Here is a 144,179-nt window from a genome sequence, read left to right on the forward strand (position 1 = left end):
GCACAAGTAAGCCAGTTTTGCGACCCATCCCTCGTGACTGAAATGTGTTGCCAGGGTTTTCTGAAAGAAATCTTTGAAGCGGCTCTTGTAATTCAAACACTCTTGCAAGTGATTTCCCTCTGGATAACTCCTTATTCTGTCCATCTCCTCACAAAGCTCCTCAAAAAGAGTTAAGGGTGTGTGTTTTGATGATGTTTATAACTTTATTTTCTTGGACGTTGTAGACTCTTCTTCTGTCTCTTCACTGAGCCTTTTCTCCTTCGAAAATAAACTTTCCAAAGATGTGTTTTTTTTTTTACTCATTTTGCTAGATTGTGGGGGTAAATTTGGTGCTAAAGTGACTGAGATGTAACCAAGAGAATGAACACATCATAACTAATAAATTATTTCTTCGGCTTCCCAGTACCAAATGATCCATTGACCGGTACCAGTCCAGGGCCTGGTGGTTGGGGACCACTGTTGTACTTTAGGAGTATGGGTTGCTGAACTCCTGCTATGGTGGGTTTGGTCCCTGTACGGCCAGTGTCAGAGTTTGGTCCGCAATTCCACCAATAAGTCGGACTCATGTCCGGTGAGGGTTGGACTCCGGTCAAGGTTGTGAACGATTCTCTTCATACCTTTAATGAACAGAATTTCTAGTCGGAGCCGAGGCATTGGGGGAATGCAGCCCAACGGGAGCACAAGCCAGTGCAATATGTAGGCCAGTCCCCATCCCGGATAAATGCAGAGGGTTGGGTCAAGAAGGGCATCTGGTGTAAAACTGTGCCAAACAAAAATTAGCGTTCATCTAGAGAAATCCATACCTGCTCAGTTGTGGCCCAGGTTATCAACGCCCGCCCCGGCACTGCTAACCTGCAGGGCTTTGGTGGAAATTCAGCTACAATCGGTTGAAGACAAAGTAGAGGAGGAAAGCAGATTCGTCGCCAGAAGAAGTAGAGGATTGCACAGAGCATACAACTGAGTGTTGGGAGTTTGAAAGTTGGGTCGACGACGGGAAAAGATCAGGAAGAGGTTGACATGATGATGAGGAGAAAGGTTGATATATTGTGCATCCAAGAGAGAAGGTGGAAAAGTAGTAATGCTGGAAGTTTAGAACAGGGTTTAAATGATTTTACCGTGGGGTAATTGGGAAGAGAAATGGAGTAGGGGGTTATTTTAAATGTAGAGCGGTCGAAGAATGTCTTGGAGGTGAAAAGAATATCAGATTGAGTGATGAGGCTGAAATTTGAAATTGATGGTGTTATGTATAATGTGATTAGCGGGTATGCCCCACAGGTAGGATGTGACCAAGAGTTGAAAGAGAAATTTTGGAAGGAGCTAGATGAAGTAGTTCTGAGCATCCCAGAGAGAGTTGTGATTGGTGCAGATTGTAATGGAGATGTTGGTGAAGGAAACAGGGACGATGAAGAAGTAATGGTTAAGTACAGTTTCATAAATGGAACTTTGAGGGACAGATTGTGGTGGAATTTGCGAAAAGGATGGAAATAGCTGTATTGAACACTTTTTTTTCCCCAGAAGAGGCAGGAACATAGAGTCACCTATAAGAGCAGAGTTAGACGCATGGAGGTGGATTATATTTTGCGCAGATGATGTAATCTGAAGGAGGTTACTGACTGAAAAGTAGTGGTAGGGAAGAGTGTACCTCGACACAATAGGATGGTGGTGTGTAGGATGACACTGGTGGTAGCTAGGAAAGATTAAGACAACAAAGGTAGAGCAGAGAACGATGTGGTGGAAGCTGACAAAGGAAGAATTTTGTGTGGCTGTTGGTAAAAAGGTGAGACAGGCTCTCAATAGACAAGAGGAGCTCCCAGAAGACTAGACTACTACAGCCAAGGTGATCAGAGAGACAGGCAGGAGAGTACTTTGGTGTGTCTTCTGGTTGGAAATGGGAGAAGGAGACTTGGTGGTGGAACCCCAAAATACAGGAAGTCATACAAGGAAAGCGATAAGCGAAGAAGAAATAGGACACTGAGAGGACTGAGGAGAGGCAAAAGGAATACATTGAGATGCGACTTAGGGCAATGGTAGAGGCGGCAAAGACAAAACAAGAGGCATATGATGACATATACACCAGGTTGGATACAAAAGAAGGAGAAAATGGTCTCTACAGGTTGGCCAGGGAGAGGGATAAAAATGGGAAGGATGTGCAGCAGGAAAGGGTGATTCAGGACAGGAATGGAAATGTGTTGACTGGTGCCAGTAGAGTGCTAAAGAATATGTTGAGAAGTTGATGAATGAAGAAAATGAGAGAAGCAGGCATAGAAGAGGCAACTGTCAAGCACCAAGAAGTGGTGAAGAAGAAATGCACTAAAGAGTATGAAAAATGGAAAGGCAGTTGGTCCTGATGACCGGTGGAAGTATGGAAGCAATTTAGAAAGGTTGCTGTAGAGTTTTTGACCAATTTATTCAACAGAATACGAGCAGGAGAGAAGATGCCAGACGATTGGCAGAAAAGTGTGCTAGTCCCCATTTTTAAGAACAAAGGCGATGTTCAGAGCTATGGAAACTATAGAGGAATAAAGATGATGAGCCACACAAAGAAGTTATGGGAAAGAGTAGTGGAGGCTAGACTCAGGACAGAACTAAGTGTCTGTGAGCAATAATATGGTTTCATGCCAAGAAAAAGTACCACAGCTGGATTATTTGCCTTGAGGATGCAAGTACAAGTGTACAGAGAAGGTAAGAAGGAGCTACATTGTGTCTTTGTGGATCTAGAAAAAGCTCATGACAGAATACCAAGAGAGGTACTTTGGTGTTGCATGCCTAAGTTTGGTGTGATGGAGAAATATGTGAGAATAGTACAGGACGTATACAAGGGCAGCAGAACAATGGTGAGGTGTGCTGTACGTGTTCGAAAAGAATTTAAGGTGGAGGTGGGACTGCATCAGGGATCATATCTGAGTCCCTTCCTGTTTGCTTTGCTAATGGATAGGCTGACAGATGAAGTTAGAATGGAATCCCCTTGGACCATGATGATCGTAGATATTATTGTGATCTGCAGTAAAAGTAGGGAGCAGGTGGAGGAACAATTAGAAAGATGGAGGCATGCAGTGGAAAGAAGGGAAATGAAGATTAGCTGAAGTAAACCAGAATACACTGTACATGTGCGTGAATGAGAGGGGTGGAGGGGGAAGAGTGAGGCTACATGGAGAAGATATTGGCGAGGGTGGACAACTTCAAATTTTTGGGCTCAATAATCCAGAGCAATGGTGAGTGTGATAAGGAAGTGAAGAAACGGTTCCAAGCAGGTTGGAACAGCTGGCGGAAGTTGTCTGGTGTGTTATGTGACAGAAGGGTGTCTGCTAGGAAGAAGGGCAAAGTTTATAAAACAGTGGTGAGACCGGCCATGATGTGCGGATTAGAGACGGTGGCACTGAAGAGACAACAGGAAGTAGAACTGGAGGTGGCACAAATGAAGATGTTGAGGTTCTCGCTAGAAGTGAGCAGGTTGCATAGGATTAGAAATGATCTCATCAGTGGGACAGCCAAAGTTGGATATTTTGGAGACAAGGTTTGGAAGTGCAGACCTCGATGATTTGGACATGTCAGAGGCGAGAGAGTGAGTATATTGGGAGAAGGTTGCTGAGGATGGAGCTGCCAGGCAAATGAGCGAGAGGAAGACTGAAGAAAAGATTGATGGATGTTGTGAAGGAAGTCATGAGGACAGTGGGTGTTATCGAGGAAGATGCACGGGATAGACTTAAAAGGAAAAACATGACATGCTGCAGTGACCCCTCACGGGACAAGCCTAAAGGAAAAGAAGAAGACGACTTCGGTTTCCTCCCACATCTCCAAAAAAACATGCAACATTTATTGGACACTCTAAATTGCCCCGAGGTGTGATTGAGAGTGTGGCGTTTGTCTCAATGTGCCCTGTGATTGGCTGGCAACAAATTCAGAGTGTACCCTCCCCTCCTGCCCGATAACAGCTGGGATAGGCTCCAGCACTCCCATAAGAAAATGGATGGGTGGATGGATGAATGGTTCCTTTGAGCAGTGTGATACAGTGTGTTCTATTTTTAGTTTGATAGCTCCACAAACTATATGTTATTAGTCATGGTTAAGACTTCTTCTTCTTCTTCTTTTCCTTTCGGCTTGTCCCGTTAGGTGCCGCCACAGCGTGTCATCTTTTTCCATCTTAGCCTATCTTCCGCATCTTCCTCTCTAACCCCAACTGCCCTCATGTTTTCCCTCACCACATCCATAAACCTTCTCTTTGGTCTTCCTTTTGCTCTTTTGCCTAACAGCTCCATCCTCAGCACCCTTCCACCAAAATACTCACTCTCTCGCCTCTGAACATGTACAAACCATCAAAGTCTGCTCTCTCGAATCCTGTCTCCAAAACATCCAACTTTGGCTGTCCCTCTAATGAGCTCATTTCTAATCCTATCCAAGCTGCTGACTCCAAGCAAGAACCTCAACATCTTCATTTCTGCTACCTCGAGTTCTGCTTCGTGTTGTTTCTTCAGTGCCACCGTCTCTAATCCGTACATCATGGCCGGCCTCACCACTGTTTTCTAAAATTTCCCCTTCATCCGAGCAGAGATTCTTCTGTCACAACACACCAGACACCTTCCGGTAGCTGTTCCAACATGCTTGGACCCATTTCTTCACTTCCTTACCACACTCACCATTGCTCTGGATTGTTGACCCTAAATATTTGAAGTCCTCCACCCTCGCTATCTCTACTCCCTGTAGCCTCACTCTTCCCCCTCCACCTTTCTCATTCACGCACATATATTCTGTTTTACTTCGGCTAATCTTCATTCCTCTCCTTTCCATTGCATGTCTCATCTTTCTCATTGTTCCTCTGCATGCTCCCTGCTTTCATTGCATTACACAATATCATCTGCGAACATCATGGTACAAGGGGATTCCAGTCTAACCTCATCTGTCAGCCTATCCATTACCATTGAAAACAGGAAGGGGCTCAGAGCGGATCCCTGATGCAGTCCCACCTCCACCTTAAATTCTTCTGTCACACCTAAGGCACACCTCACCATCATACATGTCCTGTACTATTTAAACATACTTCTCTGCCACACCAGACCTACGCCTGCAGAACCACAGTTCCTCTCTTGGTACTCTGTCATAGGCTTTCTCAAGATCCACAAAGACACAATGTAGCTCCTTCTGACCTTCTCTGTACTTTTCCACTAGCATCCTCAATGCAAATAATGCAAACCATACTGTTGCTCGCAGATACTTCTGTCCTGAGTCTAGCCTCCACTACTCTTTCCCATAACTTCATTATGTGGCTCATCAACTTTATTCCTCGATAATTCCCATAGCTCTGAACATCGCCTTTGTTCTTATAAATGGGAACTTGAACACTTTTCTTCCATTCTTCAGACATCTTTTCGCCTGCTAGTATTCTGTTGAATAAGTTGGTTAAAAACTCCACAGCCATCTCTCCAAATTGGTTCCATACCTCCACTGGTATGTCACCAGTACCATTCCATTTTTCATCCTTTGTAGTGCCTTTCTGATTTCCCCTTACTAATCATTGCCACTTCCTGGTCCTTCACACTTGCCTCTTCAACTCTTCCTTCTCTCTAATTTTCTTCATTCATCAACTTCTCAAAGTATTCTTTTCATCTATTTAGCACACGAATGGCACCAGTCAACACATTTCCAACTCCTTAATCAGCCTTACCTGCTGCACATTCTTCCCATCTCTATCCCTCTGTCTGGCCAACCGGTAGAGATCCTTTTCTCCTTCTTTCGTGTCCAACCTGGTGTACATGTCTTCTTATGCCTCTTGTTTAGCCTTTGCCACCTCTACCTTTGCCCTAAGTCGCATCTCGATGTACTCCTTTCGCCTCTCCTCAGTCCTTTCAGTGTCTCACTTCTTCGCTAATTTCTTTCCTTGTATGACTCCCTGTATTTTGGGGTTCCACCACCAAGTCTCCTTCTCCCCTTTCCTACCAGAAGACACACCAAGTACTCTCCTGCCTGTCTCTCTGATTACCTTGGCTGTGGGAGTCCAGTCTTCCGGAAGCTTCTGCTGTCCATCGAGAGCCTGTCTCACATCTTTCCGAAAGGCTGCACAACATTCTTCCTTTCTCAGTTTCCACCACATGGTTCTCTGCTCTACCTTTGTCTTCCTAATCTTCCTACCCACCACCAGAGTCATCCTACACACCACCATCCCATGCTGTCGAGCTACACTCTCCCGTACCATTACTTTACAGTCAGTAATCTTTAATTACATTGTCTGCGCAAAATATAATCCACCTGCGTGCTTCTACCTCCGCTCTTGTAGGTCACTATATGTTCCTCCCTCTTCAGGAAATAAGTGTTCACTACAGCCATCTCCATCCTTTTTGCAAAGTCCACCACCATCTGTCCCTCAAAGTTCCTTTCCTGGATGCCGTACTTACCCATCACTTCTTCATCGCCCCAGTTTCCTTTACCAATATGTCCATTACAATCTCCACCAATTACTCCTCCCTCGCTGTCTGGGATGCTCAGAACTACTTTATCTAGTTCCTTCAGAATTTGTCTTTCAACTCTAAGTCACATCCTACCTGTGGGGCATAGCCGCTAACATCCTCAATTTCAAATTTTTGTCTCATCACTGAAACTCTTTTCACCTAAAAGACATTCTTAGCTAGCTCTTCCTTTAAAATAACCCCTACTCCAATTCTCTTCCCATTTACTCCGTAGTAGAAGAATTTAAACCCTGCTCCTAAACCTATGGCCTTACTACCTTTCCAGCTGCTCTCTTGGATGCACAGTATATCAACTTTTCTCCTAATCATCATGTCAACCAACTCCTGAGCTTTTCCCGTCATAGTCCCAACATTCAAAGTCCCTACACTCAGATGTAGGCTCTGTGCATTCCTCTTGTGCATTCCTCTTTTTCTTCTGACGACGGATCTGATTTCCTCCTCTTCTTTGTCTTCGACCCACAGTAGCTGAATTTCCACCGACGCCCTGCAGGTTAGCAGTGCTGGGGGCAGGCGTTGTTAACCTGGACCATGACCGATCCGGTATGGCATTCTTTAGATGAACGCTCATATTTGTTTGGCACAGTTTTTACGCCGGATGCCCTTCCCGACGCAAACATCTCCATTTATCCGGGCTTGGGACCGGCCTACAGATTGCATTGGTTTGTGCCCCCATATGGGTGCATTGAATAGTTACTGTCTGCCTGTGTGATAATTATGATTTTCTTGTTAATAAATATTCAAAAATATCAACAATTCAGTTTCTTATACGGGGTGCTGTGTTTACATTAACGTGGAAAAAATGATTTTAAACGATTTCAGCCAGCCGCCGCCTGTGCTTCTGTTACAGCTGTCACCTGTTCTTGTTAGGATCATGCTTTGCCTTTGGGACTCCCTCGATGACGTCGTTGTCTGACGTCCACCTGAACTGCTCAGCAAAGCTCCTCGCTTTGAGTGTCATGATAGCCACAGGACAGACTGAGGTGAGGGGTTGGAAAAACTCGGTTTACGGCGGCGACCAAGCAAAAAGAAGGCAACATTTCATGAACTGATTCGGTTCCCTTCGTTCACTAAAATTATTTTGTGCCAATCGTTCGCGAACGAAACAATACTCACGCAGGTAGAGTGAGAGAGGGAAAGAAAGAGATTAACAGCTCCCACCCTACGCTTCTCCTGCCGGAATCAATAGCTCACCAAGGCCGAAGTTTGAGCTCAGTCGTTCAGGTATGTACATTCAGTTAACATTTTGACGGTTTTATGCAAAAATAACAACAAAAAAGCAAGACAAACTTATCATCATTTTGCCACTGTAAAGTGCAACTTGTTCCTTTTTAGTCTGAGCAGCCTTTCCCTTAGTGCTACAAACTATCATGCACATTTCCATTGAACAAATACACGTAAATATTCTCGGCTGATCGGAACCACAAGAACGTCCAATACATTGCGCAAAAATATTATTTGCAGAAATGTTGCAGTCCATATAATTTAAATAAACACGTTTTCTGTTAGGTTGCTTGGATAGTTATCTTATGGTATAGTGGATAGTGTTGAGTTAGTTTTATGTTCCTTTTCAAGCAACAGCGGTTATTTCGGTGTGTAGCTGTTCCCAGCTAGCCCACGCTGGTCGTGGCCTCACTCAAAAGTTACAGACCGTGCTTGATTGACAATGTTCATTGTAATGTAATGTTGCTGGACAATAGAAAGGCTTTAAAAATATCAATATAATATATAAAATAAAATATCAATAACTATGGTAAATTTTGTAATATTTCCTTCAACAATGTGAGTCACGAATGTGAATGTCACTTGACGAGTCCTTCCGCCTACCAAGTTGATGTTGCGCTGGGTTGCTTGCTCATCTGCACTTGCCGCCACAAGCCCGAACACGCTCGCCAAGGCTATCCTTTCCCGTTGAGAAAGCACACTTTTGACCCATCAACTAAATACCAGTGTGCCCAACATGTGCTTTGACTTTACTTGCGAGACTTTACTTGCGAGGTAATTGGCTACCTGGGATATCACATCCTTTCACTTTTCCCTTCACATGCAACCAGGCATTTCTGCCTGATTCACACCTGATTATGAGTAATTTGATTTTGAGTATCTGCTGATACTCAATCCAATATCATGGCAATGCATGAAAAAGAGTACATCCAAGTTCTCATTTAGCTTAGTTTATTTATTCACAGAAAGGTATCCAAACATGATACGTTTTTATAGTTAACTGTATAATCTAATGCAGGCCTGGTTAAAAGTTCAGTAAAATCTTTTTATACTTATTTATTGTGCTTTCTTCACATGCTATGATTACTTTCTATGATCACATGCTTTCGTTACATCACTTCCATCACATCCCTCGTTGTATTATCTTCCTCTTTACAAGTTCACTCACTTCACATTTGACCTCAGTTTCTTCCAGGTTTGTGAAGACAAAGTCGGCACATTGGACTTACAAATCAAAGTGGACAGCAATATGTTCCAAATCAAAGCATATACAAAAACTCATATACAAATCAGTCACCTTTTTGTAAAATTCCCATTTTGAACTTAAAATAAGCCATTCATGTGAATTTTATACAGCCGATGACCTATTCATGGGGGTGGGGGGGGGGGGGGGGGGTGGGGGGGTGACCTGTTTTGGATAAGTCACAGGAGTTGAGACCAGTAAAAAAAAAAAAAAAAAAAAAAAAAACACTTGTGCCATTTTTGCTAAAAAGTAACTATATTTTTACTCCCTTACAATGATCTAAATGTTGCTCGCTATTTTTGTTTATTTATCAACTACTGTATTTTTCGGACTAATTTTATTTTTTTTGTAGTTTGGCCCGGGGTGTGACTTATTCTCCAGAGTTACTTATATATGACATTATTAACACATTATTACATCCATCCATCCATTTTTCAAGTCTCTTATCGGTTATTTTCACACTGACAACTGTAAGAGCGGGCTCTAGGCCCATGTATCTGTAACAACTGAGACAAACTGAACAAAAATGCCATTGAAGAGAAAATTATTTTCTGCAGATTATTTAAATAACATTATGATGTTGCTAACCAATGATGATGAAAGTACTTCTTACCATGAATGTGACTTGTCATACGTTGCATACTTCATGCAGGGATTGAGACGTCCGTCCGTTTATCGTGAACGGAATTCAATTTCATTTGCCATCATGATAGTGCGATGGTGAATGATTCTTGCCGATAAAGGCATGTCTTTTATCCATTTGATTATCTAATTTTTATGCAAAGTTGGCAAAATGTTTGACATCAAGGACGAATGCTTTGGCATACTGCTCAACTGTGTATGTAGACACACAGCAGAACCCTCCCTCTCCTCAAAGACTGTCCATTCTTGTTGAAAACTTTGGTCCTCCTCATATTTTTTTACTTTAAGCAACCTTTGTCAAAAGCGTTTCCATAATTGCGTAGTTGTTCTGACACGATCAGTGTTTGACTCAAAGCCTGTGGACTATGGCAACCTCACTAGGACAAAGTCTCTCTGCATCATTGCGAGAGCACAGCTTCCAGGTGAATCCACCATGCAACTTTCCAGCAAGTCATTGGATGATTCGACAAAGTATGAGCTTCCGTGACAACCAAAACCATGCTGTCGGGATTCAGAAAGCCTGGAATAGGCTAGTTGTAACTGCAACCAATGATAAATCTGACATAAGCGACGTAGAAGAGGAAGCGGCGCGTCGTCTCCCTCTGTAGTTGGCGGACTTGTTTACAAGTGACACCGAGGATGAAGATTTCATTGGATTTCAGTTATCGGATATTTGATGTGACACAGATGGTTTTGGTAAACTTCTTAGTATGTTATTTGTGCCATAGTTATCGGAATAACTCTTAATTTATGTTAACATACCAGGCACGTTCTCAGTTGTGTCATGTAACGTAAGCATACCAAGGAAACAGGGGCGATGAAGAAGTGATGGGTAAGTACGGCATCCTGAAAAGGAACTTTGAGGACAGATGGTGGAGGAGCTCCCGGAAGACTGGACTAGTACAGCCAAGGCGATTAGAGAGACAGGCAAAAGAGTAGTTGGCGTGTCTTCTGGTAGGAAAGGGGAGAAGGAAACTTGGTGGTGGAACCCCAAAATACAGGAAGTCATACAAGGAAAGCGATAAGCGAAGAAGAAATAGGACACTGAGAGGACTGAGGAGAGGCAAAAGGAATACATTGAGATGCGACTTAGGGCAATGGTAGAGGCGGCAAAGACAAAACAAGAGGCATATGATGACATATACACCAGGTTGGATACAAAAGAAGGAGAAAATGGTCTCTACAGGTTGGCCAGGGAGAGGGATAAAAATGGGAAGGATGTGCAGCAGGAAAGGGTGATTCAGGACAGGAATGGAAATGTGTTGACTGGTACTGGTAAGTACGGCATCCTGAAAAGGAACTTTGAGGACAGATGGTGGAGGAGCTCCCGGAAGACTGGACTAGTACAGCCAAGGCGATTAGAGAGACAGGCAAAAGAGTAGTTGGCGTGTCTTCTGGTAGGAAAGGGGAGAAGGAAACTTGGTGGTGGAACCCCAAAATACAGGAAGTCATTTAAGAAAAGAGATTAGTGAAAAAGTGGGACACTGAGAGGACTGACGAGAGGTGAAAGGAATAAATCGAGATGCGACATAGGGAAAAGGTGAGGTGGCGAAGGCTGAACAAGAGAAATATGAAGACATGTACGTCAGGTTGTATGTGACGTAAGGAGAAAAGTATCTACAAGTTGGCCAGACAGAGGGATAGTGATGGGAAGGATGTGCAGATGGTAAGGGTGATTAAGGATAAAGATGCAAATGTGTTGACATTGTGCCAGTAGTGTGCTAAATAGGAAAATACTTAATAATAAAATAGAATACGTTAAGAAGTTGATGACCGAATAAAATGAGAGTAAAGTAGAAGAATCAAGTGTGATGGACCAGCAAGTAGCAATCATTAGTAAGGGGGAACCAGTTACTGTGATTTGATGGGCGCGTAGCCGCCCGCGCGCCATCGCACTCGCAAATCTGCACAGTTGAGCACAAAAAAATCGTGTGTAAAATTTGTTATGAATAGAAATACATAGATATTGAAAGATGTTGTTTGTGTAGTCTTGACCAATGTTCACTCTGACATGCGGCACTGCGCAACTGCGCACTCATCGCACACTTACGGCACATGAAAAGCGCAGTGAACCACAGTCTGCTGTCTTTTTTTTCCCCTTCTAATCAGCTTACTTCTACTTCCTAGTTTACCTGACACCGCCCCCTCCGCTCTTAAAGGTGTACACTCATAATTACAAAAAAATACACCCGCAACTCTATATCTGCGGGCATGACTGGTGAACCACACCCGTAACTTTATATCTGCAGGCATGACTGACCACACCTGTACATTTTTCAAATGTGAGTGACTGGGGAAGTTAGAAAGGCTCCAAAGAGGATGAAAAGGAAAGAAATGGAAATGTGTTGACTGTTCCCAGTTGTGTGCTAAATAGATGGAAAGAATACTTTGAGAGTTTAATGAATTAATGAATTAGTAAGGCTGCTGATACTGAACAAAAGAAAGTTGTGCGTAAAACTGTCGAGTTTAAGAAAGAATTGATAGCCAAATCCGAATCTGGGGTGCGTGTTTTTGAGACATCGAAGGAGTATGCCATGGCAAAATCGATGACAAGCACCATTCTGAAACACAAGGACGCCCTTAAAGCAAGTGATGTTGCTAAAGGAGCAACCCTGTTGAGCAAGCAGAGGCCACAGATCTTGAAGGAAGTTGAAAAGTTGCTTTTAATTTTCATAAATGAACAGTTAGCTCGGGATTGTTTCAAAGAGTTTGTTAATTCGAGTTACGAGTGAATGTTTTTGTATGTTACTTTTTGTTAAAATAAAAAGAAAATTGCCCTCCCCAGCTCATTATTGCTAATTTAAAGTTAATAAGTTTACAAGGCTGGGGGCCGAGTCGCTACAGATACGGCAATGCACTCCCAGGCTAGCTTACTCTACTACTAAAGCATAGATATTAAGCAATAGATAAATATAGTTCTTCAATTATTTTATCATATAAAGTATTTCAACTATACATGTATTTCGACTATGCAGTTCATTATCAGGAATAGCAAAAAAAAAAAATGCTTTCGCCCATTTTTTTTTTTTTAGGCTTGGAACGCATTATTTCTTTTTCCATTAATTGTAATAGGAAACATCAGTTCGGTTTTCAAGCAAATCACTCGAACTGCCTTCTGGAATTGTGGTCGAGAACCGAGGTTATACCGTATCTCACGTTTTCATATCTAAATTGAGACAAGAAAAAGAAAAGGGGGGGGGGAGTTAACTCAAGTCAGGTTTACATAGACTAAAAATGAAATAATGGTACAGCATATTGGGGTTCCATTCTCATCCTTAAAGTGCCACTGACACCAAAATATACATTTTAAAATGGGTATTGTTATCAAAATTACATATATCACTTTGATGATAATACGAGAAAAAGTGACCTCTGAGTGTTTTATCAAAGCACAAAGTAGTGAAAGTATGACTCGACATCCCAGTGGCCACACTGGGGCAGTCGCCTTAGAAAACATGCTGTGCCAAATGCTATGGCAGATTAACGACAGCGATTTTTAAATATTTCTGATTCCCCCTTCTGAGACTGGAGCTCTTTTTGAAGAAGAGAACATCTCAGAAGGGAGTGAAGCGAAAGGGGCCATTTTACCATATCGTTTTGATCCATATTAGAAGATATGCGGATCACTTTTAACGAGCAACAGACATACAGTGAAGAAAATATGTGAACACCCTGCTATATATCTAAGTTATACCACTTAGAAATCATGGAGGGGTCTGAAATTTTCATTGTATGTGCATGTCCACAATGAGAGAAATAATCCAAAAAGTAAAGTCCAGAAATCACAATGTATGATATTTTTATTTTTTTTAACAATTTGTGTTGGGGTTCCTTCCCTGCACGCGGCCACTCACTGCCCCGCCTGACCCACCTCTGCGTTGGAGGAAACGGCGGCCACTGCTAACGGTGGCCCGTGCGCATTGACACATTTAGCACCCCTGATTTACGTACTTTAGTTATTATGATCTGGATCTTTTGTTACGTTCTGAGAGAAGGAGTCGTCGGACGCGGTTTTCTACAATGTTCCTATAAGAATGAGGATGTGCTGTCGACGGAGGTTTTTATTAATACTGCTGCTTTCGGACAGGTACACAAGTACACGGACACCACACTATCTTCCAGGAACATTTGCTGGAAATAACATTCGTTCGAGTTTGGTGACTACATGTCGTTTGGCTAGTTAGCTCGTGTTACACACTGCTAAACTGTCTTTGTAATTCTATTTTGTTGTTTCGTGTTGTATTGTATGTGTGATTAAATTGTCTTTAACGCAATACAAGTACTTTATATTTTGCTGGTTTGACCAAGGGGATTTATTCCAAATTCACACGTAACATATGATATAAACTATGAGACAAATTAGTCCATTAGGCTATTGTTATTATTTTTTAATAGCTCTGTACACACCTACTTGTCATGTGGAACACACAGAGCTCTTGTCCTTTCTACTAGTGCAATCCATTTTTCATGACGAATCAGGTTTTTTGGAAACGTGTGAAGAGTGAATTCCATCTTCCCGAGTGTTCGAGCAAAATCCAGCAACACAACGATCACGCCAACACACAGAAAAAACAGCTAGTTTCTCGCCGGTAAAATGGGTAAAGACACTCGACACCGCTGCTGTTGGTGTCGGCAAAAAAAGTCACATCCCAGTTCTTGTTCAACTGAAAACAGTCAAGTGAATTTTCATGGCGGGAAATGAAAAAAATCAATATACGGCAACATTCTGATGTGATGTGAATAAATGGATGACTCCATTCCGGCTTTTTTTTTTTTTTTAACAACATCCTGGATTTCACATTTTTGGTGTCAGTGGCACTTTAAAAAAACCCTGACCGAATCTCATCTAGTCTGTCATCCTCAACCAAGGTCATATCGGTATGTGGGCTGAGGCATTAACCATCTATCCATTTTCTTAGCCGGTTAGTCGTGGGAGTGCTGGAGCCTATCCCAGCTGTTAACGGGCAAGAGGCAGGGTACATGAACGAGTAGTCAGCCAATCACAGGGCATATAGAGACAAACAGACACACTCACAATCACACCGAGGGGAAATTTAGAGTGTCCAATTAATGACGCATGTTTTGGGATGTGGGAGGAAACCGGAGTGTGTCTTTCTGTCTTTTCAAATCTGTTTTAAAATGCTCTGATAATCTGTCAACAACATTGTTAACAAAATGAGAACCATAGTCACTTCTACTAACTCTCGGGATTCCAAATGTTGGGACTATGTGCTTACACAATGCTTTAGTCTTTAGCTACCGTCACAGAGTCTTGTTTTGCTGTGGGGAATATTTCAACCTATTTTGAGAACATAATAATTACCAAACAATATTCATAACTTTTTGATTTTGACAGCTGTATAAAATCCAGGCGGCACGGTTCGTCAGTTGTAAAGTGTTGGCCTCACAGTTCTGAGGTCTAGGGTTCGATCCCGGGCACGGCCCCCTGTGTGGAGTTTGCATGTTCTCCACGTGCCTGTGTGGGTTTTCTCCGGGCACTCTGGTTTCCTCCCACAAAACATGCAACATTAGTTGGACACTCTAAATTGCCCCTAGTTGTGATTTTGAGTGCGTCTGTTTGTCTATGTGTGCCCTGCGGTTGGCTGGCAACCAGTTCAGGGTTTACCCTGCCTCCTGCCCGTTAACAGCTGGGGTAGGCTCCAGCAGTCCCGCGACCCTCGTGACGATAAGCGGCCAAGAAAATGGATGGCTGGGTAAAATCCGTGATAATCCCTCGCTTTTCACGGTTAATTGACCCCTCCCAGAGTTCGTACGTAAAATTATCTTTTATTTAAAAAAAAAAAAAAAAAAAGCGATCCGTCTGGCATCTAAAACAGCCGGAAATTGTCAACGGAAGTCACCGTGTTGACAACGAGTCGCCATCTTGTCGTTGATATTCCATTGTTCGTTTTCGTGAGTCGGCATTTCACTTCGTCTTCGTTACGTCTTTCATCGATCCAACTTGTATCATGGGGAAGTGCATTTTTCAAGATGCTTGGGTTGAAAGTAAGGAGTTTGGAAGCAGGGTTCGTCGAGATGCAAAAGATCGGCACATGTTTTACTGCCATCTGTGCAAGCAGAGCTACCAGCTAGGAAAGATGGGTGTCAAAGCGCTGGAGTCACACCGGGAAAAAAAGGAGACACGCTGATTTGGCGAAGACTCTCTCATCTTCCGTTGGTATGAATCTGTTTCTAAAATATAAAGAAAGTGAAGCATCAACTTCAGGCAGTGGTACTAGCAGTGCATGCGCATCTACAGTTGTCCAGCCAGAAGTCAGGCTCTATGAACATAGTTCAATACACGAAGGCGGACTCGTTAAAGGCAGAGATCGTGTGGACTTTAAAAGTGATCTGCAGCCATTACAGTTACAAATCTTGTGAAAATAATTCGAAAGTGTTTGCAGTCATGTTCCCAAACAGTGACATTGCTAAAAACTACCACTGTGGGGAAAGGAAGACTTCGTACCTGGCTACATTTGGCATCGCTGCCCACTTTTCATCTTTACTGCCTCAAAGCCAAAAAAGCCAGAATAGAGACTGACATATCTACGCTTATTGAGAAGGCTGACAGGCTGTGTGAGCAGGCAGAAGAAAAGAGGAAGCTGAGGTTTATCACCAAGCCCAATGCACTCAAAGGACAAGAGAGCCTCTTTGGTACCTCTGCAGCAGCAAATAGAGGAGGCACAGGGTAGGCTCAAGGAGCTTGAGTAGGGGTGCTGAGACAGACATCAGTAGAAGACATTTGTGTATATAGTTGCAATTGTAGTTAGAATATGTTTTTGTGTAGACTTTTATGTGAAGACATTGAGAATGGTCATACCAATGAGAACTACCACAAGGGGCGACAGGTGATCACTGTCACAGGTACTGAGGTACTGGTACCTTTGATGAACCAAGTACAGCCGATGGCACCATTGGGTGAGTCATTTTTCCTTACTTTTGATTTCCCACGATGGCCCTAAATTTTTCATGTCGGCCCTAAATTTTTTCCGTGTCAGCCCCTAAGAATGGCCCTAAAAAGCCCTTAAATTTTTTGGGTCCGACTCCGTACAGGGCACTTAACCACGCCTCCTGAAGTGACGTCACGCCACGTGCGCCTATGTCAGACAAACAATTGGCAAAAAGGGCGGCGCAGCAAGTGTTGGACATTATTTTTAGATCAATACAAAAGTCCGTTAATCATCTTACTCCAAATTGTGACCTTACCCGACCACCACTCATCCAACAATTTGCGCGCTCGTTCTGCAAAGAAAGGACCAGGAAGCCGGCGTTTTCACACGCGAGTGGATTTATTCCTTCAACAAACATCTGGGTCTCGGGTCCCTCTCAATACAACCCTGTACGTCTCTGTTCCCTCCAGCCGACGTACTCCACATCCGAGTTGCCCAGGACAATTTAAAAGTACAATCTACTAATTCACTATTGGTTATGTGTCTCCTGCAGTTATCCTTAGCGCTCTCTCATTGGTCTTTCGTGGTCTGCAGGATGGTGGGCCGACTCCTCCCGCCTGCGGTTGTTGATGTTTTGTTGCTCCCGTCTCCCTCTAGGTCTGGGTCAAGCGTCGCGTCGCCCCGCACCTGCTGATTGTGGTCACCACCAACCGTCGAGAACATTCCATTTTAGCATGCTATCTGCTGTAATCACTTTCTTGCCACATTCTCACACTGCAACTTTTCATCCACAGACTTTCACACATTAACCAGTATTGCAAATACATCACCTTGTTGATTAACTTTTATACATTTCATTTCATTTCCTTTATTCCCTCTCATGGCCTCAGCCCACTGAGGCCATACCACCGACAATTCACACTCCAAACTCCCGGAGGGTGACAGCTGTCTGCTCCTCCCGGGGGTTCTTCTGTGCAAGCATCATGTACTGTCCACCTGGTGGGAGCGGTCCCAGGGTCCGCTCGATTGTCCGGACTGTGAGAGACCTAATACATGATATATAACAACATCCGCATAGTACCATGATAGCCGCAAACACAGCAATAGAAACTAGCACAGAGCCGATCAAACCTTTGTAGCTTCCAAACATACTCAGCCATTAAGTGTATCAATTAAAAAGGCTCCCCCACGTGCTCACCTGTTTCGGTTGATTACATTTTAAACTCATCAGTGTTTGTTTTGTCTGTGTCAGCTCAGCACCACCACCTTGCCGTGCCTCATACCACACCGTTCCATTCCTGTTCACAGTCACTCCTTCACTTCTTTCATCCTGTATAACAGATTCGAGCGTCAGCATGGTCCACAGAAAGCATATTGATGCAAGGCAAAGCAATAAAATCATAATCGTAAAAGAACACGGACATTCACGTCCAAATTGTTTTTCAGACACAGACATTGTTAATTGTTTTTCAGGCACAGACATTGTTGACATCTTTGATTTAGACTCAATTCTGATCATCTTCACCTTCCCTCTCTTGACCTGCCCGTCCGGGCAGTCAACTTTCACGCTCACCATTGTCAGGTACAAAGTCAGGTGCCGGTCTCAACTGCAAGTAATGATACCACTTATGACCCTTGGTCTCCAATTGGACGGCGTGTGCGGTTCTAGCCAGAACCCTAAACGGTCCTTTCCACCAAGGGTCAGTCCACTTCCTGGACAGCACTCGGAGGTAGACTTATGGAGTAATGTCGGGATCCCGTGGTGTTGACGAAGTGTTGACAGCCGCCTTTTCCGTGACCTGTGCAGACACACTGGAAACAAGTGCATGAAGATACTTCCAGTACGCAGCATGTGTTAAATCCGGAGTCGGCAAGTCAGCCGGCGAAACCAAGGTGGAGCTATGACCTGGCATTAGGCGACCTGTTAACAGTTCGAACGGTGCGAACCCAGTAATTTTGTGAACAGTTTGGCGGACCACCAACAGAGCCAGGGGCAACGCCCTGGGGTGTGTAGCCCGCCACTTCTTTTGCAAGGGCATCCGCCCTCTCATTACCTTTCGCCACCATGGTGTTGGCCTTCGAATGTCCCGGGACTTTTACAATGGCCAATTCGTGAGGACCCTTAATTGCTTCATACAACCGCTCCATGAGAGCCTTATGGGCAATTTCTTTGCCCTTCACTGTCAACCAGCCATTATGCAGCCAACCTTTAAGATCAATCAGGGCCGCTGAGGCTGCATATGCCGAATCTGTATACACAGTCAATTGTTGTCCTGGGCATTGCTCCAAAGCCAACACCAGAGCCGCCTGAGCGGAGGATTTTATTGTCAACTTCTGAACCGTTACCGGGACGAAAAATGATCCTTTCCACTCCACCACTGCTGCTGCTGCATGCAGTGTGCCATCCTTTGCACGCCAACAGCACCCATCCGTGAACATAACCCGTCCACCATCCAATGGTTCCGCATACAGGTCCTCACGGACCTTTTGATCCCTCTCTACCTTACAAGCACACTCATGTGCTCCCTCCAGGAGGTGGTTGGCCATGTTCACACCGTCATGCACGTATGTCACATTTGGTGCCGTCAAAGTCTTCATCATCCGTGTTTGGCGTATGGGTGTCAACGTAAAAGCTGCCGATGCCACAAATGCCGATACCGCGTGGTCTGTCAATACCTGGACTGGATATCCCATAACCACGTGTGCCGTTTTCTGCAAGACTTTGGCCAGGCCCGCAGCGTACCTGACGCAGTCTACCTGCTTTTGTTCAATCCCGTCTAGTGGCACACTACAATACATCAACACTGCCCTATGTGGCCCATGTCGTTGCTACAGTGCTGCGTTCACTGTTTTATCGCTGATGGCTGCATCTAGATGGAAGACCTTGCTGTAATCTGGTGTGGCCAGGGCTGCTGTAATCTGGTGTGGCCAGGGCTGCTGCAAATGCCAATTCCTGAATTAATTGTACAAACAATGCATCGTCCTCCGGGGTCCACTGCAGCGTGGCTTTCAAATTCCGGACTCCCTGTTGTTTAACCAGAGCCCGCAGACCTGCTGTTTTGTCCACATAACATGGGATGTAGGCTCTGCTATAGCCACACAGCCCCATAAATGACAGCATGTCCTGCACCGTTTCCGGACGTGGGTGCCGCAATATGGAACTGCGGTGATCTGGGGACATGGCCAAACCGGCTGGTGTGATTACACATCCCAAGAAAACCACAGACCTACGACAACACTGCAACTTTTTCCTCGACACCTTAAAGCCCAGGTCAGCGAGCTTGACCAGCACGGCTCGTGTGGCTTCAATGCACTGTTGAGATGTCTCAGCTGCAATGAGGAGATCATCCACATACTGCAGGAGCACTGAGCCTTGGGGCAACTCACATGAGGACAGCAAGTCCTTCAGGACCTGATTGAAAATTCCCGGTGAGTTTTTGAACCCTTGTGGAAGTCTTTTTTACTGCAATTTCACTCCCTTATAGGTAAATGCGAACACGTGTCGTATTGATTCTGCCAGTGGTAAGCAGAAATACGCATTTGCCAAGTCAATCACTGTGTACCACTGTTTTTGTGGGTCCAAGGGCGAAACTGTCCGATTTACCGGCTGATTTCTCACTCGTATTCTTGGCTAACAGTGAAATATCGTTGAAAAGCAGACAACAGGGCTTCAAGTATTTCAGCGAGGGGTATTTCAATGGTATTTACATGCATATCAACGGAGAAACCATTCATATTAGCTCGAGATCTTTCCAGAGTCAGAGGAAGACCGAGAAGCCACATAATATAATATATTATAACCCAAAGACGAATTCGTCATGGCCAGTTTCCTATTTTCGTGTTACATATCACACTTCTGTGCAGAATCTGTATATGTATCTGTATAGCCGTTTGTGAACCGCCGAATGAAGGAAATGAAGAAGGCGAGGCTTGATTTACGAGTTGTTTCTCTCGTTTTCTTTGTGTAACGTCACGCGCTCCCCTCAATAATTATTCTTGAATTAGTGGCGAACCTACGTAAGTCCCGACTGAGTACGACAATCACTAATTTAGTGTCCTCAAACATCCTTCCTTCAGTCTTGGTGTCTCGGTGCACGTCGAAGGCTTTTAGGACTGCTAGTCTGGTTTAGCTTAGCTAATTAGCCACGAACAAAGGGACATGTTTGTACAGTCAGATCATCGCAAATATCGCTCAACACAGATCAAGTCTGTCAATCATTCACACTTAGCTATGTTATGCAAGCGAAGAACTGTTAATTCATTTATATGAGACCTGTATTGAAAATCCAATATACGGCATACCTTCGTGCAAACACAGTCCGGTTTACCTCAGCTGCGTAGCCGCGAAGAAAGGGACACGTTTGTGCAGTCAGATCATCGCAAAATATCGCTCAACACAGATCAAGTGTGTCAATCATTCACACTTAGCTATGTTATGCAAGCAAAGAACTGGTAATTCATTTATATGAGACATGTATTGAAAATCAAATATAGGGCTTACCTTCGTGCAATCATATCTGTTCCGTTTGAAATATTCAGTTGATCATGCGGTCTTCTTCCAAGCTTTATCCATCAAAGACATTTTTTGTACTCTGTCTTCTGTTCTGGTTGATTTTAGATGGATTCAGTTGATGATGCGGTCTTCCACAAAGTTTGATCCATCAAAGACATTTTTCGTTCTGGGTCTTCGGTTTTGGAAAGGGTACGAATTGAACTCCACCAACTAGCCTTTCAGGATACCTGTCGTCACTATTATAAAGTCCGTGACTACACCTCTTAACCATATCTATTGTTAAAGAACCCAAATACGCGATAAAACGCCAACAGAAGCTATGCTGGACCATGCAGCATTTTCTGAGAAAATTGCGGGTCCAAAAAGGGGGCGTGGTTTATGCAGATCTCTGGCCTCTGATTGGTCAGTGACTCGGATTGCGCAATTTCTACGGAGGGGTCAATTGGTACCAGATCCAACTGCGGAAAGAAAAATTTTTTTTTTTTTGCTTTCTAGGTCGTCTTGGTGGGGATGTTGCATTATAAGCTATCAATGCGGCTTCCCACTACAGTACTGAACAAATGTATGCTGGCATTTTTTATTAATTTTTATTTTTATTTATTTGCTTCATTGGTCCATGTCGTCGCGCCGCAAATGGTGCATTGCCTTCGTTGAATCACAGCATTATTAACCGCACTGAGATCCTAAATCAGTCTTCATCGTATAGAACAGGGGTCAGGAACCTTTTAGGTTGAGAGAGCAGTAAACGGCAAGTATTTTAAATTGTAATTCCAAAAGAGCTATACAATATTTTTTAAACTAAATACATGTGTGTTTGTGCATTTTATTTAAAACAAACACTTTAAGAGTACAATAAAGCTCTGAATTCATTTAAATAACATGTTGCTCACCAATGATTCATTTGGTACTGGGTCAATGTGCACCTGTGGGTACAATGTGACCCGGAGTGTAAAGTTGAGTCTGGACCATCCAATAAAGGGAGATGTTTCCAGATGCTTTCTCCACTCTCATACCTGTTTATATTAGTGGAAGTCATTAGACCAAAAGTGGCATTATTGCTCCATCTGTTCTCTTGTGCCTTACAGATATATATCTGATCTCGGGATTTGGCATTAAATTGAAAACACAGGCGTTCTACTGTGCAGAATGAGGTCACCCCCTTAAAAATGAGGTACATCAGTTGTACTAAACTGGGACCACACCGGGGTAAAGCTTTGGTGTATGGGATGTCTGGTCCTGGATTCAGTCGTGTAAGTTGTATGGCGACATGGTGTCGTGTCTGCCTGTAACATATTTCACCGCCATACAAATAATATATTTTGCAGTTTGAGTGACATCAGCTGTGGGAAAATCTAAACTCCACCAATAAAATGGTGAATCTTCAGCTTCAGTAACCTATAATGGAATTTGATCTAAAGTGTCTTTGTTTGTAGGAACAATTATTCCCATTTGGAGCATATTCAATTGGCCCGATAGATTGTATGGGTATTGTGTCATTATTATAACTTGGTTAGTTGATGTCACTTGATGTCACTTGCCTAGCTGGGCCCCATTCCAATTAGCACTGGCTTCTAGTTAGCTTTAGAATAGATTTTAAAGTTCTGCTACTGGTCAATAAATCACTAAATGATTTAGGTCCTGAATACTCTGGACAGTTCACTGACTTACTCATTGCACATTAAATGGACACCTGAGGCTACCAGTGTGTTTGAACACCTCAAGTGGGCCCTGCAACCCTCCCCTACTCTTGGACTCCCGGACTCATCCAAGCCCTTTGTTCAGTTTGTAGACGAAGGTCATTGCAGCATCCGAATCAGCTTTTATGGCCAAGTGTGTAAAACACACATTTCTATGCACGTTTTCACATGAGATCAGTGTTGCTTCAGCGCCATGGCGATCATCTCTGTCCAGTGGGGTATTTCTCTGATTATTTTGATCCAGTGGCACGAGGTCTTCCTGCGTGCCTTCATGTGGTGGCAGCCTGTGAAGAGGCTGTCATTGCTACACTTGATTATGTGAGGTACGTGCCATTCACTCTGTTTTTCCCCCACTGTATCAGTTCTATTTTACATGAGCAATGCTAATCACACCAGTCTGCTGCACGTTGACCCCGAAACACCACTGTCATGTTGGAACTTCCTCATAAATCAGTACAACGTTGCAAAACTCTTAACCCCGGTACTCTCATGCCATCCCCTGATGAGGAGAAGCCACATTCTTGCATGGCAGAATTACAACACTTGTATAGACCTTGTGTTGACCTCTCTGATATGCCCTTGCAAAATCCAGGATTGGTCTTTTATGCAGACGGTTCGTCTCTACGAGATCCTGATACTGGTTCATGCAGTGGATTTGCGGTGGTTGACGATTTTGGATTTGTCTTCGTTACCACGCCCTTCACATTACTCATCTTAAGCAGTTGAATTGATGCCACTCACAGAGGCCTGTTGTTTGGCGGAGGGGAAATTCGTCACCATTTACACTGATTCCCGCTAACATTTGCCGTGATCCATGACTGGTGCCAGACGGCACCACCGCAAATTCTTTAAATGTGACTGGAACCCAATTCTTTTCCATGACAAGGTTGCAGCTCTCCTCGAAGCAATCCTTCTGCCATCCACCATAGCGGTCTCCAAATGTGCAGCACACACCACCTTGTCTTCGCCAGTCTATCAGGGAAATGCACATGAGGAATGCTGCCACCAAAGTTGCATCATGCCTGTGTATTCCATCATTCTACCTCACCTCCTCCCTCTCCACTACCCACTCGCCTCCCCACTTCTACTCCTGCTGAATGTGCTGTGTGGTGGCATTTGGATCGGCCTTGACAATAAGCCTTGTCTTTGTCGGCATCTATTATTTTGTCATGCTAAGATGAGACATGGGTTGGACCATTTTTCAAAAGGTGGGGGAGATGGTTTCTGCATTACATACAATTTCCTCTACTTCTAATACTTTCACTTCTTACACCATGAATCTTTGGTTTCTATCTTCCCTTCATGTTGCAAAATCGGTCTATTTGTTTCTTCATGCTGCATGTCACTGCAAGTCCACACAGTCTTCCCTTCATCAATGTAACATAGAATTTTAACTGTTTTAAACCCACTGATGATTCATGTAGGTTACCCTTGTTGATCCCAATTCACATTCGTCCCAAAGTGACGTTCTGCTGTTTCGCTATGAAAAAAAAAAAAAACTATTTGGACACCCAGTGTTTTTCGGGAAGGTCCCAAAGTCTTATTGCCAATCTATATCTGTACCATCCATAACTTTTGTCTCCAATTCCTCTCTGAAGAATACTCAGACTCCTTCTGATGTGACCTGTCTTCCCTATATGTCGGGGTCTGACCGGTTGGGCACGTTGCCTATTGAGGATGTGTACGGGCTTTGTGTCTAAATTGGGCTTGTTCCAGATTGGTCAGGTTGGTGTGCTCCTATTGCTTTCACAGACCTCTTCTAGATTATTTCTACCACATCGCGTTCCTGTCATCATAGACAAACCCAGTTTAAGAAACTTGATCTGATCTTGGGCACAGATGTGCCCGCCGATCACAAGGTTTGGAGTGCAGGTATTAAGATATACTCACTTTTTCCTCAAATTGGGGTGGGCAAATTAATGTTACGGTATTAAACTGAATTGTTTTTCTAGTTTTGTCAACACAAACCTGTCTATTAATGAGGCTTCACATGTGGAAATTAATGCAATTCGTGAGATGGTTCTCCAAAATCGTATTATGCTCAGGGTGGTCTTTGTACTCTTTTGAACCAAACCTGCTGCATGTAGATTCCTGACAATGCTGGCAATACGGGCATCATAGTTAGCGGCATCAAAAACCTCATGGCACTTCATAATGTCATTGCACACGAGGACCTGCTCAATTCGACTTTGTTGAATGGACTTGGGTGTCAAGCAAGGTTGTATTGCTTTGCTCTTATGGTTTATATCGTGTTGTTTGTCCCCTGTATGATGTCATGCTGTTTTGTCCCTTTTGTGAAATATTTGGTTTCTTGCATTGATTGACAGCCTTTGTTCCTGATGCATGATTTCACTATTCAGCCTCTAACGTACATTTTCCCTCACTCTGAATGCCTGGATGATGTCGGCCATTGTTCATGTTCCTTGTCCTGAGTCTACTACATACTTGACAACGACACACTTATGATAGATTTTCTTCAACCGGCAGTTTGAATTTCTGGATGACTGAAGGGTTTTTTTGTTGATGCATGATTATGTTCTATTCAATTTTTATATTTTACTATCTTCTGAATCATTAAAGGTTAGTACTTAGTAAAAGGAAAGCAAAGTAACTCTTAACTAGATCAGGGTCGGCAACCCGCAGCTCCTGAAACACATGCAGCTCTTTCATCCTTATGTTGCGGCTGTGCGTGACTTGGGTAAATATTTTTGGAAGCGTTAAGTACCCAACTATACCGTATACAGTAAACTAACAAGTCATTAAAATAGACACATTGCTTCAGCTTGTGATGGGTTAACTGAACGGTAACTCTGGCAGCAACTCCTCACCTGTGTCTTATTGTTGCTAATTAAGCCTTAGCCCTTGTGTGTTGTAACAGTGATTGCGAGTTTGTTGCATGAAACTGGATTAGTCTGCGTGAGTATACGAGCCTCGTTGTCAAGGCCAGCGTTCGTGTGCCCCTTAGCCAAGTATAGTCAAGTCTTGTTTTTGCCTAGTTATCTGACCTAGTTTTCATGTTTGTGGACCTTGCTTTTTGCCACCTCTTTGTGTGCCTTTCCCTTCTTTGGACTGCTCACCTGTGTATGACCTCTGACAGGAATAAAACCACCTTGGTAGTGTTTTGGCATGGACTGAAACATTTCTTTTCATTTTAAGGGGGAAACATATGTTGAGATGTTTGTGATAGGAGCTTGGTTACCGAACGAACTGAACTTGTATCTCAAGGGACCACTGTGTTGTACAGCCCTTAGTTTAAATGCCTCTTTGAGGGGAAAGAACACAGCCACAACACCCCAGTTCAATTTTGTATTTATGTGTTCACAAGCACCTCTTAAGATTTTTGAAAAGAGTTCCTTTGAATAACAAATGTGTTATTGTAGGCGGTTTTGTGTGACAGATTCATACTTTGGCTGCAGGCTTCATAACATCAGGTGACGAGAGTCTTCCAGCCAAAAGCGTTACATGGCACAATCCCAAGTCAGGGATTGATCATCACCAAAATTGATGTGGACAGTCCATTTACACACATTAAAATACAATAAAAAAAAGGCCTGGTATTTTTTTATTTAATGTGCCAAATCTTTTTCCTCTCCATAGACACTCATTTGAGAAAAAGGAAGGTGTCCATAAAATATGGAGAATTGGGCTAATGGTTCTACTATTTTCAAAGGTTGAAGCTGGTGTGAGATGCCCATGTAAATTTGGGTGATGATTGGTGACAGTTTTGAAATAAACAATGTACTCTATATGATTGGGGTCCTTTGAGCTTGATAATATGTGGCACTTGTTTATCGTCATTTTAATCGACAAAACCCAAATTAAGGAATTTTTAAAAGCATATTAAATTAATGATTGTCTATAATTTGGGGGCGCTAGCTGTTGTCCATGATATTGTCATGATATATGACATAGATTTAAGGTGTAATGCCAAACTGAATAAAACGTTTGGAAAATTAAGCTCGCTGTCATTTTAGCCAACCTCCCAAAAAATGCACCAATACCAATCGGGAAAAGCTTCATCAATGCAACAAGACAATGACTCCAAAACAAACTACCAGAACAACAAAGGACATCATTGGAGAAAAAGTGGAAGGTCTTTGACTGGCCATGTCAATTACCGGACTCTAAGCACATGGAGCATACATTTTACCTCCTCAAGAGGAGAGTGGAGTGAGAACCCTCCAGAAACAGTCCATGACTGAAAGAGGCAGCACTAAAGGCTTGGAAAATCATTTCAAATAAAGAATGCAACAGTGTTGGGAAGTCAGGAGGTAACAGGGCTGTTGCAGTTGTCGGAAGAAAGGCTTATGCCACCAAATATTAAATCCATTCACTTTAATTTAATAATTTAGTAATGTCAATACTTTTGCTCACTTGAAAAGTGAGTGGCTTTAAACAGAAATTCGTCTGTCCAGAGTTAAGACTATGTAAATATTATGAACTGTTGCCTCATATTCATCTTTTGATATGAAACACAAATGTCATCCATACACAGCAAAACCAAGGAATTGACACTCTGTTCCAATACTTTTGGAGGGGACTGTATATGTAGTAGATTTTCACTGCTTGCAACAGCTAATATTTGACCTTAGTTCCTTCAAGTGTTGCCTCTCTGCAAAAAAAGGTTAATGTGTGTTTTGTATCACAGTTGATCATGAGGGGAGGCGCTCCTCATCATTGTCTCTTGCTGGCTGTCCTGTCAGTGGTGATTGGGTCCAGGGCTCTCTCGGCGTTCAGGATCTGTGCCTACAATGTGCAGAAGCTCGACTCTAAGAAGGTGTTGAACTACAGAGTGCTGCACACGCTCACACGGGTACCTTATACACATACACATGCACACAAATCTTAATTTTCATATGCTCAAACGTGTACTTGCGTATAGGTCTTGTCTCGGTGTGACATTACCCTCCTCCAGGAAGTGGCAGATTCAGATGGCTTTGTTGTACAAACTCTACTGGCATCACTCAACAGGTACAGTGGAAGGTACTGAAGCAGGCCAAATCCACTCTAACAACCAATTCCAGTCATTTTCTTTTTTAGTGAGCGGTGTGAGCTTGTGTACTCAGACCTTCCTTTGCTGCTCATGTCCACTTTTATCACCAATGCAATCTATGCACACAGCACTCTGCTTTGTAATGTGCATGCATGTAATGTGTCGGTCGGCAGGCAAACGCATGTGAGAACAAGGACAGTTCAACTAGTTGAAATTTAAATAATGAAGGGTTTTGAGTAATTTGGCAGTTGGAGGACTTTCTCCCGCTTGATTATACGGTTCGCACGTGGCCCTAAAAGTCCCTAAAAAACCCTAAATTTCCGAGGGTGCATTTAGGGGCCCCTAAAAGTCCTTAAAATTCACCGAAAACCGGTCAAGCCCTTAAAAAGGCCTTAAATTAAAAAAAAATCAAAGGGAGGAAAATCCCCCCCCCCCCCCCCGAAAAAAAAACACTTACTTAAAAAAAAAATAAATAACAATCCATCTGGCGTCCAAAACAGCCGGAAATTATCAACGGAAGTCACTGTGTTCACAACTAGTCGCCATCTTGTTGTCGATGTTCTATTGTTTGTTTCTGCGAGTAGGCATTTCACTTTGTCTTCGTTACGACGTAGTGTAGTTCTTTGATCGATCCAACTTGTATCATGAGGAAGTGCATTTTTCAAGATGCTTGGGTCGAAAGTAAGGAGTTTGGGAGCTGGGTTCATCGAGATCCAAAAGATCGGCACATGTTCTACTGTCATCTGTGCAAACAGAGTTACCAGCTTGGATAGATGGGCGTCAAAGCACTGGAGTCGCACCGGAAAAACAGGAGACACGCTGATTTGGCGAAGAATGTCTCATCTTCCGTTAGTATGAATCTGTTTCTGTCAAAATATCAAGATAGTGAAGCATCAACTTCAGGCAGTGGTACTGGGAGTGCATGCGCACCTACAGTTGTCCAGTCATTGACGACTTCAACCAGCCACAAGTCAGACTTTATGAACGTAGTTCAATACACGAAAACAAACTTGTTAAAGGCAGAGATCGTGTGGACTTTAAAAGTGATCTGCAGCCATTACAGTTACAAATCTTGTGAAAATAATTCGAAAGTGTTTGCAGTCATGTTTCCAGACAGTGACATTGCTAAAAACTACCACTATGGGAAAAGGAAGACTTCTTGCCTGGCTACAATTGGCATCGATGCAGATGCAAGAGAAGCAGCTGGACATTCATGTGTGATTGTGGATGGATGACCGGGTCCGCACTTGCTACCTCACCTCTGAATTCCTGGGACATTCAGCAGCAACTGATCTTCAGGAGCGTCTGGACCCTATCGTGTGTGACTTCGGTCACCAAAAGCTGCTCCAGCTCTCGATGGATGGCCCCAATGTTAATTGGAAGCTTTACAAATCTATTCAAGAACAAATAGAAAAGATGACCACCCGCCGCATGCTGGGTTAGAATGGAACCTGCGGTCTACACATCCTCCATAATGCATTTCGAATCGGTTGCGAGGCAGCTGGATGGGGGGTGGAATATTTTCTGTCCAGCCTCTACAACTTGTTTCGCGATGCACCTGCCAGGCGCGAGGACTTAAAACAAGTTACCAGATCCAACATTCTCCCATTTCCCATGACATTGACAATGGTCATATCAATGAGAATTACCACAAGGGGGGACAGGTGATCACTGTCACAGGTACTGAGGTACTGGAACCTTTGATGAACCAAGAACAGTTGATGGCACCATTGGGTGAGTCTTTTTTCCTTGCTCTTGATTTCCCACGATGGCCCTAAATGTTTCGTGTCTGCCCTAAATTTTTCGTGTCGGCCCTTTTTAGGGAAAAAGCCCTTCGGTCGGACTGAGTATGAAACCTGTTAAAATCTGCCCTAGCATTTTTGTCGAGGCAATGCCAATGATGTAGTCAGTCAGTTACCCAAAATAAATGATCCAGGATCTACAATAATCTGTCATGCCCAAAAATATCCAATAATATAAAAGGATCATGCCTTAATTTTGACTTGAATTTGTGTCAGATGTGATTTTAAACAATAAGCAACTGATTTGGACAATCAGAGTTAAATAATTCTTCTTTGAGAGAAACAGCGTAGACAATTGATTAGTTTGATTTTAAACTTGCAATAGTTCAAATTGTACATTCTAAGCCAGCCACGGGTCTGGTCTTGCCCCTCCCAGTTGCCCATCCTTCTTTTCGATATGCCCTTGATTTATTTTAATGCAACCTGCCAGCTGGCCGGCCTCGGCCTAACCCCTCCCCCTTCCTTTAAGCCAGCGTCACCACATGTGCGAGTGCCTACCACAACCCAAGCTGCCACCGTTTTTCGATTGTAAAAGCATGCAACTGATCAACTTTCTGAGCCACGACCAGTTTGGCGTAACTGGAGCGAGAAACTATCGGCATTCCCTGCTGCCCCTGTCCGCACCTGACTTGAGCGCCAGATGTCATTTCACCACCAGTTCAAGCAGCTAGAAAGTTACGCGCACCTGAAACGGGACAACAACCATGCCCATTTATATTTGCTTTAGATTTTATTTTCTTTGCTATTATTCTTCCTGGTTCCACCAAACTGCCTTCAAGCTCCTGAGGTCCGGAGGAAGACCACGCCATCTGTGGGCATAAGTGACACAATGCAATGCTTGCTAAAGGAAACAACCAGTGCCTCATAATTTTGGGAAATTACTCGCTTTAATTGAAGCCGCAATTTTGTTCTACATAGCCTATGGCTGTCAAGAGACATCCTCAGTGACTGGATCAGTGATGGAGTTCGGGGAGGGTCAGGCTCACGCACCCTGGACGTTCGATATACGATTTTCAAGGAAGATAGACAAGAGGAACTTTTGCTCGCGAGGAGAATGCAGGTTGTGTGTGTCTCTCACAATATCCAGACCTGTTTGTGGTAAATTTCAGATTCAGTTCATTACACGTACATAAAATATTTTTGTTTTAATTTATTGTAGTAAATGATATTGCAGGTATTTTAAAATTTTAAATCACGTAAGCAAGTCAGATCCAGAATTTAAAGCACAAATAATAGTAACAATTTGTGGCCTATGGTATTTTTAGAACATACCTCGCGGGCGCCTTATATGGTCCTTGTGGGCTAGCATTTGCCTGTGGGCACTGCGTTGGGGACCCCTGCACTACACTCATCTTTAAAAAGTAAAATCATTTGTCCATTTGACCTCATATTACCGGCCAACCAATATACCCATTACATAATCTCAGGTTATCAGATATAAAAATAACAAAAGCAGGACTCTTTAGTGCAACAGGTTTGGTCAGGCGTTTTAATTTCTGAATGGTGTGCTTTAAAAAAAATGGAGCCTCACCAGTACACCCAGCATTTAATGACGAAAAATCTCTGCGACTTTGACAGTAGACATGCATGAAACCCATTGTGGTTTATTTGTAAGAGTTCCTGATTACAGAGGCGGTTCTCAAACTTAGACGGACAGCGTGTCAAACAGTGTCATTTTAGATCAAGTTAAATGTAATTTCTATCAAAACAGCTCCAACTACAAGGAAAGAAAAAAAAAAAACTGATTAAAAAAAATCAACTAAGATCAGGTGCCCGAAAATGGTAAAGCGGAAGTGTGTGGCTGCTGGGTTAGGATAAATGTGTATTGGTGTTTTAATGCATTTTGTCCAAGCGAAAGGCACAATGTTGTGGCTTCGTGTAAAGCTAGTATTTCCCCCCAAATTATTAGGCACCCCTGTCCCCTTTAGCAAGCATTGCATTTTGTTACTTATGCCTTCAGACTCCTCCATTGACCATGCATGAATGTCAGTCGGAGCTTCAAACAACAAAAGATTAACAAAGCGGCAGGCCCATGTCCCCATCTTGCCTCAGTCTGTCCAGACATCTGCTCCAGTCTTCACTAAGTTCTTCAGCAGGTCTTTAGAACTGTGTGAAGGACCAACCTGCTTCAAATGTTCCACCATCAACTTGGTCCCCTGAAATCAGAAGTCTTGAGTCTAATTGTATACAGGCCTGTTGCCTTGACATCTGTGGTCATGAAGTTCCTTGAATACCTCATGCTGGACTGGAATGTAATTTACCTACCGAGCTAACAGGTCTGTGAATGATGGAGTCAATATGGGTCTGTTTTTCATCCTTGAACACATCAACAGCGTGTGAACCTCCATGAGGATCCTGTTTGTGGACTTCAGCTCTGTGTTCAACCCCATCATCCCCAAACTCCTCTCGTCCAAGTTTCTCCAACTCACGATCTCGCCTGCCATTTGCAAGTGGATCTATGTCTTCCTGCTGAGCAGGACATAGCAGGTGAGGGTGGGGGACACCACTTCATTGACATGCACAATTAGCACCAGGGCACCCCAAGATTGTATCCTATTCCCCCTACTCTTCCTGGTCAACAGGAATGACAGGCACCTGGCTGTCAAACTCCTGAACTTTGCAGTTGGCACCACTGTCATTGGGCTCATCAAAGACGGCGACGAGTCTGTGTATTGACAGGAAATAGAAAGGCGTGAACTTTGGTGTGACCAACACAACCTGAAGCTGAACACACTAGAGCAGTGGTTCTTAACCTTGTTGGAGCTACTGAACCCCACCTGTTTCAAATGTGCATTCACTGAACCCAACTTTAGTGTAAAATAAAATGTGATTTGTTTCAAATTCAAGATAGTTTTTCTCCTGGTGCTCAAAATGAACTGTGCAGAACAAAACCAACATAGTGCATGAACTCACAATAAATTACATACCTGCAAATCAGTGTGGCTTATGCTGTTGCCTTTGAGGGACCAGTTCAGATATGCGCGGCTTCACCTTGGCAAGTGCTACTCTCATGTCATTTCGCAACAAAGTCTGTTCCTTTTCCTTGTTTTTATGGCCAGCGTTCTTGAAAAAGATTGCTCGCACAGATATATTGTAACAAATAGTATAAATAACTCCAGGGCTTTCTTGGCAATAACTGGATACTTTTCCATTTGTTGACACCAAAACATTGAGAGTGTCATTGTTCTGAAGAGTTTCTGTTGAACCTGGCTCAGCTGAATTTCAATGATTTTGTTGAGTTATTCATCATTGACTTCTACTGTCTCAACATCAACTGTGAACAGCTTTCGCTCCTATGCTGGATATGAGTTTCGTGCAGGGAAAGACAGTTTTCAATACTTCTATCATTTTTGGGGTCAAGGTTTTTCTTGCCAATGCATGTCTTTGTAGAATACAATGTGTAACAATGATGTATGGTGCATCGGCTTTTACTCACGCACCAAAACCAGACATTCTTCTTAGAGTGACTGGAGCTCTGTCCGTGCAAACTGCAGAAACCATATCCCTTGAAAGATTGTCTCTGAAGAAGTCATCCACAAGCTTCTTCACATCAGCTGCCTTCATTGTTGTTGTAAGAGGCTTACAAAATAAAAATTCTTCTTTTAGCATGTCGTCTTTCACATACCGGAAAAAAACAGCAAACTGTCTTCTATTAGCAACGTCTGTAGTCTCGTCGAGTTGAAAGCTGAATTTTCATCAGAATCAGATCTCCGACTACTTGAGCCAAGGTGTCTTTACTCATGTCCTCTATTCTGTTGCTAATGGTGTCATTTGAAAGAGGATTTTGGGATAATCTACCTGCAGCCACTGTGCCGAGTATCAGATTTCCCATCTTTAACGCACCTGGTTTTACAAATGTTTCACCAATGGTGTGTGGTTTGCCCTGGTTTGCGATCAGGTACGCAACTTCATATGATGCTGTGAGTATCAGTTTGTTAATGGGTACTATTCCAAGAGCAGGTATAGAGTGGCCTTATTATCAAATCTGGCTCTCTTCACCTCAAATTCAGCAAACGCTGTGTTCTAATATTCCCCATTTAGATGCAGCTTTTCAAAGTGTTCCTTTATTTTTGCGGGTGCCACTTTGGCACCTCTGCAGCAACAAATAGAGGAGGCACTGGGTAGGCTCAAGGAGCGAGACTCGTCGGGGTGCTGAGACAGACATCGGTAGAAGACATTTGTGTATATAGTTGCAATTGTAGTTAGAATATGTTTTTCTGTAGACTGATATGTGAAGACATTGACAATGGTCATACCATTGAGAACTACCACAAGGGGCGACAGGTGATCACTGTCACAGGTACCGAGGTACTGGAACATTTGATGAACCAAGAACGATTGATGGCACCATTGGGTGAGTCTTTTTGCCTTACTATTGATTTCCCACGATGGCCCTAAATTTTTCGTGTCGGCCCTAAATATTTTCCGTGTCAGCCCCTAAGAATGTCCTAAAAAGCCCTTAAATTTTTTTGGTCAGACTGAGTATGAACCCTGATATTGTACATATTTGTCTGACCACTTTCTTTTTTTCTCGACATAGTATGGATTAAAATATGAAGAAAATAATTACACGATGTACTACTATGGCAATTCACTCCTCAGTGCACTAAATTCCCCACAGCACTGATTTGCCAAGCAATGTCGCGTGATCATCTGTAGCCAGTGATGACCAAGCGGGGCATGTCATCACGTATAGACATGAGTCTGTGTGTTTCGATCTCCATGGAAGAGGCTTCACTGAACCCCTGAGACCGGCTCACTGAACCCCTTAGTTATAATCAAACCATGTTAAGAACTACTGCACTAGAGACTAGAGACTAGAGAAATGATTGTGGACTTCAAGAGGCATCCTTCACCACAACTGCCCCTCACACTGTCCAACTGTTTTGTGTCAACCGTCAAGACCTTCAAGTTAATTGGAATTCCAGTCTCACAGGAACCTGTAGTGGGAGACCAACATCAACTCAATCCTCCAAAAAAAAAAACAAAAAACAAAGGATGTACTTCTTGCAGCTTCTGAGGAAGCACGACCTCCCACAAGCCCTGCTGAGACACTTCTCAACAGCAGTCATTGAATCAGTACTGTCCATTGCGATCACAGTCTGGTTTTCACAAACAAGGAAAAACTGACTGCAACGAACAATCAAAACTGATGAACGGATTATTGACATCACTGTACCCACCTCCTGTCGGACCCTACACATCCTGGCCACTGGCTCTTCCAGCTCTTTCCATTCTGTAGGTGGGTGCTACCGATCAATGCAAACCAAAACTAGAAGATATTCCAAAAGCTTCTTCCCTCTTGCAATTGACCCCTCCGTGGATATTGCACAATCCGCGTCACTGACCAATCAGAGGCCAGAGATCTGCATAGACCAAAGCCTGTTTTTGCTCCCGCCATTTTCTCTGACAACATTGAATGGTCCAGTATAGGTTTAGTTAGCGTTTTATTGCATATTTGGGTTATTTAACAAAAAATATGGTTAAGAGGTGTAGTCACAGACTTTGTAATAGTGACGACAGGTATCTTGAAAGGCTAGTTGGTGGAGTTCGATTCGTACCCTTTCCAAAACCGAAGACCCAGTACGAAAAATGCCTTCGATGGATCAAACTTTGTGGAAGACCGCATCATCAACTAAATCCATCTAATATCAACCGGAACACGTTTGCACGAAGGTATGCCCTATATTTGATTTTCAATAGATGTCTCGTATAAATGAATTCGAAGATCTTCGCTAGCATAACACTGCTGCGTGTGAACGATTGACACACTTATTCTTTGTTGAGCGATATTTAGCGATGATCGGACTGCACAAACGTATTGATTTCTTGCTGGCTCGCGGCCGAAGCTTAACCAGACAGCGTTTGCACGAAGATATGCCCTAAATTTGATTTTTAATACACGTCTCGTATAAATGAATGAGACGTTCTGCGCTAGCATAACATTGCTTCGTGTGAACGATTGCCACACTTATTCTTTGTTGAGCGATATTTAGTGATGATCGGACTGCACAAACGTATTGATTTCTTGCTGGCTCGCGGCCGAAGCTTAACCAGACTGTGTTTGCACGAAGATATGCCCTAAATTTGATTTTTAATACACGTCTCGTATAAATGAATGAGACGTTCTGCGCTAGCATAACATTGCTACGTGTGAATGATTGAATGAAATCAGAAGCATGGCGTCTCTCTCAGTTAAGAATGTATTGTATTTAGAATCTATAATATATCGTTGATTTGAATGAAATCAGAAGCATAGAGTCTGTCTCAGTTCAGAATGTATTGTATTGTATTTGCCATTTTTACTGCTTGTCTTACGTGGCGTGACGTCACTTCAGGAGGCGTGGTTAAGTGCCCTGTACGGAGGGGTCAATTCTTGAACAGCTACCTTACAATTCTACTGCATTATGCTGCCAGTTTTCTGCCTCGAGTAGTTGTTGTCATATTCTCCTAGGACATTCAGGATTATAATTGTGATAGACTTACACTACTAGTCACATTAAACTGCATACACACTTTGAAGTCTTGACACCCTTTGCACAATGGTCATTGCACTGGGCAATTTCTCTAATGAGCATTCTAATTGTTCTAAATTCTAGAAGACTATATTCTTGGCACAACTGTGCGGTTTTATAAGAAAAAAATGTCCCTGTCAATTGAACGTTTTTCATACTCAACATGTATGTCATACTAGGACGGCTCCAACTACTGGAGACAAATTCCTTGTGTTGTCACATACATGGCCCATAAACCTGATTCTGATCCTGATTAAAATTGTACATGTATTTTGAGTTTGTATTTTTTTCTACCACGAGGCTTAAAACCATATTGCTCAATTTTACCAAGCTTATCTACGTCACTTGCAATGTACTCCACCTTCTTGTTCTGCTCCTGAGGCAGTGCTTTCAGTATAAACGTGTGGTCTTAAGGCCACTTTATACTGTCAATGCCCACATTGCATCACATGACCTAGGCATTGCCCCGCACTGCACCTTTGCGTAGTTTGTGCATAGCCTCCCATGCAGACGTAAAAAAAGTTGCTGTGTGGGAAAGCCGCAGAGTTCATCTCTCATGATTGGCCCGTTGTAGTCACGTTCTGATGATGTACTCACCGTTTGTCCCGGCTCCACATACCACTTTCACTGCTGCCCTAGCGATTGATTTTGGACCATAGTTAAAAGTAATAGTCATTTAGGTCCATTTGTTCAAGCAAACACTCACCCATGATTACCATTGTTTTTTTTTTTTTTTGTTTTTTTGGGGTTTTTTTTTGTCCCCTGTTATGGAAAGAAAAGTAAAAACGGCTATGAACTGCTATAAAAATGTGCTGAGGAAACTCCTCACTGATGTACTAGTCAATACCAGCTGTAGCAAAACCTCTGTCTTGGAGAAGAACTGCAACACATTTTCAAAACTCAGCGCATGAGTTGCGCTAGAGTATAAAGCCAAAGTCTGTGCTAGGAGAGCCGCAGTGATGTCAGCACCGTTGCTGCACGTGCAAGTATAAAGATGCCTTTACATGAGGGTGTTCTACATGGAGTCAACTCATCAGAGAAAAGGGTTCGGTCGTCGCTAAATATAGAAAAAGCAGATACAAAACTGGGTCAGAAAGAAGTGCTCTAGCTCTCAGCAAAGCACTTTCTGGACACACGTATGAGAGCCAAAGTTTTTTTTTTATTTTTATTTAAATGAAATTGATACTTTCAGTTATTCCATCTTTGTGAGTCACTCTGTGAAGGTCTAATTAGCTAAAATACAGGACCTCTAAAGAAATGCTGCCGACTTTTGAAAAGTAGTACAAATCTGAATGAAAAACAGGTTGCTCTGTGTTGGGATATTAACATAAATGCAAATCAGTCTTTTAGTAAATTTGACCCTTTTGAACTCAAACTCGACCATTTCGGTGATTGTATTGATCCATTTTTTTCTGGGAGCTGTTGTCATCTTCACCAATTGGCAGCTTGATCCATTTCATATATACACCATCCACAAACAGATGTAATTGTGAATATGAGAGCAGACTAAATGCTGGTGCATAGTTTCTGCCTGTGGGCTCAGGACAGGATTTGGATAAATCACAGGAGTCAACAAGACCAAAAAAAAAAACATCACTTCTACCACTTCTGCTGTTAAAAGTAACATTCTTCCTCCATTACATTGTCAATTATTGCTAATTTATCCCCCTCCTTGGGTCATGATCTTATTGTGAAGTTGAAGGATTTATGTGTCCCAATGAGCAGAACACAGAAAGGAAAAGTTAAGTGAGTGCTGAGTATGAAATAAAGAGTGCACAACAAAATATTTTTTCACTGAAGTCCAATCATGTTTCTCATATGCCAAGAAGCTGTTGAGGTTTTTAAAGAGTACAATATCAACCGTCACTTTGCAATGAAGTATGTAAATTATGGGAACAAACAGTCAACGTAAGAACGGGCAGCTACTGCACAGAGGAGATTATTTCAACGAGTGTGGGAGCTCATAGAGGTGATAAGCTTGTTTTTGGAGTTAATGGGGAAATTTGATGAATTTTCCGAGCTCAGTGATGTGAATTGGCTTTGTGATTTTGAGTTTGCTGTGGACGTATTTTCACATATGAGCTAAGCGTGAGCTGCAGGGGAAACAACAGTTTTTGGACATGTACATAAATGTGAGAACCTACAAAATCCAAGCTGATTTTATTCTCCAGACAAATTCCAGCAAATCTTTTGCAGATTTCCCAACACTAGCCACCCAGAAAAAGGCCACCAGAAACACGTTGAAATACTGAAAATTACTGGATGACCTGCACAGACATCTGCTGTTGATTCTATGATTTTGATCAAATTGAGATGGCACTTAGGTTGGCGTTGTGTCTGTTGTAACAAGAAACGGCACCGATGGAGCTGCAATTGGAACTGATCAATCCACATTTCCAAACCTCCAGAGGATGGCACCGAAGATCAGCAAGTGTTGTTTGGCTCAACCTACATGTGTGAGCAGACTTCCAGCATTATGAACATCAACTAAGCAGTCCGCTTGAATGGGGTTGCACTCTTTTCCAGTCTGGAGTTGCCCATTGTGAGAGCAGGTGTGGGTATACTGTTGGCCCCTGGTTCAGTGCCTGTACATTGGGATTCACTGGATGAGAGGGTGCAGGGTACCCTCTTGTCCACCTTTGAGTGGGACAGGTCCAAGCTGTTGTCTGTACCCATGCACCAAACAGCACTTCAGAGGACTCACCCATTTTGGAGTCCTTGGAGAGGGTGCTGGAGTTTGCTTTGATCGTGGAGGAAGTTGCTAGTCCAACCCTGGCAGGCCCAAATGTATTATCTGCTGGGAACTTCTGACAGAATCCCCTCTCAGGAGGAATTTCAATACCCACCTCCGGCAGAACTTCACTCAGGTCACGGGGGAGGTGGGGGACATGGAGTCTGAGCCTTTCACCCTTGGCAGGGTCCTTGAGTGTGCATGAGTCTTCGCCCAACCAGTCTACGTGTTTTGTGGTCTTGGAGAGGGCATTTGAGTATGGGTTGCTGAACCCCCGATATGGGCTGTTTGGTCCCTGTATGACTAGTGTCAGAGTTTGGTCCACATACTCAGCAGTAAGTTGGAATCCTTTACGGTGTGGGTTGGATTCTGCCAAGGCTGACCTTTGTCGCCTATTCTGCTCATAACTTTTATGGACAGAATTTGTAGGTACACCCGTGGTGCAGAGGGGGTCCGGTTTAGTGGACTCACGATTGCATCATTGCTTTTTGCGAATGACATGGTTCTGCGTGCTTCATCAAGCCTTGATCTCCAACGCTTACTGCCACGGTTAGCAGCAGTGTGTGAAACAGCTGGGTTGGGAATCAGCATCTTCAAATATGAGTCCATAGTCCTAAGTCACAAAAGGATGGAGTGCGCTTTCCGGGTTGGGGATGATATCCTGCTGTAACTTTTATCATTGCATATAAACACAATGAAATTGCACCTGCCCACCTCCACATAAAAAACACAACAACATTAAATCCTCAGCAACCATAGGACATATCAACTTTTAAAAGTGATTCAGTAAAAATTAATTAAGGTGGAATCATATTTGTGTTTGCCCTTCATCCGAGGAGAGACTCTTCTGTCACATACACACCAGACACCGTCCGCCAGCTGTTCCAACCAGCTTGGACCCGTTTCTTCACTTTCCTACCACACTCTGCATTGCCCCTGGATTGTTGACCCCAAGTATTTGAAGTTGGCCACCCTCGCTATCTCTTCTCCCTGGAGCCTCACTCTACCCCCTCAATTGTTCCTCCACCTGCTCCCTGCTTTCACTGCATATCACAATATCTTCTGCGAACATCATGGTCCAATGGGGTTCCAGTCTCACCTCATCTGTCAACCCATCCATTACCACAGCAAACAGGAAGGGGCTCAAAGCTAATCCCCCATGCAGCCCCACCTCCACCTTAAATTTCTCTGTCACACCTACGGCACACCTCACCATTGTTCTTCTGCTGTCATCCACGTCTGTCATACATGTCTTGTACTATTCAAACATTTCTCTGCCACACCAGACTTACGAATTCGGTACCACAGTTCTTCTCTTGGTAGTCTGTCAAAGGCTTTCTTTAAATCCACAAAGACTCAATGTAGGTCCCTCTGACCTTCTCTGTTCTTTTCCACCAGCATCCTCAAGGCAAATAATCCATCTGTGGTACTCTTTCTAGGCATAAGCCATACAGTTGCTCGCAGATAATTCTGTCCTGAGTCTCGCCTCCATTACTCTTTCCCATAACTTCATTGTGTGGCTCATCAACCTTATTTCTTTATAGTTCCCACAGCTCTGCACATCGCCTCCATTCTTAAAAATGAGAACTAGGACACTTCCATTCTTCAGGCATCTTCTCGCCCGCAAGTATTCTGTTTAATAAGTTGGTCAAAAACTCCACAGCCACCTCTCCATATTGCTTCCATACCTTCACAGCTATGTCATCAGGACCAACTGCTTTTCCATTTTTCATCCTCTTTAGTGCCTTTCTAACTTCCCCCTTACTAATCATTGCCACTTCCTGGTATTCACCGCTTCCTCTTCTACTCTTCCTTCTCTCTCATTTTCTTCATTCATCAACTTCTCAAAGTATTGTTTCCATCAATTTAGCACACTACTGGCACCAGTCAAGACATTTCACTCTCTATCCTGAGTCACCCTTATTGGCTACACACACACACAAAGTCACATCTCAATGTATTCCTTTTGCCTCTTCTCAGTTTTATCCCACGTCTTCGCTAATCTTTCCTTGTATTACTTGTTGTCATTTGGGGGTCCACAACCAGTCTTCTTCTCCCCTTTCCTACCAGAAGACACATCAAGAACTCTCCTGCATGTCTCTCTGATCACCTTAGCTGTAATAGCCCAGTCTTCAGAGAGTTCCTCCTGTCCATCAAGAGCCTTTCTCACCACCTTCCGAAAGGCCTCACAGCATTCTTCCCTTCTCAGTTTCTTCCATATGGTTCTTTGCTCTACCTTTTGTCTTCTTAATCTTCCTCCCCACCACCAGAGTCGTCTGACACACCACCATCCTATGGTGTCGAGCTACACTCTCCCTACCACTACTTTACAGTCAATAACCTTCACATTACATCTGCACAAAATATAATCCACCTGCGTGCTTCTACATCCGATTTTGTAGGTCACTCTATGTTCCTGCCTCTTCTGAAACAAGAGTTCACGACTGCCATTTCCATCCTTTTTGCAAAGTCCACCACCAACTGTCTCTTAGTTTTTTTTCCTGGTTGCTGTACTTACCTACCACTTCTTCATTGCCCTGGTTTCCTTCACCAACATGTCCATTACAATCTGCACCAAACAGAACTCTCTCTCTGACTGGGATGTTCATAATTACTTCATCTAGTTCCTTTCAGAATTTCTCTTTCAACTATAGGTCACATCCTACCTGTGGGGCATAGCCGCTAATCACATTATACATAACATATACATGTTTAAAATTTCAGCCTCGTTTTATTTTGTGCAGACGATGTAATCTGAAGGAGGTTACTGACTGTAAGGTACTGGTATGGGAGAGTGTACCTCGACACCATATGGATGGTGGTGTGTAGGATGACTCTGATGGTAGCTAGGAAGATTAAGAAGACAAAGGTAGAGCAGAGAACCATGTGGTGGAAGCTGAGAAAGAAAGAATGTTGTGTGGCATTTCGGAAAAAAGGTGAGACAGGCTCTTGATTGACAGGAGGAGCTCCCTGAAGGCTCGACTACTACAGCCAAGGTGATCAGCTAGGATGAAGGGCAAAGTAATAAACAGTGCTGAGACCGGCCATGATGTATGGATTAGAGATGGTGGTGCCGAAGAGACAACAGGAATCAGAGCTGGAAGTGGCAGAAAAAAAGATGTTGAGGAAGTGTGCTGAGGATGGGGCTTTCAGGCAAAAGAGAGAGAGGAAGACAAAAATGAAGGTTGATGCATGTTGTTAGGAAATGCGTGCGTGCGTGTGTGTATGTATATATATATATATATATATGTATATATATATATATATATATGTATATATATACACACACACACACATACAGTGCCTTGTGACAGTATTCGACCCCCTTGAACTTTCCAACCTTTTGTCACAATTCAGGCTTCAAACATAAAGATATAAAATTATCATTTTTTTTGGCAAGGATCAACAACAAGTGGGACACAATCGAAAAGTGTAGTTACATTTTTGGGATATTTTATACTTTTTTTTTTAACAAATAAAAAGCTGAAAAGTGGGGTGTGCAATATTATTCAGCCGTTTTACTTTCAGTCCAGCAAACTCACCCCTGAAGTTCAGTGAGGATCTCTGAATCATCCGATGTTGTCTGATCCTGATAAATAGAATCCACCTCTGTGTAATCAAGTCTCCGTATAAATGCACCTGCTCTGTGATCGTCTCAGGGTTCTGTTTAAAGTGCAGAGAGCTCCATAAGACCAAAGAACACCAGACTGGTCCAAGATACTGTTTTGGAGAAGTTTAAAGCTGGATTTGGATACAAAAAGATTTCCCAAGCATTAAACATCTTAAGGAGCATTGTGAGAGCTATCATATTGAAATGGAAGGAGTATCAGACCACTGCAAATCTACGAAGACCCAGCCGTCACTCTAAACTTTCACCTCGAACAAGGAGAAGACTGATCAGAGATGCATCCAACAGGCCCATGATCATTCTGAATGAACTGCAGGATCAGAGATGCAGCCAACAGGCCCATGATCACTATGATTGAACTGGATGATCAGAGATGCAGCTAACAGACCATTGATCACTCTGAATGAACTGCAGAGATCTACAGCTGATGTGGGGAGTCTGTCCATAGGACAAAAATAATTCATACACTGCACAAATGTGGCCTTTATGGGAGAGTGGCAAGAAGAAAGCCATTTCTCAAAGATATCCATAAAGAATCTCATTTAAAGATTGCGACAAGCCACCTGGAAGACACACCAACATGTGGAAGAAGGTGCTCTGGTCGGATGAAACCAAAATAAAACTTTTTAGTCACAATGCAAAATGATATGTTTGGCGTAAAAGCAACACAGCTCATCCCTCTGAACACGCCATCTACACTGTCAAACATGGTGGTGGCAGCCTCATGGTTTGGGCCTGCTTTTCTTCAGCAGTGACAGGGAAGATGATTAAAATTGATGGAAAGATCAATGGAGCCAGATTAAGGACCATTCTGGAAGAAAACCTGTTGGACTCTGCAAAAGACCCGAGACTGGGACGGAGATTTATCTTTCAGCAGGAGACTGATCCAAAATATGAAGCCACATCTACAATGGAATGGTTCACAAATATATGTATCCAGGTGTTAGAATGGCCAAGTCAAAGTCCAGACCTGAATCCAATCGAGAATCTGTGGGCAGAGTTAACGACTGCTGTTCACAAACGCTCTCCATCCAACCTCACTGAGCTCGAGCTGTTTTGGAAGAATGGGCAAGAATTTCAGTCTCTCAATGTGCAAAACTGATCATGACATAAGCAAGCAACGTGCAGTTGTAATTGCAGCAAAAGGTGGCGCTACAAAGTATTAATGCATTACACGCCCCACTTTTCAGGTTTTTATTTGCAATTCCATCCATCCATTCTCTACCGCTTCTCCGGGTCGGGTTGCGGGGGAAGTAGCTTCAGCAGGCATACCCCGACTTCCCTTTCCCCAGCCACTTCTTCCAGCTTTTCCGGAGGGATCCCAAGGCATTCCCAGGGCAGCTGAGAGACATAGTCTCTCCAGCGTGTCCTGAGTCGTCCCCAGGGCCTCTTTCCGGTGGGACATACATGGAACACCTCACCAGGGAGGTGCCCGGAGGCATCCGATCAGATCTTGCTCCTCTCAATGCGGAGGAGCAGCGGCTAGACATTGAGCCCCTCCCGGATGACTGAGATTCTCACCGTATCTCTAAGAGTGAGCCCGGACACCCTGTGGAGGAAATTCATTTCGGCCGCTTGTATGCAGGATATTGTTCTTTCAGTCATGACCCACAGGTCGTGCCCATAGGTGAGGGTAGAAATGTAGATCGACTGGTAAATTGAGAGCTTTGCCTTTCAACTGACCTCCCGCTCCATTCTTCCCTCACTCGTGAACAAGACCCCAAGATACTTAATCCAGGCAAATGATATGTACACAAGGTTGGACAGGAACGAAGGAGAAAAGGTTCTGTACAGGTTGGTCTTGGGGCAAGATCTCATCCCCGACCCGGAGAGCCCACGCCACCCTTTTCCTACTAAGGACCATGGTCTCAGATTTAGAGGTGCTGATTGTCATCTCAGCTGCTTCACACTCTACTGCGAACTGCTCCAGTGAGCGTTGGAGAGCACGGCTTGATGAAGCCAACAAAACCACATCGTCTGCAAAGAGCAGGGATGCCATGCTGAGGCCACAAAACCAAACACCCTCTACGCCTTGGCTCCACCTAGAAATTCTGTCCATAAAGTTTGTGAACAAAATCGGTGACAACGGACAGCCTTGGCGGAGTCCAACTCTGACCGGAAATGAGTCCGACTTGTTGCCGGAAAGGCGGACCAAACTCTGACAGTGGTCGTACAGGGACCGAACCCAATCACGCCCTTACAGGTCTCACTGTCATTGCCCATGTGAGCATTGAAGTCCCCCAACAGAATGATGGAGTCCCCAGAGGTAGCGCTCTCTCGCACTCCCTCTAAGGACTCCAAAAAGGGTGGGTACTCTGAACTGCTGTTTGGTGCATAAGCAGAAACAACAGTCAGGACCCGTCCCCCCACCTGAAGCCAGAGAGAGGCTCCTCTCTCATCCACTGGGGTAAACCGCAACGTACAGGCTCAGAGCCGGGGGCAATGAGTATACCCACACCTGCTTGGCGTCTCTCACTGTGGGCAACTCCAGAGTGGAACAGAGTGCAACCCCTCTCAAGAGGAGTGGTACCAGAGCCCAAGCGGTGCATAGAGGCGAGTCGGACTATCGTCGGAGCTTCTAGACCTCACGCACCAACTCAGGCTCCTTCCCTTCCAAAGAGGTGACATTCCATGTCCCTAGATCTAGTTTCTGTAGCTGGGAATCGGATTTCCAAGGTCCCCGCCTTTGGCATTGCACCTGACCCTTCAGATGCTTTTCACAGGTGGTGAGCCCATGGGAAGGGAGATGTTATCTTTTCAGACTGTGCTCGGCTGAGCCCCATGGGTGCAGGCTCGCCTACCAGGCGTTCGCCTTTGGGCCCCACCTCAGGGCCTGGCTCCAGAGGGGAGCCCCGGTGACCCGCATCTGGGGAAGGGAAACCAAGATCCATTTTTTTGTATTCGTCATCAGGATTTTGGAGTCTGGTCCCTCACCTAGGATCTTTTTGCCATGGGTGACACTACCAGAGGCATGAAGCCCCAGACAACTTAGCTCCTCGGATCATCGGGACATACAAAACCCTCCCCTACGACAAAGTGATGGTTCAAGGAGGGTTTTTTTTTATTTGTTAAAAAGTTTTAAAATATCCAATAAATTTCGTTCCACTTCACGATTGTGTCCCACTTGTTGATTCTTGACAAAAAAAATACAATTTTATATCTTTCAGTTTGAAGCCTGAAATGCCTTGTGTGTGTGTGTGTGGTGTGTGTGTGTGTGTGTGTGTATATATATATACACACACACACACAGACACGTGCACGCACACACATACTTGACATACGCACACATCAACTTACCTCACACATCAGCTTGGTCTCCTTCCCTGCCGGCGAGGTGACATTTTATGTCCTTATAGCCAGTTTCTGTCGTCTGGGATCGGATTGCAAAGATCCCCCACCTTCAGCTGCTGCCCAGCTCACATTGCACCTGACCCCTTTCACAGGTAGTTAGCCCATGGGAAGGGGGACCCATTGGTGTTCGACGGCCACCAGTTGCTCACCTTCTGGCCTGCCCCCAGATATTGGTAACTCATGTCCAGGCAAGGGCAACCTGAATCAATTTGTGTATACCATCATGGCGGTCTTTTAGCCATGCTTTGTCTGGTCCCTCACCTAGAACCTGTATGCCATGAGTGACCTTAACCAGGGGCATGAAGCCCCAGAAAACTTACCTTCGAGGATCATCGGAACACGCCAACCCCTCCACCACGATCAGTTGATAGCTGATGGAGAGGGGAAACAGATAAATTCTTTATCGTAAATATATATTTTTGAGAAATTAAGTCCACAAGTATGTACAATAAATGAACAGGCCTTAAATACTCATTGCTCCATCTTGTGATCGGGTCGATTTTGTAAAGCCGCTGATCAGTGATAGGCCCCAAAAATCCTGAACGTGTCAGCCCGAATGTGTTAAAAAAAAAAAAAAAAGAATTCAGGAGGCCAGAGTTTTACTCAGATAGCCTAGCAAAAAAAAAGTCCTTGATGGAATTCCTTCCCAGTACTTTTTTTGTAAGTCACGAAAAATTGTGGTTAGGAAATGCCTCCTCAGAAAAATATTGTCTGTAGTTATGGAGGAAAATTTAGGATACAAAAGGCAAAAATAGATCCAAATTCTACAGAACGTAAACATTTTGTATCTGGGTTTGAATATGGCGCGATAGAGCTACTCTCCCTATGGCTATCGCTGTAGCATCTTCCTGGCATCCCATTGGCTTGGAGGGATATCAATCTTTACCCATGATGCGTTTAGTTTCCCTTGGACACTTAAATGTCAACGAATCACATGCTTTCAAACGCTGTCACATGCTAGCACAAATTGGTAAAGTAGAACTTTTTCCCAAGTTTTTCATTTGTGTTTTTTGCAGTTTGTTCAGCTTTCTTCACCATGGGCCCAAAAAAACTTTTGTAGAATTACGTTGTGTGCGTGGGTACATGTGTATGTTTTTTTTTTCTCTCAGCTGTCCAATGTTTGCCTCGTCCTCCGCCTTTTGCCTATTGTTTCTCACTCACCCTTCTCTTCACATAGACACCCAATGCCAAAGTCAAATTAACATAATTTTTCTGATTCACTAAGTATTTTTGAATGCTTATTTTTTTGACGTGGGGGCTTCGAACTCATAAGGCTATCTAGATGTTAAAAGTGGTTCTACCTACCAAAAATTAACATTACGAAATGTCTTCTGGATCAAATTAATTTTGTACATAGAGGTACTATAATATTTAATAAAACACAACTTAATACTTTTGACATCAAGGGTTTACTTCTGCATTGTGTTGCTTTGTGTATGGTCCATTCTTGAATTGTCATGAGGAAAGATTTTGCTCTTTGTGTAGTGCTATTAGACCACAGAACCATAAGGTGCCGGTAGTGACTTTTAACCCTCCAGTGATCTCAGGTCTTCTTTGTGACCCTCAACAGGGAAGCACACAGGTACGATGAAATCTCTGAGCATGCCTCTTCATAGCTTTGGCAATCTAATCCAGGGGTGTTCACACTTTTTCAGCATGTGAGCTACTTACAAAATTACTAAGTCAAAATGATTTACCCACTACAAAAATGTGAAACATCTATCTATCCATTCATTTTCTCAGCCGCTTATCCTTATGAGAGTCCCCGGAGTGTTTGAGGCATTCCGAGCTGTCATTGTCATACTGTGGTAGCCAATTGCAGGGCACATGGAGACAGACAACAGTCATACTCAAAATCACACCGAGGGGCAATTTAAAGTCTTCTTTTTTATTGCGATGGCAGACCGGCAGATGAGGCAAACGCACTTCGAAAATAACATTGTGAAGAACAAAGTCCACCTCCCATTCTGTATGAAAGGGCTATGTTTTTGTCTTCTCACTTGATCTTTCTGCATGACAAGACATCACATAGGGTAACACATAATCACATAACTGGGGTGGTCAATGCGTCGATCGCATTTGTCTTGTATTGGTAAATGTCATGACCGCTTGAAGAACCCCCCGCCCCAAAAAAAAAACAAAAAACAAAACATCAATCCTGTCGCTTGATTCAGGTGTGCTCAACACATTGATCTACTGGTCAATCGCAAAGTTAATGGTATGAAATTTTGTCATCTGACCAATTTGGCCTAGTCTGATGCGTCACTGTGCATGTGCACATAATGGTGCCTTCAGGCAAACTACTGAGTTGGCCTCCAATTTAGGAGGCTAAACTTAAATTTAGGGGTATAAAATTGAGTGGGGAACTGGACCAAGTAACCACTTTCATTCGGAATGGTGGGAGTTTTTTAATGTGTATGCCTCATATGCTAATCTGGCATCATATGACCAAAGAAATGCAGCATAAAGTAAACTCGGGTAATAAAAAAATTACATTGCAAAGTTTTTTGTCCAAGATTGGCTCATGTAATCATGAAAGGTACGTACGTCAGCATACATTATCGGCGGCCCAAAATTTTAGCTCACTTGGAGTTCTCTGCACTCTCAAACTGGAGACATGGTCACCACCCCCACCAAAAAATGAAGCTCACTTGTGGTTGACTGCTTGAAAAGTACATCATGGGGAAAACAAAAAGTTTGGGCACCCCTGACATAGAGCATTTAATATATAGTTTTATAAACGAAGACCTTTAAAGAACCTGTTTGTGTGTATCTATCAATGTTAGTTGGCATCATTTAACTTACAAACTGCTCGCCTCTATGTTGCATCAATTATACTGTCATCACAAAGCAAGAGAGGGAGATGCTTATGGTGGTGGGCATTACTTTTGACAGTAGAGCACTTGTTATTTTCTTATGGTGTTGGATGTTGATTATGGCTGCGGACCATCTCTGTGTTTCACTGGCAATAGGTACGGGGTGGGGAAGGTGGAAGGCTTTCCTGGCCTCTTGAAGCAGTGGTTCTTAAAGCACCCCTATTGGGTCTGTGACTTCTAACCTTCTAAGAACCTGCTTGTGTGTGTCTATCAATGTTAGTTGGCATCATTTAACTTACAAACTGCTCGCCTGTATGTTTGATCAATCATGTACTGTCATCACAAAGCAAGAGAGGGAGATGCTTCTGGTGGTGGCATTACTTTTGACAGCAGATCACTTATTATTTTCTTATGGTGTTGGATGTTGATTATGGCTGCGGACCATCTCTGTGTTTCACTGGCAATAGATACGGGGTGGGGAAGGTGGAAGGCTTTCCTGGCCTCTTGAACCAGTCGTTCTTAAAGCACCCCTATTGGGTCTGTGACTTCTAACTAAAGGGTTTGAATAATAATTTTCAAAGCTCCTATATGATTATGGTATACAGTGGCGAAAGTAAGTATTTGAACACCCGGCTATATTGCAAGTTCTTTAACTTGGAAATCATGGAGGGGTCTGAAATTTTCATCATAGGTACATGTCCACTGTGAAAGAGATACTCTAAAAAGGAAAATCCATAAATCACAATATATAATGCAAGACCTGTTAGTCCGCCTTTAAAAGTCAACCTCCACTCCATGTATTATCCTGAATTAGATGCACCTGTGTGAGGTCGTTAGCTGCATAAAGACACTTGTCCACCCCATACAATCAGTAAGAGTCAAACTTGTAACATGGCCAAGACCAAAGAACTGTCCAAAGACACCAGAGACAAAATTACAACTCCACACGCCTGGAAAGGGCGACAGAGAAATTGCCAATCAGCTTGGTGAAAAAAGGTCCACTGTTGGAGCAATCATTAGAAAATGGAAGAAGCTAAACATGACGGTCAATCTCAATTGGAGTGGAGCTCCAGCCAAGATATCACCTCGTGGGGTCTCAATGATCCTTAGAAAGGCTTAGGAATCAGCTGAAAAGAGCTGGGACCACCATTTCCAAGGTGACTATTGGTAATACACGAAGATGTCATGGTTTGAAATCATGCATGGCACGGAAGGTTCCCCTGCTTAAACCAGCACATGTCAAGACCTGTCTTAAGTTTGCCAATGACCATTTGGATGGTACAGAGGAGTTATGACATAAAGTTTTATGGTCAGATGTGACCAAAATTGATCTTTTTGGTCGTAATTCCACAAACCGTGTTTGGAGGAAGACGAATGATGAGTTCAATCTCAAGAACACCATTCCTACTGTGAAGCATGGGGGTGGTAGCGTCATGCTTTAGGGTGTTTTTCTGCACACGGGACAGGACAACTATACTATATTACTACAAACAGTATTTTGCATGGCCCAATACCACAGTAATAATTTCTAATGTGCCAAGCTGAATATTAATGATTTTGTTTGACAGAAAGAAAACTAAATTCAAATGATTTATAATTTTTATCACATGGAGGGTTATTAGATATCTGTCCATCCATCCATTGTCTGAGCCACTTATGCCAGTCATGGGAGAAGGTTTTGTGGTCAGATGAGACCAAAATGTTTCATTTTGGTCAAAATTCCACTAACCGTGTTTGGAGGAAGACGAATGATGAGTTCCATCCCAAGAACACCATCCCTACTGTGAAGCATGGAGGTGGTAGCATCATGCTTTGGGGGTGTTTTTCTGCACATGAGACAGGGCGACTGCACTATATCAAAGAGAGGATGACCGCGGCCATATATTGTGAGATTTTGGGGAAAAACCTCTTTCCCTCAGTCAGAGCATTGAAGATGGGTTGTGGCTGGGTCTTTCAACATTACAATGACCCGAAGCACACAACCAGGAAAACCAAGGAGTGGCTCTGTAAGAAGCATATCAAGGTTCTGGCGTGGCTTAGCCAGTCTCCAGTCCTAAACCCAATAGAAAATCTTTGGCCAGCCCAGAAACCTGTCTGATCTCGAGAAGATCTGTGTGGGTCAAAATCCCTCCTGCGGTGTGTGCAAACCTGGTGAACAACTACAGGGAACGTTTGACCTCTGTAATTGCAAACAAAGGCTACTGTACCAAATATTCATATTGGTTTTCCCGGGTGTTCAAATACTTATTTGCAGCTGCATCACAAAAATAAATCGTTAAAAAATCTAACATTGTGATTTCTGGCCTTTTCTTTTTAGATTATCTTTCTCACAGTGTACATGCACCGATGATGAAAATTTCAGACCCCTCCATGATTTCTAAGTGGGAAAACGTGCAAGATAGCAGGGTGTTCAAATACTTATTTTCTTCACTTTATCATGACATGGTGGGTGACTTATTCAAGTATATGCCTCACAGTTCTGAGGACTGGGGTTTATATGCCCGCCCTGCCTGTTTTGAGTTTGCATGTTATTCCTGTACCTTCCTTTACGTTTCCTTCCACATCCCAAAAACAGGCATGGTAAAGCGAACCAAAGCAAATTTATTTATATCGTGCATTTTGTGTCATACACAGAGATAAAACATTTACAATGGGGGCAAAAACAATTAAAATGACCACAATATACAGGGTCAGGCAAAATGATATGACACATTTCGAGGTTAAATAAAAGGCAAATAAAGAAACAAAAAAGTGGTTTTGTTTTCGAAAAGTACATATAATGCCTTTCTGTTTCAGTGCGAGGTCGGGCGGTTGATTTTGGTTTCAATGCAGATACAGTAGCTCTGAAGTTGGTAACCCAAAACAAGATCGTTTTTCAAGCTGGTACAGGATCATGTCTACCAAGATTGACGTGCAAATAGAACGCTTGTTGTGTTGCAGTTACAGATTTGTTTGTTTTGATAAACATTTCTGCAACGAAAGCATGATGCTCACCATTCCAATTCATGGCAGCAACTGAAAAACAAATGAAAAACAATGGCATTATAAAGAAACAAAGCAAAATGGCATATCTACTTTTTGAAAATAACACTTTTGTTTCTTTACTTTTTGCCTTTATTTAACCTACAAATGTGTCAGATCATTTTTCCCGACCCTATATATATATATATAAAAAAGAAATAAAAGTACATTTAGCAACAGCGCACTGTGGAAGAAATATTAAAATTAGAAATACTCTAAAGCATGGGGAAAAAAGAAGAGTTTTCAATCTGGTTTTAAAACCATTCACACTTGGGTCTCAAGTCACTTTTGTTGGCAACTTATTCCATTTGTGTGTAGCACAATAGCTAAATGCTGATTCACCATTGCCTTGGACTTTGCGCTCCACTATTTGATGTGAGTTAGTTGATCTTAGAGTTATACTACTGGGTTTGTATTCCGTAAGCGTTTCTTTCATGTATTCAGGACCTAAACCATTTAGTCATTTATTGACCAGTAGCAGAACTTTAAATCCCCACTGACAACCCGATATACATTATAAAATAGATATTGATAAATAGATAAATACATATACAGGGAGTCCTCGGTCTACGACTGAGATATGTTCCTATAATAGTGACTTAACTTGAATTTCGACTTAAGTCGGATTCCCCCATTAAAGTCAGAATTTACATCAAAATACTTCAATACTTCATCAAAAAACAAATACACTTAAATAAACAAGATGATGTTGGTCGATTTACTGTGCGCCATCATTGGCGGCGTTTATCGCCCTCAGCGGTATAATGTTTGTTCATTGCTGAGAGAAAGTTATTGTGCAGGATAAAATAAGAAACATACAAAAATGTTTAACAAAAAAAATGGACTTAAGATAATATGAAAATGGCCATAAAAGGTATTACATCTCATAAAGTTGATGTAACAGAATTTGTCCAGGGAATTGGAAGACTTGAGAAAGTCTTACCACTTAAATGGCGTGGAAGTACAACAAATGTGGATGACAGCAATGAAGGGAGATTGTCAAAGCGTCAGGGGAGATTGGAATCCTAAGGATAAAAACAAAGTACTTTCTAACAGCAGCAGACTTAATCATGGAGTTCAAGGATTAATAGAGTGCACTTCTGCTAGATTTAGACAAAGAACAAATTATACTGCCATTGGAAGAGCAAAACAAAACAACGATGAACCATTTGATCAACATAGAACGAGAATGACAACATGTTTTAAGCAAACAGCAGCATCCCTGAAGATCACACAGCAGGGAGTGTGTATCAAGAGCAATTAAAAAAATGCTCCATGTGAATTCAAATAATCCTACAAAACAATGGATTGAAAAACATTGGGTTGACAAATCAACTGGCAGCCTGTAACAATATGTTAACCAATTACTACACGCAGAAAGAGAAGAGAGAGAGTGGTACAAAATGAGAAAAAGAAAGTTGACGCCTTTCTGACAGAGGAAGGAGAAATGTATGGAGCTTTATCCGGAACATTTAATAATCGTGGCCGCAGACGAGGAAAAGGCAGAGGAAGAGTAATGGGGGGGGGACGTGAGTTTGATCAAAAAGAAATTATTTGCAGGTGTTGTGGAGAAAAACGTCACATTTCAGGTGACTGGCCTAAAAACAAAACACCCGCCACTGCATGAATAGAGCAGCCATCTTCCCATCAAAAATGTCACAACCGATGCTCCCAATTTGCCCCATACGTTTGTTGGGAAGAGTAGGCTTGCTAAAAATTACGACTAGGCTTCGTTCCCTCTGCGACAGGAAATATAGAAGTAAAAAGGAATTACTGGGAGGACAGTTGAATGGCTTACAAAATAGAAATCCAGTATTCTGTTACACCATCGATATTCCAAACAAATCTCCCACAAGAACAGATCTTTTGCTGCAAACAGCTTGAGACATGATTGAACAACCACAAGATGAAATAGGAAGTGACTCAGTGCACGTGACTATGTAGCATAAGATAAACTTATCCACAGCCAACACCAGCCAAAATTAGGAATGATTATCTGCACTCAGATGGTATATCAGGAGTGGTGGCAGGAACAAGACTGACAAACTAAATTACACAGGGAATGAACACCACCACACAAATCATTGTACAAAAAAAAAAAAATAATTAACAGGAGTGGAAGACTTTGGGACAATTTGTATAGACGGCACAAAATATTTCTGATTGGACAGAAAAAGAACCTGATTTGGATTGGGAAGACTGAACTGTACAGAAAACCAAATTATTGGACAGTGTAAACAATGTGAGACCAGATGTTGCTGTATTCTCAGTGGTTTCCCAATCTACTCAGACAATACTGGAAAAATAGAGGAATAGTGACGATTTTTGGGAAATCAGTGACACATGCAGAGCTACTACAAAATTTGCAGTTCAATTACCAAAAGAAATAGCCATATGTAAATGTGCAGTACACACATCAAATACAGGCAAAGAATCATTAGGAAATGGATTTACAGATAAAATAGCAAAACAAGCAGCAGCCAAAAACCTTTATGGGATTAGCTGACCATGTAACAAATGAAGACATACTTTGAGATGTGTTAAACAAAATGTAACAACAAAGCTTACAAGTAGAACTAAAAATGTGGAAAAAATAAGGTACTACATTACAAAATGGGAATTATGTCGGCACATTAAAAAAAAAAAAAAAATTCTACCAAAAAACATTTTTTAAGTGGGCGGCAATATTGAGCCATGGGAAGTCTCATGTCTCAACACGGGGAATGGTAGCCTTGGTACAAAGGTATTACATGACCCTTGGATTTAACTTGTATGCAAAAAAATTTTTGGAGTGCTCATTTAACCTGTGCTCGACAGAATCCACAAGGGAATGTGCATCCAAAACGTGGTGCGTTTCCTCAGGCTAAATATCCATTTCTGAAAATACATGTGGATTTCATTGACCTAAACAAAAGTGAGAGAAAACAATACCGTTTAGTCATCACCGATGCCATTTCAAAATGGGTCGAAATATTCCCAGCTAAACAACCTGATACGCTAACAATAGCTAAAGCATTATGCAAAGACATCATACCAATGGAAAACACTTTGTAAATAAAGTGGTCGACAAAATAGAATTCATGTTCCACGTTAACTTGAACCTCCACTGTTCTTATCATCCACAAAGTGAGAGAATGAAGCCTTCGCTGGCAATGAAGAACAGACTGAAGAAATGCATAGAACAAACACAGACCGTGGACACAAAGGATAGATTTCATCAAACTATACATACATTACAAGCACGACAGGTCTCATTCCATTCAAAACACTGTTTGGGAGACCATACAAATTGCTGATAAAATTGCAAAAGTGGGAAGGTCCCTTTCAGGAGTTATTAACAAGCCCAACTAGCTTCAAAAATAGCAAAAAGGAATACTTGAGTTCATTTGTCGATTGTAAGAACGTTATTGATTTTGAAACCTTTGTTAATACTAAAAATTAATTTGTTTTTATTGGCCACTTATAAGATAGCTGTTCTCATTCCCACTGCAAAAGTCGCTGTAGTCCGGTTACACAGGGGGTACGGGTATTTAGAACCCTTCCGTCTCAACCTGGTGAAGAAAACAACCAGACTGAGGTATTTAGGGGAGTGAGACTGCTGTCATAATGGCGACTAAACAGATAATTTTGCTGTTGGGTGTTGGATGAAAACGCTATCTCTTATTTAAATTTTTCTGTTAAAGTGGTATTTGTGGGAACCACCCAAGGTCCCAGAAAAATAAATTGGATAACTACATACAAAAAACTGAATTCGAGTTTATTGAAATGACACGGTAGATCTGTAAATGTAAAGCCACATTCGTGTGACAATAATCAGGCCATCAGAGTTGCAAGTATTACAATATGTATACCTGCGAATGAAACTACGGGTGATGTGTTTTCCAAAAATCCTCAATTCCTTTTGTAGATTTGTGCAGTTCACAAAGTAAAATAACCTGCCTTTGAAACAGTTTTGAGGTTAAAGGGAGTGACTACTTATTTTAACACTAAATTAAATGTAGAAAAATAGTTTCACCTTGCAACAGGCATTTCTGGACAAAATATTAATTAGCTCCTTATAGCAAAACAAGCAGCATAAACTTGTTTAAATGATTGTGTTGTTTGCACGGATCCAGAAATTATACCAGTGTTATTACCTGATAACGAATGCCAAAAAAGGGGGGGAGGGATTCTGTGTATCCATTAACTTTTGAAAAACAACATTGTTTTCTCTAATGACGTGTCACCAGAAAATTTCACATACATCAAATTGATGGGAACTTGAAAAAAAATAGAAAATTTATCAGCATTAATGTGTAAAATCATTTTTGTGATTGATAATTCATTCAAGCCATTGTCACGGTGGTCTTTTTGATTTTTTATGACTGATGTCCTTCCTGATGCAACTCCTCTGCATTTATTCGAAGAGAGAGCTGTAGCCTATCCCAGCTAACTTTGGGCGAAGGCAGACTACACCCCGAACTGGTCGCCAGCCAGTCGGAGTGCAGATATCCACACCATCACTGAGCGGGAATTGATCCCACACTACCATGACACCATCAGATTGGGAAAAAAAAAAGTAACACGTTACTGTGCTTTAATAACTTTATTATTGCCATTTGTCTATTCATCATATGTCTGTTTATGAAACAACTACTGTAATGCAGTTTTACCCGAACACTAGCATATACTGAGGAGGAGCTGAATGACATGGACAAAATAACAGAAAGAAACATTTGGATACACCTTGCACACTGTAAAAAGGTCATCTCAGCTGAGTCACCCAAAGGGAAAGGTGAGCAAAGTCCAGCATAAGGTGGGTGCAGATTTATAGTATCAAAAAATACCCGAAGGCTGGTGAAGATTTAAAAGACACCTGACTCATTTAGGGGTGACTTGGTTGACATGACTTCAAAATGGCTAAATAATATGATAGCATGTTGTGCTGCAGTGTTGACAGCTGTAATAATATTTTTCTTCATATAGTACTTTTAGGCACCTATAAAGCTGACAAACACACACAAGACAACCAATAATTATATCCAGTCAACTATGCCTACCACACATAAGATAGAGGCGCAACCTCAATTCAAATAACAAACAACTATGTGGCAGTCACCGAGGCATGAGGGGAGGACTCCATGTGTAGCTCCCAATGAGTCAATTAAGCACTTTTTAAATTCCTTGCCCGAGTTTAATTGAACTTTCAAACAAAGGGACTCTACAAAGAATAAAGTCTAGATCAAATAAACAGTATCTGACAAATTATGTACAAGACTTCAGGTGGAACACCCTGGTGGCAGACAAAGGTAACAGATGGACCCCCTCCTGGGGAACATCATCATATTCTCAGCATCACAAACACTTTAAGACCTTGCTTCAGACAGAAACAGGCTTTACAATTCAAGTAAATTTAACTAAAGGTTCAATTATTCCCCCGGCTTTTAAGTCTTCTACCACATCTTGCTGGGGATTCCATCTATGGGCTTATGCTAAAGGAAACCCCCATTTTCTTCTCAACATTTGCCAATTTAACACGACCCTAAACCCGAATGCCATACAAAACAGTCCATATACTATGGAGGGAGTTGAATTATTTCAACCGAAAAAGCGTGATGAGCATTTCTTGGCAGTGACAGGTATTTCACAAATGGGAAACAACAAACAACTTCATGTAGAATGCAGCCAACATGGTAAACTATAGCTGCATCACCTGCATGGGCCCAAGGCCACGATGTGTCATTTCAGCAGAAATCCCAACACAGTGTACCCTGGAGGTCATGACTAAAACAACTCCTAACACCACTTGTCAGAAATGGAATAGTGTTTATCCAATATCTAAGGCAGTAAATGATAAACTATTTTCTACTAATGTTGCATTGGCTAACTTCTGCGTTAGCTATACAGGGACCGGTGTTAAGGTGGGAAGTCTCAACAAAACATGGTATCGTGTTATCTATTGGCAAACTCCCTCCCTGCTCTCACGCAGCTATGTGTGTTAGTCATAAGTTGTATCGTCTTCTTTTTCTTTCGGCTTGTCCCATTAGGGTCGCCACAGTGTGTCATCTTTTTCCATCTAAGCCTATAAGTGCATCCTCCTCTAACACTCACTGTCTTCATGTCCTACCTCACAACATCCATGAACCTTTTCTTTGGTTTTCCTCTCGCTCTTTTGCCTGGCAGCTCCATCCTCAGCACCCTTCTACCAACATACTCACTCTCTCGCCTCTGGACATGTCCAAACCAGTCTGCTCTCTAACCTTGTCTCCAAAACATCCAACTTTAGCTGTCCCTCAATGAGCTAATTTCTAATCCGATTCAACCTGTTCACACCAAGCGACAACTTCAGCATTTTCATTTCTGCTACCTCCAGTTCTGCCTCCTGTTGTTTCTTCAGAGCTACCGTCTCTATTCCGTACATCATGGCTGGCCTCACCACTGTTTTATAAACTGCCCTTCATCCTAGCGGATACTCTTCTGTCACATAAAACACCAAACACCTTCCGCCAACTGTTCTACCCCGCTTGGACCCGTTTTTTTTCACTTCCTGACCATACTCTCCATTCCTCTGTATTGTTGACCCCAAGTATTTGAAGTCATACACCCTCACTATCTCTTCTCCCTGGAGCTTCACTCTTCCTCCTCCTCCCCTCTCGTTCACGCACATATATTCTGTTTTACTTTGGCTAATCTTCATTCCTCTCCTTTCCAGTGCCTGTTCCATGCTTTCACTACAAATCACAATATCATCTGCGAACATCATGGTCCAAGGGGATTCCAGTCTAATTTCATCTGTCACCCTATCCATTACTACCGCAATTAAGAAGGGACTCAGCAAGGAACCCTGATGCCGTCCCACCTTCACACCAACGGCACATCTCACCGCTTTTCTGCTGCCCTCATACATGTCCTCTACTATTCTAACATATTTCTCCACCACACCAGACTTGCTCATGCAGTACCACAGTTCCTCTCTTGGTACTCTATCATAGGCTTTCTGTAGGTCTACAAAGATGCAATGTAGCTCCTTCTGACCTTCTGTGTACTTTTCCACAAGGATCTTCAAGGCAAATAGTGCATCTGTGGTGCTCTTTCTAGCCATGAAACCATACAGTTGCTCAAAGATACTTACTTCTGTCCTGAGTCCACTACTCTTTCCCATAACTTCATTGTGTGGCTCATCATCAAGAAGCAGGAAGTGACGTAAAGGACAGAAGCGCCCCCAAGTGGAATCGTTTGTTTCCATTAGTTTTACCTCGTTATTCCTTCGTGTTAGCCAAAATGCCGGCTTGTTGCATTTCTGGACATTGCTTTAACACTCGGGAGAATGGCTTTATCCTTCATAAATTTGCAAGAGACCGGTTTGTTGTGAAAAATGGATTCCACAGGTGCAGAGGACGAGAGCTTCGGGGGTTCCAAATGATAGGTAGGTGTGTATACAGCTACTAAAAAAAAATAATAGTTTGGGGCGGACCACGTAATCGGTCTCTCATAACGTAACAAAAGATCCGCGTACGAAATGTGTCTGTGTGCGTTGGAAGGCGTCGAGCTGCTGCGTCGCTTTGCCAGCGAAGGCTGCGCATCGGGCTTGTGGACTGCGGCGGCTCTGAAGAACGCAGCCGACACTGCCTCACTCAGCCGCGTGCAGCGACAACGCAGTAAAGCGCCCCGGCTCGACGGTGTTGTTCATCGCGTACTGCAGCGGCTATGAACAACCCCCTAAAGCAGTCCGGCTCAGCTCCATAATAACCCACTTCGGCGCCGAAAATGAGCCACACCGGCCGGCTACGATGAGCTGCGATGGCTCATCTCCGCCGCGGAAGTGGATCGGACGGGGAGGCGGTTTGGCCGTGATCGCATATCATCTGAATATGGCTCGAAACAATAGTGTTATATTGCCCTTGATAACTTCACTCTGTTGTGTGGTGTTCTCCTTTTCGAAAAGACCTTCTGTGTCAGAAAGGGCGTGTTTGTCTCCCATAATAGGGTGCACCGCTTGTTGTCATTGGCGAATGTCCTGGTTATGTCATGGACAGAGGATGCAGCCAATATGGCGACCACTTGGATGTCGTAGAATGACACTTATGCATCTTTGCGCAGAGATGACGCGCTCTCTGCTCACATTCATTTTTTCCGTATAGACGATGTATATGTATTTTTCATTACAATATAAATTTTAGAATGTTTATAGGGATGACGCGTGACCTTTAAAAATGGGGACGAGCACACTTTTCCTCCATTCTTCTGGCATCTTCTCTCCCGCTCGTATTCTATTGAATAAGTTAATGGTCAAAAGTTGTTTGACACTGATAAATGCATCAGGAAAGTGTGCACTGGTATCACTGCTCTTATCTGTGACTGTGTTTCCATCCACAGCAGAGGATATACAATTGGGCGCATCCATCTTTGGACCTCCCCTCGGCTTCTCCCAAAAGTGAAGGTCCTCTTGGACAGATGGAGATCCGACATACATTGATGCAATTGGCATCCCACGAGGTGTACCAGATGAGTATAAGTTGGCTAACCAGATGCTGCAGGATGGGAATCCATCTTGTTATGGTTAACCCCAAATAAAAACTTTGACAGAATCAACTACATACATTACAATGTACAGAAACTAGGTAACTATACGGAAGCAGGCTTTATTGCCATAAGAGAACAACTTGCTGCAACCCCTCACTCGTGGCATTCCAGATCTGCATAGTGGTTGACATGCTCCTGGCTGAGAAGGGTGGCATCTGCTCAATGTTCGGTGACCAGTGTTTTACGTTTATTCCAAATAACACAGCACCTGATGTGTCACTCACAAGGGCCATTTAAGGCCTCCGTGAACCACAAGATGATTGAGCACTCTGGTGTGAACACATCAGCCTGTTCTGAGTGGTGGGGGGGAAAAAAAGTTTGTGTTCTCTGTCCTAGTTTCTACAGCTGTGTTTGCGGCTATTCCTACATTGTGTGCATGCTGTTGTATTCCCTGCATAAGGGCATCACCTAACCAACTTATAACCCCTGCTATTGCCCCGACAAATTCAAAATTATCAGAAATATATCCACTATTGGCACAACAGGGTAATGACAGTCATATTGGTGACCACTATGATGATGTTATATACCCTTACCTGTTCTCTGATAAGTGTCCCTAAAAAAAAAAAAAAAAAACCCCTTAGATACGAGTCACAGACCTGCGGGGGTGCTTTGAGATCCATTGCTTCAAGAGGCCTCATGCCAGGGAACCCTTCCACCTACCTCACCTCGTATCGGTTGTCAGTGAAACACTGAGAGATGATCCGCAGCCTTAATCAACATCTACAACCATAAGAAAAAAGATAGTAACATGATCTGCCGTTAAAAATAACACCCCACCACCATAAGCATCTCGCTCCCTTGCCAAGTGATGACAGTACATGATTGATGCAACATTCAGTCAGTCAGGCTCGCACCTTGTAAGTTAAATGATGCCAACTATCATTGATAGACACACACAAACAGGTTCTTTAAACGTCTTCATTTGAAAAACTATATATTAAATGCTCTATGTCAGAGCTGCCCAGACTTTTTGTTTGCCAAAAGATCTACTTTTCAAGCAGCCAACCATGAGCTAGCTACCTTTTTTGGTGGGGGTGGTGACGATATCTCCAGTTTGAGAGCGCAGAGAACTACCAGTGAGCTAAAATTCTGAGCCGCCAACATAGCTCAGCACTAATATATGCTAATGCACCTTTCTTGACTGCTGTTCGGTTTAAACTCAATCGCTATACAATGAATTAGGATAGAATAGGATGAATTATGTAAATGAAGGGACAAGAGAGGTCTTCAATTTGGCTCTAGAGGAGAAACTGGTTTGACTGACCAGCTGCAACGCCAACACCCGCTCTGAGTCAGTCTTACCAGTGTCCCCGTTTTTATTAGTTTCTCAAAACAAAAGGTCACAAGATCAAAGAAACAAATGGAGGAACAGAAAGCAATGCCAACACAAAGACAAATACTAAGATAAACATTTACAACAATGGTGTTTGAGGAGTATCTGCTTTGAAGTGCACCATCTCCCGAGATGTGGCTGGGTCACACTTCGAGTTACACTCAGGTCACACAGCCACTCTCAAAGAGAATGATTCGGGCAAGGATGGTATAAACAAATGCATGATAAAATAATAAATCTAACAACTGCATAAACCCGTTTTGCACAACAAAATTAACATAATTTTTTTGTCATTACCTGAGTTTACTTCTTTACTTTCCCTTTCTTTTGTAATACAATGCCAGATTGGCATATGAAGCATACACATTAAATATTGTCTGTGGAAAAAAAACCTCTCCTCATTCCATATGAAAGTGGTAAGGGTTCCTCTTCTTACTTGGTCCAGTTCCCCACTCACTTTTCTACCCCTAAGTTTAAGTTTAGCCTCCTAAATTGGAGGCCAACTCACTAGCGTGCTAGAATGGATTAATTGCATTTTCATTCATGTTAATGAGGAATTATATTTTGAGATACGAGTGTTTGAGAGAAGAACATGCTCACCACGAATCCAATTTGTATATGAAGGCATCATTATATACATATTTTCAAAATATGTATCAGTACAAAGGACACCATATTTAGTCCAAAATGCTCTTAAATGGTAAAATGATACATCCATCTGTCAAAAACCCTGAATGTTTATTTAATAGTTTTAAATAAATGACAAAAAAAGGTCAAAAGACACATTTCTTTGTCAAAACTGATTTTATATATATTTTTTTATACCCTAACCCTGGATTTTATCAAAGGAATATTTTTTGAAAAGTGAAATTGAAGGCCACACTGGCAAAAGACACATTTTTAAATTCATATTAATGTGTACTTTTACTGAGTACCAGTGTATGCGTTTGTTTGTTTGTTTGTGTGGAGGTATGAAGGTTACCACTATGGCTCGGTGTCCAGCTCCAGTCTGGGAAAGTCTCCTAATGATCTACAAAAGTATGTCTTCACCTACAGGTAGGACACTAACATGGTTTCCTGAAGAATACTGCTCATGTTGGATTACTCATGTTGACAACCAGTTGTAGAAATATACAGGACTGTGTTGAGTTTCAGAGGTTTACCAATATTAGAAATAAATATAATATTGTATTGATTCTGTCTCAAAACCGAAAATCACAGTGTTTAAATTTTTCATCCTGTGTTAACTTAAAAATGGGAGAAAATGTTCGGCACTCTCAAGGTGTGTGCCACCATTCCACATACAGCCAGGGTTGGTACTGTGCGCCATGAAACCTATGGCCCTGGTTCAAATCAGATTGGCATGACAACCACAGTGGGATTAGTGGCTCAGGCACTGATCAATCAGACAGTCAGCTCGCTGTGAGAACTAATGTGAATTGCAAGACACATTGACCGTTGACGCTGCAAACATCCTTTGCAGTGATAAATATGCATGCATCACGCAGGGATGGGAATATTCCACGGATTCGCGGAACTCCGAGGTTTTTCAGATGAAATTGTCATTTTTGTGAAACGTGTAAATAGGTTGAGAAAATTTGTGAGGGGGGGGTACGGCTTGACAATGGGAGAGGCTGTGATCAACAGCGGAAAACGGCATCCCTATCTGTTTACGACATTGCTATCTGTTTGCATTAAATTTGGTGTTTATAATAACGACAACATTCCGATTTCCGGCAGCATTTTGACTCTGATGTTAACATTTCATAGAGAATAATTCTGTTTATTACAGCATAGTTATAACTTTTAGACATACGTACGCATATGTTATTGAGCGCTCTTCACATTTGCCAGTATGGCAAAAGTCTTGAGGCGAAAAGATGAAGATTGTGCCAGGGATATTGATAAAAACCACGGGGTAAAAAACTGTCAGATGGGCATGGCTTGAAACAAGTGTAACTGTGCAGATAAGAACGAAAACTGTCTCTCAAACTCTAAAAACTCTCTCTCTCTCTCTCTCTCTTATATATATATATATATATATATATAATATATATATATGTGTGTGTGAACAAATTACTTCTGTACTTATTTATTCTTACTTATTTCTGAAGTATAACTTGTAAGTGCAGTAGCCTATGATATAAATTTCACTTAGTCTACATTTTTATGTCTGGAGTTTGGCAAAATTATTGTGGTTGTTTGGACTCATATTCTAAATTTTCAAAATGTTATGATTGCCCTGTATTTACACTGTTAGAAGTAACTGGAGGTCACCATTTCACAGTGCGTTTTATGAAAAAAAAATTGTGCCTAAAGGTGGGGCGCACCCTCCTTTGAACCATCCCCCCTGCCTGCTGAAGGCAGACATTTTCAGTGTTTTTGGTCATTCTCAATTGGTCATTGTCATCCCTGATCACGCAGCGTAGAGTTTTGTTTTCCCTGATGCCAGCCCCCTGCAGCTGGGAAAGGTCATGAGCCTTACAGGTTACAGCCACTAGTGGTTGAACAATGGACTGAAGCATTTTACGACGCACAAAAAATATTAGAATGACTTCCTGAAAATGAAAAATTAAAATAAGATTTAATGTATAAAGTATGTAACAGCACACAAAGAATTTGTGGAATCGGCGCCACCCTGGTAGCCACTAGTGACTGATTACTGGGCACAAATCTGTAGAAACACATTCCCAATGACAAAAAACAAAAAAATAATTTACAGATAATCTAATTTCATGTACTCTATGGATTCCACATTATGCATTCTGGTCAGTGTTACATGGCATTGTTTATGTTTTTGTGTTTTTTTTGGTTTTTTTTTTTTTTTGTGGTCTCGGGATTCAAGTACACAAGACTTGCTAACTATCAGGGAGTCTTTTCTGGACTTTTTTTTCCCCACAACTCTCGCCAATTTGCTGAATCTTTTTCTGGAGTTACTCGTCGGTGCTCTCTACAAAGCTTTGGATGAAAGCCTCGCAAGAAAGAGGGGACACACACTGGCGTTTCAGTCTATTCATCTCATCAACCTATTCTCTGTAGTCAACAAAATGGATGAAATTTAGCTTCTTATCAAGACCTTCAAAGACTTTGGATGTTCTCCCCCCCCCTGTGCTCCACAGAGACTTGGCTTTGTGGACACGTCCCCGATGGTCCCGTTATGTTACCCGGCTTTCATCTTTTTTGAGCGGACTGCATAGCAGGAGTAACCACGAACATCGAAAGGCGGTGGAATATGCTTTTATATCAATGAGAAATGGTAGACAGACTTTACACAGCTCAGCACACACTGCAGCCCGCTTTTGGTGTCATTGTTCTTGAACTGTAAGCCGTCGTACTCGCCGTGTGAATTTGACTCTTCACATTTTCGTAGGTGTTTACATTCCACCTCAAGCTAGCATGAACGCTGCACTGCTAAAGCTCACTGACCAGGTAAACGAGATTCAGAAAAAACACCTCGATTCACCACTCACTATCGTAGATTTTAAAACAGCTAAACTTAACCACGAACTCCCTGAATTTAAACAGCGTGTAAAATGTATGATAAGGCAAAATAATACTCTAGACCACTGTTATACTTCCATTAAAAACGCATATCGTGGACTTCCCCGCACTCCCCAAGGCTCCTCTGATCACTGCTTACTCTACTTAATACCTACATACAGGCATATGTCAGTTTCTGTGAGGAGGTGTACCAACAAAAACTTTTCGCACGTTCAGTCACAACAAGCCGTGGTTTACAGCCAGATTTAGGCAACTCCACCAGGCTAAAGATGTTGCATATCGTAGTGGGGATAGGGCCCTCTAAAATCGCATGAGAAACCAGCTGACTGAAGAAATTAACATTGCAAAGAAGGACTATGCAGCTAAACTGGAAAAACGTCTTTGCGCTAATAACTCCAAATCAGTCTGGCATGGATTACAATCGCTCACTAATTACAAGGGACATTCCCCCCAGTAGAAAACAAGAGTAGGCTAGCCGATGACCCTCAAGAGCTTTTTCTGCAGATTTGAAAAGGACACTTTCACGCCACACACCCACCGAGGGGCAACACCGTTCAATCCACTGTTTAACATCCATGAAAAGGGACATAAGTGTAGAGCTTTGTTAGGTTTATCACCTAACTTGCTGGAATATTTGCACAAAAAACAGACAAGAAGTCGTCTTTCTTCTGACAGGGTTCGCACGCGGCCCTAAAAGTCCCTAAAAACCCCTAAATTTTCAAAGGTGCATTTAAGGGCTCCTAAAAGTCCTTAAAATCCACGAAAACCGGTCACGCCCCTAAAAAGGCCTTAAATTAAAAAAAATATCAAAGGGAGGACCTCTACCGCCAAAATTCTCCCTAAAAAATAAATTAATCTTTTATTTAAAAAAAATAAATAACAATCCATCTGGCGTCCAAATCAGCCTGAAATTGTCAACGGAAGTCACCGTGTTGACAACTAAGTTGCCATCTTGTCGATATTCCATTGTTTGCTTCCGTGAGTAGGCATTTCACTTCGTCTTCGTTACGACGTAGCGTAGTTCTTTCATCGATCCAACTTGTATCATGGGGAAGTGCATTTTTCAAGAAGCTTGGGTTGAAAGTAAGGAGTTTGGGAGCTGGGTTCGTCGAGATCCAAAAGATCGGCACATGTTTTACTGCCATCTGTGCAAGCAGAGTTACCAGCTTGAAAAGATGGATGTCAAAGCACTGGAGTCGCACCGGAAAAACAGGAGATGCGCTGATTTGGCGAATACTCTCTCATCTTCCGTTGGTATGAATCTGTTTCTAAAATAGAGATAGTGAAATAAGATAGTGAAACATCAACTTTTGCTCCGGATTACTGTCTCCCACAATATCGAGCAAATCCGTTCTGAAGGAAGCGTTTTTATTTTTTGATTATCGGCAAAAAATGATCGCACATTGCTGGATTTGCTGAAAAAAGATGGAAACGAAGTGGAAACAGCCGAGTAGAAAAGTGACGTCAGAACCAGTGATAACTATGGCAAGCATTGGAATACATTGTAAGGAGGACAAATTTTCTGATATTTCGAGCGATGAACACTATTCGGAAGGCTCCCACAAAGACGGTGAAGAATATAACCTTTATAAATGTGTTAAACGTTATCAATTTGAGCCAGTTAGACAGCATACAAGTTTGAATGCAGACGAAATAGCTGGCCATGAAGGAAGTGCTGAGCATGCGGGAGTATGATATGCCTCGTGTTGGAAACAAAGACCGGTAAGCATTGGTGAAGTTCTTGTTTGGTTTAGTTAGTCATAAACTGATGAATATTAAAAGCTTTGATGTCCTGTATGTTGTAGGGATTTGCGAGTTTGGACCCTACGCGTGTTCACAAGTCTAGGAAAATATGACCAATGATTACAAAAAGTTAACAGGAAATGGATTTATTACAAAGGAATGTGCAGCACAGACGTCCGGGTCTTATCTAGGCATCCGCCGCGCACGAGACGTGTGTCTTCTGACAAGATGACCCAAGAAGAAGACAAGGGCTGGTCGGTAACACAGGGTTTTTATATGTATGGATTAATGGTGAAAGTGGGGTCATCTACACCGAGTCATGTAGAGTTGGACCTACGTGAACGGTGTAATAGGCTAAGAGCTTCCTTGAAGTGTTCAGGAACAACCGCCAGATCATCTTGGGTGAGAAGAACAACGTAAATAGGCAAAAGAAGATACGGTCCCCTCCGCACCACGACCAATACAGGTGAAGTTTTGGTGTCCCACAGCACGATTAAAAACAGGTTTACACGGGTTTATCGTAAACACAGGTTTGTTCTTTTGGGCTGGTGTTACCGGGTGAGCAGTATCCCAAATTTTGCATTCATTTTTAGTTGGCACATAATTTTTCACAAGATCTAGAACACAGGTGGAGTTGACAGAAGAGGAAACAGTCAGTCGGGGTTTTATTCACCGCTTGTTCTGCCACTAGTAACAATTATTCTTTACTGCGCTAATGCCTGTCAAAACCCTAAACCATTCATCAACAGATAGGGCTTTGTTTATAAAACAACTCTTGTGACCTTGAAGATAGCCACTGCCGAAGGTTTGGCCAGGGCTTTATCCAATCGTTGGATCAGTGTCAAATGTGCAATAGGAGTACCTTTAGCTGTTTTAAAATAATTCAGTTTCCAGGCAGACAGGTCCAACACAGCAGCAGAGACAGCGTAAGATGAGTCAGAATAGAGAGTGACAGATTGTCTGACCACCAATTCCAGTGCGAGACAGAGTGCAAGCACTTCCGCTGCCTGGGCTGAGGGAGCAGATGTTAGTACGGAAGAGGAAACAGTTACAAATTCACCTGAGGGTTGCTGCTCCACTATTGCGGCCGCCACAGTCAAAGAGCCATTCGACTTACAGTAACAGCAACCATCAGTGAACAGAACCCTACCATTAGTCAGAGGTTGGACAAAGAGATCAGCACGTGGATAAAAAGAATCTGTAGAATAGAAGAATGATGCTCCCAGGACATAGTGGATCCTTCAGAGGACACCACTCTGCCCAAGAAGGTCACCGATTTGCGACAACAGTGAAGTTTCTTTCTGGAAGCTTTGAATCCCAGCTCATGCAAACGAAGCAAAACAAGTTTAGAGAAAAACACAACTCTGCTGAGATATAGATCCTGCAGCAATGATTTCAAACATTGATTGAAGATTCCAGGTGAATTTTTGAAGCCTTGCGGTAACCTGGTGTATTGCAATTTGTGTCCATGATATCTGAATGCAAACAAGTGTCTACACTCGAGTGCGAGTGGGACACAGAAGAATGCATTTGCCAAATCAATCGCTATGATGTATTTCAAACCAGGTGTGATGGCAGACAACATTCTGTGGGGGTCTGGTAGAGGTAATAATGGTGTGGTCGTTACACCATTAACAGCTCTCAACACGCCCCAGACGATAAGTGTTACCATCTGATTTTAAAACTGGCCTGAGTGGTGTACACCACGAGGAGGGGGATGTTTCCAAGACTCCAGAATTCCACAGGCCAGTGAGAGTGTCCTCCATCCCCTGGTTAGCAGCCGCTGGCCAAGAATATTGAGGTCTGTAAACATGAGATCCTGGAAAAACAGTCATTTTAATATCTGGTGTCTTGGTACAATGTCCAACATTAAAGGGTCCAGAGGACCAAACTAATTTAGGCAGTTTAACATTGACTTGGCGTCGTCGTGGTCAGAGTAGTCACGTCCATGTTCTCTAGTTAGGGTCTCGTGTTCTAATATGGTGATATTCGTTCTCGGAGGTACGTTAGGAACAATGATGCTGTATGCATCTGTAGATTTGGACATCTGTACGTTAGAGAGTGGTGTGTCTTCCCAGTCAGTCAATTGAGTCAGTCGTTTCAACATAGGTCCCAGCTGCCGGGCCTCGTGTCCTGGAGACAGAGCGAGTGAAATGTGGGGTACTGACTCTTCTTGCATTTTGAACCATGTCATTTGATCTGGTGTAAGAGAGCAGGATGCCGCTACACCCTCTCTTGCTGCGTATATATGTGTGGATGTAATTTCCCAAGCATCGCCTTGTGTGTATGCAAAGTTTTCCATGTGTACTAGATCGTGGTTGAGGTTGTAATATAGCGTGCAATATGGATCTCGTGGAGGCAGGTAAGCCCTAAGAGTGTTTTACCAAGGCTTCCACAAAGGAAATTGATGTATGAGACCAGTTTTGAGCTGTGTTTCTGGTTCAAGTCAGGCCCAATAAATGTCCACAGTTGGAGTTGGTTCACTCACAGGTGCCATAAGCCATTGTCCAGAGTGGCAGACGCTGTCAGCTGCCGGCATTATAAACGAATGGTGGAAGCTCTGTCCAGCTAAGATTGTTGGTAGGGGTTGAGTCCATTGCAAGGCCCGTTGAGTCCCTGAGAAGCCCATCAATTGCACAGTGTGTTGTGACAATAAAGTGTCCAGGAGCGAGATGTTGAATGAGGAGTGGTTTGCCCCTCTATCAATGAGAGTGTTCACTTTTCTCCCCGCAACAGATATGGGGATTATGGCACCTGCATCGCCTGACCCCTGGCTTCCTGGGCACCCCTAGTGGAACTGTCCAACCTGCTGCTGTCCATCCTGCTGCCAAGGTGGGCTGCCAAAGCTGTCATTTCTGCCTCTGCCTTGGCCCCCTTGGCTGTTGGACCAGCCACCACGCCCTTGCATTGGAGCTTGAGCTGGAGGAGCTGTAAAACAGTCTTTAATCCAGTGATCAGGGGAACCACAACCAAAACATTGATCACGTAGATGTTCTTGCACTCTCCCCGGCCCCTTCACGCCTACCTGCGTATCCACCCGGCTGTTACCCGAGAACCCACCTGCCTGACTAGGTGGTTGTGTCTGCCAAAAAATTCTGGTGTGGTTTTGGACCTTTACGTCTTGCCTGTGCCTAAGTTAAGAAGTTGTTTTTGGAGTTTTGTAATTTCATTATCCTCACCCTGTTTTTGGCTTGAATAAATTTTGAGGTGATGCACTAAGTGTCGTCTAAATCTAGGCTCATCTCTGGACAGAAGGTCAGGGTCCGCTTTAAGAGTTGGTCTGTACTGGTTCAGGGAGACCTGCCAGGATCCCAGTCCTGAACATAGCCTCCTCCTAACCAGACTGTCCAGGGTGATGTCCAGTGGATTCAGTCCAAAGTTTAGTACAGTTAGTCAAGTGCTCAAGTGGGTCGTTTAACATTGGGGAATTAAGTGGGTGCGGCTGTGACAGGAGTGCGGAACCTCTCTCTGATAGCTGCGGCCAGACGCTCGAATTCCATTGGGTATGTTAAGCATACCTACAGTTGTCTCGATTTCTCTGTGTTCAATACTAGTGCATGATCTAGATGCTGCTTGTCTCCAGTCTCCCATGCAGAGTGTATACCCCTGTAAAGTTTGCACAAAACTAGACACCCATGCACTACCACCAGAAGAGAGATGAGGCAAGCGAACAAGACAATCAACATCTTTAAGATCAAACGGCTTGTATATTGGACCTGATTTAAGGCTTTTGAAAAAAAATAGATAAAACATTTAAAACGGGATAAAAACAATAAAAATGACAAAAACAATTTAAAAAAGACAATTAAAACTGCATACAGTGCAAGTAATATGATTAAAAAGTGGATATATTCTAAAAAGCCTGGGGGAAAAAGAGTTTTCAACCATGTAGCGTTTTGTTTGTTTGTTATATAATATATTAATATAATATCCATCCATTTTCTTTACTGCTTATCCTCATGAGGGTCGCGAGGAGTGCTGGAGCCAATCCCAGCTGTCAACGGGCTGGAGGCAGGGTACACCCTGAACTGGTTGCCAGCTAATCGCAGGGCACATTGAGACAGACAACAGTTGCACTCACAATCACACCTATGGGCAACCTTGAGTCTCCAACTGATGTTGCGTGTTTTTGGGCAGGCATGGAAAGAACATGCAAACTCCACACAGGCAGGTCCCGGGACCTCAGAACTGTGAGGCGAAAACTTTACCAGCTGCCCCACCGTGCTGCCATAATATAATAATAATAACAAACTTAATAATCATCGTGTTATTTCCGATGCGAGAGGACGCTTCACATCAAATCAACAAGACAGTTTTCACTAACCCCCCCTCCTTTAGCGCTTCTCGCTTCCTGTGTGTGTGTGTGTGTGTGTGTGTGTGTGTGTGTGTGTGTGTGTGTGTGTGGTGTACTTACGTGTGATTCAGAATGCGTGCGTGTGTGCGTATTCGACGTACCTCCTTTCTCATTTTTGCAATCCTTCACTCGCGTCCACATATCAAATACAACTTTTCTCAGCCCCATCTTCTTTTCCTCATGGTCTCCTTGATGCCCTCAATGTCACATGCCACCTTACCAGCCGTCTCGGGTAGTTTCCTGGTCGCGTTCCAACATTCATCTCCCCCGCAGAGGAGGAAGAGAGTGTTGGATACAGGGACGCGCTTGGCGCCGGTCCGGGAATAACTACCATCTTCTTTACTTACTTTGCCTTCATTAGACTCACCATTACCCTTTTTTTCTTCAACATTGGCGTCACTGTCACTGTCATTAAATGCGCAGTGCGCCTTTCTCTGTTCACCTCTTTAAATTCCATGAGCCCTTATTTAATCTCTCTTACATCTTTTTTAGTCTTTTACATTTATATTTATATTTACATAGTCTCTGTCAATTTCCTATAACTTCCTCGTCAGTTTATCCCAATCGCAGATTTTCCCCAAGTTGTACTTTTGCCATTATTTTAATGCAAGGTTCCTTTCTTTATTTTGTTTCTTTTTGTCAACATTAAGCATCATTTGCCGCTCAATTGCAACGTACATTTCATCTTTAGTTGGATTCAGCACATTCATGATCAAATTCACCATCCATGATTGTTTCTTTAATTTAGTGGTCACTCTTCTTTGACTAAACCCAACCAAATTCCTTTGCGCAACAAATTAGCCTAAACTATTCGTTTTTTTTCATACGCCCCTTGCGACGTCCCAGGCTCAAACTGACGGCAAACCCTCTGTTTTTAAGGGATCCCATCCCCTTTAGGTGTAACAGGTAAACCTCACAGTGCAATTGTACGTCTACAATATACGTCAGCTACGACGGGATATACAACTTCTCTATATCACTTATTCTCTTTATCTCTTATTCTCAATAACTCATATGAGGCATGAACAGTCTGATACTTCTCAAATTTGGGCAGTTCAGTATCCAGACTCTGACAGTAAACAGGCTCCTGCTTACGTTTTGGTTTTGGCCGCGACCTGGAGAAGTCATAAGTACAGACGACCAGCCTCGACTTGTCCGTATAACACTCCTGTGTTTCTCATATGTCTGTCTTTAACTCATCTGTCGACGGCCAACGCTCGTCTACCTCCCTCGACTTATGGTCGGGGTCACCAAATTGTAGGGATTTGCGAGTTTGGACCCTACGCGTGTTCACGAGTCGAGGAAGATATGACCAATGATTAGAAAAAGTTAGCAGCAAATGGATTTATTACAAAGGAATGTGCAGTACAGACGTCAGGGCCTTATCTCGGTATCTGCCGCACACGAGACGTGTGTCTTCTGACAAGATGACCCAAGAAGAAGACAAGGGTTTTTATATGTATGGGTCCATGGTGAAAGTGGCTGTGGCTTTCCACTCCTTTTCTGGTGTTTGTCTCCACGGCAATGCCTGGGATAGGAGGATGGCGCCAGCCGGTTTTCTGCGTACAAAGATCAAGGACAACCACCGGCTCCACAACACATCCTTGTCTGATTAACAAATGGCCAACACTTTATCCGTTGATTAAATGTATAAGGTCATATTTAAGCAAATAATGAAAGTGCAATAAAAGTAAAATAGTCTTCAATGTATTTGGAGTTTTCGGTCTTGGTTTAAAACTGTGCAAACGCCGTGTATTTTGTAAATAGGTACACGACCACCTGGCCGTTCATTGTACAACGCGATGAGTCTGCCTGTGCTTGTATGAGCAACTGTCTGCAGTATGATGTGTTTACCAGGGTTAGGTCAACTACATGCGTTTTTCAGATATGGGAAACTCGGTCAAAGTTTGCAGACTTTAATCATAAACTCTTGGATTTTTTGGTAAAAACATCGAAAAGGTTATGCATTTTATGGTGCAGTTGAACATTTTGTCTAGATGAGATAATGTGCATTAGAAAGTAGACATTCCATACACTTTAAAGGGGATGAGCCTGAAGAAGTGAGTCTTGAAAAATATCTAAAGTTCAAATCACGAGATTCATCCTACGCACCACCATCCTATTCTATCGAGCTCCACTCTCCCCTACCACTACTTTGTCAGTAACCTCCTTCTAATTACATCATCTGCACAAAATATAGTCCACTTGTGTGCTTCAACCTCTGCTCTTATAGGTCACTCTATGTTCCTGTCTCTTCTGGAAACAAGTGTTCACCACTGCCAATTCCATCCTTTTTGCGAAGTCCACCACCATCTGACCCTCAAAGTTGCTTTGCTGGATGCCGTACTTACCCATCACTTCTTCATCGCCCGTTTGCTTCGCCAACATATCCATTGAAATCTGCACCAATCACAACTCACTCTCTGACTAAGATGCTCAGGACTACTTCGTCTAGTTCTTTCTAGCGTTTCTCTTACAACTCGAGGTCACATCCAACCTACGGGGCATAGCCGTTAATCATTATATATAATGCCCTCAATTTCAAATTTCATCCTCATCACTCGATCTGATACTCTTTTCACCTCCAATACATTCTTAGAATAACCCCTACTCCATTTTTCTTCCCATCTACTCCATGGCAAAATAATTTAAACCCTGCTCCTAATCTTCTTGCCTTACTCCCTTTTCACTTGCTCTCCTCTATACACAATATATCAACCTCTCTCCTAATCATCATGTCCACTAACTCCTGAGCTTTTTCTGTCATAGTTCCAACATTCAAAGTCCCCTACACACAGCTGTAGGGTCTGTGCATTCCTCCTCTTTTTTGCCTTCAAACTACATTATCTGAATTTCTAACTATGACTTGCAGAGGCGAGTGGAGCTCGACAGCATAGGATGGTGTTGTGTAGGATGACTCTGGTAGCGGGTAGAAAGATAAGAAGGCAAAGGTAGAGCAGACAATCAGGTGATGGAAGTTAAGAAAGGAAGAATGTTGTGTAGCCTTTCAGAAAGAGGTGAGATAGACTCTTGACTTACAGGAAGAGTTCCCAGAAGACTGGAAAACTATTGCCAAGGTTTTCAGAGAGGCAGGCAGGAGACTACTTGAGGTGTTTTCTGGTAGGAAAGGGGAGAAGGAGAGTTGGTGGTGGTACCGCAAAGTACAGGAAGTCATTCAAGGAAAGAGATTAGGGAAGAAGACATAGGACATGAAGAGGACTGAGGAGAGGCAAAAGGAGTGCTTTGAGGTGCGACGTAGGGTCGCGTAAGGTAGAGGTGGCGAAGGCTAAACAAGAGGCATATGACATCATGGACACCAGGTTGGATATGAAAGAAGGAGAAAAGGATCTCTACAGGTTGGCCAGACAAAGGCATAGAGATGGGAAGGATGTCCAGCAAGTAAAGGTGATTAAGGATGGCGATGGAAATATGTTGACTGATGCCAGTAGTGTGGTAGTAGCAGTATGGTTTCATGCCTAGAAAGAGTACCACAGATGCATTATTTGCCTTGAGGATGCTCGCGATTCGTTGAGGAAGCATCCCCAATCATCAATTGGTTTGGCTGGATCTTGAGATAACTGCAATCAATGTCATGACTCTCCTTCTAAAGGGTTAGGAATAAGGTTAAATTTCAGTCAAGTACACTCTACTAATATTTTTTACAAAGCATGCCATTTCACTCATATTATAGTTGTGTAAAAAGTAGGACTTGACTGTTTCTGATTTTGTCTTGAGTTTTCATATTATGCAAAAATTGACAAACCGTAAACCGTATTTGAACAAGTAAAATTGCTTGCCAAAATCATTTAATTGATATAAACTGAGAATACCCCGGTTAAATGTATTCACTTTGACCAGCAATTAAAAATAAATAAATATCAAATTCACCAAAAATAGAGATGTCCTCTTCTGAGTTTTAACTGTTCAGTTGTTCCTAATATTTTTTTCATCAGGACAAAGACTGTTCATGTAATGGGTCAACATCAGTACCAGAATCACAATCAATTTGTTCGAGCACCATTTGCAGTTTACTTCCACAGCAACACAACTGGTAAGGAAGTACCCAGAGAACGATATTCTTTGTTTGTGGTGTTTTTAAACAATGGCTTTTGTCATTAGCTGTCAAGAATTTTATTCTGGTTGGGTTGCACGCGGATCCAAGCAGCGCCATCCAGGAGATCGACCACCTATATGACGTCTTCAAGCAAGTGCTGAGCAAATGGAATGAGAAGGTAACATCCACGTTGACTGTATTTTCTGGACAAGAGTGCATCGGATTGTAAAATCCACCCACTTTATGGAGGAAAAAATATTTCTTTACATATATTAGCCACACTGGACTATATGCCACAGAAATATATGTTGTGAAATAAGATATTTACACAGATTTTGGAAATGCCTTGTTCCAAACAGTGACTGTAATATGTCGTGTACGTGGAATGGCTAAAATAGTCAGTTTTATTCATCCTCTTGTCGCTGAACTTGCTTAAGTTGTCATTGAAGAGCTTCAGAACATCTCCATCACAGATCATTTCACTCTCTTTGTCGCTCTGTCCATTTAACCATCTTGTGATTTATAGACCAGTTGCAGAACTTTTAAAATCTATTCTAAAGCTTCATGGAAGCCAGTTTAAGGACTTTAGAAGTGGAGTTAGGTCAGAGCATATACTGTTTTTGTTCTGGTCAGAACCTGAGCTGCAGCATTCTGAATGAGATGCAGCTGTTGAAGGCTCTGGGGAGTCCACTCAGAAGACCATTACATCAGTCACGTCTACTTGAGATTCTTGGTTTGCTTAACACATACAAGGCTTCTCTCGAGAGATCTTCTTCATATGGTAAAAGGCACTTTTTGTGATTGATTTTGATATGACTGGTGAAAGTCAGGATGTAATTTTTCAGAAATCGTAGGTTTTGGACTTGGTCTTTGGTTTTTAAAGATAGTGAGTCCAGGTATTTAACAGCAATTCTATTTTCTTTATTGCCAAAAACAATTGTCTCAGTTTGGTTTTGGTTAGTTGAAGAAAAGTGATTTATTTGCTTTAGAGAGTGGCACAACACTTCAATTGAACTACAGTCATCTCGAGACACTGGTACAGATAACTGTGTCGTCTGCCTAGCTATGATAGTCAAAATTAAAATTTTGAAGAATTTGACCCAAAGGTAGCATATAAAGGCTGAACAAGAGGGGTCCAAGAACTGACCCTTGAGTTACCCCAGAGGTCATTGCCATTTGTCGAGATTGAGCACTTCTAATGGTTACAAAGCAGCTCCTTTCCTCCGGGTATGATCAGAACCATTTAAGGACCGTTCCATTTAGTCCTGACCATGTTTCCAACCTGCTCTACACTGTATTATGATCAACAGTATCAAAAGCCGCACTGAGATCCAACAAGACTAAATTTGACAACTTTCCCGAGTTAGTATTCAACCTTATATCATTTAGCATTTTGATAAGCACAGATTCTATACTGTGATGAATTCGGATATGCAGCACTCACTCATGTCGAGACTGTCGGGCAAAGCAAAGTTTCCCTTCCCAGGCGCTGAGTTGAGTGTAACTAACCTACAAACAGCTGTGTTTAACATCATAAAGGGTCACTTGAGTGGACTGTCATATTCCAACTTGCCCATGAAGGACTTCTACAATACCATCCCACATACAAATGAGAGTGCTATGGATTACTGGATTCACCTTAACAAATCCATTGATGCTGCAGATGAACGCCTTCGAAGAAGGGGGAGATAAGTGTAGTGTTTATTACTCATTGTCCTGACCCCAATTTCGCCGTATCTTTTCAGTTAAAACCGCCTGAGCGATGGACCGCAGCAAAGGTTCAGGAGTGTTTGGACAGTCATGTGAGGAATGTGTGGAAGATGACAGCTCAATCCCGACACATAATGGGTTCGTCATCTTTTTCAGAGCCCGGTGACCGCCTCATTTCGTCCATTCGACACTGCCATGTCCAAGGCTTCATCAGTGGCCTGTGAGCCAAAATGGCCTACTGTCTCTCTGCATACATCGCTTTGACTCGCAACCAGTCAATGTCAAATGAGAGGACGGTGTGTTCAAATGGGCCTGCTGCAATTTCTCCTCCTCCTACTGCCATCACTTTTTTAGCTCCAACGGCTGCAGAGCTCAACATTAACTTTTGCAGCTACTTGCCCTATTGGTCAAGTGAATCTAAATGTCACTTGCCCCATTTGAAAGTCCACTTGCCATAGCTTTCAACAAATATTACATGCTTTTATAGCAACTGTTGATAATCCCGACATCATATAAAATATATCATAAATTTTGTTATCGTTTATTGCATCCATGTGACAAAAAAATAAATAAAATAATAAAAACATATATCTAAATTTTTAAAAATATGGTAAAGGTTTGGCACAATAACAAATGACTAACAAATAAAATGACAAGTGAATAAAATACTAAATAATATTTTTATGGGCTGAGCCACACCCCTCTACTCTCTTAGAGCTTTTGGACTATATTGATAGCGTTTGTGTATCTTTTTGAGAATGTCAGTGATGGTGACCAGATGGTTATTCTCACGGATCCCAGCCAAGACTGCCAATCCAGACAATGTGCTCCACAGTGGACTGGGTCCACATAGTCCCTCTCATTGTCTGTGAAATGTGTCGAGACACTGTTGTTCCGACCCAGGTTGACCGATGCTCCATCACAGTCTATATTAACCACCATTGTTATCCAGTCGTTACCTGCAAAAAATAAATAATAGACACTTATATTCAGATTTCAACAATCTAAGAGAAGAGAGATAACATTGGAATGTTGACTTACCAGCAGATTTCTCCGTGGAGTCATCTGTGCATGTGAAAACGCTATCTGGATCAGCATGATGCTCAATGTCGGCCAACTCAATTAGAACATCTCGAGGATGACCATGGTCCAGATATCTGCATTTTAAACAGATTGATATGACTGTTGTGCATCACTAGTACAGAATTGTTACCTACAATAGATAAGTTCCACCGCCACATCAAACATGATTAATGGGATGTCGGTATTTTCAAGGCTTTCGAGAACTGGCTCTCTCAGAGCTCTGACAATGTACTCAATCAATCTGCAAAATGGAAAAAATATCTGTAAATAATTTGTTTCATCATGATCAGCAAATAAACTTTAAAAGACATACCAAATGCTTACAATTGATATTATGATTTATTTATCTAAATTGTAATTAATTTGGAAAATGTATGCAACATAAAGCCATTGTTTCTTCAATTGACAAAATAATTGATCATTTGTTGTTAAATTATTCCTGGATATTGACTTGAATTTTTTGAACTTACCTTCTGCAAGCCATGTCTGTGGAATACAAGACCAGGCGCTGAAGGTCAGACCCATTCTCGATCTGGAGGTGCAACATGTCTGGAAAGCTGGTGAATGGTATCTCTTTGTGAATGATGAAATATGCTGTGTTGAACAACTTGATGATGAGCCACTTGTGCTGGTGCCCAAACTTTCGAATCATTCTTATCAATGGCCCCCTGTCCTTGAACAAACTAGGTGGCTGCATTGGCTGCTAATATGTGTTTAGGAGACTGCCGGTGACTGATGATTGTATTCCTAAATAATTTTGATCCAGTGATCAAAACTGAGGGCCCCAAGCTCCTTTTTCTAACTACAAAATTTGCAGGTCATGTTCTTCTCACCATACATTAATTCATGAAACCCCTGTGCCCATGACATCTGGTATTCTTGTTTTATTTTTGTTTTTTAATATTTCTTGTTGTTTTCTTTGGCACTGGAAGTGACATTTTGTTTAGAATGGGTGTGTTGGATCAGCATGATAAAGACTTTGGGGATGTGATGGGCAAAATTTGAAGGAAAATACCTTTTTTTTTGAAGACCCAGTTCGACAGCTTGAATCATGGGGTTGACTTAAAACAGTAGAGATGAGGGAGATTTGGTCTGTTGGTGTTGAACTGCTGTGTTTTCATTGTTACACTGTGGCAACGTTGCAGACTCAGGAGGGGTTGAATTTGAAGCAGCTCCTCGAAGGGTTTCAGAAGACTAATCAAGGGTATTCATTACAGTCTCAGTCTCCTCAGACACAGAAGTAAGTCGAAGTATTTTGTTTGGAATTACAAATTTAATTGACGACTGGCCACGTTCTTTATTGCTGTTGGTGACTGGTGTACTGATCATCCTCCTTTTCGACACACGTGGTTGTTCAATTTTGTCAATGTTTATGACTGAGGCAACATGATTTGGTTCAAATATGGCACCATCCTGTACATTCAGATCACCATGCCTGGTCCATATTATGATCAATGGGTTCAAATGATCACTGGGGTATTTTGACAAAAAGTTGACAATCTTATTGTTCAGAGGTTGAATTACTGAGTTCATCAATGAGCGGCATGGTGTAGGTACGTCAGGATAAACTGATATTTTACATTTGTTATAGGATCCTACGAAGATGAAGAACAGACCACCATCTTTTGTTGACTTTCGTTTGTCTGGCATTATGCATCATACCATCAAGAGCGGGAGTAGTGAATGAAGATCCCTCCAATACTTCAAGAAAGTCTTGATTCAAAAGACTGTGTAATCATGTAATTTTGTCCATATATGAGTCAGCACACAGCTGGTCCAGGCGAGGATGAGTGAAGTATTTCATTCACGTTATTTGTTACAATGTGACCGTAGGGAAACTGCCAAGTTCTCTGATACTGAAACAGTTCCACCATTCAAGTAATTTTTTTTGTCAACACTTTGTGACAATCCAGAAAACTAGACATCGGGGACTAATCCTATCTTTTTTCCAGTAATTTTCAGAGGGTTTAATCAGCCATCGAACAGAAAACATGAACCACAGTAATACAGACACTATTTTTCTGATTAATATTAGAACATAAAGTACACACTAGGTTAGTAGGTGGTGGCCCATGTGAACATGTGGTCCTGATTGTGGTCACTGAGATCTTGATTACCATGGCATAGGGATCCAGACATATATTTTTGAGTTATTGACTAACAAATTTAGACACCAAGATAACGGGGAAAAAAATAAAACATAAAGGAGAAAAGAAAACCTTTAAGACCTGAGAGTCCTCGCAATGTTTAATTGTATACGTCGTGAAAACTCAAATCACAAATTTCAGAATGTCCCATAAATATTCATGTTTTCTCAAATTTAATGGTTAAAATACAATTTACATACCAACAATCAGGAGAGAAATGCTGTTAAAAAGGGAGTTCCCATCACCAGATGATTTGAATGCTTTGAACTTGGCTACATCCTCACCATCATAGCCACTGGTCACCAATAATTCCCTGAAGTCCCCATGAATTAAATAGGAGGACAGGTCATCAATTTGCACTGTGCAAAATTACAGGAAAGATTATATAATTGTACAGTATATGGCTACGACTTTCCCAGGGAGTAATAGCGAAAATATTCCTTTATGATCAATATTAAAAAAATCAGTTTAGATCCGAAATGATTATCAGATTACACTAACAGTATTTAAAAGACAGCTTCCGACAGCTTTCGAATACAAATTTAAAAACACAGCCGAACAACTCCCATGAACATACAACAGACACGTTGCTCAATACTAATCCTGTCCCACAAACAACTCAATAGGAAGTATGAATTGCCAATCAGTGTGTAATTTCAAACACGTGGATTTGTTTACAACACTGACCGGATGCAGCATTCAACAATATGTCGGCCGCTTTTCCCCTTTGTGTGTTGCTGTTTCATCACCATATATAGCACCGACTAATTGTGTCATGTCAAAATATTGTCATCGATGACAGCACTTATCATTTGCATGAAAAAATATAACTACGTCGGATGGGCTTTCTTACCTCAGATTTTCTTTAATTGTATTTTGATGTTCAACTTGAGGAAAGCACAAGGCGCCCATTACGCTGTAGAAGAAGGCAGCTCATTGGCTTGTTCAGTCAAGCTCCAGCGGATCAGAAAACTCATGTTAAGCTGTTGTTGTCACGTTGTTTCACGCAATGTCAGATAACTCGTATGTTAAACTGATGTTGTCACGTTGTTTCACACAATGTCGGCCGTGAATTATCAAATCTATTGACACAATAATTTTTTAATAAATGCAAAATTATGATATTCCTGTGAAAATTCCCACTTTCCCTGTCGGGTGGTCATACATTTGCTTTCCTGAAGATGCTTTTTGGGCAAGTTGAGCAATCGGCCAATCGTTAATGTTGAGTGTTGGGCTGCTGATCCTGGTGTTCACCAGGTTGTGGCCATGTTTGACAAAGTGCTGTGCTTGTGCAACACATCTCTTGCCATCGGCCAAAAAACAGGTTACCACGAGCCCTTGGACCGTAAGCCAGTATGTCGTCAACGTGATTGGCCTCGTAACCAGAAGCGTTTTGAGCCTGTCGCACTGAGTCTGTGGTTCCACAGATCACTCGACACATGCACATTGCAGACTTTACAGACTGTGCCAAAACTGCTTCAACCTAGGTCATGTAAGGCTTGAATGCCCTCATTCCTCAGCTGTGCCATCCCAGTCCGCTGCCAATGCTGATTTAAAGTAGCCCGCTCGTATTTTAAGAGAGGTATCGCAGGCTGTGCAAGTGACACCCTCACTGACAAGCAAGACCTACAGTCCACTTATGTTGTGTGCTGCGATAATCTTCCTGTCAAAACTGTAATCGTTGTGGGCTGTCAGAGTGGAAGGAGCTAGTGACTTGTTTAATGCTCCAGTGTCCATTAAGGGTCAACCTACTTTGAAAGTAATGCTTGATTCAGGGAGCATGTCATGCACAGTTAGTGTGGAGGCAGAGTCTGAGATGAGGGTGGCTGGTGTCCTTTCGAACCCCCAGCCAGTGCCTGAGAATGTGGTCCAAGTGGGATGTGGTAGCCTTACAACTCAGCCAAAATGTATTTATGACCTTGATATGGAGATTTATGTTTATGTTCATTGTACCAGTTTTTCTGGTTTCAGGACAGAGCGATGAGCTCATCATTGGGACCAATGTTATTCGGCCCATGACACAGAAAATGAGATCTGACGACAAGTACTGGGAGCTTATCCACTCTTGGAACTTTGACCCCGATTGTGAGCAGTTTCTTTAGTTGCTCAGCTGTGTAACTTGCTGGTCTGGTCCTGAACTACTTGACAAAATTGGCACTGTGAGACTGCGGCAGCAAGAGTGTGTAGTGTGGGGGAAGTGCCCAGCAGTGCCCCTGTATCACCTGGGAGCTCTGTCATCGTTAAGCCCACCTCCTCCCGTTCAGCTTCCAGGGACATAATCGTCAGACGAGTTGTCACTTCAATGTGGGGTGATTTCTGGGTCGCAGTGAGAATTCGAAACCCCACAAAAGCCCGGGAACACTGCGCCGTATTGCAAAGGTGGCAGATGTTTATCCATATGTGTTGCTGCCCATCTCTCAGGGTGTGGCTGAGTCACAACTTGGTCAGACTGCTGACAGTACCTTTGAGTCAGGTTCCACAGCTGATCCCTTTCAGCAGCTGAGTGTGTGTGGACTGGGAGAGACAAAACTTGAAGTTTGTGAAGTGTCAGAGGAGTTGAGTCAGAGACTAGTTAAACTTGTCCTTACCAAGACATCTTCTCCAGGGATAAGCTGGACTGCGGGAAAGCAAAGGGCTTTGTTCATCGTATACACCTCACTGATAACCACCCCTTCCGGTTCCCTTATCGACGAGTTCCCCCAGTGCGTTACCGCAAATTGAGGGAAGTGCTGTCCGAGATGGAGTTGAAAGGCATCATCATTAAGTCAGTCAGTTGAGTGCCTCCCCGCTGGTCCTGGTCTGGAAGAAGTCAGGTGACCCGAGGAGCTGTACTGACTTCTGCTGGGTCAATGCAAAAACTGTCAAAAGTGCCCACCCACTTCCAAACCCGGCGAACTGCCTCGCTGCCCTTGGTGGAAATGCCTTTTTCAGCACCATGGCTCTATCAGGGTTCTACAACATCCACCTCCATGTGTCTGACACGCGTTACACAGTCTTTACAACCCCCTTGGGCCTATATGAGTATAATAGGCCGGGGCCCATGCATCTGTCCCGCGTCATTTATGCGGATGATGATCAGTGTCTCTGGTGACTTGAACTTCTCCAGTCTCCTTTGTTATCTAGATGACCTGCTTGTCTTTGCCCCTCTGAGGAAGAGGCCCTGAGAAGGCTTGACCTGGTCTTCTCACACCATAGAGGCAACAACTTGAAGCTGGCACTGGAGAAATGCCACTTCCTATGCATGTCTGTGAGATTTCTTAGCCATATGGTGGAAAAGAGTGGCATCTTAGTCGATCAGGAGAAAGTGAATGTCATCACGGCTTTCAGTAAGAGGGATCTCATGAACGATGATGGCTGCATTCCTTCTCAGTGGAAGGTCAAGTCTTTCCCTGGGATGGTGCTGTTTTACCAACACTTTATCGCTGGCTGTTCTTCCATTGCAAAACCACTTTACACTTTGACTGATGGACAGAAGAGGAGCACAAGAGGTTCCCCCGGGCGGCGGCGTGCTGGCACCTTCTGAGAACAGACTCTTGAGCATTGGACTCCTGTCTGTGAGAGGGCGTTTGAGGTTCTTAAATCCACACTCCACAACAGTGTGGTGTTGGTGCACCCGTACGTTGACAAGCCTTTCATCCTCTCCACCGATTCTTCCCTTGATGGTCTGTGTGCTGTCTTGTCTCAAGTGCCTGCCAGTGGAAATGGAGGCAGGCCTGTTGCATTTCCAAGAAAATCTCTGACTCTTGTCTTGGTCCTTGCTTGATGCTACGAATATTACAAAGTGTTTGTTTTGCCTTGTTCACAGTAGCTGTGTCAAATAAATGGAGATCGCCTCCGAGACAAATCCTGTTCACGACATTGTCTTCAAAACCACATAACGCAGAAGTCCACCGGTCACATATAGACCAGTAGGAGAACGTGTTTTCTAAAGCTGACTGGGAGCCATCATAGAGGCTTTTTTTCAGCAATACGTTCTGATTATTTAATTCTGGTCACAACCAGAGTTCCGGGATACTCATTAAACTGCTGCTGTTTAATGTTCTTTTCGGGGAGTCTAGTCAAAAGATCATTACAATAGTCAACCCTGCTTGAGATAAGAGCATGGATATGGCCCGGTTGTCAGAGCAACCAACCCCCAACCAACAACTTGATGAACTTTATTTTTCCAAGTCACCCCGCTGTGCAAGAAAACAAAAAGATAAGAATTCGATTAAGTGGCCAGTATTTTTACACAGAACTTTTTCATCTGCATATTGTACTGCATATTGTCGTTTGAAATAAAAATGTCTACCATTTGGGCGGCATGGTGGCGGCGCTGTAAAGCATTGGCCTCACAGTTCTGAGGACCCAGAGTCAATCCTGGCCCTGCCTGTGTGACATTTTCATGTTCTCCCTGTGCCTGTGTTGGTTTTCTGCGGGCACTGCGGTTTCCTCCCAGATGCCAAAAACATGCAACATTACTTGGAGACTAAATTGCCCCTAGGTGTGATTGTGAGTACATCCGTTGTGTGTCTCTATGTGCTCAGGACCAGTTCAGGGTGTACCCTGCCTCCTGCCCTATGACACTGGGATAGGCTGCAGGAATCCCACGACCATTGTGCAGATATGCGGCTAAGAAGATGGATCGATGTCTACCATATGAGATTACCATTTTTGGTTCCAGTGTATATAACTGATAATGGATAAAAGGGACCATTTTGACTGAACAATGTGACCCCAATTTTTTTATTGCTACATGTCAAACAAGTTACCAGTAGGTTCAGTCGATTCTCAGAAAATCAACAAGATGTTGATTCATGGTATACACCCTTAAGGTTGTGCTCTTGGGCAATTTGTTGAAAGGAGTGTGTTTAAAAAAAAAATAGCAGTCTGCTGTTGACTTTACAAACTCAAAACTATTTTGTTCAAGGGTTTGTTTGTTTTTATATGATATACCAATCCTTTGACTCACTAAACTGCTATTTAGTTGTAGGACTACCGTTTTTATAACTGCTTCATGTCTGTGTGGCATGGAGTTAACCAACTTGTGGCACCTTTCAGCTGTTATTACACTCCAAGATTCCTGAACAGCATTCCACAATTCATTTGTTGGTTTTGCTTCAGAGACAGCATTTTTGATGTCACCCCACAAGTTCAGTTAGATTAAGGTCCAGGTATTGGGCTAACTTTGTTGGTATTGAACCAAGACTTTGCATGTTTACTAGTGTGTATGGGGTCATTGTCTTGTTGAAACACCTATTTAAAGGGCATGACCTCTTCAGCATAAGGCAACATAACCTCTTCAAGTATTTTGACATCTGAAAGTGGATTCATGATCCCTGGTATGAGATAAATGGGCTCAGCACCATAGTAGCAGAAACATACCCATATCATGATGGTTGCACCACCATGCTTCACTGTGGCTTGAATTCAGAGTTTGGAGGTCGTGTCACAAACTGTCTGCGGCCCCTGCACCCAAAAAGAACAATTTTAATCTCATCAGTTTGAAAGTTGGGTCAAAGACAAAGAAGAGGAAGAAACCGGATTCATTGGCAAAAGAAGAATGCACTAAGCCGACAACTGAGAATCGGTACTTTGAATGTAGGGACTCCGACAGGAAAAGCTCAAGAGTTGGTTGACATGATTATTAGGAGAAAGGTTGCAATATTGTGCATTCAAGAGAACAGGTGGAAAGGTAGTAAGGCTAGAAGATTAGGAGCAGGGTTTAAATTATTTTACCATGGAGTAGATGTGAAGAGAAATGGGAGTAGGGGTTATTTAAAAAGGAAGAGCTGGCGAAGAATCTCTTGGAGGTGAAAAGAGTATCAGATAGAGTGATGAGGCTGAAATTTGAAATATGTAAATATGTTATGTATAATGTGATTCGTGGCTATGTCCCACAGGTAGAATGTGATCTATAGATGAAAGAGAAATTCTGTAAGGAACTAGATGAAGTAGTTCTGAGCATCCCAGACACAGAGAGACTTGTGATTGGTGCTGATTGTAAAACATGTTGGTGAAGGAAACAGGGGCGATGAAGAAGTGAAGTGGAAGGTATGGCATCCAGGGAAAGCTCTTTGAAGGACAAATGGTGGTGGACTTTGCAAAAAGGATAAAAATGACTGTAATAAACACTTATTTCCAAAAGAGGGAGGAACATATGAAGATTTTGTTTTCACAACGCAACATCAGCATTTTTTTCAGATTTACGAAACTCGCGCCAAAATTATCCAGCTCCGAATGGTAGTTATCGGGATACTCTGATTTTTGTTCAAAGTGCTACATATCGTTCTATATCAGCCAAGGAAGATCGCGTTTTATTTCAAAATGCGACATATTGAGATCTTATTTAGAGCCAAATGCGACATAATTTCGTTCAATCAGCGTGCGCTGCTGAAGCAAGCAGCATCCAATCAGAATTCGTCTAGAGGGAAGTTCCGGTATCTTCCACATCATCATCCAAATTGGCTGCGCCCACGTTTGAGACGTTACTTCAGTTCTCATCCAAGTACCATTGTATCTGAATGTAATAAACATACTGTTTTGTCTATGATTGTGTAATGTTTGAATAGTAATTTTGTTGTTCACCAACGATCATTAATGAATGAATACATTTTTATAATTCTATGCAATCTTTTTTTTTTGCCATTTTTTATAAGGAAAGTTATCGGCTATGACTTAAGAAAAGTTGACATTAAAAGGAAATCAACACCCTTGGAGTAGACTCAATTTCTGTCTATGAGCATTATGAATACTGTTATTATTACTACAGACTTATATCCTATTCTGCAGTGTTCTTTCCCCCGACAGCAACAGCTATAAATAAAATCAAAAGAAAGCAGACTCAATGAGTCAGATTTCAAACAGTGAATTTGTGAGTTTGAAACTGATTTCATTTTGGAGATGTGTGTATGAGATCGACTACCTATTTTTTTTTGCTGGTATCCCTCGCAACCCATATTAACCTTGGTAGACTGGTTTGAAGCAGTTTAACTTTCTTAATGATCTCACATAGACTTATAAACAAAATTAATCAACTGAGTGACACAATGCCTGCAGATGTCGGATTGCAGAATCGCATACAGATACACAAAATTACAATGATGTAAACTCAGCCTTTCCAAGACCTCATACTGAACAAACAGTTTCTAAATAACTGAAAAACACCTTTTTAAAATAAATTCCCATTTTTTCATCTCCTTTTTCAACATCTGACATTAGTGAGCTAATTGTGAAAATTGTGACTGGTGACTGACCCTTATTTCTGATACCTAACTCTCTAAATGTGGTGGTCATGGTCTTAAATATTATTTTAAAAATGCTTGAACTGTTGAAAGGCAAATAGTTTTCATGATTGCCTATCAAAAGCAACTGATTTTTTTAAAAAAATACAGCTGCTCCTGAAGGTTTAAGTCGAAATTTGGATGTCTCACTTTGCCAAGAATAGAATGTTTGAATATGTCTCATTTTGGAGAAAAAATGAAATTTGTCATCAAAAAAACTCAGTGAATATTAAAGCCAATATTTTTTTGTAGTATGGTGTTTAGTTACTTTTTAGCATCTTTTTCCATCCCCCAATAGTTAGAAACATAAATTGAGTTTGTTTTCACTTCAATACCAAGCCCTTTTCTTAAAATGAAAAAAACGGATATGTCTCATTTTGAAAACAAACTCTTCATATAGTGACCTACAAGAGCGGAGTTAGACGCACGCAGATGGATTATATTTTGCGCAGACGATGTAACCTGAAAGAGGGTACTGACTAAGGGGAGAGTATAACTGTAGCATAGAATGGTGGTGTGGAGGATTACTCTGGTGGTGGGTAGGAAGATTAAGAATACAAAGGGAGAGTAGAGAACCATGTGACGGAAACTGAGAAAGGAAGAATGTTGTGTGGCCTTTCGGAAAGAGGTGAGGCAGGCTGTCAATGGACAGGAGGAGCTCCCAGAAGACTGGACTACGACAGCCAAGGTGATCAGAGAAACAGGCAGGAGAGTACTTAATGTGGAACCCCAAAATACAGAAGTCATACAAGGAAAGAGATTAGCGAAGAAGAAGTGGGACACTGAGAGGACTGGGGAGAGACGAAAGGAGTTACGACGTAGGGCAAAGGTAGCGGTGACAAAGGCTAAACAAGAGGCATATACACAGACATGTACACCAGGTTGGACATGAAAGAAGAAGAAAAGGATCCCTGCAGGTTGGCCAAGGAGAGGGATAGAGATGGGACGGATGTGCAGCAGGTAAGGGTGATTAAGGATAGAGATGGAATTGTCTTGACTCGTGCCAGTAGTGTGCTAAATCGATGGAAAGAATACTTTGAGAAGTTGATGAATGAAGAAAGTGAGAGAGGAGGAAGAGTTGAAGAGGCAAGTGTGAAGGACTAGGAAGTGGCAATGATTAGTAAGGGGGAAGTTCGAAAGGCACGACAAAGGATGAAAAATGGAAAGGCAGTTGGTCCTGAGGACATACCTGTTGAGGTATGGAAGCAATTTGGAGAGGTGGCTGTGGAGTTTTTGACCAACTTATTCAACAGAACTCTAGTGGGCGAGAAGATGCCTGAAGAATGGAGGAAAAGTGTGCTAGTCCCCATTTTTAAGAATAAAGGCGATGTTCAGAGCTGTGGGAACTATAGAGGAATAAAGTTGATGAGCCACACAATGAAGTTATGGGAAAGATTATTGGAGGCTAGATTCAAGACAGAAGTAAGTATAAACATGTTAGAATAGTACAGGACATGTATTGATGGCAGTAGAACAATGGTGAGGTTTGGCGTAGGTGTGACAGAAGAATTTAAGTTGGAGGTGGGACTGCTTCAGGGATCACCTCTGATCCCATTCCCATTTGCTGTGCTAATGGAAAGGCTGACAGATGAGGTTAGACTGGAATCCCCTTGCACCATGATGTTCGCAGATATCATGATATGCAGGGAAAGCCGAGAGCAGGTGGAGGAACTATTAGAATTAGATGGAGGCATGCACTGGAAAGGAAAGAAATGAAGATTAGGTGAAGTAAAACAAAATATGTGTGTGAATGAGAGTGGTTTAGGGGGAAGAGTGAGGCTCCAGGGAGAAGAGATATCGAGGGGCGAGGACTTCAAATACTTAAGGTTAACAATCCAGAGTAATGGTGAATGTGGTAAAGAATAGATACTTTTCATTCACGTCACGCCGACCACGTGTTTTTGTTGAGAACATCATTTTGGACGGCAAGATCGATTGAGGCACTGGTAATGGAGTGAGAAATAAAGAAGGAAGCCACATCTGAGCTATTGTACTTCTCGTAAATAGTAAGTGTGGTGTCATTATGACTGTGTCGACGTCAGCGGGGCGCAACGAGACAGGACAATAAGGAAGTGAGCTCGAGAGGTTGAGGCTGAGAAAACTGTTAATATTTGGTACAGTAGCCTTTGTTTGCAGTTACATAGACCAAACGTTTCCTGTAGTTGTTCACCAGGTTTGGACACACCGCAGGAGGGATTTTGGCCCACTCCTCCTCACAGGTCTTCTGTAGATCAGACAGGTTTCTGGGCTGTCTCTGATAAACACAGAGTTTAAGCTCCCTCCAAAGATTTTCTCTTGGGTTTAGGTCTGGAAACTGGCTAGGCCACGCCAGAACCTTGATATGCCTCTTACGGAGCCACTCCTTGGTTTTCCTTGCTGTGTCCAGTTACAAGTGATGCCACAATACGCTATCTTAAAACAAACGGTACCATGCGTGCACGCTATTTAAAAATGGCAAAACTGAGGTCAGTCGTACTTCATTGAATTATTTCACTATATAAACTCACTTTGGTTGTACTTTAAGTATTTAACAATGTACGTATACACATTATTTTTTTTGATCAATCCTTATCCACAAATCCATCAAAGTCCTGATCTTCTGTATTTGAAATGAACATATGGGTAACTTCTCCATCAAACACACCAGGTTCCCTCTTCATTGTCAGAATATCTGTTGTTGCTCTGCGGCTCCTCCGAAGCATCCACAATCCATTCACAAATTGTGGCGTAACTCGCCCGGTGCTGTTTCCCAGTCTTGGTAAAGGTGTGTTCACCATCTGACATCCATTTCTCTAACACCGGTCGCAACATCACTTTTAACACTTATGTCCAGCAGGTGAAGTTGTTCATCAAGCCTCCCGGAATTATAGCAAGCTCCAAGTTCATTTGCTGCTTCTTTTCCTTTCGGCTTGTCCCGATCAGGGATCGTCACAGCGTGTCATTTTTTTCTTTCTAAGCATATCTCATGCATCTTCCTCACTAACACCCACAGTCTTCATGTCCTCCCTCACCACATCCATCAACCTTTTCCTTGGTCTTCCTCTTGCTCTTTTGCCTGGCAGCTCTATCCTCAGCACCCTTCTACCAATATGCACACTCTCTCACCTTTGGACGCCCATCCAAAGGTGATCATTGGACTGGAAATGGAAGGAGTGATTCCCAAAACCAGCACACTTCTGAACCTTGACCCTTCCATGATGATGGTCTCATGAGAGTCTGTGGACGTCTGAGACATTCTCCTCTCAACCCAGAAGTCAAACATCCCATCATTCTTCCGAAGACGAGGCATGTCATAACTCTGGTAGTGCGTCATTACCATGCAGAGGTGAAACACTAGGGACGACACTTCTCGGAAGGAGCAATCAGGGCAGCTGGCCTGTAGATAATGTGTGGCAAGAAGGTGATAAGCTCTGTACTCCATCACTGTGTCACATGCCGTAAGCTGAGAGGAAAATGGAAGAACAAAAGATGTCAGATCTTCCTCCAGAGCGCATGAGCACTCTTCCTCCCTTCAGCTTCGTGGGGCTATATGTTTTCGGTCCCTGGAGTGTGGCCACCAGGCGTACCCGAGGAGGTGCTGCACAGAGCAAGTGGTGGGCCATACTTTTCACGTGCATGAATACCAGTGCTATCCATATAAGTCATGGACTCAATGGACACTGCCAGCTGCATCAATGCCCTGTGCAGGTTCTTTTCTGTGAGAGGAATGGCAAAACAGCTAAGATCGGACAGAGGAACCAACTTCATCAGAGCAAGTGGGGAGTAGGGCATGAGAGACGAGAAAAACCAGACCAGTGTCTTAAAGTACTTAAACGACAAGGGCTGCATCTGGGTATTCAATCCCTCACGCCTCCCACATGGGAGGTTCCTGCGAACGCATGATAAGCATCCTAGACTCAATGCTTCTGCAAACCAGAGGTGCTCCTTTGACCCAAGATGTGTTTTGTACTTTGTTGGCAGAAGTGTCAATGCAAGACCACTTGTTCCCATCTCTTCTTGTCCATCTTCTCCATTTTTGGTCACTCCTGGATGCTGTTAACTCAAAAGCCAGGTCTACCAGCTCCACTAGGCGACTTCACTGGAAACAATCTCTTCAAGTCTCAGTGGAAACAAGTCCAAGCACTCGCCAACACGTTTTGGGCCCGCTGGAGAGATGAGTATCTCAGCACTCTTCAACCAAAGCGCAAATGGCTTACAGTGTATTGAAACCTGCAGACGGGAGAGGTTGTCCTTCTGAAGGATAACCAACTCTCTCATAACGCATAGCTGATGGGACTGGTCACGTCAACCTTCCCAAAATGTGATGGGAAGGTTAGGAAGATAGAGGTCAGGACAAACACCAAGTCAAGCTATTTCTCAGACTTGTTTCTGAGGTCATCCTACTTCTTCTCAAAGAGAACTGAGGATCATTAGAAAATGACAATGCAAGTAGAGGAGTGACGTTTGCACAATCTCATGTGGGGAGTGTTGTGCCCTGCAAGATGTCATGAAGTATTCTTCTGTTTTGTATATTTTATTGTTTTCACTTGTTAATCAGTTAAATTTGTACACGGCCTTGTTAATTTATTGCTGTAGTGTAATTCCGTATCTGACCTCTGGGTGGCAGCACTCATTTGTTCGTGCCTAGTACATTTACAGAGATCGAACTTCCTTTGTGTCAGCAAGCAACAACCAAACGCATGTGAAGTTCGTCGTGTTGTCCATTTTGTGTATGGTAGCCTTCAGATCTGTCAGCCTATCCATTACTACAACAAACAGGAAGGGGATCAGGGCGGGTCCCTGATGCAGTCCAACTTCCACATCCAAGTCCATTTGCTGCGCTTTTTTTTTTCACAGCAGTTGTTTGTTCTTTTATCCTTAATCCATTGCTTGAGTGGCTCTTCCAACTCGGGCCACCTTGTTTTGTTTCCATTGAAACTCAGCTTCGTCGTCTTGGCTTTGCGAAGCTCATTTTCCTGTTTCCTCCACTTGGTGGTCCATAGATTTATTGCTCTTGAATTCTCTCAGGGCTGCTCGATTCCCATGTTCCTCAGCGTAACTGATAGCTTGTAATTTAAACTGTGCTTCGTCTGGGTCTCTCTTGATGTTTTACACCAAACACATTATATACCTGCTGGGGGCTTGCATTTAATGTCCTCTCCATCTTCCAGACTTCCCCTTGTAATGTCCGCATGCTGTCCCCTCACACGTCTGCTCTTCCTCTATATAAGCAACATGTTGACAGGAAATGCTCCCAGTAAGTTACAGATTTTGGACGTTGGTTTACCCATAAGGCACTCTGTTTTAGAAGGCGCCCCATCCATCTTCGACAAGATTTAAGAGACTTTTACTTTTACTTATAGTAATGAAACCCCAGTATTAGGTTGCGGGGCCGATACTTTATCACATAAGGCCAGGTAACAGATTTTTTTTAATAAATTAAATAGTCACGTAAAAATTGCATTTCAAGTTCACTTGCAAACATGCAAATCCTTTTGTCAAAATTCAACGTTTTGAACTCAAAATAGGTTTGTTATGTGAAATTGTATCCTATGCTTTTCGGGCAAGTATGGCAGTCATTAATTTTGAGCCCTGGACTGTCAGGGATCATAAGTAAATTGATATGTAACACGTCTTCATCCAAACAAACAACTTCGTATCTATCTGAGGAAGGTATGCAGACATGTTGATCATGATTGAAGTTAATTCCGATATGCTCTTTTTTTTGTTCGACCTATTCAAACTCACGACAACACTGGAATTCCGCCACAGTTGGAATTGGGTCACGAAGAGAACACGAACACCAGTCTTTCAAAACGAGCCTGTCTGGAAGATCTCATCAGAATTTGTACATTCACATTGGCAGGGTCAGATGTTGTTAACAGGGGCCACGACCAATACGGTACAGGATACATCAACGTACAAAGCCAATTCCAATGAAGTTGGGACGTTGTGTTAAACAATAAGAACAGAATACAATGGTTTGCAAACCATGTACAACTTATATCTAATTGAATAGACGACAAAGAAAAGTATATAGAGTTTCTTGTCCCGTTAGAGGTTGCCACAGCGTGACCTCTCTGATGGATGCTCATATTTATTTGGCACAGTTTTTACGCCGGATGCCCTTCCTGACGCAACCCCTCTTGGGGAGAAAAAGTCAAGTTTATAATTAATACTAAATAAATATATAGAAAATAATCATTATGATCATTTTATGGTTACAACACGTTCTGCTGGGATAGGGTCATATTTATATCACCTTTTCTTTTAACAACTTTCAATCAACGTTTTTGTCCACAATTTCCAAAAACAATTTAAAATGTCTTGTCGGACTGCAGAACAGTTTTCCACTTTGCCTCAGTACATTTGAGATTGGCTCGGCCCAGAGAAGCTGGCAGCCTATCTGGGTGTTGTTGATGAATGCCTTTTGCTTTGCACAGTCGAGATATATGGATGTAGCGTCAAACTCTTTTACTGACTGTTTTTTTCAAGTGTTCTGCGTCCATCTGACGATATCCTTTATACATTGTCAGTTTTTGATGCATTGCGGCTTGAGGGATGAAAGGTCACAAGCATTCAATGTTGGTTTTTGGCCTTTCCGCTAATATACAGCGATTTCTCCAGATTCTTTGAACCTTTTTAGATGACAGACCGTAGATGATGAAATTCATAAATTTCTGGCACATTGAGGAACATTGTCCTTAAACTGTTCGGCTAGTTAGTCACACACGTTACAAAGAGGTAAACCTCGCCCCATCTTTGCTTGTGAATGGCTGAACAATTCAGGGAATCTCCTTTTATAACCAATCATGGCAACCACCTGTTCCCAATTAGTCTGTTCACCGGTGTGATGTTCCAAACAGATGTTTGATAAGCATTCTCAACTTTCTCAGTCTTTTTTGCCACTAGTACCAGCGTTTTGGGAATATGTTACAGCCATTAAATTCTAAGTTGATGATTATTTGCTTAAAACAATGAAGTTTATCAGTTTCAACATTAAATATCTTGGGTATGTAGTGTATTCTATTAAATATAGGTTAAACATGATTAGCATATCATTGAATTCTGTTTTTGTTTGTATAATACTTCATCCCAATTTTACTGGAATTGGGTTTGTAAGTGAGGGATGTAAATGAGCCTTAGTTTTAGCAGAATGATGGAGTCCCCAGAGGGAGCACTCTCCAGCACTCCCTCGAAGGACTCCAAAAAGGGTGGATACTCTGAACTGTTGTTTAGTGCATAGGCCCAAACAACAGTCAAGACCCGTCCTCCTACCTGAAGGCAGAGGGAGGCTACCCTCTCATCCACCGGGGTAAACCCCAACGTACAGGCCCTGAGCCGGGGGGGAATAAGTATACACACACCTGCTTAGTGTCTCTCACCTTGGGCAACTCCAGACTAGAACAGAGTCCAACCCCTCTCAAGAGGAGTGGAGACAAAGCGGTGCGTAGATGTCAGTTCGACTATACCAAGTTGGAACTTCTCGACCTCACACACAAACTTGGGTTCCTTCCCTACCAAAGAGGTTACATTCCATGTCCCTAAACTTTGTTTCTGTAGCCAGGGATGGGATCGCCAAGGTCCCTGGCTTTAACCACCGCCCAGTTAATATAGCACCCGATCCCTATGGCCCCCTCACATGTGGTGAGCCCATTAGAAGGGGGATTGATGTTACCCTTTCGGGCTGCGCCTGGCGGAACCCCATGGGTGCAGGTTAGGCCACCAGGTGTTCGCCTTCGAGCCCCACCTCCAGGCCTGGCTCCAGAGGGGGGGGGCCCGGTGAGCCGCGTCTGGGCAAGGGATTTGGACTTGTCATCGGGGTTTTGAACTTGTACTTTGTCTGGTCCCTCACCTAGGACCTTTTTGCCATAAGTGACCCTACCAGGGGTGTGAACCCCCAGACAACTTACCTTCTAGGATCATCAGTAATACAATTATTTCTTTAAATGCGTATAGTGTCCCAAAACAGGCGTGTCCTGGCCATTTAGTAGAGGGGGTAAACCTTAAAAAGAGACAAAAGTAATCATAATAAATACAAAGACAAAGGCCCACAGTGCTTCACTATTGATGAAATGGTAATAGCTTCAAATGTTTTGGGTTAACATCATGACCACAGCAACAAATGAGGCCCTTCACACCAGCTCAAAAAGCATTGAAAAAGCCCCGTCTGTGGGCCCAATCTTTATAAAGTAGCCATTTGACACCAACACGTAAACCTCTGTGCATGTTTGTGTCCATAGAATGTAATGTTCTTGGGCGATTTCCACGCGGGTTGCGCTTACATGACTCGTCGCGACAAGAAGAACATTCGACTTTTCACCAACAGCAGCTTCTCCTGGCTTATCGGAGACAAAATAGACACCACCATCAAAGATGAGACAAGCTGCGCTTATGACCGGTAAGTAGGTGTGGGCGCATGTGTGTGATTGATGTTTGATGGATGTTTGACATAGAGTGTTACGTCTTGTGCCGTAGGATCGTCGTGTTTGGGAAGTCTTTCTTGAAAGCCATCACGCCGTTCTCTGCCAAAGTCTTCAACTTCGCCACAGAGTTCAAATTGACCAGGACGACCGTAATTCATGCTAGTCTTGTCGGGTTTTTTTCAATGTTTTGATTTTTAATGTGTTAAAGGTAGCATGACATCAACATATTTTATTAACAGTTACTGTATCTAACAATAACAGCTACCACAACAAAACGTGCTTTGAATGATGGTAGCTTGGAAGTGCAAAACTAAAAAATTATGAAACACATTTCCGAAAACAAACAAAACACTACATTTTAGAAGACACAAAAAGAAAACATGAAACTAACATTTCTGAAAACAAACAAAACACTACATTTTAGAAGACACAAAAAGAAAACATGAAACTAACATTTCTGAAAACAAATTAAGAAAATATTAAACTAATATTTCATCAAACCCATCCATCTTCTGCTTTTTCGGCTCGGGTAGGGTCGCGGGGCAGTACCTCCAGCAGGGATGCCCAGATTTCCTGTTCCCTAGGCAATTCATCCAGCTTTTCTGGGGGGATCCTGAGGCGTTTCCAGGCCATCCAAGACATATAGACTGTCCAGCGTGTCCTGGGTCATCTCTAGGTTCTCTTTCCTGTGCGATGTGTCCAGAACACATCACCAGGGAAAAGTCCACTAGGCATCTGAATCAGATGCCCCAGTCACCTCATCTGTGTCCTCTCAATGCGGCGTAGAAACGGCTCGACACTGAGCCCTTCCCGGATAACGGAGCTTCTCAGCCTATCTCTAAGGAAAAGCCCAGACACCCTGCAGAGTTAAATTTCGGCAGCTTGTTTCCAGGATTCTTTCGGTCATGACCCAAAGCTCGTGACCATAGGTGAGGGTGGGAACATTGATCGACGGTAAATTGAGAGCTTTGCCTTTCGACTTAGCTCCCTCTTCACCACAACTGATCGAAACAAAGTCTGCATTAGTGCTGATGCTAACCGATTCGCCTGTTGATCTCTCACTACATTCTTCCCTTACTCATGAACAAAACTCCAAAATACTTGAACTCCTTTACTTGGGGCAAGATCTCATCCCTAACCTGGAGATGGCACACCACCCTTTTCTAGCTGAGGACTATGGTCTCAAATTTGGAGGTATTGTAATTTTCAGACTATAGAGCGCACCTGTTTATAAGCCTCACCTACGACATTTTTAAAGGAAAAAACATTTTGTATTTACATAAGCTGCACCTGTCTATAAGTGCCCACATTGAAACATGAGATATTTACAAAGAAAGACAGTACGCAGAAAGTTTTAATAAAATACAAATACAAAATAGCTTTTCTTTCCAAACCATGCCTGTGTCGCAGCAGTAACACATCAGCAATACGGTAGTAACACAGCACTAACAGGGCTGGTTAAAAAAAACATATCAGTAAAAATCACTGAGACGCGGCATCAACTTACTAGTGCGGCACTAACAGAAAACTAAAAACATACTGGTAAAACTCACTTAGAGCCATCTTCATCATGCACTGAAACCATTGTCGTCTTCCTCCTCAGTGTTAGATTGGAATAGCATCAGATCGTGTCTTTTTACATTGCTCAAGTTCTTCCCGCTGACGTTTCCAGCGTCTCACCATCGTTTCATTTATGGCAAGTTGACGTCCAGCATTAAAGAGGATGAAAAATGGCAAGGCACTTGGCCCTCATGGCATACCTGTGGAGGTATGGAAGAAAATTTGGAGCGGTGGCTGTGGAGTTTTTGACCAACTTATTCAACACAATACTAGCAAACAAGAGGATGTCTGAAGAATGGAGGAAAAGTGTGCTCGTTCCCATTTTTAACAAGAGAGGCAATTTGCAGAGCTGCAGGAACCATAGAGGAATAACGTTGATGAGCCACATAATGAAGTTATGGGAAAAGTAATCAAGGCTAGACTCAGGACAGAAGTAGGTATCTGCAAGCAACAGTATGGTTTCATGCCTAGAAAGAGTACCACAGATGCATTATTTGCCTTGAGGATGCAAGTGGAATAGTACAGAGAACTTCAGAAAGAGCTACATTGTGTCTTTGTTGATTTAGAGAAAGCCTGTGACAGAGTACCAAGAGAGGACCTGTGGTACTGCATTTGTAAGTTTGGTGTGGCGGAGAAATATATTAGAATAGTACGGGACATGTATGAGGACAGCAGAACAGTGGTGAGGTGTGCCAGAGGTGTGACAGAAGAATTTAAGGTGGAGCTGGGGCTCCATCGGGATCAGCTCTGAGCCCCTTCCTGTTCGCTATGGTAATGGATAGGCTGACAGATGAGGTTAGACTGGAATCCCCTTGGACGTTGATGTTCGCAGATGACATTGTGATCTGCAGTGAAAGCAGGGAGCAGGTGTAGAAAGAATTAGAAAGATGGAGGCATGCACTGGAAGGGAGAGAAATGAAGATTCGCCGAAATAAAACAGAATATATGTGTGTGAATCAGACGACTGGAGGGGGAGAGTGACGCTCCAGGGAGAAGACATAGCGAGGGTGGATGACTTCAAACACTTGGGGTCAACAACCCAGAGCAACAGTGAGTGTGGTAATGAAGTGAAGAAACAGGTCCAAGCAGGTTGCAACAGCTGGCTTAATGTGTCTGGTGTGTTATGTGACAGAAGAGTCTCTGCTAGGATGAAGGGGAAAGTTTATAAAACCAATGGGGAGGGTAGCCACGTTCTACAGATTAGAGATGGTAGCACTAAAGAGCCAACAATAACCAGAGCTGGAGGTGGCAGAATTGGAAGATGTTGAGGTTCTCTCTAAGAGTGAGTAGGTGATCGGATTAGAAATCAGGTCATTAGAGAGACAGCCAAAGTTGGATGTTTTTGAGACAGTTTGTGAAAGCAGACTTTGATGGTTTGGACATGTCCAGAGGCGAAAGAGTGATTTTATTGATAGAATGGTGCTGAGGATGGAGCTCCCAGGCAAAAGAGTGAGAGGAAGACCAAAGAGAAGGTTTATGGATGTTGTGAGAGAAGACATGAAGGTGTCTTCAAGGAAGATGCGGGAAATAGGCTGACATGGAAAAAGATGGCACACTGTGGTGACCCCGAACGGGACAAACCGAAAGGAAAAGAAGTGTGTGATAGATATGCAAAAAGAAAAAAATGAAATCAGAAGGGGGCAAATACATTTTCACTGCACTGTATGTTGGCAAGCCTTGTGAAACAACGGCTATTTGTAAATCCAGGAAAAGGTGCTTGTGATGAATATTCCAAGAAATTTAAAAATGGACACCATTTCCACACAGTCACCATTGATGAAAATGAGCTCTGCGTTTCCTGAAGTCCAATATAAGTTCTTTGGTTTTCTTTCTTTAAAATCAAGTTGTTTTTAGAGCACCACAGAGACCGATTTTGGACCTCATCTCTGTAGGTCCCACCACAGTTGTCATCTGCAAACTGGAAGGGGAAATCCACTGGTTTCCATTAACAATGTATCCAATAGGTCATGTAATATGTACTCTATTTTGATAATGTGATATTAAGTATATATTATAGTGTTTTAGAAGATTTTTATCGACAATTATGAATTTTCATGGGCGCTGCCATTTTCGCGAGTCACATGACCTAGGTGCGCGGATGTGACTTGTACCGTGACGCAATTAATGCTCGATTACATGGGACACCATTTATGCCCAGAGCTGATTTATCAGATTTATCCTCGTCTGATGAAGAAATAGCAGTATCGGTTGATAGGGAAGACGGAGGAATACCATGGACTGGGCATAAATGGTGTCCCATGTCCCATTTTTCGAACCTCTGTTGTGGCAGGTAACACGTCACATCTGCGCACCTAGGTCATGTGACTGGCATCGGTCGGATTTCCCCTTTAATGATGTGATTGGAGGTGGCGATAGGTGTGCAGTCAGAGGTGTACGGACAGTATAGAGGAGGGATCTGAACACAGATCTGAAGGCAGCCGGTACTGAGAGTGATGGGGGAAGAGGTAAGGGCCGATTCTGGCAGTTTAGGGGTGGTTTGTGAGAAAGTTCATAATACAAGAGCAGAGTTGTGTGTGTGAAGACCAAGGTGAAGCAGTTTCCTTATCAAAATGTGCCTATCATGGTATTAAATGTAGAGTTGTAATCAACGAAGAGCACGGACATATGAGTTCTCGTGTTCAAAGTGTTCCAGCATCGAGTGGAAAGCGATGGTGATGACATACTTGACGCAGGGCGAGGCTGTGATCAAGACCGGCTGCCAGCATCTATCAGCAACGCTCGTTGGGAAATTAGTCAGAGCTGTGATAGCGGAAAACGGCACTGCTACCTGTTTACGGCATTGCTATCTGTTTGCATTAAATTTGGTGTTTATAATAACGACAACATTCCGATTTCCGGCAGCATTTTGGTGGTATTTCATCTGTATTTTCACTCTGATGTTGACATTCCTAAGAGAAGCATTCTGTTTACTACGGAATAGATATAACTTAAAGACACACGTATGCATATGTTATCGAGCGGTCTGCACGTTTTCCAGTATGGCAAAGGTCTTGGAGCGAAAAGATTAAGATTGTGCCAGGAAAATTGATAAAAACCACGGGGTAAAAAACTCTTTCAGATGGCCATGGCTTCAAAAAAGTGTAACCGTGCAGATAGGAACGAAAACAGCAACATGTCGAACCGAACACATACAAAAGTGGACGTTCCCGGCAAAGTGCTGTGCATTTATCCAGGAGCATATCCAAACCAGGAAACACAAAGGTAAGTTGGACATAAATTTCTCAAATATTATATAATCGACAACTGTTAATACAGTTAGATCTCTCAGTAGCACTGGCCCTGTAGATCATTCTTTTATATTTCACGATCTCTCTCTCTGTCTCTCTCTCATATCTACATATAAAAATATTACTTGTGTACTTATTTTAGTATAACTTTTAAGTGCAGTAGCCTATTTGATATAAATTTTACTCAGTCTACATTTTTATGTCTGAAGTTTGGCAAAATTATTTTGGTTGTTTGGACTCATATTTTAAGTTTTCAAAATATTATGATTGCACTGTATTTACACTGTTAGAAGTAACCAGAGGTCACCATGTAACACTGTTTTATAAAAAAATTTCACACCCTCCTTTGAAACACCACACCGCCTCACCCCCATCCCCACCCAACACAGACATTTTCATTGGTCATTCTCATCCCTGGAACACTGGAAGCTGCAAACACTTCTTGACATCTGAAATGCAGATGTTAGCTTATGCATTTTTTTTGTGTCCAAACACCCGCAAAAGAATGTAGATCCATGTATATATAGATATCGTAACATTTGTATAAAATAGTGTGTTTCTTATGAAATCCGTGCAGTCATTCACGCTTCCATTAATCCATCCATCCATTTTCTACCGCTCCTCCGGGTCGGGTCGTTGGGGAAGTAGCTTCAGCAGGGATGCCCAGACTTCCCTTTCCCTAGCCACTTCCTCCAGCTCTTCCGATCCCGAGGCCTTCCCAGGCCAGCCGAGAGATATAGTCTCTCCAGCGTGTCCTGGGTCGTTTTTTTTTTACAGGTGGGACATGCCCGGAACACCTCACCAGGGAGGCGTCCGGGAACCATCCGGATCAGATGCCCCAGCCACCTCATCTGGATCTCTCAATGTGGAGCAGCGGACGACCGAGCTTTTCACTCTATCTCTAAGAGAGAGCCCAGACAACCTGGGGAGGAAATTCATTTTGGCCGCTCGTATCCGGAATCTTGTTTTTTCGGTCACAACCTGCAGCTCGTGCCCATAGGTGAGGGTAAGAACGTAGATCGACAGGTAAATTGAGAGCTTTTCCTTTCGACTTGGCTCCCCCTTTACCACAACGGACCCATACAAAGTCTGCATCACTGCAGACACTGCACCGATCCATCTGTCGATCTCCCGCTCCATTCTTCCCACACTCGTGAACAAGACCCTAAGATACTTGAACTCCTCCACTTGGGGCAGGATCTCATCCCCGACCCGGAGAGGGCACGCTACCCTTTTCCAACTGAGGGCCACGGTCTCAGATTTGAAGGTGCTGATTCTCATCCCAGTCGCTTCACACTCTGCTGCGAACCGCTCCAGTGAGAGTTGATCATGATGATGAAGCTAACACAAGTACATCATCTGCAAAGAGCAGAGGCGCAATGCTGAGGCCACCATACTAGACACAGTATACGCCTCGGCTGCGCGAAGAGATTCTGTCCATAAAAGGTATTAACAAAATCAGTGACAAAGGGCAGCCTTGGCGGAGTTCAACTCTCATTGGAAACGAGTCCGACTTATTGCCAGCAATGTGAACTAAACTCTGACACCGGTTTTACAGGGACCGAACAACCCATGTCAGGGGGTTCGGTACCCCATACTCCTGAAGAATCTCCGACATGACTCCCAGAGGGACACGGTATAATACCTTCTCCAAGTCAACAAAACACATGTAGACTGGTTGGGCGAAAGCCTACGCACCCTCAAGTATCCTGCCGAGGGTGTAGAGCTGGTCCACTGTTCCACGGTCAGGAAGAAAACCACATTGTTCCTCCTGAATCTGAAATTTGACTTCCTGACAGGCCTTCCACTATAGCACCCCTGAATAGACCTTAGAGCAGAGGTGGCTCAGGGGCCACATCGACTTTTAAAATTTGACAGACAGGCTGGTTTAGTACAAGATACAAATAAAAACTCACCGTCAGAGTTTGTGGCTTGTGCTATTTTGAATGAAAGCATAAAACTGGCCTTGGTACTTGACTCTTGAATGGCAATTTGACATTGAAAGATACTTTGCTGAGCCCTCAAATTAATTGCCAACTTCTGAGCAGCAGCTTCCCATTCTTTTGTTGACAGCTTGCTAGCATAGTTAGGATGCTTTGTCGCAGAGTGATGGCTCATATTATACTCTTTAAAAACCGCCACAGTTTCTTGGCATATGAGGCAAACAGCAGATGATCGGTGTTCAGTGAAAAAAATATTTAGTTATCCACTCCTTATTCAATACTCAACATTCTTTGTCTACTTTCCTTTTCTTAGGTCCCCTCATCTTTACAGAAAGGCCTGATGGGTCGAGAAGGGTCAGAGGGTAAAGTGAAAGCGCTTCATCTCAACAAAGCCAATCTATCTACAGTGTGCCATCTAGTGGGAAAACATCAGAATTACAGGAAAATAAAACATAAGGTTTATTCATTTAATTTTTTTTCAAATTCAGTGGGCCGAATAAAAATGTTTAGCGGGCCACATGTGGCCCCCGGGCCGTAGTTTGCCTACGTCTGCCTTAGAGGTTGAGGAGTGTGATCCCCCTATAGTTGGAACACAAACTCCAGTCTCCCTTCCAAAAAAGGGGGACCAACCACCCCAGTCTGCCAATTCAGAGGCTCTGTCACCGATGTCCACGCAATGTTGTAGAAGCATGTCAACCAGGACAGCCGCACAACATCCAGATCCTTTAAAGACTCCGGGCAAATCTCATCCACACCCGGGGCCCTGCCACCAAGGAACCTTTTAACCTCCTCAGTGACCTCAACTCCAGAGACAGAACCCAGACTCAGATTCCTCAAGGTAAGGGATGTTGGTGGAATTGAAAAGTCTTCAAATTGTTCTCCCCATTGACTCACAACATCCTAAGTTGAGGTCAGCAGTGCCCCATCGCCACTATACACAGTGTTGACGGTGCACTGCTTCCCCCTCCTGAGACACCGGACAATGAACCAGAATTTCCTCGAAGCCGTCTTGACGTCCTTCTCCATGGCCTCACTGAACTCCTCCCACGCCTGGGTTTTTGCCTCAGTGACCACTGAAGCTGCATTCCGCTTGCCCAGCCGGTACCTATCAGCTGCCTCTGCAGTCCTTCAGGCAAAAATCCCCGATGGGACTCCTTTCGCTTGACGGCATCCCTCATTGTTTGTGTCCACCATTGTGTTCGGGGGTCATCACCATAACAGGCACGTTATGACCACAGCTCCGGTCGACCGCCTCATCAATGGAGGCGCGGAACATCGTCCACTCGGACTCAATGTCCCCAGCCTTACCCCGAACATGAACTAAATTCTTTCAGAGGCGGGAGTTGAAAATTACTTATGACTGAGATGCTGGACGGCGGACGACAATTTCCTCAAAGCAGTCTTGAAGTCGTTCTCCATGGCCTCACCGAACTCCTCCCATGCCTGTTTTTTTTTTTGCATGAGTGACCACCAAAGCTGAAATTGGCCAGCCGGTACCTCTCAGCTGCCTCGGGAGTCCCACGGGCCAAAAATGCCCGATAGGACTCCTTCCGCTTGACAGTATCCCTCACACACACTGTAGGACGGATTTTGGCCCACTCCTCCACACAGACCTTCTCTAGATCAGACAGGTTTTTGGGCTGTCGCTGAGAAACATGGACTTTCAGCTCCCTCCAAAGATTTTCTTTTGGGTTTAGGACTGGAGACTCGCTAAGCCACGCCAGAACCTTGATATGCTTCTTACAGAGCCACTCTTTGGTTTTCCCGGCTGTTTGCTTCAGGTCATTGTCATGTTGAAAGACCCAGCCACGATCCATGTATGTTGGAATAATACAGCACATGTGTAAGGGGAGCAGAACAGTGGTGAGGTGTTGTGTAGGTGTGATAAGAATTTAAGATCAAGGTGGGACTGCATCAGGGATGAGCTCTTAGCCCCTTCGTGTTTGCAAGGGGAATTGAGAGTCTTTAAGATGAGGTTATATTGGAATCTCCTTGGACCATGATCTTTGGTGATGACATTGTAATCTGCAGTAAAATCAGGGAGCAGGTGGAGGGACAAATAGAAAGGTGGAGGCATGCACTGGAAAAGAGAAGTCTGACGATTATCTGAAGTAAGCCACAATATATGTGCATTAATGAGAAGGTTGGAGTGCGAAGAGAAAAGCATAAATTCAAGAGTAAAGATACAGGGAGAAGAGATAGCAAGTGTGAATGACTTCAAATACTTGATCAACATTCCAGAGCAATGGTGACTGTGGTAAGGAAGTGAAGAAATGGTCCAACCAGGTTGTAACAGCTGGCGGAAAGTGTCAGGTGTGTTATGTGACAGAAGAGTCTCTGCTCGGATGAAGGGCAAGGTTTACAAAACAATGGTGAGGGCGGCCATGATGGACGGATTAGAGACGGTGGCACTGAAGAAACAACAGGAAGCAGAACTGGAGGTAGCAGAAATGAAAATGTTGAGGTTCTCTCTAAGAGCGAGTAGGTGATCGGATTAGAAATGCTACCAACCAACCTGCTTGGACCCGTTTCTTCACTTCCTTACCACACTCACCATTGCTCTGGATTGTTGACCCTAATTATTTGAAGTCCTCCATCCTCGCTATCTCTTCTCCCTCGAGCCTCACTCTTCCCCTCCACCTTTCTCATTCACGCACATATTCTCTTTTACTTAGGCTAATCTTTATTCCTCTCCTTTCCAGTGCATGTCTCCATCTTTCTAATTGTTCCTCTGCATGCTCCCCGCTTTCAATGCATATCACAATATCTGCGAACATCATGGTCCCAGGGGATTCCAGTCTAACCTCATCTGTCAGCCTATCCATTACTAATGCAAACAGGAAGGGGCTCAGGGCTGATCCCTGATGCAGTCCCACCTCCACCTTAAATTCTTCTCTCACACCTAAGGCACACCTCACCATTGTTCTGCTGCCATCATACATGTCCTGTACTAATTTAACATACTTCTCTGCCACACCAGATTTACGCATGCAGTACCACAGTTCCTCTCTTGGTACTCTGTCATAGCCTTTCTTGAGATCCAGAAAGACACAATGTAGCTCCTTCCGACCTTCTGTGTACTTTTCCACGAGCATCCTCAAGGCAAATAATGCATCTGTGGTTCTCTTTCTTGGCATGAAACCATAGTGTTGCTCGCAGATACTTACTGCTGTCCTGAGTCTAGCCTCCACGACTCTTTCCCATAACTTCACTGTGTGGCTCATCAACTTTATTCCTCTATAATTCCCACAGACATCACCTTCGTTCTTTAAAAATTCTTAAAAATGGGAACTAGAACACTTCCTCCATTCTTCAGGCATCTTTTCGCCCGCTAGTATTCTGTTGAAAAAGTTGGTCAAAACCTCCACAGCCATCTCTCCAAATTGCTTCCACACCGCTAACCGGTATGTCATCAGGACCAACTGGCTTTCCATTTTTCATCCTTTGTAGTCCCTTTCTGACTTCCCCCTTAATAATCATTGCCACTTCCTGGCCCTTCGCACTTGCCTCTTCAACTCTTCCTTCTCTCTCATTTTCTTCATTCATCAACTTCTCAAAGTATTCTTTCCATCTATTTAGCACACTACTGGCTTCAGTCAACACATTTCCATCTCTATCCTTAATCACCCTTACCTGCTGCACATCCTTCCCATCTCTATCCCTCTGGCCAACCTGTATAGATCCTTTTCACCTTTTTTCGTGTCCAACCTGGTGTACGTCTTCATAGGCCTCTTGTTTAGCCTTTGCCCTACGTCGCATTTCAATGTACTCCTTTCGCCTCTCCTCAGTCCTCTCACTGTCCCACTTCTTCTTTGCTAATTTCTTTCCTTATATGACTCCCTGTATTTTGGGGTTCCACCACCAAGTCTCCTTCTCCCCTTTCCGACCAGAAGACACACCAAGTACTCTCCTGCCTGTCTCTCTGATTACCTTGGCTTTCGTATTCCAGTCTTCTGGGAGCTTCTGCTGTCCATCGAGAGCCTGTCTCACCTCTTTCCAAAAGGCCGCACACCATTCTTCCTTTCTGAGCTTCCACCACATGGTTCTCTGCTCTATCTTTGTCTTCTTAATCTTCCTACCCACCACCAGAGTCATCCTACACACTACCATTCTATGCTGTCGAGCTACACTCTCCCCTACCACTACTTTACAGTCAGTATTCTCCTTCAGATTACATTGTCTGCACAAAATATAATCTACCTGCGTGGTTCTACCTCCGCTCTTGTAGGTCACTATATGTTCCTCCCTCTTCTGGAAATAAGTGTTCACTACAGCCATCTCCATCCTTTTTGCAAAGTCCACCACCATCTGCCCTTCAAAGTTCCTTTTCTGGATGCCGTACTTACCCATCACTTCTTCATCGCCCCTGTTTCCCTTACCAATATGTCCATTACAATCTGCACCAATCACAACTCTCTCGCTGTCTGGGATGCTCAGAACTACTTCATCTAGTTCCTTCCAGAATTTCTCTTTCAACTCTAGGTCACATCCTACCTGTGGTGCATAGCCGCTAACCACATTATACATAACACCCTCAATTTCAAATTTTAGTCTCATCACTCGATCTGATACTCTTTTAACCTCCAAGACATTCTTAGCCAGCTCTTCCTTTAAAATAACCCCTACTCCATTTCTCTTCCCATCTACTCCGCGGTAGAATAATTTAAACCCTGCTCCTAAACTTCTAGCCTTACTACCTTTCCACCTGCTCTCTTGGATGCACAGTATATCAACCTTTCTCCTAATCATCATGTTAACCAGCTCCTGAGCTTTTCCTGTCATAGATCCAACATTCAAAGTCCCTACACTCAGTTGTAGGCTCTGTGCATTCCTCTTGTGCATTCCTCTTATTCTTCTGACGACGGATCTGGTTTCCTCCTCTTCTTTGTCTTCGAACCACAGTCGCTGAATTTCCACCGACGCCCTGCAGGTTAGCAGTGCCGGGGGCGGGCGTTGTTAACCCGGGCCACGACCGATCCGGTATGGGGTTCTTTAGATGAACGCTCGTATTTGTTTGGCACAGTTTTTACGCCGGATGCCCTTCCTGATGCAACTCTCTGCATTTATCCGGGCTTGGGACCGGCCTACAGATTGCACTGGTTTGTGCCCCCGTAGGGCTGCATTTCAAATCTCTGAGTGCAAGAAGCTTAAATTGCCCCAGACACTGCCTGTGTAAGCAGGTCATTACTGACGATGTTATTCACACTCACTGTGTCACATCGAAAATAAAATTAGCACACCACAACAAACAGAATAGAATAACTTGCAAATAATAAACCAAATAAAAAAATGACTCGAGATATAATTGACAGAAAACATGCAACAAGCATGCTTTGCGGCGCTCCCACCATGCTTTGCGGCACTTAAGGACCTCCACGTAAAAAGCAGTTATTCCTCTCTGCCTTGTGACCACCATCATATCATCATCCATACACACTAAAATGTGCGAGCATACATGCTCACAGTGAAACCAGTGTGTTCAAGTATACTCCATCAGAATCAGCTTCATTGGCCAAGTTTGGAAAATCAGCTTTATGGGCAAGTGTGGGAAAAACAGACAAGAAATTTTCTCCAGCAGTCGGTGATGCCTCTATAAGAACAAAGAACAAAAAAAAACAAGAACAAAGAACAGGAGACATTTCTAGTTATAGGATCTATTTGTTATAAGAGTCGTGTAAGATATAAAATATTCATTTGAAGAGATAGTGTAAGTGTGTCAACGTCCCACATTGTGTTAAGCTTGAACAGAGTCCCTTTACCCGTTCGCAGTTCCCGTTATAGACCAGTGCAATGACAGTTGTGCAAAGGAAGCAGGGTAAAGTGACAAATCGTGTGATATCCCACAGAATACCGTGAAGAAAATAAGTGTTAGAACACCCTGCTATATTGGTAGAACATGACAATGACCTGAAGCACACAGCCAGGAAAACCAAAGAAGTAAGAAGCATATCAAGGTTCTGGCGTGGCCGAGTCAGTCTCCAGACCTAGACCCCATAGAAAATCTTTGGAGGAAACTGAAACTCTGCGTTTATCAGCGACAGCTGAGAAACCAGTCTGATCTAGAGAAGATCTGTGTGGAGGAGTAAGCTAAAATCCCTCCTGCAGTGTGTGCAAACCTTTTAAACAACTACAGGAAACGTTTGACCTCTGTAATTGCAAACAAAGGCTACTGTACCAAATATTAACATTGGTTTTCTCAGGTGTTCAAATACATTTTTGCAGATGGATCACACAAATAAATCATTACAAAAATCATACATTGTGATTTCTGGATTTTTGTTTTTAGATTATCTCTCTCCCAATGGACATGAAGAAAATTTCAGACCTCTGCATGATTTCTAAGTGGGAGAACTTACAATATAGCAGGGTGTTCAAATACTTATTTTCTTCACTGTATGTTGCAGTGTCTCCAAATGACCATCGTTCAATTGAGGTGTTGTGCCACTGTCAAAAGCAGATAACTGGATGAGTCAAAATTTCCTTCAACTTAACCAAAACAAAACTGAGATAATTGTTTTTGCCAATAAAGAAAAAAGGATTGCTGTTCATGGTGTTCAAATACTTATTTTCTTCACTTTATGTGTCCGATTGTGACAGACTAACGTGTCCAAAATGTGGACAAGCCAAAATCTAGTTGAACATCAAATATTTAATCAGAAAGCAAGCCGAAATACTATTTTAATTCATGCTAGTTTCAATTTTGTGGGAGGAAGAGTGAAGCTCCAGGGAGACGAGATGGCGAAGGTGGACAATTTCGAATACTTGGGGTCAACAATACAGAGTAATGGAGATTGTGGTAAGGAAGTGAAGAAACGTGTCCAAGCGGGGTGGAACATTTGGCGGAAAGTGTCAGGTGTTCTATGTGACAGAAGAGTATCCGCCAGGATGAAGGGCAACATTTATAAAACAGTGGTGATGTACGGATTAGAGACGGTGGCCCTGAAGAAAGAACGGGAGAAGCAGAATTTGAGGTAGCAGAAATGAAGATGTTGAGGTTCTCGCTTGGTGTGAACAGGTTGGATAGGATTAGAAATTACTTAATTGGAGGGACAGCCAAAGTTGGATCTTTTGGAGACTACGTGAGAGAGAGCAGACTTCGATGGTTTGGACATGTTCACAGGCGAGAGAGTGAGTATGTTGGTAGAAGGGTGCTGAGGATGGAGCTGCCAGGCAAAAGAACGAGAGGAAGACCTAAGAAAAGGTTGATGGATGTTGTGAGGGAGGACATGAGGACAGTGGGTGTTCGCGAGGAGGATGCACGAGATTGGCTTAAATGGAAAAAGATGACACGCTGTGGCGACCCCTAACGGGACAAGACGTAAGAAAAAAGAAGACTTTTCTATTTTGTGAGATTATTTTCTGCAAACATTTCCAAGTCCAGAGCTATGGAATCGGTGCCTATATTCACAAGATTAACTATGTCCTTACCCTCAAAATATTCCTCTTTTTCTTTTCACCCATAACCTCTCTCAGTTCATGTACCCTTGTAGTGGGCCAAGAATCCAATGAACATTTCATAAATTCTACTTTACCATTATACAAAAAAGGCTGAAAGATTTTGAACGGAACGACCTTTGATCGTTTGGCTACCACACATTAGAAGACGCTGTGATATTGCCAAGGACCTATTATATATTTGAATTAAGAGTAACAGGTTTTTTTTACATGTCAAAGATGAACAAGTAATATGGCTCTCATCTTCCAAGCATAAAAGACCACCTTTAAAAAAAAAAAAAAAAAAAAAGGAGGAGGGCTGCATACTGAGCATTTCCAACTCAAACTGTCTGAAAAGGACATCAAAGTTTATGGAAAAATGAAAAAAAAATTGTCAATGGGCCCTTTGAATATGCATGTCACTGCCAGGTAGCACATTCATGGTGTACAGCTTCATGTCCTGATAACACATACACACAAAAAAACCAAAAAACAGTAACTTTGGATGATCCTTAATATCTGAGCTGAAGTGTCTGGTTTTCCTTCCAGGCATTGGAGGTGAGTGACCATTTACCTGTGGAGGTGAGACTCAAGAACTCAGCCTTCCTCCTTCAGGCCACATCGCTCCCGCTCCTGTTTACCCTCACCCTCCGCAACTTCCTGTTGTCTGGGTGAATTATAGTTCCTTTCATCATAGTGTCTTTCTCATGATAGTTCTTGTATTATGTGAGCACGACTGCTTTGCTTGTACCTACTTAGAACTTTCCTCTTGCTGGAATTATCCTGCTCTGAATGAAGTCTTGATCATATGGCACGTAAATCTCTGTCTCCTCGTCAGGATGCTGTTGTGTTTCCAGGTTGACAGACATTTTTTAAAAATGTGTCCTACGCTATATTGTCTTTATCATGGGAACCGCATTCAAATGTTAGTCACTGTAAAAAAAAAAAAAAGATAACATTTGGTATTTTGATCTTGATGAACATTTTGCGGGAGGTGGGTCTGTTTTGCGCAAATAATGACAAAAATTCAAAGATGTCAATGAGATCTCAAGTTGTTTTTTTTGTTCTTTGTATGTTAATTATCAAAGGCATTTGTTTGCTTTGTCAATATCATTCTGTGAAATAAATTGTGACAATATATGAATATTTTAAAATGTGACGTCATTGTATATGCCTCCTTCCTTGTCTGACTTCCTGTATTTTGGGGTTACACCAAAGTCTCCATCTCCCCTTCCCTTCCAGAAGACACACGAAGTACTCTCCCAGGGTTCGCACGCGGCCCTAAAAGTCCCTAAAAACACCTAAATTTTCTAAGGTGCATTTAAAGGCTCCTAAAGTCCTTAAAATCCGCAAAAACCGGTCAAGCCCCTAAAAAGGCCTTAAATTAAAAAAATATCAAAGGGAGGACCTCTACCACCAAAATTCTCCCTAAAAAAATAAATCTTTTATGTAAAAAAAAAAATAGCGATCCATCTGGTGTGTCCAAATCAGCCGGAAATTGTCAATGGAAGTCACCGTTTTGACAACTAGTCGCCATCTTGTCGATATTCCATTGTTTGTTTCCGTGAGTAGGCATTTCACTTCGTCTTCGTTACGACGTAGCGAAGTTCTTTCATCGATCCAACTTGTATCACAGGGAAGTCCATTTTTCAAGAAGCTTGGGTTGAAAGTAAGGAGTTTGGGAGCTGGGTTCGTCGGGATCCAAAAGATCGGCACATGTTTTACTGCCATCTGTGCAAGCAGAGTTACCAGCATGAAAAGATGGGCGTCAAAGCACTGGAGTCGCACCGGAAAAACAGGAGACACGCTGATTTGGCGAAGACTCTCTCATCTTCCGTTGATATGAATCTGTTTCTAAAATATCAAGATAGTGAAGCGTCAACTTCAGGCAATGGTACTAGCAGTGCATGTGCACTAGGGATCACAAAAAAACGCTTACTTTCATAACCGGTTTTAACGGAACAGCTGTAGCAAACAACAGATTAACCGGTTTTAAAACCGGTACCATAGTGGTGTTTACACAATTCACCCGCGGGACCTCGAGTTGGGGTGCGGGGTTCCACACGGACTGTTTTTGTTGTTGCTCTTCCGGAGTGACGAGTTCAGAGTTCCCCTGTTATGCGAGTAGTGTTTTGATGTCTGGCAATAAAATAAGTTTAGTTCCTGTGTCCGACACTCCGCCTCCGACTCCTTTTCTCCGGCGCTACACCATCGATCGTTAATTTACTCCGCGGTAATGGGGTAGTTTGTATAAAATATTGACAAACAAGCTTTTTGAATGTGGCTTTCAACAACGCACTCGTGTAAGTTAAATTTTTATTTTTTTGTAAAAATGTTTTAATGTTGACATTCTTCTTTCGGATTTACAGAAAGGGCATGAAAGTATACCGAGCGTTTCCTCGATGCCATGTTTGATGTTTCTTTGATTTAACTGAATGTTCTTTTGAGTCCAACTTTACTCTAACAGCAAAACTTGAAAAAAGTGGAAATTATGTTGAAAAAATAGCGCAATGTGGAGTACCGGAACCGGAAGAAATGATTGGAAATTTGAACCGATTTCGAAAGTCCGGTTATGGTTTCGGTTTAAAAAAAAAAAAAAAAAACGTTATAACCGGTTATTTGTAACTGGTTGCAATCCCTAATGCGCACCTACAGTTGTTCAGCCAGAAGTCAGGCTTTATGAACGTAGTTCAATACACGAAGACGGACTCGTTAAAGGCAGAGATCGTGTGGACTTTAAAAGTGATCTGCAGCCATTACAGTTGCAAATCTTGTGAAAATAATTTGAAAGTGTTTGCATTCATGTTCCCAGACAGTGACATTGCTAAAAACTACCACTGTGGGGAAAGGAAGACTTCGTACCTGGCTACATTTGGCATCACTGCCCACTTTTCATCTCTACTGCCTCAAAGCCAAAAAATCCTGAATAGAGACTGACATATCTACGCTTATTGAGAAGGCTGACAGGTTGTGTGAGGAGGCAGAAGAAAAGAGGAATCTGAGGTTTATCACCGAGGCCAATGCGCTCAGAGGCAGAGCAAAGGACAAGAGAGCCACTTTGGCACCTCTGCAGCAACAAATAGAGGAGGCACTGGGTAGGCTCAAGGAGCTAGAGTAGGGGTGCTGAAACAGACATCAGTAGAAGACATTTGTGTATATAGTTGCAATTGTAGTTAGAATCTGTTTTTCTGTATACTGTTATGTGAAGACGTTGACAATGGTCATATCAATGAGAACTATCACAAGGGGCGACAGGTGATCACTGTCACAGGTACTGAGATACTGGAACATTTGATGAACCAAGAACGGTTGATGGCACCATTGGGTGAGTCTTTTTTCCTTACTCTTGATTTCCCACGATGGCCCTAAATTTTTCGTGTCGGCCCTAAATTTTTTCCGTGCCAGCCCTAAATTTTTCTTGTCAGCCACTAAGCATTCCCCTAAAAAGCCCTTAAATTTTTTTGATCAGACTGAGTATGAACCCTGTCTCCCGCTTGTCTCTCTGATCAACTTGGCTGTAGTCATCCAGTCTTCCGGGAGGTCCTCATGTCCATCAAGAGCCTGTCTCACCTCTTTCCGAAAGGCAGCACACCATTCTTCCTTGCTCATCTTCTCCCACATGCTTCTCTGCTCTACCTTTGTCTGCTTAAACTTCCCACCACTCGTCATCCTACACACCACAATCCGATGCTGTTAAGTTACACTCCCCTACCACTACCTTACATTTAGAAACCTCCTTCAAATTACATCGTATGCACAAAATGTAATCCACCTGTGTGCTCCTACCACCGCTCTTGTTGGTCACTCCATGTTCCTACCTCTTCTGGAAAAAAAGTGTTCACAACTGCCATTTCCATTCTTTTTTGCAACGTCCACCACCATCTTTCCCTCAAAGTTCCTTTGGTGGATGCTGGGGAGCCTAGAGGAACTCTTGGCGAATCTCATCCACTCCCGGGGCCCTGGCACCAAGGAGCTTTTTAACCACGTCGGTGACCTCAACCTCAGAGATAGAAGAGCCCTCCTCAGAGAACCTAGACTCAGTTTCCTTGTGGGAAGGTGTGTGGAATTGAGGAGGAGGTCTTCGAAGTATTCTCCCCACAGACTCAAAACATCCCGAGTTGTGGTCAGCAGTTCCCCATCCCCACTATACACAGTAATGACGGTGCACTGCTTCCCCTTCCTGAGATGCTGGATGGTGGACCACAATTTCCTCAAAGCAGTCTTGAAATCCTTCTCCATGGCCTCACTGAACTCCTCCCACGCCTGGGTTTTTGCCTCAATGACCACCGAAGCTGCATTCCGCTTGCCCAGACGCTACCTATCAGCTGCCTCGGGAGTCCTACAGGCAAAAATCCCCGATGGGACTCCTTCTTCCGCTTGACGGCATCCCTCATTGTTTGTGTCCACCATTTTGTTCGGGGTCACCACCATAACAGGCACCTTACGACAACACCTCTGGTCGACCGACTCAGCAATGGAGGCGCGGAACATCGTCCACTTGGAGTCAATGTCCCCAGCCTCACCCGGAACATGAACTAAATTCTTTCAGAGGCGGGAGTTGAAAATTACTTTTGACTGTAATCTGCCAGCTGTTCCCAGCATACGTTTGGGCCTGCCATGTTGAACCGGCATCTTCGCCCACCATCGGAGCCAACTCACTACCAGGTGGTGATCACTTGACAGCTCCACCCCACCCGAGTGTCCAAGACATGCAATCGCAAGTCCAATGACACGACCACAATGTTGATCATTAAACTGCGATCTAGAGTGTCCTGGTGCCAAATGAACATGTGGACACCCTTAAAACTGAACATGGTGTTTGGACAATCCGTGATGAGCACAGAAGTCCAAGAACAGAACTCCACTCGGGTTCTGATCGGGGACTGTTCTTCCTAATCACACCTTTCCAGGTCTCACATGGGCAAGTTCCCCAGCAGAATGATGGAGTTCCCAGAGCGCTCCCTCTCAGACTCCATAAACTGAACTGCTGTTTGGTGCGGAGGCACAAACAACTATCAGGACCCCTCCCCCTACCTGAAGGCAGAGTGTGGTCTCATGTCTCATCCTGCAGAAGAGCTGGTGGCCAAGATGAGGAGGGTCTGAAAGGATCGTGCCTGGTCTGGACCTAGTTTGCGTTGCATGCAAGTCTTCAATAGTGGGTACAGTGGTGCCGACAATCCCTTCAATGGTTTTTATTTTCTGTTGCAGACGGAGTTTGATCTTTTTTTGTGGGGGCCCCAAACCAAACTGTGATGGAGGTACTGATTGGATGGCTGCTATGTAGAACTGTCTCAGCAGCTGTTGCGACAGGCCATGCTTCCTCAGAAGCCACAAGAAGTACATCCTTTGTTGGGCTTTTTGAGAATGGAGTTGATCTTCGTCTCCCGCTTCGGGTCCTGCGAGACTGTAATTCCCAAGAACTTGACAGTCTCGACGGTTGATAGAAGACAGTTGGACAGCATCAGGGGCAGCTGTGGTGAAGGATGCCTCCTGGAGTCCACAATCATTTCTACAGTCTTGAGAGTCTTCAATGCCAGGTTGTGTTGGCCACACCAAAGCTCCAGTCTCGCCACTTCCTGTCGATACACAGAATCATCGCTGTCTTTGATGAGACTGATGACTGTGGTGTCGTCTACGCAATTAAGACAAAGTCTTGTTCAGCGAACCTACTATTTTCTGGCTTGCGTCTTTGTTGGGACACACCCTCACATCCTGCTGGTCCAATCAGTACTAGCATCAATAATATATACTGTAAACTATAGCACAATTGTTTACTTTAAACTGTTCCCTTTGCAAAATTGTCATTGCAGTAGACTATGAAGGTGAACTGTGAACGGGCAAGGCACTCTGCATAATCTTAAAATGTGGTGCGTTGATGCACTCTTAACTACTCTAAATGAAGACTACTCTGCATCTTGCACAACTGTGACTCTTATAAGGAGTAGTTCCTATTCATTGAATGGCTATTGTTATTCATTCTTGTTTGTTAGTTTGTTCTTCTCAGTACTCAACATGAATGTTGTACCAAGGTGGCACCGACAGCCGGAGACAAATTCCTTGTGTGTTATATGCTTGGCCATTAAAGACAAAATGGGCTGGTTCTCAATAGCATGTTAGCAGAAGAAGAGGGTGCTTCCTCTTGAATAAAAGGTCACTGTTGCACGATAAACCCCAACAATCATCGATTATCCCCAGCAGGTGGAACGATCACCACAGCCATGACGAGTTTGCAAGCCATTTCTGTTCATCTTAAATCAATGTCTGAAATGGATGACAACCAATTTCATAGCCTGCTGAACAGGATGTTTGGTAAATGGAAATGTATCAGCCTGACTGATAACTACCATCCTGGTTTCCATCGCTGTGCTTGCTTTGTGTGGATGTTGTATCATTCCTTGTCTCAGGAGTCTTATCCTCCGGGTTGTCTATAAGGCCTTGAGGGGAAGAACCCCCATGTCCAGTATCAGCATCTGCCCGCAAAAGAACACAAAGAGACCATATGTGCGCTCGCTCCATTGGATGTTGCCTCTTTATCCTCTCAAGGTTTTTTTTTTTTATGATTTTGGGGGTATTTATTTGGGCTCTATTCAGTATTAGAGTGAACCAGCGCGCCAGGTTGTGTTGACCACTCCAAAGCTCCAGTCTCACCACTTCCTGTCGATTTGCAGACTCGTCGTCATTTTTGATGAGGACAATGACCGTGGTGTCATCTGCAAACTTTAGGAGTTTGACAGTCAGATGCCTCGAGGTGCAGTTGGTTCTGTAGCCAGAAAAGAGCAGAGGGTAGAGGACACAACCTTGGGGTGCCCCGGTGCTAATAGTGAACGTGGATGAGGTTGTGTCTCCCAGCCTCACCTGCTGTGTCCTTCCAGTCAGGAAGTTGTAGATCCACCGGGAGAAGGCAGGCGAGACAATGAGGTGGAGAAGTTTGGAGGACAGGAGTTCAGGGATGATATTTCGTTACCCCATCCATAAATCACCCCCGACAGGACTCCCTGAGGGACACGGTCAAAAACCTTTTCCAAGTTCCTAAACGCTCTGGATGTTGTGGGGCTGCCCTGGTTGCATGGACATAAGCGACAGTGGCTCTGGATTGGCAGACTGGGCTGGTGCTCACCTTTTAAGCAGAAGAACAGAAGGATGTGTTCAAACTACAGGAGGACCACACACCTCAGGCTCCCTTGTAAGGTCTATTCAGGGATACAGTAGAGGAGGGTCCACCTGGAAGTCGAATCTCAGATTCAGGAGGAGCAATGTGGTTTTTATCCTGTCTGTGAAACCCTGGACAAAAGTGCTACACCCTCGGCAAAGTCATCGAGGGTGCATGGGAGTTAACCCAACCAGTCTACATGTGTTTTGTGGACTTGGAGAAGGCATTTGACCATGTCCCTTGGGGAGTCCTATGGGCAGTTCTTCGGAGAAATGGGGTACCGAACCCCCTGATTTGGGATGTTCGGTCTCTATACGACTAGTGTCAAGAGTTTTGTCCGTATTGCCAGAGTCAACAGCCGGAAAATAGTGCATTGGAAGAAGAAGGGAGGGAGAAAGGGAGTTGCTGGGTGGAGCTTTGATGATTCAGCCAATCAGCTCCAAAAGAGGATCTGGCTTTTTGGGGTGGGTGGTGGAAAAAAAAAAACCGCGCTGCACTGAAACTGCAATAGGTGATTTGCAAAGTAGAGCGGGATTACTGTAACAATAACAGAGTATGTGGTATAGAATGTTACCTGATGGAATATTTACAATATCTGGATTTCCTGGGACAGCATGAGGATCTGCAATCTGTTGTCTCTGAGTCGAAAGATGTGAGACCAGTAGAATCAACAATTTGTTTTTGTTCAAAGGCAAGAGATACAGAAATATAGGAAGTATATTAATTTAGAATTAAATCATTTGGGATAGCCTTAGGACATATTCAGTGACAGTGTGTGTGCCATTAGAGTTAAATTGAATTTTAAATTGAATTTTAAAGATATTTGTTGGATCATACCTGCGCTTCCAACATCTTTTCGACCAACGAAAGATCCATCACCCATAAAATGGACGAATTGGAATTACAACTAGCCACGAGCAGCTTTGTCCAGAATTGCAATGTTATTTACATCACGGAGACGTGGCTACCCTCAAGAATCCCCGCCGCTGCAGCTTCGCTAGCAGGCCGCACGCTACATCAACGAGACAGAACCAAAGACCAGAGGCGGAGGACTATGTGTCTATATGCACAACAAATGGTGCTCTAACAGCAGAATCATCGACAGCCACTGTTCTCCTGATTTAGAGGTCCTTGCAGTCTCGTGCAGACCCTTTTATCTACCAAGAGAGCTAACAGTTGTCATTGTGGTAGCTGTCTATATCCCGCCGGACACTAACGTTAGTGCAGCACTTAGCCGTCTGCTTGTGACCGTAAACAAATAACAGTTAGCCCACCCCAACGGAGTATTGATTATTGTGAGTGACTTCAACCAAGCGTGTTTAAAGACTCTTTTACCCAAATTCGTCCAGCATTTGACGTGTCCCACCAGAGGAGACAAAATCCTGGACCATGTTTACTCTAACGTTAAACATGTATACCCCCCTCCCCCATCTTGCTGGGTCCGCCATGCCTGCGTCACCATCACGCCCACATACATCCCTCTACGTAAACAAATAAGGCCTCAAACAAAGACAATTACAACATGGCCTGAGAATGCACTACCTCAACTGCAGGACTGTTTTTCATATATTGTTTGGGATTCATTCAACACCAGAACCTCCAGGAACACACAGATACTGTTCTGTCTTACATCAAAAACTGTATAGACACTGTGACGGTAAATAGAAGGAGATGAGTCTGCCGACAGAGACAAGATTGGTAAATTGTCAAAGTGGTGTTCTGCAAACAACCTTACACTGAACACCACAAAGACAAAGGAAATTATCCTGGACTTCCGGAAGTGTGGCGTTGACTTGGTCCCATTGTTCATCAAAGGGGAGTGTGTGGAGAGGGTCCACTCCTTCAAATTTCTGGGAGTCTCCATCACAGACAAACTCACTTGGACTGTAAATACCACTGCGGTGGTGAAAAAGGCCCAGCAGCACCTCCACTTCATGAGAGATGCTGCAGGCCTTGTACAGAACCACTGTGGAAAGCATCCTCACTTACTGCATCACAGCAGCAGACAGGAGAGCTCTGCAAAGAGTGGTCAACAGTGCCCAGAAGATCGCTAGAGGTTATTGCCAACTCCCGTTATCACAGCAGAACCACTAATATTGTAAAGGACTCTTCACATCATGGTCATCACCTGTTTAACTTGCTGCCCTCTGCCAGGTCCCACAAAACATGGACAACCAGATTCAAGGACAGCTTTTTCCCCACAGCCATCAACTCCTTCAACTCAAACCACTGAACATAACAAAAATGTAATGTAATATTTTGTAACTGCATTTTAGTGCATTTATTTGTTTATTTATTTTTGCAACAACTGTGCCATGATGTTTTATCTTTTTTTTTTTTTTAATCCAAGATGTTCTTTGATTTTTATTCCATTTTATTGCACCTTATGGGGAAGCACTTATCATTTCGTTGTATGCACAGCATATCACGACAATAAAGACTTTTGATTTGATTTGATTGATTTTGGCTGACAATATTGATAATATAACATACACTTTGCAGGGATTTGCAAATGAAGCAATTAAGGGATTTGGAGTCTTGTTGAGTGCACAGAGAAGCCATCAACTAATTGCTTAAACATGACATGCCACTTGACTCGACTTGTGTGTTTCTTCAAATTTGAAGGAGATGCTTGTTATACTTTGATACCAGTCATGATCCTCCATCGATCAGGGTTGATCATGGGGTAACATCTTAGTTGTTGGTAAAAGCAGCGTTGTCTGTGCCTGTGAAGACCAATGCATGAGTGACAGTCCCTTTGGCATTGGTCACACGTGAAGGATGGCGCTGCTTTGTTGGAGCTGCTGCACTCCTTTCTACAGGCTAGCTTCTCTGCAGCAGCCACCATCAGCTTTGCTTTGCCCGTTTTGTGGTGCTGAGTCAAGGCCTCTCTCCACCTGTGTGGTTTTCTGCCAGGCTCTCCCAGGTCTCTGGGTTCATGTTGATGTCTTTCAGGTCCCTCTTGACGACGTCGCGGTATCGCAGCTTCAATAATCCTTTTGCTTTTGCCCCAGCAATGAGCTCGCCATACAGAATGTCTTTGAGGATGCAACCATCTTGTATTCTGCAGACGTTGCCAAACCATCTGTGTCGGCATGGTTGGAGCCGAGTGTACATGCTGGGAACACAGCTGCAAGACGGGACCTTGGCGTTAGTCACTTTGTCCTGCGAGATTCCCAGGATGCAGCGGAGGCTGCACATGAGAAACGTGCAGTTTCCTCTCTTGCCTGGTGTATGTAGTCCATATCTCATTGTTGGGTCCTGATAATCCAGGCATTGGACACCACCCTCTTGGTCTTGACCGACACCTTGGGGTTTTCTCACACGCACGATGTGAGGTGACAAAGAGCTGCCTTCCCAATCCTCTTGTTGATTTCCACATCTAGGGAGAGGTTCTCTGTGATGGTTGAAATGAGGTTTATAAACTCATGGATCACATCAAGCTTGTAGTCCACTATAACAACGGACGGCGGTACCTGGGTTACTACCGCAGCGTCATTGACAAACAGCACATCACTGATGAGCACTTTGCAAACCCTGGTCTTGGCTCTGAGACGGCCAAGATTGAAATGTTTGTCATATGACCGAGTATGTAGGTAAATGCCCTCTGTTAAATTGGCGACTACAATGTTAAGCATCAGTGCGAAGAAAATCCCGTAGAAGTTGGTGGCGAGGAAACAGACTTGCTGGACTCCGCTACAGATGCTGAAGAGCTCAGAGATGCTCCTGTTGAATTGTACAACAAATTTCATGTCTGTGTGGAGGGACAAAATCATGCTCTGCAGTCTTGGTGAGGAGCTGATCTTTGGCAGGATCCAAACAATATACCAGATAGCGCAGATAATATGACCATTGTCATGGAATGAAATCACCAGTGGAAGCGTTGAAGGTTCAAGAGTGACACTTTTGTTTCGTTGGCTGAAGCCGGCTGGTCAGCAAATTCCTGGTGACAGGATAGGTTTGGGGTGATTGGTGGAATGTAAGTTAAACTATTAGCAGCGCTGGTACTAATGTGTATGATGTTTTGCTTCTGCACATTGCAACTCATATTTGCCAAGGCCATAATCCTTCGACAGGTTGGCATTGTAGTTTTTTGATGGGGCCTCAGCTTGACGCATTCTTCTTTGAGTACATGTGCAAACAAGTAATCCACTGACATAGGTCTTTTGTTTAAAGAAAAACGGCTGACTTGACTTCAAAATAAACAGAATAAAATTGTTCCCACATCGAATGGGGTTTCCACTGCAAAATTACATAATTAAAGCACAGTTAATCCACTTAAATAAAGAAAGGTCAAAAAACAATTTTGCCCGACTGTCTTCTTCCACTGTCTGACCCTCTTTCTTTTTCCGGTTCATTACTCACCACAGCACATCAACTCCATAGCAAACCTCAAATGTACATTTTGACAACCACAGAATGCAATATGCTCATCATCCATAGTATATATCCATCAGTCCATCCATTTTCTTAGCCGCTTATCCTCATTGGGCAGAAGGCAGGGCACACCCTGAAATGGTCGCCATTCAATTGGAGGGCACGCAGTATATATATGATAAATAATTTGTGAATAGGCGGCGCGGTGTAGCGGGTGTAAAGCGTTGGTCTCAAAGTTCTGAAGACCAGGGTTCAAAGCCAGTCCCGCCTGTGTGGAGTTTGCATCTTCTGCCTGCGTGGGATTTTTTCCTGGGCACTACGGTTTCCTTCCACACACACCCCCCAAAAAAAAAACCAAAAAAACATGCATTAGTGGACATTCTAAATTGCCCCAGGTGTGATTGTGAGTGTGACTGTTCTCTGTCTCCATGTGCCCTGCGATTGGCTGGCAACCAGTTCAACATGTACCTTGCCTCCTGTCCATTGACAGCTTGGATAGGCTCCACCACTCCTGCGACCATTATGAGGATAAGCGGTTAAGAAAATGGATGGATAGCCACTAATTATTCTATTATTTGAAAAGCAAAACTAATTTATTTGTATACCTGTTAGTTATCGTTAATATAGTTATTATGGATTTGCAACAAAGCCAAAGTATCATCCTTGCTTCGAAGAGTCTCGTTCACAGGACGAGCTCCTACAAACAGATGCAACAGTATCTTCCTACAAGTGGCCAAGGACAACTCCATCATAACCAAAGAATGTGCCACATCATCACCAAAACTGTACCTTTGTTCATTTCTTCTGCTCCACCCTGCCTTTTGACCTTGTGTGTTTTCTAATTTAAAAAAAAAAAAAAAAAAGTACGTGAGAGGCTGGTTCAGAACGTGTTTTTGGAGACTGTAACTGGCCTGTCTCTCACGTCCTCCTGATAAGAAGAAAGATGACTTCTTGTCCGTTATTTGTGTAACTATTCCAGCAAGTTAGGTGGTAAACCTAACATTTTCCTGCTCCTTCGAGCCGGATTCCAAGATACCCGAGGATCCCAGCTTCGACCTCCAGGAAGACCATGGCCAGGCAACACAGACTGGTTAAAGGACTGGTCCTCGAACTCTAACTGGGATCTGAGGGTTGACGGAAATCCAACTGACAAGAAGACGTCTTGGTAAGAACAATTTTCTTATGAGGAGTGATTGTCAACGGGAAATCTGCGCGAAGGTGCGTTGCAGTCTACATGAACGTAACGTGTAGGAAGTACAGTTAAATTCCGCGTAATGAGGGTGGACTCATCTGTATACGTTACAGTTAAATTCCGTGTAACAAGGGCGTACTCGTCTGTATCGGTTAAAGTTAAATTCTGCGTAACGAAGGCGGACTCGTCTATACATTAAAAGGTAAACGAGGCCGGACTCGTGTGCACTTAAATTCCGTGGACCTTAACGAGGGCGGACTCGTCTGTATAGGTTACAGTTAAATTCTGGTTAACGAGGCCGGACTCGTGTACGTACTTAAATTCCGTGGAAAATAAAATATAGTCTGTATAAAATAACATCTAATAAAACGGCAGTATAAACCGTGTGTGATTGTGTAAACGAGTCTTTGAGAGACAGAATTGGAAGTGACGACTTGTTTGGATGCAAAGGCAAGATTCCTCTGCCCTTCCGGGTAGAAGCCTGAGGAATACCAAGCAAGAGTGTTTAACAGTCACACTGTCTAATACAAAAACGCCAACCGTAGTGCACACTAGGTGTAGTGTGTTGGCTCCAAATTTGCAGAATGGGGAAAAATATTAGTAAACAAAAGGAAAGGGACAACTTAACTTGCAAGGATTGGAAATTTGTCGAAGCACAACCCAGATAAGGTAAAATATTTACATAAATAGTAAAAATACAATTACGCTGACCATCTTAATTTGCAAAAAATAATTCAGCTGAAAAATGACAGATTGTAGAAATAAAGGTGACCTTGCTAAAATGACCTAAGATGGGTATGACAATACCTAATGTTGGTGACAAGGGAGGAAGGAGGGAGAAAAAGGAAAGAACAAGATAATGAATAGAGAAAACCAACCACACCCCCTACCCTGACTTACACCACGACACAGAATTACTTGATCAGACAGAACTGACTTGAAATGGTCGTAAAGATTGGGAGGACTCCTATCTCCCGCGGAGACTGCTGCACAAATGACCAATTTATCACCTAGTTATGCGACTTGTGACCAAGGATCCAAGTAATCAACCCTAACACACAAAATGGCGCCGACCTGACTATTTAGTGTAGAGGACTTGGATTGTGGGTGACGTTAAAAAAGGCTGTGGAAGATAACACTTCACACAAACCCGACATGAATCAATTTGTAGAAGGTATAGAAAATTTGAAAATTCAAAGAGCAACCCAGCGTTTTACACATAGAGCAAATTACACTAAAATAGGAGGAGAAAAACACAAGATGATGACCCTTTTGAGGAATAGAGTGAGAATGATAACTGTATTCAAGATTTACAGTGGCCTGCAGAAAGATGGAGAATAGGCCATTTCAACGGCAGTTGACATGCTCTCCATGCAGGTTTAAAAGACACAAATTACATCTGGGTTAACAAACATTACATTGGCCTGACTACTGACACATAGGAGGAATATGTTAATCAACATTCTGAAAGATAAAAAGAAACAGACAAGCTAAAACATTATGGGAAAGACTGCTACAGCAAGCAAAACATTTCCTAACAGAACAACATGATGAGAAAAATGAAGACTTTCTTAATGAAACAATGTGGAACGAAAAAAACCCTCCAGGCCCAGATTTTCATTATGAAAACAAACTCAACAAATACACTTCAGAAAAAAGAAGAGAATAAATAAATAAATAACAGTTGATTACTGCACACAGATAATCTGGGGACGGCAGCCACAAGTGTCGGACTCCCACAGGCCTTGAAAGACAGACGCTTAATGTTGCCACATGTGTCACTGTTTAAACCATATGACACACACTCGGAGTGGTTGTGAGGTTTCGTCAAAAGAGACCAAACAGCAACTAATTGGAAACTAGACTAAGAAAATTTGAGAAGTACACATTAGTGCAGGCCGTCATCTTCATCAAAAGTGACACAGTATCGACTCATACCTCTTAACAGAGGAAGAGGAAGCATTTTTAAAAGAAGTCCCAGAATGCATATGGTTGATAGGACTATCAGATGTGCGATTCATTAGGGGAGCACAACCTGTGCAAATTAGACCAAAAACTGATGAGACAATATCCATTACAACCAAATGCATTAGACGGCATATTGCCAGTTATTGAGTCATTAGTTACTGCAGGGGTAATAATTGAATGTCCAGACTCTCCCTACAACACATTTATTTTTGAGAAAAAAAAAAGGCACCCCCATCAGGAGGTTGGAGAACAGTTCAAGACCTCCAAGCAGTAAATGCTGCTATTGACACAGCGATTACCTTGTGTCCCAGACAAACATACACATTGCTGAATTAATTAAGACGATATGCAAAAATTTTTACAGTAATGGATTGAGTTGCATTTGCATTTGAAGGCAAAAATACACATTTTCCAGGTTACTTCAAGTGTACTGTGAAAGGCCAACAATTTATTCACAAGTTATGGCAGCGAGTATGTCCACATTTGAACGATAAAGTGGCGATCAAATTCTACTTTATGTAGATGGTGTTTTGCTTGCGTCACCCCACAAGGAAACTTGCAAAGTGATACAATAGCATTGTTAAAACATTTAGCACAGGAGGGACACAAGGTTAGCAAGAACAAGTTAACAACAAGATAAGAGTTTAGGACACAACCTTTTAGCGCAGCAAGAACAATTTTAGATGACAGAAAAAAAAGTTGTACTTCATGTACTAAAACCACAAACAAACTATGCAGCAATAACTGCGTCTTTGTCCAAATTAATGTATGAGGAAGACCTCAAAATGACATCATTGATAAAATGGACAGAAGAATTAAAAAAAGCTTTCTGTGAGATAAAGAAGGAACTAGTGTCAGATTATAGCAAATCCCTTATGCAGATACTAGATTGTAAAGGTCATTTTATGAACTCAGTTTTAGTGCAACATAGAGACTCAGCGTAGCATGTGCATTACCCCAGTATGTAAGAGCAGTTATTGTGACATCTATTGCTGTAGAAACAAGTTCAACCATAGTTTTGTTCCATCCTCTGATTCTAAAGTGTACCACATGCATGCTAAGGTTTACTAAGGAGGTCGTGGTATTTAGAACCCTTCCGTCTCACTCCAGTGAAGAAAACAGCCCGACCGAGGTATTTAGGGAATTGAGTCTATCATAATGGCAACTAAACAGTTACATTTTTTTGTTGGGTGTTGGATTTGATTTTTTTCTGCTCGAATGGTACATGTGGGAACCACCCAAGGTCCTAGAAAACAAATTCAATAACTGCATGGAAAAATAAGGGGAATTTGAGTTCATTAAAATAAACACTAAATTAGTTGTAGAAAATTGGTTTCAAATTGCAACAGGCATTTCAAAATAATAATTGGGTTCTCATGGTAGAAAAAAGGTGTCACAGTGGTGCAGCTGTAAGGCTCAGTTCTGAGGACTGGGGTTTAGTCCCAGCTTCTCCTGTATGGAATTGCATGTTTCCCCAATGCCTGTGTAGGTTTCCTTCGAGCGCTCCAGTTCAGTCCCGCGTCCCAGGAGCGTGCAACATTGATTGGACACTCTGGAGTGTCCCTCGGTGTGATTGTGAGTGCGAATGACGTCTGTCTCGATGTGCCCGGCGATTTGCTGGCGGCCAGTTCAGGGTGCACCCTGCCTCCTGGCTGATGACAACTTGGATTGGCTCTGGCACTCCCGCGACCCTTATGAGGATAAGTGGCTAAGAAAATTGAATTTATGAGAGGAACGGTACCTGATAATGAAGAAGAAGGGAAAAAAAGGGGATTCTGTGTATACACTAACATCTTTTGAAAAACAAAAAAACATTGTTTTCTAATGATGTACATCAAACTTATTGGAACCGCAAACAAATTAAGAAATTTATCAGCATTGATGTGCAAAACCATTTTTGTGATTGATAATTCATTTAAGTCATTGCCACATACAGACATCTGATGATGATGCGGAGGTAAAAATTAAAATAAAAAATGTAACAGGTTGCTGTGCTTCGGTGGCTTCATTGTTGCAGTTTGTCTGTTCATTCTATGTCTGTTTATGGGTCTACTGTACATGCAGTTTTACCCTTGGTCGAAAGAGAATAGTGATTTAAAAAAACAATAAGATCAGTTGCTTGCAAACATCCTGTGTGGTAACTCAAGGGTGTCACAGGTTTCCTGTTCAGCAACACAGCGATGCTGCAAACATCCTGTTTGTCACTTGCAGGCAGCTGTGCTACGCCGTTGAAAAACTGTTGAAAACCGCAGGGTGTGAACAGCTGTTGAAATGCATCCTGTTAATGTCTTTATGTCAAAAACAAGATGTGAATACAAAGATATAAAAATAATCATTTTTAAGGTTACTGACTTTGGGATATGTATGTAATGTCGTGAGATGCTAAGTGGGAAAGCTACATTAGAGAGACATTTGGCATGCTGGTGACCCAGTCAAGTATAATTTGGTTTGGCGACATCTGGTGATCAATTTGAGAGTTGGTTCTAGGGCTCAGCTCAACCAAATCCAAGCCACATAAGTCAATTACTATCAATTTGCTCTATTGCTATACGTGGCATGGCAACTTACTTGACACATACAACCAAAAAAAAAGGAGACAGAATCAACTCCATTTATCACAACGTACATGAACTGGGCAACTGGACACAGAGAGGGTTTGTAACTGTGCGTGAACAGTTATCTGCTCATTTATGGCATTCCAAAGCGGAGTCCCTGTTGACAGGTTGGCTGAGAGTGGAGAAATCTGTGCTATGTTCAGAGAACAATGTTGCGCATTACAGGCCAACACACAGCTATGGAGTCTTGCAACCGAGGGGCTTCGAACCTTGAACGGCTTGTTCTGGTATTGACACCTCCGTGTGAGAAACATGGATGAATGCCTTTGGAAGATGCAAAGGCCTGTTGTCCTCAAATGTTGTTGGATTCCTCATCTGCGTGCTCTCATTGTGAAACTTATTAACTCTATTATGTCACTCACGAACGGACAGGTGGTGGAGATGTATCCTTTAATGGTGAAGAATGACCGTCACGATGATGATGATTTTCTGTTCTCCGCGTGCTTGTATTTGTTTTCATAAAAATTTATTCATTAGGAGAAGTTGCTAGACGATGTAAGAATTTGTGGAAATACATAATAAACAGGGGGGAAATGTTAGTTATCATTAATATATTTATTATTGACTTTCAACAAAGCCAAAGTATCATCCTTGCTTCCAAGAGTCTTGTTCACAGAACAAGCTCCTACACACAGATGCAACAGTATCTTCCTACAAGTGGACAAGGACAACTCCATCAGAACCAAAGAATGTGCCACATCATCACCAAAACTGTACCTTCGTTCATTTCTTCTGCTCACCCCTCATTTTGACCTTGTGTGTTTTCTCATTAAAAAAAAAAAAAAAAAAAAGAGTACGTGAGAGGCTGGTTGAGAACGTTTGGAGACTGTAACTGGCCTGTCTCTCACGTCCTCCTGATCAGAACTAAGACAACTTCTTTTCCGTTATTTGTGCAACTATTCCAGCAAGTTAGCTGATAAATCTAACATACCCAAAGTAACTCAATGGGCTTTACATGATTAAAAGCGTTCAAATACAAACATGAAAACTTTTGCAACTATAAAATACAATGAAAACATCTTTTAGTCCAAGAATTATCACTGAAAAGTGGAAGCTAAAACGTGTGAAGGAAGAAAAAAAAAGCCTTTAACCTGTCTAGGAATAATTGTGATCATAATTATCATACATTTGCTTCCAATAAAGAAATGCTTTGCTCTGCCCGAGATAACGTGGCAGCTTCCTAGCAGGAGATAGCAAGAACAAAAACATCTAATCATCAGAACTGTTAGAACTGCTACCTGTTAAAGAAATGATGACCACACCTGTATTCAGCAATCTTCCACACATGCACACGCACATGAACAAATATGTACACCTTGTTTCAAACTCTTTTGCTTGTCTTCTCCTTTTTGTAACATCCATGTAAATAAGGGGCGTCTCAAAACTAAAAAAAATAGAGGTGCTGAGGAGGGGATATTCAAAGAGTGCAGTGGTGAATTGTACAAGACAGTTCCTCTCCTCTCTCCTCGCGAGACTTGAACTGGTGTCTTTGCTTCCTTTTTTGTCCTGTTTAATGAATGTCTGATTGGTGAACCTGACGTTTACTTGGTCCTTCGAGCCGGATCTCAAGATACCTGAGGTTTCCAGGGGCCGAGTCGACGTCCAGGCAAAGACCGTGGCTACGGCACTTGAGACCCTTTTCGGGACTGGGCCTCGACTTTGCGCCTGTAGGCTGAGGGTTGACGAGAAGCCGAAGGAAGTGAAGACATCTCTGGTGAGTAGGAAACTTCCACACTCATGAGGAATGAGTGAATGCACGTCTGGGTGACTGCGGCAGAACCAAACCTCAAGAATACTAGTCACTATCGAGTAGACTAATTAGTCTATAAAACTGAGAAAAGGGCAAGGTGTGTCCTGTACGTGAACTCCGTGAAACGTGTGCATGTGTAAAAGTGTGAGTGGAGGTTCGCTACCTCATTTGAACAGGAAATTGAGTGACAACTGTTTGAGGATGCAGAGGTAAGAATTCTCCGCCACTTGTGGTAGAAGCTTGAGAATTACCTCAAACGGAACGTAATTGTCACCCTGTTCAGGGGGAAGTCAGTATAGTCACCCTAGGTGAACCACTGACTCCAACAGGGGAAAAACAAATAGCAAAATAGTTGAGAAATAGCAAAATAGTTGAAACACAATATCTGAAAAAAAAAATAATAATAATAATAATGATGTGTAAGGACTAGAAGTTTGTAGAAAGCAAATGTCCTACTAAAACAAAACATCTAAATTTGTGGATAACACAATATGACTTTGCTGGCCAGCTCAACATATACACAAAAAATATATATAGTTAACCTGCAGGATAAAATAAGAGAAACACACACACGCGGAAAAAAAAACAAAAACAAAAAAAAAAAAAAAAAAAAAAAAAAAAAAGCTGGACTCAAGATGTTGTGAAAACGGCCATGAAAGGTATCATATCTCATAAAGTTGATGTAACATAATTCGTCCAGGGAACGGAAGACTTGAGAAATTCTTACCACTTAAATAGTGTGGAAGTACAACAAATTTGGATGACAGCAAAGTACTTTCTCACAGCAGCCGGGAGTTCAAGGGTTAATATCGTGCACTTCTGCTAGATTTAAAAAAAAAAAAAAAAAAACATTTTTTTTCTGCCATTGGAAGAGCAAAATAAAACAACAATGAACCATTTGAAGAATATAGAATTGGAATAAATGCATGTTTTAAAGCAAACATTGGCATTCCTGAAGATCACACTCCAGGGAGTGTGTATCAAGGGCAATTAAAAAAATGCTCTTCATGTGAATTCAAATAATCCTATAAAACAATGGATTGAAAAACATTGGGTTGACAAACCGACTGGCAGCCTGTAACAATACGTTAACCAAGCACTACACGCAGAAAGAGTGCTACAAAATAAGAAAAAGAAAATTGACACCTTTCTGACAGAGAAAGGAGAAATTTATGGAGCTTTATGCGAAACATTTAAGAATTGTGGCCGCAGATGAGGAAGAGAGCAGCCATCTCCCCATCAAAAATGTCACAACTAATGCTCCCAAAATGCAACTTTTTAATGTGCCCCATACGTTTTTTGGGAAGAGATGGCTTGCTGAAACTAGGACTGCGCTTAATTCCCTCTCTGACAGGAAAAATATAAGTAAAAAGAAAAAAAGGAATTACTGGGAGAACAGTTAAATATCTTAAAAATAGGAATCCAGCGCTCTATTATTACACCTTACATATTCCAAACAAACCTCCCACAAGAACAAGCCATAACAGATGAGTTCATGGGCTCTTTCGGTTCCTGCAGGTGTCTTGATCCTCACTCTGAGGTGATCTTTTTGTCTTTACTTTCAGGGCCATTCCTCCAACGCCATGGACAACTTAAGTATTTTTTTCACTTCTGAGGTTGAGTCTCCTGGCAGCGCTATGAGTAATGTAATGTGTGTTAGATGCTAAGCCAATCAGTGTTCCAATCTTCTGACCTGCATTGGTTGTATCTTCAAGGAGCATAAGGATCACTGGGAGTTCTTTACGTGCACTCTGCTCCATCCCTGCAGGCTCGTCAGTGCAGAGTGATCTTGCCGAAGCAAACAGGCTTTCTTGAATTTTTCTGCAATGTCGGGGGACAGTTCAGACACAAATTGCTGTTGCTCTTCTGTCAGTTCGTGCCTCCTCAGTAGGGATCGCAAAAAACCGCTTACTTCCATAACCGGTTTTAACCGAACAGCTGTAGCAAAAAAACGATTAACCCGTTTTAAAACCGGTACCATTGTGGTGTTTACATAATTCACCCGCGAGACCTCGAGTTGGGGTGCGGGGTTCCGCACGGACTGTTTTTGTTGTTGCTCTTCCGGAGTGACGAGTTCACAGAGCCCCCATTAGCGGCTCTTCTGCAATTCATCCACACACGCAATCAATATTTCTACCTCACACCACTCGCCACCAAACACGACTCCTACCTCAGAGACACGTACCAATTTTCAGAGAAAGTCAAAAAGTTTACACACCTTGATAACAATGTGCTCTTCTTGAGCAGGGATGTGGACAATTTACACACCGATATCCCCATCGACGAGGGCTTCCAGTGAGTGAGGAGGATCTTCCGAAGTCAACCGGACCCGAGGAGGAGGCCGGATGAGGAGTTAGTGAAACTCCTCGTGATGACTTTGGACTAAAAATGATGTCGTATTTAACGAACAATTCCTTACAGATAGGAGACTGTTCTGACAAAGTGCCTGGGCAGACCTTCGGGCTACCTCAGGTACCGAGACGATATTCGGGGACTCTGGACGAGGAGCCAGGACCAATTCGAACACTTCGTACAGGTACTCAACACACACAACCCAAACACTTCATAATACATGGGTGGGCCCTACTGACGTTTACGGGACTGCAGAAGAACATGACGCGGACCACATATGGAGAAAATTGACAGTGAGAAAAGTGGATCGGAGACTGGGGATGATAGAACCGTGGGGTCTGAACTCGCACAGGCGGACGCGCCGCTAATCAGAGCTGGGACAAGCCGGGCGGGAGACGGACAGGGCCGTAGGCCCTAGACACAAGTCGGTCGGTGAAAAGGAGGAGACGCCCCCAAGCACTGGAGGCCGTCAAAACCCGCCCATGAACCTGAACCAAGTTAGTACGCACCACCGCACACCTTCTACTAACCTAACCCCAAACACTTACCTACCCTAAACATAAGGAAAACTACACAAACAACCCTACAACCTCACCCAAACCCTCCCTGTACCACAACACAGACCCAGGAGGGAGACCAGGAACTGAACCCTAAACCCAAACAACCCCCCCCCCACACACACACACACATCCACCTTTCCAGCCCTAACCCAAAATCGCCCCTCCGCACGCACGGGGGAGGGGGAAAGCGAAATCTCACGTCTTCTTTGTCTTACAGGCCCGAGTGGAGACATGTCCTGGGGGCCAGTGAATCACAGACCTTGAGGCAAGGGAGACACACTAAATTACATATATGTGTATAAAAGGGTCTATATATACATGCATGTGAACTTGGTTATGTATATATGTACATATATATATATATATATATATATATATATATATATATATGAATATTTGGGTATGCATGTCGGCAAATTTACATTTATGGGAGTGTGTGAGTTTATATATGTGTATGTTGATACATGAGTGTACATGTTTTAATGATACTGAATTACATGAACGAAGTACTTCATTAAGGGTAGTGTTACACTATTAGGAGTTATATATAGGGGATTAGTTTCCTTTTCCGGGGACCATAATGATATATTGACAGGGACAATGACACCCGAAATGTTATGTATAGAACCATGTGATGTGTTAAACAATGAGGACCGAGTTGCAATCAATGTATATAGTGACAGGAAATATAGTGAATAAGATTTCTTTTTTTTCCACAGAGGGCGATGGCCCTAATAGTAATTGGATAAGTTTTCTTTCGGGGGTCGAATGGACCCCCTGATACTCATACGTGTTTGCGCGGCAAAACGACAACACAGGAGTTATTTAGACAGCCAGGGTTTTAAACATCATTTGTACATTGTTTAAAATATTGTATATTTCGTAGGAGTGCTTCCTACGGGATGCCGTGAATTCCTTGCCCCGCCTAGAACCTACTGTGGTGTTTGTCTTCACTCGTGCCTGCGGTGAAAAAACGATGCTTTGGGGCTGGCAGTATCTCTGCAAACCCACCAGATGGCGACTGTGGGAAGGATGCCGAGCAGGATGAGAGAGGAAGGTGCCTTGATAAAAATTATAAAAAGACATTCCGCCGCTTGCCGAACACGAGGAAAACGGGAAGATGGGGCGGTATTGGGAAGATGACGAGGACTGGGCGGACGCCCGGTACAGGAGGCGCCGCAGGCCTACACGAGGCTTCTGGGGGCGTGATAGTGTGGCGCAGGGGGGGTCGATGTCCGGAGGCACACACACACCATTCCAGCCCTAACCCGAAATCGTCCCTCCGCGCGCATGGGGGGAGGGGGAAAGCGAAATCTCACATCTTCTTTGTTTTACAGGCCCGAACGGAGACATCTCCTGGGTGCCAGTAAATCACAGACCTTGAGGCCAGGGAGACAGACCAAGTTACATATATGTGTGTATAAGGGGCTATGTGTACATGTGTACATGCATGTTTTCTTGGTTATGTGTGTGTATATATATATATATATATATATATATATATATACCCCCTGATACTCATACGTGTTTGTGCGGCAAAACGACAACACAGGAGTTATTTAGACAGCCAGGGTTTTAAACATCATTTGTACATTGTTTAAAATATTGTATATATCGTAGGAGTGCTTCCTACGGGATGCCGTGATTTCCTTGCCCCGCTTAGGACATACTGTGGTGTTTGTCTTCACTCGCGCCTGCGGTGAAAAAGCGACGTTTCGGGGCTGGCAGTACCTCTGCAGACCCACCAGATGGCGACTGTGGGAAGGATGCCGAGCAGGACGAGAGAGGAAGAACTCCGTCAGGAGGGGTCAGGGCTTCCTGTCTGGAGGACCCGTCCGGAACAATGCGCATGCGCCTGCGAGGAGGTACTTTTCTGCTGCAAAAGGGTATTTGGGCCTCGGATACAAAAAGGATCTCCGCGTTAGGAGCAGCCACCGGGTGAATGTAAGTCGGTGGACCGGAATCTGGCCACCCGGCAACTTTTTCTTAATGGATGCCCCCCTCTCTCGCGGGGTGCCGGCGCACCACCGGCCCGTCTCGCCCGCAGCGTCGAGGAGGTGGAGCCCGAGTGCGTGCGAGCACAAAAACCGAGAAACAGGATGTTTTCGTGTGGTGGGGCGGCGGGGGTGGCTACGCTACCACCAGTGAGTGATTTCTCATTTCTGTCAGTGTAATAAAGAGGAAAAAACAACACCCCCTCAACAGACAAACAGCATTACTCCCTCCTGATTTGCTGAGCCAGATGGTAGCGCCTTCAGCCCTTTGACCTTAAAGACACTAAAAGGGAAGGATTTTAAAAGTGAAAACATACAAGGAATCTCTGATTAAAAGCGATTAAAAGGGTGCTTGTTCTGGTATTCCCATAGATTTTTGTTCTTCCTTTACATCAGCAGTTAGGAGGTACGGTACTTTTGCAATGTTTTCCGTTTTAACTGTTGGTTTTGCTCTTTCCTGCGATCTTCTATTCATGGTGTTTCGGGGTTTTGCTGTTGATTGTAAAACGGCCATGGCTGGTTCATGCACGTGCACTTTAAGTATGGAAGTCATGGTTGTCTTTCATCCAGCCAGCACAACCAGTGCGCAGCAAGCCCGCTTTCGGGTGTCCTTCAGCCGCATACCATGCCTGGTTCATGCCCGCGCACCCCAAGTGTGGAAGTCATGGTTGTCATTCATCCACCCAGCACAGCCAGTGTGGAAATCATGGTGGCCTTTCATCCATCCATTACAACCATTGCGCTGCAAGCCCGCTTTTGGGTATCCTTCAGCCGCATACCATGCCTGGTTCATGCACGTGCACCCTAAGTATGGTCGTCATGGTTGTCTTTCATCCAGCCAGCACAACCAGTGCGCTGCAAGCCCGCTTTCGGGTGTCCTTCAGCCGCATACCATGCCTGGTTCATGCCCGCGCACCCCAAGTGTGGAAGTCATGGTCGCCTCTTATCCATCCAGCACAACCGTTGCACTGCAAGCACCCTTGTGGGCATCCTTCACCTGCATACCATGCCTGGTTCATGTCCGTGCACCCTAAATGTGGAAGTCATGGTTGCCTTTCATCCATCCAGCACAACCAGTGCGCTGGAAGCCCCCTTGGGTGCGTCTTCCCATCGCATTCCATGCCTGGTTCATGCCCGCGCACCCTAAATTTGGAAGTCATGGTTGCCTTTCATCCAGCCAGTACAACCAGTGCGGAAGTCACGGTTGTCATTCATTCAGCGAGCACAACCAGTGCGGAAGTCACGGTTGTCATTCATCTTCATCCAGCAAGCACAACTATTGCACTGCAAGCCTGCTTGCGGGTGTCCTTCACCCGTATACAATGCCTGGTTCATGTCCGTGCACCCTAAGTGTGGAAGTCACGGTTGCCTTTCATCCAGCCACCACAACCATTGATTTGCACGACCGCTTGCGGGTGTCCATCACCCGGATACCATGCCTGGTTCATGCCTGCGCACCCTAAGTGTAGAATTCATGGTTGTCATTCATCCAGCCAGCACAGCCAGTGTGGAAGTCATGGTGGCCTTTCATCAATCATTACAACCATTGCGCTGCAAGCGCGCATTCGGGTGTCCTTCACCCGCATACCATGCCTGGTTCATGACCGCGCACCCTCAGTGTGGGAGTCATGGTTGTCATTCATCCAGCCAGCACAACCAGTGTGGAAGTCATGGTTGTCATTCAACCAGGCAGCACAACCAGTCTGGAAGTCATGTTTGCCTTTCATCCATGCAGCACAACCGTTGCGCTGCCTTCACCCGCATACCATGCCTGGTTCATGTCCGTGCACCCTCAGTGTGGAAGTCATTGTTGCCTTTCATCCATCCAGCACAACCAGTAAGCTGGAAGCCCTTTCTGGTGCGTCTTCCCATCGCAAACCATGACTTGTTCATGTCCGCGCACGCTAAGTTTGTAATTCATGGTTGTCATTCATCCAGCCAGCACAACCAGTGCTTTGGAAGCCCGCTTGGGTGCGTTCCTCACCCCAGCATACCATGCCTGGTTCATGCCCACACACCCTAAGTGTGGAAGTCATGGTTTCCTTTCATCCAGCCAGCACAAGCAATGCGGAAGTCACGGTTGTCATTCATTCAGCCAGCACAACCAGTGCGGAAGTCATGGTTGTCATTCATTCAGGCAACACAACTATTGCGCTGAAAGCCCCCTTGGGGTTGTCCCTCACCCGCATACCATGCCTGGTTCATGCCTGCGCTCCCTAAGTGTGGAAGTCACAGTTGTCTTTCATCCAGCCACCACAACCATTGCTCTGCACGCCCGCTTGCGGGTGTCCATCACCCGCATACCATGCCTGGTTCATGCCCGCGCACCCTAAGTGTCGAAATCATGGTTGTCATTCATCCAGCCAGCACAACCAGTGTGGAAGTCATGGTGGCCTTTCATCCATCCAGCACAACCATTGCGCTGGAAGCCCTTTTGGGTACATCTTCCCATGCCTGAATCATGCCCGCGCACCCTAAGTGTGGAAGTCATGGTTGTCATTCATCCATCCAGCACAACCAGTGCGGAATTCACGGTTGTCATTCATCCAGCTAGCACAACCATGAGGCTGGAAGCCCGCTTGCGGGTGTCCTTCACCCGCATAACATGCGTTGTTCATTATGTTGTTCATGCCTGTGCGCCCCAAGTGTGGAAGTCATGATTGTCATTCATCCATCCAGCACAACCAGTGCGGAAGTCACGGCTTTCATTCATCCAGCCAGCACAACCAGCGCGCTGCAAGCCCGCTTGCGGGTGTCCTTCACCCGCATAACCTGTGTTGTTCATGGCCGTGCGCCCTAAGTGTGGAAGTCATGGTTGTCATTCATTCATCCAGCGTAACCAGTGCGGAAGTCACATAATTCATTCAGCCAGCCCGCATGCGGGTGTCCTTCAGCCGGATACCATGCCTGGTTCATGCCCGCGCACCCTAAGTGTGGAAGTCATGGTTGCCTTTCATTCATCAAGCACAACCAGTGCACTGGAAGCCCACTTGCGGGTGTCCTTCACCCGCATAGCATGCCGTGTTCATAAAGTGTTGAAGTCATGGTTGTCAGTCATCCATCTAGTCATGGTTGTCATTTATCCATCCAGCGCAACCAGTGCGGAAGTCACGGTTGTCATTATTCCAGCAAGCACTAACATTGCGCTGCAAGCCCGCTTGCGGGTGTCCTTCACCTGCATACCATGCCTGGTTCATGCCCGCGCACCTTAAGTGTGGAAGTCATGGTTGTCATTCATCTGTCCAGCACAACCAGTGCGGAAGTCACAGTTGTCATTCACCCAGCCAGCACAACTATTGCGCTGCAAGCCCGCTTGCGGGTGTCCTTCACCCGCATAACATGCGTTGTTGATGCCCGTGCGCCCTAAGTGTGGAAGTCATGGTTTTCATTCATCCATCCAGCACAACCAGTGCGGAAGTCATGGTTTCCTTTCATCCATCCAGCACAAACAGTGCGCTGGAAGCCCTCTTGGGTGCGTCTTCCCATCGCATACCATGCCTGGTTCATGCCCGCGCACCCTAAGTGTGGAAGTCATGGTTGCCTTTCATCCAGCCAGCACAACAAGTGCGGAAGTCACGGTTGTCATTCATTCAGCCACCACAACCAGTGCGGAAGTCACGGTTGTCATTCATCCAGCCAGCACAACCAGCAAGCTGGAAGCCCTCTTGGGTGCGTCTTCCCATCGGATACCATGCCTGGTTCATGCCTACTCACCCTAAGTTTGGAAGTCATGGTTCTCATTCATCCAACCAGCACAACCAGTTCTTTGGAAGCCCTCTTGGGTGCGTTCCCGCCCCCCCAACCCCCAGCATACCATGCCTGGTTCATGCCCGCCCACCCTAAGTGTGGAAGTCATGGTTTCCTTTCATCCAGCCAGCACAACCAGTGGGCTGGAAGCCCGCTTGCAGGTTTCCTTCACCCGCATGACATGCGTTGTTCATAAGCGTGCACCCAAAGTTTGGAAGTCATGGTTGTCATTCATCCATGCACCCTGCCCGCGCTACCAGTGGGTTGGAAGCCCGCATGTGGGTGTCCTTCAGCCGCATACCATGCCTGGTTCAAGCCCGCGCACACCAAGTGTGGAAGTCATGGTTGTCATTCATCCAACTAGAACAACCAGTGCGGAAGTCACATATTTCATTCACTCAGCCCGCGCTACCAGTGGGTTGGAAGACCGCATGCGGGTGTCCTTCACCCGCATACCATGCCTGGGTCATGCCCGCACACCCTTTCATTCATCCAGGACAACCAGTGTGCTGGAAGCCCGCTTGCAGGTTTCCTTCACCTGCATGACATGCGTTGTTCATAAGCGTCCACCCAAAGTTTGGAAGTCATGGTTGTCATTCATCCATGCAGTCATGGTTGTCATTCATTCATCCAGCGTAACCAGTGCGGAAGTTCCATAAATCATTCAGCCAGCCGGCATGCAGGTGTCCTTCACCCGGATACCATGCCTTGTTCATGCCCCCGCACCCTAAGTTTTGAAATCATGGTTGCTTTTTGTCCATCCAGCACAACCAGTAAGCTGGAAGACCTCTTGGGTGCGTCTTCCCATCGGATACCATGCCTGGTTCATGCCCGCGCACACTAAGTTTGGAAGTCATGGTTCTCATTCATCCAATCAGCACAACCAGTTCTTTGGAAGCCCGCTTGGGTGCGTTCCCCCCCAGCATACCATGCCTGGTTCATGCCCACCCACCCCAAGTGTGAAAGTCATGGTTGTCATTCATCCATCCAGCTCAACCAGTGTGGAATTCATGGTGGCCTTTCATCCATCCAGCACAACCATTGCGTGCAATCCCGCATGCGGGTGTCCTTCAGCCGCATACCATGCCTGGTTCATGACCGCGCACCCTAAGTGTGGAAGTCATGGTTGTCATTCATCCAGCCAGCACAACCAGTGCGCTGGGAGCCAGCGTGCGGGTGTCCTTCACCCGTATACCATACCTGGTTCATGCCCGCGCACCTTAAGTGTGGTAATCATGGTTGTCATTCATCTAGCCAGCACAACCAGTGTGGAAGTCACGGTTGTCATTCATCCAGCCACCACAACCTGCGCGCTGCAAGCCCGCTTGGGTGCGTTCCCCCCTGCATACCATCAATGGTTCATGCCCGCACACCCTAAGTGTTCAAGTCATGGTTGCCTGTCATCCATCCAGCACAACCATTGCGCCGCAAGCCTGCTTGCGGGTGTCCTTCACCCGCATAACATGCGTTGCTCATAAGCGTGCTTCCAAAGTGTGGAAGTCATGGTTGTCATTCATCCATCCAGTCATGGTTGTCATTCATCCATCCAGCGTAACCAGTGCGGAAGTCACATATTTCGTTCACCCAGCCGGCGCTATCAGTGGGCTGGAAGCCCGTATGCGGGTGTCCTTCACCCGGATACCATGCCTGGTTCATGCCCGCGCACCTTAAGTTTTGAAGTCATGGTTGCCTTTCATTCATCCAGCAAAACCAGTGCGCTGGAAGCCCGCTTGCGGGTGTCTTTCACCCGCATAACATGCGGTGTTCATAAGCGTGCGCCCAAGGTGTGGAAGTCATGGTTGTCATTCTTCCATCCAGTCATGGTTGTCATTCATCCATCCAGCGCAACCAGTGCGGAAGTCACGGTTGTCATTCATCCAGCCAGCACAGCCAGTGTGGAAGTCATGGTGGTCTTTCATCCATCCATTACAACCATTGCGCTACAAGCGCGCATTCGGGTGTCCTTCACCCGCATAACATGCCTGGTTCATGTCCGCGCACCTTAAGTGTGGAAATTATGGTTGTCATTCATCCAGCCAGCACAACTACTGCGCTGCAAGCCCCCTTGCGGGTGTCCTTCACGCGCATAACATGCGTTGTTGATGCCCGTGCGCACTAAGTGTGGAAGTCATGGTTGTCATTCATCCTTCCAGCACAACCAGTGCGGAATTCACAGTTGTCATTCATCTAGCAAACACAACCATTGCGCTGCAAGCCTGCTTGCGGGTGTCCTTCACCCGCATACCATGCCTGGTTCATGTCCGTGCTCCCTAAGTGTGGAAGTCATGGTTGGCTTTTATCCATCCAGCACAACCAGTGCGCAAGGAGCCCTCTTGGGTGCGTCTTCCCATCGCATACCATGCCTGGTTCATGCCCGCGCACGCTAAGTTTGGAAGTCATGGTTGTCATTCATCCATCCAGCACAACCAGTTCGGAAGTCATGGTTGTCATTCATCCAGCCAACACAACCAGTTTGGAAGTCATGGTTCCCTTTCATCCATCCAGCACAACCAGTGCGCTGGAAGCCCTCTTGGGTGCGTCAACCCATCGCATACCATGCCTGGTTCATGCCCGCGCACGCTAAGTTTGGAAGTCATGGTTGTCATTCATCCATCCAGTACAACCAGTGCGCTGGAAGCCCGCTTGCGGGTGTCCATCACCCGCATACAATGAACCAGTTCATGCCCGTGCACCCTAAGTGTAGAAATCATGATTGTCATTCATCCAGCCAGCATAGCCAGTGTGGAACTCACGGTGGCCTTTCATCGATCCATTACAACCTTTGCGCTTCAAGGCCGCTTTCGGGTGTCCTTCAGCCGCATACCATGCCTGATTCATGCCCGTGAACCCCAAGTGTGGAAGTGATGGTTGTCATTCATCCAGCCAGCACAACAAGTGCGCTGGAAGCCCGCTTGCGGGTGTCCTTCAGCCGCATAACATGCGTTGTTCATTCCCGTCGCCCTAAGTGTGAAAGTCATGGTTGCCTTTCATCCATCCAGTACAACCGTTGCACTGCAAGCACGCTTGCGGGTGTCCTTCACCGGCCTACCATGCTTGGTTCATGTCCGTGCACCCTAAGTGTGGAAGTCATTGTTGCCATTCAACCTTCCAGCACAACCAGTGCGCTGGAAGCCCTCTTGGGTGCATCTTCCCATCGCATACCATGCCTGGTTCATGCCCGCGCACGCTAAGTTTGGAAGTCATGTTTGTCATTCATGCAGCCAGCACAACCAGTGCGCTGGAAGCCCGCTTGGGTGCGTTCCCCCCCAGCATACCATGCCTGGTTCATGCCCGCGCACCCGAAGTGTGGAAGTCATGTTTGCCTTTTATCCAGCCAGCACAACCAGTGCGCTGGAAGCCCTCTTGGGTGCGTCTTCCCATCGCATACCATGCCTGGTTCATGCCCATGCACCCTAAGTGTGGAAGTTGTGGTTGCCTTTCATCCATCCAGCACAACCAGTGCGGAAGTCACGGTTGTCATTCATCCAGGGAACAGCGCTGGAAGCCTGCTTGGGGAAGTCCTTCAAATGGATACCATGCCTGGTTCATGCCCGGGCTCCCTAAGTGTGGAACTCATGGTTGTCATTCATCCATCCAGCATAACCAGTGCGCTGGAAGCCCGCTTGCAGGTGATGGGGCGGTATTGGGAGGATGACGAGGACTGTACGGACGCCCGGTACAGGAGGCGCCCCAGGCCAACACGAGGCTTCTGGGGGCGCGATGGCGTGGCGCAGGGAGGTCGATCTCCGCAGGCACACACATACACACACCATTCCAGCCCTAACCCGAAATCGCCCCTCCACGCACACGGGGGGATGGGGAAAGCGAAATCTCACGTCTTCTTTGTCTTACAGGCCCAAACGGAGACATCTCCTGGGGGCCAGTGAATCACAGACCTTGAGGCCAGGGAGACAGACTAAATTACATATATGTGTATAAAAGGGTCAATGTGTACCTGTGTACATGCATGTTTTCTTGGTTATGTGTATATATATATACCCCCTGATACTCATACGTGTTTGTGCGGCAAAACGACAACACAGGAGTTATTTAGACAGCCAGGGTTTTAAACATCATTTGTACATTGTTTAAAATATTGTATATATCGTAGGAGTGCTTCCTACGGGATGCCGTGACTTCCTTGCCCCGCTTAGGACCTCCTGTGGTGTTTGTCTTCACTCGCGCCTGCGGTGAAAAAGCGATGCTTCGGGGCTGGCAGTACCTCTGCAGACCCACCAGATGGCGACTGTGGGAATGATGCCGAGCAGGACGAGAGAGGAAGAACTCCGTCAGGAGGGGTCTGGGCTTCCTGTCTGGAGGACCTGTCCGGAACAATGCGCATGCGCCTGCGAGGAGGTCCTACTATGCTGCAAAGGGTTTTTGGGCCTCGGATACAAAAAGGAACTCCGCGTTAGGAGCAGCCACCGGGTGCATGTAAGTCGATGGACCGGAATCCGGCCACCCGCCCTGATTTGTGTTTAACATTATTAGCAATATCGATGTTTAGAAAGTTAGCAGTGTGCTTCTGTATGGATAGAGGCTCAGCATATAGCCTAAACGTCGACGTATAGCACACATAGAACACGTTGGCTAACATACACAGACTGATTTCACTGTTAGAAACCTGATGTAATGTTTGGATAAATTTATGAAACAAGTGTGTAGATATAAAACGATGGTTGTTCATGAAGACAAGAAATGTTCTTGAACACTTTCTTTGGACACCTGGACTGTACAGAATAGTTTTTGTATAATAGGCACAAGAGGTGTCTTTATAAAAATGATAAAAACACATTCCGCCGCTTGCCGAACACGAGGAAAACGGGAAGATGGGGCGGTATTGGGAGGATGACGAGGACTGGGCGGACGCCCGGTACAGGAGCTGCCGCAGGCCTACACGAGGCTTCTGGGGGCGCGATGGCGTGGCGCAGGGGGTTCGATGTCCGCAGGCACAAACAGACACACACACACACATACACACACAGACACACACACACACACACACACACACACACACACACCACACCATTCCAGCCCTAACCCGAAATCGCACCTCCTCGCACACGGGGGCACGGGGAAAGTGAAATCTCACGTCTTCTTTGTCTTACAGGCCCAGAGACATCTCCTGGGGGCCACTGAATCACAGACCTTGAGGCCAGGGAGACAGACTAAATTACATATAGGTGTATAAAAGGGTCTATGTGTACATTTGTACATGCATGTTTTCTTGGTTATGTGTGTATATATATACACCCCCTGATACTCATACGTGTTTGTGTGGCAAAACGACAACACATGAGTTATTTAGACAGCCAGGGTTTTAAACATCATTTGTACATTGTTTAAAATATTGTATATATCGTAGGAGTGCTTGCGACGGGATGCTGTGTTTTCCTTGCCCCGTCTAGGACCTACTGTGGTGTTTGTCTTCACTCGCGCCTGCGGTGAAAAAAGCGATGCTTCGGGGCTGGCAGTACCTCTGCAGACCCACCAGATGGCGACTGTGGGAAGGATGCCGAGCAGGACCAGAGAGGAAGAACTCCGTCAGGAGGGGTCAGGGTTTCCTGTATGGAGGACCTGTCCGGAACAATGTGCCTGCGAGGAGGTACTTTTCTGCTGCAAAGGGTTTTTGGGCCTCGGATACAAAAAGGAACTACGCGTTAGGAGCAGCCACCGGGTGCATGTAAGTCGATGGACCGGAATCCGGCCACCCGCCCTCATTTGTGTTTCACATGATTAGCAATATCGATGTTTAGAAAGTTAGCAGTGTGCTTCCGTATTGATAGAGGCTAAGCATATATCCTAAACGTCGACGTATAGCACACATAGAACGCGTTGGCTAACACAGACTGATTTCACTGTTAGAAACGTGATGTAATGTTTGGATAAATTTATGAAATAAGTGATTATATATAAAACGATGGTTGTTCATGAAGACAAGAAACGTTCTTGGACACTTTATTAGGACACCTGGACTGTACAGAATAGACTTTGTATAATAGGCACAACAGGTGCCGGAACAATGCGCATGTGCCTGCGAGGAGGTACTTCTCTGCTGCAAAGGGTTTTTGGGCCTCAGATACATAAAGGAACTCTGCGTTAGGAGCAGCCACCGGGTGCATGTAAGTCGGTGGACCGGTATCCGGCCACCCTCCCTGATTTGTGTCTAACATTATTAGCAATATCGATGTTGAGAAAGTTAGCAGTGTGCTTCCGTATTGATAGAGGCTAAGCATATAGCCTAAATGTTGATGTATAGCAAACATAGAACACATTGGCTAACATACACAGACTGATTTCACTGTGAGAAACCTGATGTAATGTTTGTATAATGTAATGAAATGAGTGTGTATATATAAAACGATGGTTGTTCATGAAGACAAGAAACGTTCTTGGATACTTTATTAGGACACCTGGACTGTACAGAATGGACTTTGTATAATGGGCACAACAGGTGCCTTTATAAAAATTATAAAAAGACATTCCGCCGCCTGCCGAACACGAGGAAAATGGGAAGATGGGGCGGTATTTGGAGGATGACGAGGACTGGGCGGACGCCCGGTACAGGAGGTGCCGCAGGCCTACACGAAGCTTCTGGGGGCGCGATGGCG

At 43.6% G+C, this 144,179-nt stretch overlaps 1 protein-coding gene across 8 annotated transcripts; it reads left to right on the plus strand.

Annotated features, from left to right (window-relative positions):
- The first annotated feature begins 7,302 nt into the window (after nt 1-7,302).
- Nucleotides 7,303-111,007, plus strand: LOC133493556 (deoxyribonuclease gamma-like). 8 transcript variants are annotated; one of them, XM_061807023.1, is made up of 10 exons: nt 7,303-7,438; nt 7,576-7,679; nt 27,313-27,477; nt 27,547-27,647; nt 62,389-62,475; nt 74,971-75,068; nt 75,137-75,249; nt 95,496-95,653; nt 95,731-95,827; nt 110,413-111,007. In XM_061807023.1, exons 3-10 carry the CDS (start codon nt 27,319-27,321, stop codon nt 110,536-110,538), a joined length of 939 nt encoding a protein of 312 aa, XP_061663007.1. In that variant the 5' UTR covers nt 7,303-7,438; nt 7,576-7,679; nt 27,313-27,318; the 3' UTR covers nt 110,539-111,007. The 8 variants fall into 8 exon arrangements, with proteins under 8 accessions (XP_061663007.1, XP_061663015.1, XP_061662997.1 ...); XM_061807031.1 differs by adding an exon at nt 47,255-47,266 and having other exon boundaries at nt 7,356-7,679; nt 27,547-27,635; XM_061807013.1 differs by having other exon boundaries at nt 7,356-7,679.
- Nucleotides 111,008-144,179: the final 33,172 nt, after the last annotated feature.

The sequence above is a fragment of the Syngnathoides biaculeatus genome, chromosome 2 (genome assembly GCF_019802595.1).
Source record: "Syngnathoides biaculeatus isolate LvHL_M chromosome 2, ASM1980259v1, whole genome shotgun sequence".
Lineage (NCBI taxonomy): Eukaryota > Metazoa > Chordata > Actinopteri > Syngnathiformes > Syngnathidae > Syngnathoides > Syngnathoides biaculeatus.

Bases quoted from the DNA above. Each gene is read 5' to 3' on its own strand.
- LOC133493556 (XM_061807023.1), top strand. From the start codon at position 27,319: ATGAGGGGAGGCGCTCCTCATCATTGTCTCTTGCTGGCTGTCCTGTCA. The intron at 27,478-27,546 runs GTACCTTATACA...ACTTGCGTATAG, and splicing joins TGCTGCACACGCTCACACGG to GTCTTGTCTCGGTGTGACAT. The intron at 95,654-95,730 runs GTAAGTAGGTGT...CTTGTGCCGTAG, and splicing joins ACAAGCTGCGCTTATGACCG to GATCGTCGTGTTTGGGAAGT.